This window comes from Garra rufa, chromosome 23, assembly GCF_049309525.1.
Source record: "Garra rufa chromosome 23, GarRuf1.0, whole genome shotgun sequence".
Taxonomy (NCBI): Eukaryota; Metazoa; Chordata; class Actinopteri; order Cypriniformes; family Cyprinidae; genus Garra; species Garra rufa.
Window position 1 is genome coordinate 35,359,901 of NC_133383.1, and position 129,564 is coordinate 35,489,464.

Consider the following 129,564-nt stretch of genomic DNA (forward strand, 5'->3'; position numbering starts at 1 on the left):
TATGATCAATAAATATTGTCACTTTTTGTCATAGCTACATGGTGAGTATCATTTTGAGGTAAATGTGTTCAAAAGTCTGACAAATTTAAAGAACATCACTACCGAACACCATTTGTCTATAATTAAACACACTTTTTTGGGAGTCATTTCATAACATTTAGTTTTTTTTTATGTGTACAAAGGCTCAGAATTGTGCTAGACAACTATGTACTGATTGGCATCTTTGAGCTAGGTTCAAAAATATCTAAAATTGTATCTACCGAAACACCCTGGTGAAAAAAAAAAACAGCTAAAACCAGCTACTTCCAGCTTAAACCAGCTAAGACCAGCCAACCAGCCTAGGCTGGTTTTAGCTGTTTTTCTTTTTCAGCAAGGACGTCACAGCCAAAACATGTCATCATTGTTTTAGTAGTGACAAAAGGGAATACAAAATCCTCATATTTGGGAAAAGTTATGCACATTTTTGTATGTTTAAGTATATCATGTTGTCTAAATCCTTGTACATTTTTAAAAATCTTATTATTTAGTTGTCTGGTGGTCTCTCTTCCTTGTATTACAAATGTTCAGTAACCATAAAACAATAAATATATAAAATTAATAATTTAATTTAATTGATTTAAGTTAATTATCGTTTTTTGTGGAAAAAAGCATGCTTAGATATTCAAACATTTTTTAAATGCTTATTTATTAAAATTTTTCGCTTGTGATAGGCCTAAAACAACTTTGCCATCTATGAAGTGTCAGTTTAAGTTTTTTTCCTCATACCATTTTAAGGCAAATGTGACACTAAAGTTTACTGCAAAGCATAAATTACGATGGCATTCAGCTGAGATATTTTCATTCATTCTAAAATAGAAATGAAAAAATGTTGCAAGCCAAAATCACAAACCACATCCACTTCGCTCGGATTTGACCCCTAGAGGCGCTGCTCGTTTCCAGTTCGCCATTGCTGGGCGGGACTTAGTCCGGAACCAGCCAATGAGCGTCCAGATATCGCCACAGTCCCCTACCTATTTGCGGAGAGCCGACCTTTCAGGGTGCTGTGTGTCTGTTTGACACGTACCTCACTCTCATGTGGTGAAGTCTACCTATGTATCGGTTGTGAAAGTATCTCGGTCGGTTTAAGACTGACAGACCTTTTGTAACGGTTAGCGCGGACTGGTTTCATAACCGGCAACATGGAGCCAGGGGCGAGTGACGCAACAGCAGGTAAATAATGTATTACTACAGTAAAAGTGATATAAAGAGATGGTATGGATATAATACTACCAAACGAGGTTGCACTCTTTAACATAAGCTTTATTATGCATCTTATTATATTAGGTTTACATAAGGGTTGAATCATTAAGTGCATTAATAGTGAAACTGTAGGTAGATGTTATTTGATTTGTTTAGGTTGAGTCGAAAACAATGCAGATATTGTTTTGTAGTATTATGAAGTGTACTAATAAGAGAATGTATTGCATATCTTTAGCTCAAGAAACATTCTTAGTAACAGTCAGTAGTAAGGAAATTGTGTTTTTTTTTGAGAAAAACATTTGAGGATTTCTCTCCATAACATTGACTTCTATGGTGCCTTCGAGTTTGAACTTCCAAAATGCAGCATAAATGGCTCTAAACAATCACAGCCAAGGAAAAAACCTCAAATGCTCATCTTGTCTAGCTCTGTGTGTACTCTGTGTAGAGGTTAAAAATGATATAAGTTGTAAATGTTTTTAGAAAATAACTGATCGTTTCGCTAAATAAGACCCTTCTACCTCAGCTGGGATCATTTAGAGCCCTTTGAAGCTGCATTTAAACTGCATATTGGAAGTTCAAACTCGGGGGCACCATAGAAGTCCATTATATGGAGAGAAATCCTGAACTGTTTTCCTCAAAAAACATAATTTCTTTATGACTGAAGAAAGAAAAACATGAACATCTTGGATGACAAGGGGTTAAGTACATTATCTGTAAAGTTCTGAAAGTGAACTAGTCCTTTAACATAAAAGTTTAAATCTGTAAAATTAATCATATGTCTCAAAGTATTTGATTTAAAAGCAATAGAATGAGAAGTGTTTTATGTTACTTGAGTTCATACTGAAATCTCTTGTTATTGAAACATTTGGTAAACTTGAGCACAATGTGAAACTCTAAGATAAGATATGTCTCTATAATTTTTTTCTCCCCTTGCTCTCAGTTAAATCACATTGCTGTCCCTGAGAAACAACTGAGATGTTAATGAGATTTAATTTCTCATTTTTACAGGTGCTCCATATGTTGAACCATCCAAAGCAAAGAAAAAGAGCAGCAAGGAGAACAAACAAGCAACCGTGGCCCCGTTGGAGCAGACCAGCACCATGAAGCGTCTCTTTGGCTTTGAGAAGGAAGACATCTCCTCATGGCATCGGCTGGTGTGTCTCCTCAATCGCCCCACTGACCCGGCTTCATTGGGCATTTTCCGTTTCTTATTCGGTAAGTCCTCTTTTATTATACCATATGAGATTATTATTATTATTTTTTTTTTGGTTTGGGTGTTAATGTGTGCTATATTTCAGGTATTTTTTTATTATTTTCAGGTATGCTGATGGCGCTGGACATCACCCAGGAGCGAGGCCTGAGCCATCTGGACTACAAATATTTAGACGGAGCACCGGTGTGCCGCTTCCCCCTTTTCAACTTCCTGAAGCCCCTTCCCATGGACTGGATGTTCTTTGTGTATTTTGTGATGTTCCTTGGTGAGTTCCTCAAAAAGGTCTCTATGAAATGCAACAGTGGCTGCCAATTCATTCCTATATGACCTTATGTCTGAAAAGGTTTTTTTGCACATTCATGTTCTTCATAGGCTTTTTAAAAAATGTATTCAACCTTATTTTGCAATAAAGAAGTAAGCCTATGGGTGAGACCTCCAGTTCATTAGCCGTTATAGGGAAATAATGAGAAGAATAACAACATGCAGTAAATCAAGCTGCAATATCAAGCAGTTTTGTACAGTTAAAAATAGACTGAAAGCCAGACCCAGAAATTTTACAATTGTCCGCAGCCACTCTTATAAGTAGAGTTTTTTTTTAAACAAAAAAACATCTAGCTCTGAGATAAATTACTTGCATTATTTTTTTGATAAAACCAATCATCACAATGCAAATATATATAATTATTATTTTTTTTTTTTATATTATAAATTTTTTTACAGATGTACAGATTCACAATATATCGGTTCTTGGCCAATAATACAGTTTGTTTGGTTTTTGTATTTTTTTTTTTTTTTTTTTTTTTTTTAATTGTAAATTTATATAGCCAGATTACTTTTTCCATCAATGAAACTTACTTATGACTGATTAAAAAAATAGAATTTAAAAATATATTTTATTTTGTACAATATGCATAAATTCACTTAATGCATTTAAAATAATTTAATTTATTTTTTGGTGTTTATTTTTATTTATTTATTTTATTTTGATTCAATTGTATACTATTTTGATTATTGGCTATTTATTAGTTATCAGCCATAACATGAAAATAATTATTGGTTTATTGGTATCAGCCAGAATGGGAAAAATGACTGGGGATTTTTAGTTTTTAGAAACCAGTTGTGTCAATCTATAGTAATCATACACTATAAGTCAAAAGTTTTTGAACAGTTAGCTTTTTATTGTTTTCTTTTAGGTCACCAAGCCTGCATTTATTTGATCCAAATTACAGCAAAAACAATAAAATGTAATCTATTTGAATGTATTTTAAAATTTAATTTATTCCTGTGATTTAAAATGTAATTTACCCCCCACACACCCCCACCCCCCCAAACAAAAAATGATACTCCAAGCTTTTGATGTATACTCCATGCTGATCTTTGGATCATTCTATTCATCAAAGAATCCTGAGAAAAAAATTACTCAACTGTTTTAAATGATGTTAATAACAATAATAATAATAAATCATTCTGATTTAATGATTTCTGACGGATTATGTGAACTTGAAGACTGGAGTAATGATGCTGAAAATTCAGCTTTGATCACAGGAATAAATTACATTTTAAAATATATTCAAATAGAAAAGTTATTTTAAATAGTAAAACTAGTTTTTGCTGTACTTTGGATCAAATAAATTGAGACTTTTCTAAAAAAAAAAAAACATGAACAATCTTACTGTTCAAAAACTTTTGACTGGTAGTGTATATTCTTTGTCTCCTTGTCTCATCAACTTGTGTGTGTTTTGCAGGCGCTGTTGGTATCATGCTTGGCTGTTTTTATCGCCTTGCCTGTCTGATGTTCATATCCACTTACTGGTACGTTTTCTTCTTGGACAAAACAACCTGGAACAATCACTCTTATTTGTACGGGCTCATCGGCTTCCAGCTCACGCTCATGGACGCCAACAGATACTGGTAAAATAAGACTTCCTGTAGAGTATTTGGGCACTCATACTTAAAACTATGCATTACACAACAAAACATTAATCCAATAGTCAATTATTTAACAACAACAACAACAACAACAACAACAAAAATTCTCAACGCAGGTCATTAGATGGACTCCGAAATCCCAGGAAGAGGAACGCCCATGTACCGTTGTGGAACTACACTATGCTGAGAACTCAGGTCAGCTGTTGAATCTTGATTTGGCCAAAAATATTTACTCCGTGTTGTATGATATTATCTACATTGATACATTTTGTTAAGATGTTGAATGTGCATTGCCTCTGACAGATTTTCATAGTGTACTTCATTGCTGGAGTCAAGAAACTGGATGCTGATTGGGTGGAAGGATACTCAATGAAGTATTTGGCGCACCATTGGTTATTTGACCCTTTCAAGTGAGTATATTATCCTCCAACGGCATCTGCCCTAATATAACACATTTTGTTATGAATTAGCATTCTTTTTGTCCTTCTTATTTCAGATTTATCTTGCCTGTTGAGTTGGTCAGTCTGATGGTGGTCCATGGTGGAGGTCTGATCTTGGACCTCACAGCTGGCTATCTGCTTTTCTTTGATGCCACACGTCCTTTCGCCGCCGCCTTCGTCAGCTATTTCCACTGCATGAATTCCCAGCTCTTCAGCATAGGTAAAATTGATGCTTAAAGTGGTCATCGGATGCCCGTTTTCCACAAGTTCATATGATTCTTTAGGGTCTTAATGAAAAGTCTATAATATACTTTGGTTAAAAATTCTCAATAGTAGTGTAAAAAACACCCTTTTACTTTGTCAAAATCAGCTCTTCAAAATATCAGCTCATTTTATCGCTTGGGGCCTTTAAATGCAAATGAGCTCTGCTCGCCCCGCCCCTCTCTGCTGAGGGATTACGAGCTGTAATGTTTACTTTAGCTGCATTTATCGGCGAAACTTGCCAACAAGCACATTATTAAGAAAGGCCATTTGCAAAGATGCATAAAAAACCCTTATACTCACTTCTGCTGTGTGTGAAGCTGCATCACGAATGATTCACATGAACATAGATGCATATGTAAATTGGGATCTGCGCTTTCTTTTTAAAATAGAAAGTAACATTGTCCTCTGCATCTTAAGTGGCTCAGATGTCGGGAGTAATTGAGGACTGCTTTGTTCATTATTACATCCAACAACAGAACACCTCAATCGCTCAATTAGAGTCTTCCTCTGCACCTGAGTCACACAATGGCGGTCGTATTCGGACTGTTTCAGCTCGGTGAGGGCAGGTTTAAGGTAACACGCTCATGTCAATCAACTGTGTTTCGTCACAACGACAAGAAGCTGAGAAGGACCTGATTTTAAAAAGGTGATATTACTTTTAAAGATTAAAAAAATACTACTGGTTGGATTTTTATCACTGTAGGGTGGTTGTGTACACAAACTGCCAACACACATTAATGTTCAAACAACATGTAAAAGTTAGTTTTGCATCCGATGACCCCTTTAAAAACTAGTTCACCCAAAACCTTTGCGATTATGAAGACTTTATTATATTTATTTTCATCCTCAGGAATGTTTCCATACACCATGTTGGCCACAAGCCCTCTCTTCTGCTACCCTGACTGGCCCAGACGCTTTTTCGGCCGTTTCCCAGAGTTCCTCCAGCCCATACTGCCTTTCATCTCTCCTGCCCCGATTCCCAGCTCTTCCTGCATCTACCCAAATACACCCAGTGCATCTGGAGAGCAACAAGAGGCTCACGCTGCTCCCAAACCCACCACACCGAGCTTCAAACACAAGCTTAGAGCAGTCTTCATCATACTTTACATCATGGAGCAGTTCTTCCTGCCGTACTCGCACTTCATCACAAAGGTGATTTAAAACTATGCTGTTTGATCTAGAATGTTCACTAGATCAGAGGATACACTGCTTTCACAATCAGTGCAAACACAGATTGAGAACCAAAGCAAACATCAGCACAAACCTTTGGAAGGGGAATCACAGGCCTTGCTGGGAAGAGATTTAGTCATGTTGTATATGTGTAGATAGGCATGCTAAGACAAACATGACTATGGGTAGAGATTTGAACATATTTATCAGCCTACGAAATAAACACAGACATGTAACTCATCCTGCAAGGTTTGTACTGCAGATATAATTGATAACTCAAATTGTAAATCTTGTTACACACAATTGCAATTATGTTTTTATTTAAACAAGCAGGTATTTAAACAAAACATATTATTATTTAACTTAATAATAACATAATTTAACTTTTATTTTATTATTATTATTTAATTATTAATCATTATTTAAGTTGACAATGTAACATTATTATTGTAAGTTAACTTTTATTATTTATGATTTTAATTGTAATAACAATTTATTATTATTATTTAATTATTAATCATTATTTAACTTAAAAAGTTAACATGTTTATTATCATTATTATTATGCACATTCTTAAGTTGATAACTTAATTTTTATTATTATTAATCGTTTAACAATTTAACATTATTATTTTCTATTAATTTAACTTAACAATATAACTTATTTTATTGCATAATTATTTAATTATTAATCATTATTTAACTTGACAATGTAACTATTATTATTATTATTGCAAGTTAACTTTTAGTTAAAGTTCAATTTTGTAGGCTTTTATTATCATTATTTAACTTAACAATATAACATTATTTTGCTATTAATTATTTAACCTTATAACAACATAATGCAACTTATTTAATCATTATTATTTAATTATTAATCATTTAACTAGATGTAACATTTTTATTAATATTATTAAGTCAACTTTTATTATTATTACTAGTTATTTAACTTAACAACATAATTTAACTTTTATTGTATTATCATTATTCTTTAATTATCATTATTTAGCTTAGCATTATTATTAGTTTAGGTTAACTTTTATTATTATTAATAATTATATTAACTTAATAACAATTTATTATTATTATATTATTTAACTTAAAAGCTGAATTATATTAAGCTGATAATAATGTATAGTAAACATTATTTTATCCTTTTTTAATTACTAATGATTATTTAACTTAACAATGTAACATTATTATTATTATTATTATTATTATTTTAAATTAAGTTAGCTTTTTATATTATTATTATTATTAATAATTTAACTTAATAACATACTTAACTTATCATTATTACTGAATTATTAATCATTATTTAACAATGCAAGATAATTATTAATTATTGTTATTTTTTAGTAATTTTTATTATTAATTATTGAACTTCATAGCAATTTAACATTTTTTTCATTAATTATTTAAATTGTATTTAATAATAATTACAATAACAGTTAAACATTTTATTTACTATCATTAATTATGAATTATTATTTAACTTAATGTGACATTATTATTATTATAATTAATATTATCATCATCATTTAATTATTCATTATTTTAACTTGGTAACAATGTGTCATTTTAAAAATTCAATGTTTCAAACATAAAATTTAATCTTTTTTCTATACAGGGCTATAATAACTGGACAAATGGACTGTATGGCTACTCGTGGGACATGATGGTTCACGCTCGCTCACATCAACATGTCAAGATCACCTACAGAGATGGCATAACGGGGGAGGTTGGATATTTGAACCCCGGAGTAAGTCACTTCATAAACATAAGTCAGTTTTACAGAAATGTTCTAGGTTTTTCCATATTTAAATGTTTTAAATGCAGTATATATATTTAAAAAAGTTTAGTAGATTCTAAATTAATGTGTTACAGATACCGTCAATAGAGCTTAACTTAGTGTCCTTATTTTAACACTACACCAACTGGAAGTAATTGAAATAGTACCACTACATTATAATGTTCTTTTATATATGCTTATCTTCTTTAAATATTTCAATATGGTGCAGGTTTTCACTCAGAGCCGGAGATGGAAAGACCATGGAGACATGTTGAAGCAGTATGCCACCTGCCTCAGTGAAAATCTGCCACGCTTCAATATCTCAGACCCAGAGATCTACTTTGACATTTGGGTGTCCATTAACGACCGCTTCCAGCAGAGGTTAATAATACGCACAGTGTGTTCTTTGATTCATAAAAAGTGAGAGTCCCAAGGTGTCTCAGATTTAAAGTTGGCTCTCCTTCTGCTCTGCAGGATATTTGACCCACGTATTGACATCGTAAAAGCCGACTGGTCACCATTCCGGCCCAATTCATGGCTCATGCCGCTGCTCGTTGACCTCTCACCGTGGAGGAGTAAATTTGAGGAGATTGAAGGATCTTTAGACAACCAGACTGAGGTGGTCTTCATCGCTGACTTCCCAGGTATATGCCTGTGTTTGCACTGGAATACCTTTGTCTAAAATTTCCACATAGATGCTCCGCTGTACCTGATGTTGTGGCATCCACAGGCCTTTACCTTGAAAACTTTGTGAGTGAGGATCTTGGGAACACCAGCGTTCAAGTCCTGGAGGGTCTAGTGAAAGTTGAAATAGTGGATGAGAATAAGAACTACAGTTTACAACCAGGAGAGAAAATGCAGGTACAATTCCCCATTCCTCTTTAAAGGATTAGTTCACTTCCAGAATGAACATTTCCTGATAATTTACTCACCCCCATGTCATTTAAGATGTTCATGTCTTTCTTTCTTCAGTCGGAAATAAATTAGGGTTTTGGAGGAAAACATTCTAGGATTTTTCTCCATATTCATGGGTACCAAAGACGTCACTTCCGCTATGCTCGCCGCCATATTTGTGTCCGATATGACAACAGACACAGCGCATCTAAATGAGATTTAATAATAAATTGAAATAAGAAATTACTTTTAACTACTACTTGCCACATTGTGTATTTTACTTGATTGTATGTTTAGGACAAAAAGTGTAAATTATTGTGAACGTAGTCACTCGATGAAGGCTTTAAGACCTTGAAGAATCCTCTGCCGGCTGGTCACTCTACTTCACAGCGAACGGGACTCGCGCTGACTGCACTAATAACCTTACAGTCCATGCTTTGATTTCGGCAAATTACGTCACATTGTCCTTATGGATTGTGGACTTCAATGGAGATTGACGGGTTGAAGGTCCAAATTGCAGTTTCAATGCAGCTTCAAAGGACTCTACACAATCCCAGCTGAGGAATAAGGGTCTTAGGGTCTAGTGAAACGATTGGTCATTTAAAAAAAAAAAAAGATTTTATATACTTCTTAGCCACAAATTGTCATCTCGACCTCACGCATTATATAATAATCTTAGAAAGGTCATGCATTGTTCTTATTTGGTTCTCATCTCCTCCAACTTCAAAATCATCTGACATCTTTGTTTGACCTTTTTTTTCTGGTAAAGGGTGACCTTTCCAACAAGACTACGTGATTTGTGAATTCTAGCTAGTGCAAGATGAGCATTTGTGGTTAAAAAGTATATACATTTTTTTTTTTTTTTTTTTTTTTTTTTTTTTTTTAGAAAATGACAGGTCGTTTCACTTGATAAGACCCTTATTCCTCGGATAGGATCATGCAGAGCCCTTTGAAGCTGCATTGAAACTGCAATTTGGCCCTTCAACCCATTGGCCACCACTGAAGTCCACTATATGGAGGAAAATCCTGCAATGTTTTCCTCAAAAACCTTAATTTCTTTTCGACTGAAGAAAAAAAAGACATGAAAATCAGGAATTTTTCATTCTGGAAGTGAACTAATCCTTTAATGATCCCCAGTTCGTTCTACTTTATGATTTTAAAATCTGCTTTACTATTAAAGGGATAGTTCACCCAAAAATGAAAATTTGATGTTAATCTGCTTACCCCCAATGCATCCAAGATGTAGGTTACTTTGTTTCCTCAGAAAAACACAAACGAAGATTTTTAACGAAAACCGGTGCAGTCTGCCAGCCTTATCATGGACGTGGATGGGCACCAGACCTTTAAAAGTAAACAAAAACATGCACAGACAAATCCAAATTACACCCTGCGGCTCGTGATGATACACTGATGTCCTAAGACACGAAACGATCGGTTTTTGTGAGAAACTGAACAGTATTTATATCATTTTTTACCTTTGATACACAGCCACGTCCATCTGTAATGTGCACGAGTTTGGCATCAGTCACGTCACATGAGCACGCGCTCTGGCGTAGAATACGCAAACGCCGGAAGGGGAAATCAGTGAAAAGTCCCGGATGAGTTTGCGCAAACTAATGTAATCTTTTAGCTTTAAATCGGTTTAAACAATCAGGATACGCGCAAGTATTTACCATTTTGAATAGCCGCTATACCCACAATCTCTGTGCTCTGTGTAAACAATGAGTGTCGTATACATGCGACAGATCGCTTCCGGCGTTTGCGTATTCTACGACAGAGCGCGTGCTCATGTGACGTGACTGATGCCAAACTCGTGCACATTACAGATGGACGTGGCTGTGTATCAAAGGTAAAAAATTATATAAATACTGTTCAGTTTCTCACAAAAACCGATCGTTTCGTGTCTTAAGACATCAATGTATCATCACGAGCCGCAGGGTGTAATTTGGATTTGTCTGTGCATGTTTTTGTTTACTTTTAAAGGTTTGATGCCCATCCACGTCCATGATAAGGCTGGCAGACTGCACCGTTTTTTCGTTAAAAATCTTCGTTTGTGTTTTTCTGAGGAAACAAAGTAACCTACATCTTGGATGCATTGGGGGTAAGCAGATTAATATCAAATTTTCATTTTTGGGTGAACTATCCCTTTAATAATGTTTGTCTGTTTTAAGTTGATGTGCTAAATGTCATTTTGTGTATAAAGCTTCCAGCTGGCGCGTACCATAAGGTGTACACAGTGTCTGACGGGCCGTCATGTTACATGTACATCTACGTAAATACTACTGAGGCCGAACTTCAGAAGAACTTCATAAAGCTTTCTGAACTTCAGGAGAAAGTGCGCAATGGAACAGGTACGTTTTTTTTTTTTTTTTCTAGCATAAGGGTTCTTAAAGTACTTCAATTAGACTTTTTGAAATTTAAATTAGACTTCGATTAGACTCTAATTGAAACAAATAGTTCAATTATTCTTTTAACATAACCTAATGTTCAAAGGTTTGGAGTATTTATTTCCAATGAATCTCTTTCAATGCTAATACTTATGGCTACATTTATTTAATTAAAAATACAGTAATATTGTGAAAATATTTTTACATTTTAAAAGAACTGTTTTCTATTGTTAAATATTGTAAATTGTATTTTATTCCTGTGATGCAAAGCTGAATTTTCAGCATCATTTCTCCAGTCTTCAGTGTCACACAATTCTTTAGAAATCATTCTGATATGCTGATTTGTTCAAGAAACAACAATTTCTTGTCTAGGTCAAGATCTCCCTGCCTTTTGTAAAAAACATCATTGAACATCAATGCGAGAAAATAAGCAATATTTTTTTTGTGTAGCTTCCCTGAAAAAGCCGATGTAAAAACTTGCTTTTTCTAGAAACCGAGCCATTGCCTCCTGAGCTACAGCCGCTCATCACTGGCCTCGACGACCAGGATTCAGACAACACTGTGATCGACCCTGTGGTACGACTCTTCCTGAAACGACAGAGGCGCATGCAGGAGGTGAAAAAGCGTCGAGAAGCTTCAATGATCGAAAGGTTCCAGAGATTTGCCTCAAAAAAATACTACTCGATTCGACGAGGGTATGTTAAGGCATTAATTCAGATATTAAATGTCTCTAGTCTTGGCAGTACAAGTGAGTAGTGTTTTTTGGTTTATCTTTTGAGGTTCCTGATGACAGCCATTGCTTTGCGTAACCTGGCCGTGGGTTTGCCACCGATAGAGCAACTGACAAGAGAAGTAGCCTATGCTAACATGAAGGAGCCTGAGACAGGGACAGAGACCAATCAAGATGAACGTCTTAAAGATGAGCTGGGCCATGGAGAGCTGTGAGGAAAAGACACTGTTACTGAAATGCTTTAATAGGTCAGTATTTTTGGAGCATTCCACAATTGTAAAATAAGTTTATTGTTTACAGTTTGGTCATTTTTATTATTTACTGAAACCCAAAAATCTGAAAATCTGCCATCTTTTATACACCCTAATGTTGTTCTTAACCTGTATGACTGTTAGATTTTGTGCTGTAGTATTTTATACTGTAGTTGTAAAGACTACTTGTCTTCATCGAACATCCATTGTATGGAAAAGAGCAGTGGGAACATTCTTCAAGATTTCTCCTTTTGTGTTTTACCAAGGTCATACAGGTTTAAATCAGCATGCAGTAAAATGAGTATTTATATTTAGAATTTTTGGGTGAACTGTCCCTTTTAATATGGACGCTTATTTCTCCTACAGAATAAATATATGGAAAAAGTAATTGTGACTCTCACAATTCTGACATTTCTTTTTAGAATTCTCTATGTGGATCAGGTCAGGTGTTTAAAAGTTCAGGAAATAAAAAGAATTGGTCTTAAATGTGGGGGGAAAAAACTAGATAAAGTCGCAATTACAAAATTTTGTATATTTTTATTCTGTGGCAGAAATAAGCTGCCATTTCTTTCTCTTGGTTACTGAAATTCAAATAATGACACTAAAAAGTCTTCTTATTAATCTTTTTTGTTATTTGAGAGTAGAGGCCAGTATTTGCTAGTTTAAAAGCTTTTTATTTTGTTGTTTTTTCACTATTAAGAAACTGAACAAAACTTGGTCTTTTGTGGGAATGTTGGAAGCATACCATTTAAAACAAAAAAAAAAACAAAAAAACAAATACAAGCGTTTTTCTTACAATTCAACATTTAGTGCTTAAAAGGACAGTTAACCCAAAAATGAAAATTCCCCCATGATTTACTCAATCTCAGATGAATACAATCTGAGTTATATTAAAAAGGCCCTGGCTCTTTCAATCTTTATAATGGCAATGAATGGGTATTGAGATTTTGATGTCCAATAAAATGCATCCATCCATAGACCTTCTAAAGTGAATCCATGCGTTTGTAAGAAAAATATCCATATTTAAAACTATATAGACCGTAATCTCTAGCTTCGTAGCTGTGGTACGCACTTTCACCAGATTTCTCCCACAGAATAAAAATATGAAAGTAATTGCAACTTTATCTTATTCTGAATGTGCATCGGGTAAGGTGTCCAAAAATGTAAGGAAAAAAAAAAGTTGTAATTATTCAATTTGGTCTATCTTTATTCTGTGGCAAAATTAAGTTGCCATGTCTTTCCCCTGGTTACTAAAATTCAAGCTATGACACTAAAAATTGACTTGGTTCTTTTTTTATTATTATTTGAGAGTAGAGTATTTTGCTAGTTCAAAAGCTATTAAGTTACTGTAATTTTTTCAGTGTTAAAAAACTAAAAATTTGGCCTTTTGTGGGAACGTTTGAAGCATACAGTTTTTTTGTTTTAAATAAAACCAAATATAAGCATTTGTCTTACAATTTACCTTTTAGTGCTTAAAAAACGGTTCACCCAAAAATGAAAACTACACCAAGATTAACTCACTCTCAAGCCGTCCTAGGTGTATATGACTTCCTTCTTTAAGACGAATACAAACAGAGTTATATTTAAAAAGTCCTGGCTCTTCCAAGCTTTATCGTGACAGTGAATGGGTGTTGAGATTTTGAAGTCCAATAAAGTGCATCCATCCATAATAAAAATTGCTTCACATGACTCCTGGGATTAATAAAGCCCTTCTGAAGTGAATCGATGTCCATATTTAAAACTTTATAAAACGTAATTTCTAGCTTCGTAGTTGTCTCCTCTTTGCTTATATCAAAAGTCCAACATTTTTCATTTTGGCTAGTTTTCTTACACAAACACGTCAATTCACTAAAGAACCTCTTTATTAACCACCCAGAGCTGTGTGGAGTTATTCTTATGATGGATGGATGCACTTTATTGGACTTTAAAAACACAAATTCACTGCCATTATACAGCTTGGTAGAGTCAGGACATTTTTAAACACAACTCCGACTGCATTCATCTAAAAGAAGAAAGTCATATACACCAAGGCTGGCTTAAGGGTGAGTAAATCATGGGCTAATTTTCATTTTTGGGTGAACTGTCCCTTTAAAGTATCCTGCCATGTATTGTCCTATCACAGAATTTATTCATACATTAAATCAAATGCAGTTAGAAACTATTTCAAATCATCTTTTGATAGAACAAATCTTGGTTTTAAAATGTGCCTAGCATGGACAGGTACCGAATTGCCGAAATGCATAAGTTTCATTATGCAAAATGCTGTTAATAAATGCCTTGGTTTTATGCAACATAAACCTTCTCACAGCTTTTATTAAAAATGGACGAAAGCTGTTCAGATGGAATTCATCTGTATGTGTCAATTTTTGAATAAACAAAGTGCAACACTACCACAGTGTCATTACAATGTGACAAGTATTGAATTAATGAATAATGTGATGTTTTATTGCTGTCAGGTTTAAAATGATATTCAGTTATAACTCATCTTTTCACCCTTGTTAAAGTGCATGAGACAATTGAAAGTGTCAACAATAACACACACACACACACACACACACACACACACACACACACACACACACACACACACACACACACACACACACACACACACACAATGAATGGCACATTGTCCATACGCTTAATTAAGACATCAAAACAAACCAAAAAAATATAGAACTGCTTGAAATAGTACATAAATCTTGTTTTATAACATTTTAACAGGTCGAACTTCTCAAACTGCATTATCTTCACCACTATTACTTCAAACAATAGTGAAATCTTACAACTAGTGTTCATGCACTCTTACTACACAGTGAAGTTCCTAAAAATATTAGACTAATATTAGTCCAGACCAAACTGCATTTTCAATAAAGATAATCCACTGAAAATGGTTTACTTAGCTGCAGGTTAGCAGTGGAGAATGGTAAGGTTTTTTTTTATATACTTCCTTTAAACAAAAGATCTTTTTCACAGTTTTGGGTTGTAACATGATATAAGACTGGCTTTACACTGGTTTGGTTCATTCAGTACTTCCCTTTTCGCTAATTATAAGCCGAGGCTGGTTATCAATAAATGCCACATCGAAAACAAACAAAGAAAATAACGTTCATACAATAATTCAATAACATAAAAAGGTTCAAGGCTCTTCCAACAACTTATAAGTCACCTCACTTAGAGAAACACACAGTCAGTGGATGAGACATCCTTCTGACTTTATATATGACACGAGGAGAGATGTGCAAATATATGCGGAGTACTTATATTAAACGAGACCTTGATTTGACAGTCGATATGAATGTTTACATTTGGAAAATTCCTGCAAACACAAAAACAAACTAGAATCTCATGGAGTGCTGATATCAAACTTCACTCTCTTAAGGCTGCAATGAGTGAGTCTGTTAAATTGGTGCTGTGTGATTTAGTGTTGGTTATACGAATCCCTTTTTATCCGTGAACTTGAAGCGACGTCGTCCGTAGTGTTGAGATCTACCTCGGTTGGAAGTCTGGGTAAAATATTCCACGTATCACACCTTCAATAACCATATTTGAAAACGTGTCTGCAAACAATTGACAAAGACTTATTAAATGTACTTGTTAAAACAATACATATACAATGTTTATTATAGGATTTAGTTTTTGCATCATGTCTTTTAGTACTATTTATTACAACATTTTTAAACTTGAAGTTCTCAGTTCAGTTCAGAGATAATAACCTGTGATACAGTGAGTGAATAAATACATTCTGAAAGGATGCATTAAATTGATAAATGACAGGAAAAACATTTATAATCAATTTCTATTTTAACTAAATGCTATACTTTTAGGGGTCGACTGAATATCTGCAATGATATTAAGCATTTTTATAGTTATCAGTCATTTTCAAAACCAATTTGCCGATAAAAGCAATTAAATAAAGTTTTTGTCAGAGCCCTTGTTTTTCATAATTTTGACATTGTCTTTTAGTGCAATTTATTACAACAAAATTCTGAAACATTAATTACTTGGAGACAAATAAGCAGTAATTAGAATCAGCTTGGTTCAATTCAGATAAAAAACAAGTGAATGAGTCAGTTTATTGAGGAAGGGAGTTGTCTAAATAATTCATAACAATAATTTCTATGTTTAAGTTACCATGATTCACAAATACTATTTTATTTTAAATATGGCTTAGAAATAAATACTTTAATTCTGCAAGGATGCATTAAATTGGTCAAAAATGACTGTAAAAATATTTATAAATTAATTTCTATTTTATTTAAACGTTTTTGTCAGAGCCCTTGTTATTCTGAAACTTTAATTACTAAAAGACAAATAAGCAGTACTCAATTCAGATCAAATACCCTTTGATTCAGTGAGTGAATGAGTAATATAAGTCAGTTCTGTCTGACTGATTCATAATAATTCCTGGGTTTAAGTTAGCCTGATTCACAAATAATATTTTATTTTAAACTTGGCTTAGAAATGAATACTTTAATTCTGCAAGGATGCATTAAATTTGAACAAAAATGACAGAAAAACATTTATAAGCAAAATTACTATTTTAAATAAATGCTTTACTTTTAGGGGTCAACCGATTATCGGCCTGGCTGATTATCGGTGCCGATTTTAAGCATTTTTATGGTTATCGTCATTTTCAAAATCAATTTGCTGATAAAATAATTTTAAAAGCATTTAAAGATTGACATTAATGTCTTTTAGTACTATTTATTAGAACAAAAGTCTGAAACTTGAATTACTAAGAGACAAATGAGCAGTAATTTGGTTCAATTCAGGTAAAAAAAATCTGTGATTCAGTGAGTGAATTAATCATATGAGTCAGTTTAGTGAAGATTGGAGTTGTCTAAATGATGCATAACAAATTCTGCAAGGATTAATTAAATTGATCAAAAATGACAGTAAAAATATTTATAATCAATTTTTATTAGAAATAAATGCTTTACTTTTAGGAGTCGATCGATTATCAGCCTGGCTGATTATCGGCGCCGATATTAAGCATTTTTATGGTTATCGGTCATTTTCAAAACCCAATTTTCCCGAAAAAAATATTGAAAAGCATTTAAAGATAGTTCTTGTCAGAGCCCTTATTATTCTTAATTTTGTCATTTAATGTCTTTTAGGACTATTTATTACAACAAAAGCCTGAAACTTTAATTACTAAGAGACAAATGAGCAGTATTTAAGATTATTTTACCTGAATTGAAGCAATCTATGATTCAGTGAGTGAATGAGTCATAATAATTCCTGTGTTTAAGTTAGCCTGATTTACAAATAATTTTAAATTTGGCTTAGAAATTAATACTTTAATTCTGCAAAGATTTTGACAGTAATTTTCATTTTCACACCAGACATATATATTGGTTCAAAATATCGGTTACTTGATCTGTAATAATCAGTATTGGCTTCAGCTTTGAAAAACACATCGGTCAACCCCTACTTTTGAACTTTGTGTTTATAAAAGAATCCTAAAAAAATCATGGTTTACAAAACAGCACAACTGTTTTGAACACTGATTTTAACAAAAATATCAGAATATTAAAATGATTTCTGAAGGATCATGTGACACTGAAGAATGGAGTAATGATGCTGAAAATTCAGCTTTGCATCACAGAAATAAAATACATTTTGAAATATATTTAAATAGAAAACAGTTATTTTAAATTGTAACAATTTCACAATATTAGAGTTTTTACTGTATTTTTGATAAAATTAATATAGACATTTCTTTCAAAAAATATTTAAAAAATCTTGACCCCATACTTCTGAACTGTAGGGTATGTGTTAATATATTATAATTAATATATAATATATATAGTTTTTACTGTATTTTTGATCAAATAAATACAGCCTTGTTTAACATAAGAGCCTTTTTTTAAAAACATAAAAAAAATCATATTGACCCCAAACTTCTGAAATGTAGAGTATATACACTACCAGTAAAGTTTTTGAGCAGTAAGATTTGTAATATTTTTTAAAGACTTGCATTTATTTGATCCAAAGTACAGCAAAAACAGTATAACTGATTTAATTTTTTTTGCTACTTAAACTTTTATTTGAATATATTTTAAAATGTAATTTATTCCTGTGATTTCAAAGCTGGATTTTTAGCATCATTACTCCAGTCACATTATCCCTTAGAAATCATTCTAATATTCTGATTTGCTGCTCAAAAAAATTAAAAGAATATTAATATGATAATATAATATAAACATAGCAAATTAATATTATGTTAAAAGCTGAGTAGAATTGTTTTTCCCAGGTTTCTTTGATAAAAAGAAAGTTCAGAAAAACAGTATTTATCTGAAACATTTGTAACATTATAAATGTGTTTATCACTTTTGAACAATGTAAAGCATCCTTGCTGAATAAAAGTATTCATTTCAATAATTTTCTATAAATGTGTGTGTTATATACAGTATATATATATTGAACTGCGTAACATACCCATTTAAAATCAGTTATCCATCAACAAGAGAGAAAAAACATGAATACATATGAATTAGGAAGAAAAAAAAAAAGGAAGGAAGGACAGACATGTACCATTGGTGGCAGGCAGCAGATAGGGATCCCTCTGGAAGAGAAGTGCTGGTTGATGTGTCAGTTTACTGCAGTGTTTGGAGAGGAAAGGTCAGAGAGAGAAACACAATGACTCACAAACTAGTTTGGTTTCTGATGACAGTGTTAAAAACACAAAGCTGAGTGTGAAATTTATCACGCGGATGGTGTCATTTCCCAGCTAGTGCAATAACTTCTCAAAAGCGCTTTTAAGAAAGCACGACATCAAAATGACAGGAAAAACTGAGGATATTCTATGCTTCTTTCAGATGCTAATACTGTAATCCAAGAATCCCACTAACCTTGATTCCTCTGATTCAGTTTCAAATGATCTAAACAGAAAAAAAACAATCACTTTAACACACTGTACAATGACCTTTTTTCAGATTACTATATTGAAATGTCTTTGTTTGTGCAAAAGTCTGCTTTCTAAGGCCTTTACTTCAGACAAAATGACACACTATAAAGCCTTACCCACAACTCTCCGTTTTTGGCAGTGACGGGAAATGGCGGATATTGAGGAAATCCAAGAATATCTTTGGAAGAACCTCATTTTCCATGATTATAGTCTACACACACACACACACACACACGAAAGAAAATCTAAAGGTTATTCCAGAAAACAGGAAAGGACTGTTTTACATCATGTGATTTCATTTGTTTAGCATAATTTCAATCAATACCTGGAGGTAGAACTCGAGTCCCTGTCTCCTCTGCTCGAGAACCTTAGGCACCCAGTTTCTCACATGCTTCGAAGGGATTTCTGGAGGTTTAATGATCTTTTTAAGCTATGAAGAATAGATGATGTGGAAGAAAATGTCACACACTGACCAGAAGGTGTCTAGAGTTTACACACACACAGGGCAGTAACGCTCTCCAAATGGAATTTCTGCATTTGCCAAAAACGGTAAATTACGTAAATATCCACCTCATCAGTCACTGACGTCAAATATCCTCTTTCCTTAATTTACACAATCATATACAATGCACTGTAGCAGCACATAATGAATAGTCAGCATTATTCTTTCTGACCACATACAGTAAATGCAAAGCCCTAACATGGCTTGCTGATTTGTTCCAAGGAGCTACATGAGAATTTTCAACCTTTTTGAAAGGTCATGCTGTTTCTCACATTCCAGAATTCCTCTGAAATATAAACAGTAATTAAAGCTGCGAGCAGCGATGAACGGGCCCTCGCACCTGGGCTCACCGCCGACCGGTGGCTTCAGGAAATCAGCAAACGGTGGGCAGTATGCTTTTAATACAGTAAATATAGAAAAAATATGTCATAAGTCATTTAAATGTGCCAAACTTGCCACTGCCAGATGGTGGCGCTATGCCTATAACTGATTATTGGCATGTAGATGTGTTCAGGCCAGCACTATTATCAAACATATGAAGTTTGGTGCAGATTGACCTTGGTATGTTTGAGTTAGTGAAATATATGAGATATCCTGCTGCCAACAGGTGGCGCTATGATAATATCTGAATATTGGTCTTTAGGTGTCTTCAGGCCAGGACTCTTACCAAACCTGTGAATTTTGTGGCAGATCAGACATTTTCAGGCTAAGTTATAACCACTTCTATGTCTATGCAGAAACATCAAACTTTGTCAGGCCACCCCGCACATGCCCTTTAATGAAAACTCAAGATCTTCACAATTTAACATCTCTAAGGCCTCAAGATCAGACTGACCAAATATAATGTTGATTTAATTAAATGCAATCAATGCAAGGACTTCAGATAGATGCCAACTGTGAACCAGTATGCTACAAATAAGAACATGTAATTCATGATGATAGCAAAATGTTATTATTGCTTCCTTTACATCCACCACTTCTGCTTAAATGTCATTGTTACCTATCTTTACAATTTTTGTATAATATATTTTTGTATAAAATCAATTGTTGTCATAACTAAGAATCAATAAGGAAGACGGTGCCCAGTTGGCACATGCATTCACAGTAACCATCTGCTAGTTTGGATTTTAAGTTTACAGAATTGAAAGGGTTACACTTTAAAATCAACACACAGACACATACACACAAAATATAAAATGTTGCCATCCAGTTTCATTTGTTAAAATTAACTATATCAGTTAACATGACCAATAAATAAATAGCATTTATTAATGTTAATTAATATTAAGCTAAAAAAAGTATTCATATAAAGTTTATGTACTGTGAATTAACATGAACATGAACACAGTTCATGTGGGTGTACAGCAATACACAATAAAGTGCTCTATAAACGCTTCATTCTTTCAAAATATCTTTAAAAATCAAGTTGAGTATTTTAACGGGGTGATATATATATTTATAACTGTTCTTAAAATTATGGTTTTCAGATGTTTTGAAGAGATAACAGTAACGTTTGTTTTGTTGTCAAAGTTTGTCTTAATTTTTTATTATTATTATTTTATATTCAATAAATAACACTATGTAAATATTGTCTATCAATGAAGATAAATTGATCATGCTAAAAAGTTGTATTTTTTTAAATCTTTTGCTATGTGACTGAATAGGACAAGTTCATGGTACAGTTAAGTAAAAAATAAATAAAAAACAACAACTGCAAAATACGAACAATGAAAGACTTAGTGACCCTTTATATTTTCTCAAAATATCAGACTCTCAAAGATCAGACATATTTATGTAATTACACTACATATGTGCATTTTTTGTTCAAAGATGGTCTGTAGGATGGCTCTCTACTCTGTCACCCTCTCTGCCTCTCACCCCTCCCCCCTGCAATAATGAGCTTCTCTGTGCCTGACTGAACGCACACACATACTGTAGAGACATTCACCAGAGTGACAGCAGGTTTCTGAGTTATTTTTTTAATTTTCTTTAATTCATTGAAGCTTGTATAAAATTTATATTTCCAGCACTTGCTCAGAATGATTAGATCTCTGTGTGAAAAAAAGTTTTAAAGAGTTTGGATGCTGCACTTTAAAGATATAAAAAATTAGGGTTATGTTTTTTACTACATCTTTAAAAAATCACCACGTCAACACCGTTCGAGATGTCCAAAATCCGCTCGCAATTTAACATCTTCAGAATCTTCTCTTCATGTTAAAAAAGTTTGGTGTGAACAGCTGGTTGTTCTTAGGAGTAGTGTGAATTTGTTTACTACCTGATTTTTCAAAAAATCCACCTTCAAATAAAAATAGCCGGCTTTCTGTTGGTCTTAGCTAATGAGTTTGATTTAGAAAGTTGTCCAGATTGATGAGAACAATATAAGTACAGAGTTTGGTGACTGTAGGAAAAACTAACCCCCCAACTTTTGTCAAAAGATGGCGCTATAGAGTGCCTGCTCCACGCCCATTTATGACCTTTTGCCAGTGTCTAACTATCATTAATATTGATGTGTGTGTTGAGTTTCATGAAATTCTAAGCATGTTATCTGCCTCGAAAAGACAGGAATGTAATTTTAAAGTTTGACACGTTGCCATGGCAACAGCATTTGATTTATCATCGACCCCTTTACATATTCTTTATCGGCCGTGTTTTGACATGATTTTGATGAAGTTTAAAGAAAATCGAGTAAAATTAAGAGGCTGATTTCAAAGCATTTTGAAAATGACACGTTTCCTGCTGCCAGTTGGTGGCGCTATAACTTTGACTCATAATAGTCACATTTATGGAATCGGCATCATACAAGGAACAAACTGGTGAAGTTCCATCAGAATCAGGCAATGTGTGCAACAGTTATTAGACACTTCCTGTTTCTCATTTCTCGCCATAACTTTGTCGCCTTGCCACGGCCAAACCGTTAGAGATATCAAAAATCTCCTCGCAATTTAGCGTCCCCAATGTCTTGAGATCATGCTGACCGAGTTTGGTGACAATCCCATGGAATTCCTGGGAGGAGTACGTTAAATTCCAGAGCATGCGCTTTTTAAACAGCCCTAAATATCTCACTTCCTGTTGCGTGGAGCCCATGACATAGAGTACAAAAGTTGTTCAGCTCGATGAGTTCTATATGTGTACCGAGTTTCATATCAATACGCGCAAGTATGTGTGCGCAGTACATCAAGTTTTCAAACTGTGTTCCAGGGGGCGCTGTAGAGGCCCTGAACCACGCCCGGGTCCCAGCCTCTGTGGCGTCCGGACGACGGCAGATTCCGACGTGTGTGCAAATTTTCAAGAGTTTTTGAGTATGTTAAGGCCCCCAAAAGTGCCCCAACGGTTGAAAAAAAAAAAAAAAAAAAAAAAAAAAAAAAAAAAAACAAATAAGAATCCTTAGAAGAACAATAGGGCCTTCGCCCTTTTGGGCTCGGGCCCTAATTATATATATTAGCACTCCCTGGGGCCACTGAGGAGAATGTTTCTAGACAGCTAACAGATGTTTACCTCACTGTAAGATTCAAAAACTATTAGTTAATGCATTTAATGCTTTAAGTTTATAAATTAACAATGAATGGCATATCATTGAAGATATAATTGAGAAATAATATATATAAACACACACACTAAAATAATATCAAAATGGAAACTTAAGTAGTAGATCTTTTTTCCATATTGTCATAAGTTTTATATATCTAATAAGGTCAAGGAAGTCCATTTTAGAATCTTTAATAACATTTTTCCTCGTTATTTCTTTTATTTATAAATATTGCATCGTTGATTCTGTTTCTAGGGTGTATTAGAAGAATAATCTATCCATTTATTCTTTAATTGTAACATATACGTGAATTAAATTCTTTAATTACATCCCTCAGAATTACATAGCTTTATGAGAGTTTATTTAAAAATGTGACTTAATTTTGATACTATGCTTTTCTTCTGTGTATTTTGTTTAAATGTGTTTTTTTTTTTCCTATGGAACTCTTTTGAGTTATGAATGTGATTTCCCTGTTTATTTCTGTGATTTTATGTTCTGCAAATAAACAAATGTTGTAAAGATTTAATACACTACCTAAGATTTTTTATGTTTTTTTTTTTTTTAAACGTCTCTTCTGCTCACCAAGCCTGCATTTATTTGATCCAAATTACAGCAAAAACATTACAATTAAAAAAATATTTTTACTATTCAAAATAACTGTTTTCTATTTAAATATATTTTAAAATGTAATTTATTCCTGTGATTTCAAAGCTGAATTTTTAGCATCATTACTCCAGTCACATAGCCTGGGTGTCCCCATACTGCCTTGCGCAGCGCGATTTTATTCACGCTTCTAGTCAGTCTGGAAACCATGGACCTAATTTTCACCTAAGATAGGGAACCAATCACAGAACGGGGAGGGAGCAGCAAGACGATGACGCCTTCTATGCGACTCACCGAAGGATCCAGCATGGCAGCAGACGCAAAGTTATCTTTCGTGTCTACACTGGACGCGAGCGGAGCGACCCGACGCGACAAATGACATTAGAACGCAAGTTTATTTTGAAAAAAGAGCAACTTTTGGCGTTCGCTCTACATACGTCATCCGGTATAATTGAAACGATTGGCTATGAGCTACGCACAGGCGCATTTGATAGACATTCGTATCGCCCAATAAACGGCTCTGGGCATTCGTAAACCACGCCTCAAATACGAGAAAATGAACATGTGGTTCCCAGACCACGAATCATGACGAAGTCATAACGTGGTCTGGTGATAGCCAGGCTACCAGTCACATCCTCCAGAAATCATTATAATTTTTGATTTGCTGCTCAAAAAACATTTTTTTTAAAATAATTATTATGTTGAAGACAGCTGATTTTTTTCAGGTTTCTATGATGAATAGAAAGTTCAGAAGAACAGCATTTATCTGAAATAGAAATCTTTTGTTACATTATAAATGCCTTTATCATAACTTTTCATCAATTTAATTTAGCATCCTTGCTAAATAAAAGTATTACTTTCTGTAATTACTTTCCCCTTTCAGATAAATGCTGATCTCTTGATAATAAAAATATTTTAAAAACGTTTCTTGAACAGCAAATCAGCATATTAGAATGATTTCTGACGGATCATGTGACACTGAAGACTGGAATAATGATGCTAAAAATGAATCTTTGATCACAGGAATAAATTATATTTTAAAATAAATTAAAATAGAAAGCAGTTATTTGAAATAGTAAAAAATATTTCAAAATTTTACTGTTTTTGCGGTAATTTGGATCAAATAAGTGCAGGCTTGGTGAGCAGAAAATACTTGTTTAAAAACAAAAACGCTTACTGTTCAAGAACTTTTGACTGGTAGTGTATACAAATGTGTGTGGTATTTTCTAGTAAAATGGATGAATCATTCAAAGTAAGATAAATAAAATGCATAAAGAAAATAGATGCAAACTATAAATATACAGTTCCTCATTGTTAATACAAATTGTTAACGATACATTAACTAATTTTAATTACTTGAAATGTAAAAAAAAGTATTCAAATATATATAAATGAACATTAATTGCATTTACGCGTTTTTATCCAAAGCAGCAGTACAATTGTCTCATATAATATAACACAAGATGACCTATGCTTTAAGTATTGTTTATCGGTAGTTCATGTTAGCTGTTTTGTTAACTAATGGTAATGTGTATAACCTTGTCATGAAGTGTCCCGCAAAGCTTTCTGACACACATTTACGTGTGGCTAAAAATAAAATGCCTGTAGTTGAGCCCTAGATACTCACCCTAAATTTACCACAATTTACCATGACCTTTTTATCCATGCTTACCATTTTATGTAGAGTGTGAAATTCACTGTATCGTTTCTCGACAGTGTGCTGTCTACCACACATAAGCACCTCGATCTTAAAAACCTGGAGAGACAAAGTGCGTTTCCATCATTTATATGACCTATAATAAAATGGCTCGTATGTATCAATGAATTCACCTTAACTACAGACTCTAGCAAAACCCAGACATTTTTGGGCATCATAGGTGGGGTTGAAGAGTTACAATTCAGTTCAAACATGCTCTAAATAGACAGTACACTACGTTTTGAGACACTGCCAAAACGTCTACGCCTTAAAATCGACATTAATCGTTATTCGCTGTGGCGAAGCGTAGTGTTTGTCGCCGTACATTTGAATGAAAGCGTGTTTACGGCCGCTGGCTCGATCTGATAAGAGATTTTTAACTCACCGTGTAACCCTTTTCCACGTTACTGCCCTCCGATCGAAAAGACGGGATTGACACTTCTATATGATGCATGATCCGGCGAGAGATATCCGTTATTATGTGGCACAACAGGTCAAATAACTGTACGAGATTGTTGGTGGGCCCTTCACTGTAAGTCTACTGGTTGTCAAGTTCACTAGGCGCCTGACATGGGAAGAATTGAAAATATTCCACGCGCTTCTTCTCCATCACAAGTGGGAGGTTTAGCGGTTAGTCTGTAGATGCAATGCTGCCACCTGTCGTCCTGACAGGGAAATACATCATCAGCCAGACACCCAGAATAATAAACATTTGCAGAAAGTTGACTCACCCTCCTCAGGCGTGTTTTTTCATCGGAACAGATTTGGAGAAATTGAACATTACATCACTTACTTACTAATAGATCTTTGCAGTAAATGGGTGCCGTCATGAGAGTCCAAACAGCTGATAAAAACAACAGAATAGTCAACAAGTAATTCACACACCAGTCCATTAATTAATGTGTTATCAAGCTAAGGTGCGTGTTTTCACAACGCGCCATCAACCGGCCATTGAATCTAAACAGTGCCATTGAACCGAACAAAACTTGCATATTTTGCTGATTATTCCTGCTGAAAATGACCAATTATTGTCATGTTTTGGGCTGTACTAATCGGTCCGACCGGGAAAAAACATTTTGGAGTAGGCCTACTATAGATTGGCAAACGTTATGACAAATCAAGGAGAAGAGTGCAAAACCTGTCTGAGGGCAACCTTCGTGTTTGGTCTTATCCTTTCAGGTCAGGTAGGTGAAATATTAGGCTACCAACCTAATTAATACTGCTCGTATGTATGTTTACCACCTATTAACTTCGGTTTGTCAAAATATTGTACCCTTTTCTGCTTACTAAGTCCTTCTCTATATGATTTAGCAGCTTCCACGTTTTTTTCCGCGGTTTAGACAGCATAAATTAACAGCACAACATATTCAGTCGTACATTAACTGTGCAGCCCATGCTGTTGTTTACATCTGAGTATCTCCAATATGGCTGGGCATCCGGGTAACTGACCAAATCGTGACTTAAGTGCAAACCCTCTGTAGAATGTTTTTACGACACGTCATCAATCAGCCATTTTGGCTGCACTGAATGTAAACAATGCCACTAAACCGAACTAAACTTGCACATTTTGCAGATTATTGCTGCTGAAAATGGTCAGGTATAGTCATGTTTTGGGCTGTACTAATCAGTCGGACCGGGAAAAATATTTTTAGTACTAGACTGCCAAAAGTTATTACAAATCCAGGAGCTCTGTTGAAAAAAAACTGCATATGCTGGTTAGGTAGGTTTTGATGCTGGTTTAAGCTGGTCCTTTGCTGGTTTAAGCTGGTCCTTTGCTGGTTTATGATGGTCCTTTACTGGTTTATGCTGGTCCTTTTGCTGGTTTATGATGGTCCTTGACCAGCACATGACCAGCAAAAGAACCAGCATAAACCAGCAAAGGACCAGCATAAACCAGTGAAGGACCAGCATAAACCAGCAAAGGACCAGTTTAAACCAGCATCAAAACATACCTAACCAGCATCAAAACCAGCTTACCAGCATATGCTAGTTTTTTTTTTTTTTTTTAAACCAGGGAGAAGAGTGCAAAAAACTGTCTGAGGAACAAAAGGCGTTTGTGGTTGAAAACTGAACCAGGATTTCCAGCAAGAATCTTGACAACTTTGTGTCTGTTCTTATCATTTCCGCTCAGGTAGGTGATATATTAGGCTAATATCTTAATTAATACTGCTCATATGTATCTTTACCACCTATTAACTTTAGTTTGAAAATATTGTGTCCTTTCCGCTTACTAAGTCCTTTTTTAAATGATTTAGCAGCTTCCACATGTTTTTTTCTGTGGTTTAGACAGCATAAATTAGCTGAACAACATATTCAGTCGTACATTAACTGTGCAGCTCATGCTGTTGTTTACATCTGAGTATCTCCAATATGGCTGTGCATCCGGGTAACTGACCAAATCCTTTATAGAGTGTTTTCACGACACTTTATTAATCGGCCATTTTGGCTGCACTGAATGTAAACAATGCCACTGTAACGAACAAAACTTGCATATTTGGCTCATTATTGCTGCTGAAAATGGTCAATTATTGTCATGTTTTGGGCTGTACTAATCGGTCGGACAGGGAAAAACATTTGGAGTATAGACTGCCTAAAGTTATGACAAATCAAGGAGAAGAGTGCAAAAAACTGTCTGAGGAACAAAAGGCATTTGTTGTTGGCCAAACTGAACCAGGATTTCCAGGGCAAGAATCTTAATTAATACAGCTTGTACTTATCTTTACCACCTATTAACTTAAATTAGTCAAAATATTGCACCCTTTCCCGCTTCTCTATATGATTTAGGAGCTTCCACACGTTTTTTGCCGTGGTTTAGACAGCATAAATTAGCAGAACAACATATTCAGTAGTACATTAACTGTGCAATCCATGTTGTTGTTTACATCCGATTATCTCCAATATGGCTGCCATCCGGCAACATGACCAAACTGTGACATAAGTTAAAACCCGTTATTACCATAATGTGAGAGTGGCAAGTCAGAACACAAGACAAAGTAATTTAATGAAGCTGAGTGTGAAGTTATTTATTCAAGTAATTTTCATTTCATATACATAAAACGTGTTGCAGTAATATGAGCATCTGTATATAAATATCTACTTAGAATACACAACTAAAGCATCGCTCTAGCACACTAAAGCATGTTTCAGGTAAAAACCCCAGTGTGGATCAATATCTGAAGGTTAAATGTTTATAATTTATCAGTCTGAGAGAATGATGCAGAATGATTTGGGGAACGTGTGGCACCTCTGCAAACTGTGGTGGTTTCTGGCAGTATAACCACCATTTCATCCGAATTTCTACAGGAGGAATCCAGCACAATATGACCCTGGACTCATTTTCATAGCAAAGAAACAACAAAAATGAATAATGCAATTCACTTTAAAACTGGACTCATGCCTCAGGTTTGTATATTCTGTGGCATAGTCAACACTAAAATGCCCTGCTGATTATTGGCTCTCACAAACAGGAAAGTGGCCCATGATCGACGTCCATTCGTCTGTTCGCTTTGTCGCAGGTTTTTTACCATTTATCATTGATTTCTGATGATCTTTCTTTATTCCATTAGTAGATTCTTAATACCTGAAATAAATGTAGCATATTAATGTTTAAATAGTCAACTGAAATATACAGTATAATACACACAGTAAATAAAGGGTACTCACTGTGAAACTTGACATCCTGAAACATAAACGTAGTTTCCGGTGTAACGTACATCACAGCGCACAATATTGTTACTGTAGTCCGACTCTGGCACCTGGTAACTGGGATTTATACTAACCTAAAGCAGAAAGGGAACAGAACAGGCTGGATATCAGAAACATGAATGGATATATCTTGAATGCAATATCTTTATTTGATTAAGGACATAAACCTTGAGGATGTAATTTCCAGGTTTCACATCAGTAATATCTATCCACTGGCAGTCGATATCCGCATTGTAAGTGTCGTAACACCCCGGACTCAGGCCCTGGAAATACAACAAGAGTATACATTCAGAACACGGACATGTAAAAGGGTTATAGTAGCTTGAAGTACAATGTGAAAACCAAGATATAAGCATCATACAGCATCATAGTATTTCTCAAAGTACCATGTTATTACCATATTCACTGGACCATGGTACCGCCAGGGTCAAACATGTTTTATTAAGATGACTTTTTCTTGTAGTATCTTCATAATATTGACAGTAAGTATTGCTTTTAACAGATGGCTGTGCCCTAAACCTACTCCCAAAACAATCACACATGGCCATTTGTTCTTGACTAACATGACGATCCCAGAATGCATTGTGAGTCCGTCCAGATGGCAGACATTGCAGGAGAAATATAAATTATCTCTACAGAATATCATTTAAAGGAACACTCCACTTTTTTTGGAAATAGGCTCATTCTCCAACTCCCCCCAAGTTAATAAGTTGAGTTTTACCGTTTTGAAATCCATTCAGCCGTTCTCCTGTTCTGGCGATATCACTTTTAGCATAGCTTAGCATTGATCATTGAATCCTATTAGACCAATAGCATCACGTTCAAAAATGACCAATGAGTTTCGGTATTGGTCCTATTTAAAACTTGACTCTTCTGTAGTTATATCGTGTACTAATACCGGCGGAAAATGTAAAGCTGCGATTTTCTAGGTCGATAATATTAGGCCTTGATTTTATCGGCCTAGAAAATCGCAACTTTACTTTTTCCGCTGGTTTCAGTACACTTTAGAACCACAGAAGAGAGAGGTTTTAAAAAGGACAAATATCTAAACTCGTCAGAGGTGTAAAAAGTACTCAAAAATGTTACTCAAGTGAAAGTACAAGTAATGAGTGAAAATTTTACTCAATTAAAAGTAAAAGTACTCAGCCAGAATTACACTCAAGTAAAAGTAAAAAAGTACTGCATTAAAATTGTACTTGAGTATTAAAAAAGTAAAAGTAAAAGCAAAAATGAAAACTAGAGATTCTTGTTTACGTTTTTAATCTCTAAAAACATGAAGTGAATGAACCACATACAAGGTTTTATCCTGCTTTAGAACTGTTTAGATTTAACCTTTGAAGGCCGATATTTCTTTGTTGAGCGGGAGACAAAGGATGCATTTCATCTTGTATGAATCCTTACTAATACCGCTAAAAGAAAAGAATTCGCTAAGGTAAGGCCACGGGTGCTCTTGCCCCTGTGGCTGATTTTGGGCTGCGTTCACTACTGAATCATGTTCTTCCTCCATTTTCTTCCACTGACTGCATGTTATAATTTCTCTAATTTCCAGGTCAAGGTGCTGTGCATTGTGGTGATTGATGCAACTTGATGTCACTTCCAAAGGACCAATGAACATGTCTGATTAATTTCATAGAATGTAAAAACGAATCTCATTGGCACAATGAATAACATTTTAATTAAACTGGAATTCAGCGCAATTCAATTGGTTTGTTAGCAAGAGAAAATAGTAAAAAAAAAATCACAAAAATTAGTATTTTGAAATTATTTACTTTTTGACTGTAAATAAAATTGTAAGGAGTAAAAAGTAGTTTTTTTTCTTTAAAAATGTACTTAAGTAAAAGTAAAAGTATTCATTTTTAATTGTACTCAAGTAAAGTAAAAATCCCCAAAAATAATACTTAAGTACAGTAATCAAGTAAAATTACTCAAGTACTTTACACCTCTGAAACTCGTTCATCATTTTTGAACGCGATGCTATTGGTCTAATAGGATTCAATGATCTATGCTAAGCTATGCTAAAAGTGATATCGCCAGAACAGGAAATCTTTAGCTTAGCTTAGCAACACGTTAATTTCAAAGGATGTAGAAATACATTGTGAATTAAGTCCTTTGTGAACTTTTCATAAAAATCAATCAGTTTTATCATGTACAAAGTTCCAAATCTGACCACGTACAGGACGAAGTTTCACTTCAGTTATGTAGTTTAATATATTTCTAATGTTTATTGAAGTAGTGTTGTTAGCTTAGCAACATGCTAACCTCACAGTCATTTGAAATCCATTGTAAATTGAGTCTTTTTTCATAAATATCACTGTTTTTATTGTTTACAAAGTTCCAAATCTGTCACATATGAGGTTTCATTTCAGTTGTAGTTATTTTTTATGCTTATTGAAGTAGTGTTGTTAGCTTAACAACATGCTCATCTCAAAGTCTTTCGAAATCCATTGTGAATTGAGTCTTCTGTGAGTTTTTCACGAGAAGCACTATTTTAATAATGTACACTCGGTCAAAAGTTTTTGAACAGTAATATTTTTAATGTTTTTTAAAAGATGTCTCTTCTGCTCACCGAGACTGCATTTATTTGATCATAAGCACAGCAAATACAGTAAAATTGTGAAATATTTTTACTATTTGAAATAGCTGTTTTCTATTTGAATATATTTTACATTTAATTTATTCCTGTGATCAGAGCTAAATTTTCAGCATCATTACTACAGTCTTCAGTGTTACATAGTCTTTCAGAAATCAGTCTAATAAGCTGATTTGCTGTTCAAGAAACATTAATTATGATTATTAATTATGAACACATTTTTTCAGGATTTTTTGACGAATAGAAATATCCAAAGATCAACATTAATCTGAAATAAAAAGCTTTTGTAACATACACTACACTATTCAAATTTAATTAATACTTTTATTTAACAAGAATTCTTTGAACTGATCAAAAGTGATGATAAAGACATTTATAATGTTACAAAAGATTCTGAAGTTCCTCTGATCTTTTTATTCATCAAAGAAACATGAAAAAATTCTACTCAGCTGTTTTCAACATAATAATAATAAATGTTTTTTTGAGCAGCAAATCAGAATATTAGAATGAGTTCTGGAGTAATGTGACTGGAGTAATGATGCTAAAATTCAGCTTTGAAAGCACAAGAGTAAATTAAATTTTAAAATATATTCAAATAGAAAACAGTTATTTTGAATAGTGAAAATATTTAAAAGTTTTCGCTGTACTTTGGATCAAATAAATGCAGAAGAGATTCTTTAAAAAAACATTTAAAATCTTACTGTTCAAAAACTTTTGACTTGTAGTGTACAATAGTTCCAAACCAGTCATAGGTTTCCTTTCAGTTGTGTATTTTTGGAACAGAGTTACAGAAATAAATACATAAATAATAAATGAGAGTGACCTGAGTGTGGGAGGTGCAGGCAAATCGCCGGTAGTAGCCATAGTCACAGGACGTGTCCTCCAAACAGAAACTGGCCTTGTGTCCCTCTGCTACTCTTCTCTGAGTACTGGCGTCCAGCAGGTCATAATGGCTGAACTCGTCCATGCTGTGGTAGTGCCTAGAAACAGCCAAGTAAATCAGGTTATCATAATGCATCACTTCCAACCGGTGCATTTAAATTTTTGCCTGCCTCTGGGAATCACATTGCTAGGTGGGATAGTTAATAGGTTTTTGAATGCCTGCCATTCGTTTTCAACGCTCTAATCCAATTAATGAATTTCCTAAACACTGGGACATATATCAGATCTTCAGGAAGAAAAGAATGTCATGCGGAGCCTTTCCAAAAGAACTCCACGGCCAATGTGTGAGCAGGAATTTACACCACGCAAACCTCTGCTATTTCACCTCAAATAGTCTCGATGGAGCCAGTTAAATTGTTAAAGGGACAGTTCAACCTAAAATTCTCTCTGTATTTTTATGTTTTAACCAAGAAAGGAGAACATTTGAAGATAGTTTTTTTCCATGCAATTACAGTGAATGGGAACTTTCAAGCTTCAAAAACGCAGCATAAAAGCATCAGAAAAGTATTTTTGATGATTTGTGCACTCTATTTCAAATCTTCTGAAGTAATACAATAGCTAAGAAACAGACTGAAATTGAATCTTCCCTTTCTAGCAAGCTGTTAATTTGAGAATCACCCCTTCTTGAGTTACTGAGTTGAATCAGAGCAATCTGATTTGTGAAGATATAATTCATATTTGTAACTCTGGACCACAAAAGTGATAAGCCATAGTCACAGTCATAAGTTGCACAGGTATATTTGTAGCAATTGCCAACATTGCATAGGTCAAAATTACAGATTTTTCTTGTATGCCATAAATCATTAGGATATTAAAGGAACACTCCACTTTTTTTTGGAAATAGGCTCATTCTCCAGCTCCCCCTGAGTTAATAAGTTGAGTTTTACCGTTTTGAAATCCATTCAGCCGTTCTCCTGTTCTGGCGATATCACTTTTAGCATAGCTTAGCATAGATCATTGAATCCTATTAGACCAATAGCATCGCGTCCAAAAATGACCAACGAGTTTCCATATTTGTTGTATTTAAAACTTGACTCTTCTGTAGTTATATCGTGTACTAATACCGGCGGAAAAAAAAAAGCTGCAATTTTCTAGGCCGATAAGATTAGGAACTACACTCCCATTCCGGCGTAATAGTCAAGGAAGTTTCCTATTGTAATATGGACACAGCAGGCGCAGTAATATCACACAGTGCCTGAAATTAGTTCCCAGCTAGGTTAGCATTTGCACATGTGCTGCGTGATATTACTGCGTGCGCCTGCTTCAGCCATGTTACGGCAGCAAACTTCCTTGACTATTACGCCAGAATGGGAGTGTAGTTCCTAATCTTATCGACTCAGAAAATCGCATCTTTACATTTTCCGCCGGTATTAGTACATGATATAACTACAGAAGAGTCAAGTTTTAAATAGGACAAATACCGAAACTCATTGGTCAGTTTTGAACGTGATGTTATTGGTCTAATAGGATTCAATGATCTATGCTAAGGTGAAGAATGAGCCTATTTCCAAAAAAGTGGAGTGTTCCTTTCAGTAAAGATCATTTTCCATAAAGATATTTATTTAAAGTAATATGCATTGCTAAGAACTTCATCTGGACAACTTTAAAAGGTGATTTTCTCAATATTTAGCTTTTTTTTGCACCCTCAGATTCCAGATTTTCAAATAGTTTTATCTTGAACCTAGGGGTGTGTGTGGTAGCCCATTTCTGCCACTGAATATATATATATATATATATATATATATATATATATATATATATATATATATAAAGTTATTGCGATTTATTTCACAATTCTGACTTTTTTTCTCAGAATTGTGAGATACAAACTGAATTCTGAGAAAAAGTCAGAATTGCATGATATAAACTCACAATTCTGAGAAATTAAGTCGCAATTGCGTGATATAACTTCCAATTGCGAGTTATAAAGTCAGAATTGTGAGATATTAACTTGCAATTCTGTGAACATATCAGTCTTTTTTTTCCTCCTCAGAACTGGACTTTATAACTCGCAATTGCGAGTTTATATCTCACAATTCTGAGGAAAAAAGGTCAGAATTGTGAGATTCAAAGTTGCAATTGTGAGAAAAAAAGTCAGAATTGCAAGATACAAACTCACAATTGTGAGAAAAAAAGTCAGAATTGCGAGACATAAACTTTTTATTTTTTATTCAGTGGAGGAAACAGGCTTCCATAGGTGTGCAATAAATTAGGATTTTTGATCGTGGATGATTAAAATGTCTCCATGATCTGCTTTTTAAAAAAAAATCATAGTATCGTGCTACAGCGTGCTTCCGTCTTAATATACTGTACAAGACGACATACATTCACTCACGGGACACTGCATTTATTCGCAATCACAAAAGTACATTATTTGCATGTGCTTTAAAAGCTTGCTGGTTAAATAATGTTAATTTGTCTGTGCACTGTTCTGCCATGCGCTTCATGAGTGTGTACAGTACATCTGAAAAAATCCTGACAAACAGCGCCTGATTACTGGACTAAGCTATCTTTTGCGTCTGATTCGCTAATTCTGTCAAAAACACACAAGGGTTACATATAAATACGGTTGGTTATGTCTAAAGTGAAAGTAAATGGATATGTGCCTGTATTAGATGTCTGCAGCTCTTAAAGCAACAAAACTAAACATTCTACTGATTGTCATTGTGCTGAACACAAAAGAAAATATTTTGAAGAATATAGATACAGTAGCTGGTCCCCACTGACTTTGGGGAAAAAATAAATTAAATTCTATAGAAGTAACTGAAGACCAGCAACTGTTTGGTTACCCACATTCTTCAAAATAAGTTTTATGTTCAACAAGTTTTATGTCAAAAAAATCGAGAATAAGTAAATGTTGAATTTTGGGTGATAGTAGGCCATTAAAACAAAACACAAAGAAAAATCATACACTTCTCTTGACTGAAGAACTTCAATGCAGTTGCTTTAATGAGAATCAATGTATAATTTATTTAAGTGTATATAGTGTTTTATTTTTTTTTATTTTCTTGAATAATTATGTGTATTTATAACATGTAGCCGATCTTTGTTTTTGTTTTTTTTAATAACAAAGATAAAATAATGACAAAGATTTTTTTTTTATCTTCGCCCACTTTGGCCTAAACGTCTGCCATTCTTTTTATTTTATATTTTGTTACCTTGTAAGGCTTTGATTTTAAAATAAAAAAATTAGTTTGGCTGTACTGCTCAGAAAACTTGCAAAATCGTAAAACCAACATGACAAGGAATTGTGATACTTCTAAAAAATCGTGATATATTTTTGCCATACCGCCCACCCCTACTTGAACCAAATATTGTCCTATCCTAACAAAGCTTATTTAATTAGCTTTCAGATGATGTATAAAATTCAATTTCCAAAAATGAACCCTTATTACTGTTTTTTTTTTTTTTTTTTTTTTTTTTGTGGTTCAGGGTCACGTTTATAAACAAACCTTTCAGATTGTTTCTGTGAACTGGATTATTCAGACTAGGGCTGGGCGATATGGCAAAAATGTAATCTCGATATTTTTTTCCCCATATTGAACGATAACGATATATATTTCGATATAAGCTGTTGACGTTGCCAGCTTTAAAATAGTATCCCAACAATGACTAAAGCCACAAAAATGAAAGGGTTCATTAAATTACATTTAAAGTATAGTTTATTAACAAAAACAGATTTGGCCTTAAAAATTAAAACAACTTACTAAAATAAATTAAAAAAATAAAAGTTGTGACAGAGTATGGTAAATGAGAGTAAATGTACAAAATGTAAACATAAAATTATTGTAAAAACATAATTTGTAACACAATTATTTATTTATTTATTTATTATTATTATTATTATTAACACAATTGTTTATTTTCTCTATTATAGGTTGAGCTATTTAAATTAGAGGCAACCACTGTATTTTGAAACAATCTACAGTATAAATAACAAAAAATTACGACACGGTTCTTTCTTAATCGTATTAAGTGCAGATAATTCAGCCATAATCAAAGTAGGCTACTCTCTAAATATTCAAAGTGCAAATAGAGACGAATATTTCAAGCATGATACAGAGCTATAGACATACACAACCTATCATAGCCTACATACAAATAACAGCCTAGATATGTCATGTAGCCTAACTTGCGTGCATTGGGGGGATTAAAATTGCTTTTGAATGCGCGTGCGTTTTTTGCTTTCGGTTTCAGTTTTAACAATCGCGCCAAACTCTCAGCTGAGCTAAGAGTCACTTTTCAGGTAGCCAAACCACTTATATAACGGAATTCGTGCTACCTTTTTTGTCGACAATTTCAACATCTTTGGATAATAACTCGAAGTTAGTTTCACTTTCGTCGCTGCTTCCTCTCTCTTTTTTTGTCGTCCTGGTGTTAAGTTTGCTTCGCAAAGTGCGGTAGGAAATGAACTTTGTACTTTGACGTACACACGCACGCTGTACGCTGATTGGCTGTTGTCGCATATTTCTACTGTGTGATTGGCTCTTAGATTAATCCATATCGAGCAAAAAATGTCTAGAGCCTATCATCGTTATTAACATAAATTTTATCGCGATTCGATATGATATCGTTTATCGGCCCAGCCCTAATTCAGACTATTTTCGGGAATTGAATCAATGATTCATTGAATCATCAAGAGCTCAAACTAACATACACTCAAGAGAATAGTACCACCCTGATTAATTTTATGATGTTCTGCATCATTTCTGAAGCTTAAAAGCTCTATTTACTCCAATTATATGGAAAAAAGCGACTAGTACATTCTTCAAAATTTCTCATTTTATGTCCTACATAGTAAAGAAAGGCATACAGGTTTGGAACGAGAAAATTGTTCAAAAAATCTTTTCTGTGTAAAATACAGTGCCTTGCAAAAGTATTCATACCCCTTCATTTTTTTCAAATTTTGTTTTGTTGCAGCATTATGTTAAACTGCTTTTAATTACTTTTTTTCCACATCAATCTAAATCTCATAAACCATAATGACAAAGCACAAAACAGGTTTGTTACAACTTTGCAAATTTATTAAAAAATAAAAAACCGAAAAGATCCCGTTGCATAAGTATTCATACCCTTTTCTGGGACACTCGAAATTTTGCTCAGGAGCATTCATATTGCTTCTAGATGTTACTACACTGCGAGTGGAGGTAACTGTGGCAAATTAATTTGAACTAGAAGCTAAAGTTCGATGACAAACTTTAAATGTTGGCTTGGAGAAGCAAACCGGGCAGCCTTTCGGGCAAAAGGGCCAGCCCAGAACACTTAGAGCTCTCTGATTGAATTGTTGCTAGTAAAAATGCTATTACGATAAGTAATGCTTAGTATATTTTAGGCTAAACAGCTTGCCATAGAGGATTTATGTGTATTTTAGGTTAAAACGGCTTGCCATACAACAAGTGTGCAGCGCGTGCTTGAAAGCGTTGCTGTGCGGTTGAGCCTAAAAGCAGAAATAAGCAAGCATTTAAGCTGTGTAATATATTACTCTACTATTATTGTGTTTAATCGCTGGAGTGTTTGTATACCTTTAAAAGACGTGCAAATGATGTCTTTGATGCAGATGAAGACTGAGCAGTGCATTCAATGTTAGTTAGTTAAGCCAGTGAAAAAAGTCATTTGCACTCAATGTAGGTCTTTAAAATATTCTTCTATATTTATTGTGTGCAATCGCTGGAGTGTTTGTATTTAAATGCCTTTAAAAGACGTGCAGTCATGTATAATTCTCAGTCGGACATCTCGCTCTCATAACACACTGCTGAACACAGCGCTCTCTGTATGAAAAAAAAAATACTCACGAACAACTGCATTTAGCTGTTGATATTTTCTAATGGGTGGACTGAATTAAATCGCTGCAATATTGTAATTTTAAAGGCGGTCAAATTCGTGCAAATTATGTCGTTCGTCTCCATGTATCATAGTTGAAGGCAATCTGTACGCGGTGAAGGAAATGCTTCGGGTTTTCAATAAATTCGTTCAAACAGCTGAATTCAGGTCTTGATGTGTTCTAATGGGTATTTATAATTAAATGGCTGGAATATTGTCATTTTAAAGGCGTTATTTATATGCATTTTCCACCGAGTTCAAAGTGAAAGTAAGTCACAGCTCGGTAACATGTTCGTTAGTGAAACTGAAAAGCTCATTTGCAGCTAATATAGTTCTTTAAAATATTCTTGTATATTTATTGTGTTGGATCGCTGGAGTGTTTTTATTTAAATGCTTTTAAAAGACGCGCAGTCATGTATAATTCTCAGTCTGGTAAGTTAGCTCCGAGCCGTAAAGCTCATCTGTATAACACATTTGCTGAAGACAGTGCTTTAACTTTGAAATAAAACAGATCACAAAAGGTTGATTTGTTGATGTGTTCTAATGGGTATTTACAAATAAATCGCTGAAATATATAAATTTTAAAGGCACTCTAATTCGTGCAATTTATGTTGTTTATGAGCACATACAGCTCGAGAGTTCGTGCTGACGGCTTGTATACTCGCTGAAGGGTGCAAGCTTTTCTTTTACAAGAACTGCTCACAAACCACTGAATTTAGCTGTTGATGTGTTCTAATGGGTATTTAGAGTTAAATCGCTGTAATATTTAAATTTTAAAAAGCGGTATTTATTTGTATTTCCACCGATTTCAGAGTGACTGTAAGCAAGAGGTTTGAGTCCCGCCTCTTCAGTGGAGAGGTATTGCGCCTCTAGATGGCGCATTTTTTCTCAGCCCATTGAAATCCTATAGAAATTTTTCATGTAAAAAAATTAATATTAAATCAACTGTAAGTCTGATCATTCCAAAAAGATATAGCAACACTTTGGTGACCAGGGCCCAGGGCTCCGCCGAGTTTGGGGCTTGTAGCCTTAAAGCTGTAGGAGGAGTAGCGTATAGAATTTTAGTCTCAGAAGAATTTTAATAATAACTAGAAGCTAAAGTTCGATGACAAACTTTAAATGTTGGCTTGGAGAGCCAAATTGGGCAGCCTTCGGGCAAAAGGGCCAGCCCAGAACACTTAGAGCTCTGTAATTGAATTGTTGCTAGTAAAAATGGCAGTACGACTAGAAATGCTTAGTATATTTTAGGCTAAAACAGCTTGCCATAGAGGATCGTGTGTGGATTTTAGGTTAAAACGGCTTGCCATACTAGAATATGTGATGAGCGCCTGCTTCAAAGCCGCGTCGCGTTGCCGTGCGGTTGAGCCGAAAAGCAGAAATAAGCAAGCATTTAACCTTTGTAATATATTACAATACTATTATTGTGTTAAATCGCTGCAGTTTTTGTATTTAAATACCTTTAAAAGACGTGCAAATGATGTCTTTGATGATGCAGACGAAGAACTGAGTAGTGCAAACAGCTCATTTGCACTCAATGCAGCTCTTTAAAATATTCTTCTATATTTATTGTGTGCAATCGCTGGAATGTTTTTATTTGATTACCTTTAAAAGACGTGCAAATGAATTCTTTGTTGACAGACTGATAATGCAGCCTTACATCTCATGTTCGTTAAAAACCTTTGAAACAGGTCATTTGCATTCAATGCGGCTCTTTAAAATATTCTTCTATATTTATTGTGTGCAATCGCTGGAGTGTTTTTATTTAAATGCCTTTAAAAGACGTGCAAATTATGTATTTGTTGACAGACTGATAATGCAGCCATACATCTCATGTTCGTTAGTAAAACGTTTGAAATAGCTCATTTACACCCAATGTAGCTCTTTAAAATATTCTTCTATATTTATAGTGTACAATCGCTGGAGTGTTTTTATTTAAATGCTTTTAAAAGACGTTCAGTCATGTATAATTCTCAGTCGGGTAAGTTAGCTCCGAGCCATGAAGCTCGTCTGTGTAACACATTTGCTGAAGACAGTACTTCAACTTTGAAATAAAACAGATCACAAACTGATTTAGCTGTTGATGTGTTGTAATGGGTATTTAGAGTTAAATCGCTGTAATGTTTTAATTTTAAAGGCGTTCTAATTCGTGCAAATTAGGTCGTTTGTGAGCAGATATACAGAGAGAGTACGTGCTGAAGCTGTACACGGTGAAGGAATGCTTAGAGTTTTGAATAAATTAGCTCAAATAGCTGAATTCAGGTCTTGATGTGTTCTAATGGGTATTTACAATTAAATCGCTGGAATATTTTAATTTTAAAGGCGTTATTTATTTGCATTTTCCATCGAAGTCAAAGTGGAAGTTGGTCAGAGCTCAGCGATCTCCTGTTGAGTAGAGAGGAATTACTCCTTTAGAGGGCGCTTTTTTTCTCAGCCCATTCAAATCTATGGAACATATTTCCATTCAGTGGAGAGTTCCATTCAGTGGAGAGGTATTGCTCCATTAGAGGGCGAAATTTTAGGAATTTTTAATGTAAAAAAATTAATAATAAATCAACTGTAAATCTGATCAGTCCAAATAGATATAGCAACACTTTCGGGACAAGGGCCCAGGTCTCTGCCAAGTTTGGGGCTTGTAGCCTTAAAGCTCTAGGAGGAGTAGCGTATAGAATTTTAGTCTCAGAAGAATTTTAATAATAATAATAATAATAATAATAATAATAAGTTTAAATAGCATAACAATATGTTGGCTTCTCCAAGCCAACATAACTAGAAGCTAAAGTTCGATGACAAACTTTAAATGTTGGCTTGGAGAGCCAAATTGGGCAGCCTTCGGGCAAAATGGTCAGCCCAGAACACTTAGAGCTCTGTAATTGAATTGTTGCTAGTAAAAATGCTATTACGATAAGTAATGCTTAGTATATTTTAGGGTAAAACAGCTTGCCATAGTGGATTAATGTGTATTTTAGGTTAAAACGGCTTGCCATATCTTAAGATTCGTGCAGCGCCTGCTTCAAAGCCACGACGCGTTGCTGTGCGGTTGAGGCGAAAAGCAGAAATAAGCAAGCATTTAACCTTTTTATTATATGATTGTACTATTATTGTGTTGAATCGCTGGAGTGTTTGTATTAAAATACCTTTAAAAGTCGTGCAAATGATGTCTTTGTTAACAGACACATAAATGCAGCCGTGCATCTCATGTTCGTTAGTGAAACGTTTGAAATAGCTCCTTTACACTCAATGCAGCTCTTTAAAATAGTCTTCCATATTTATTGTGTGCAATCGCTGGAATGTTTTTATTTGATTACCTTTAAAAGACGTGCAAATGAATTCTTTGTTGACACAGACGGATGCAGCCGTACATCTCATGTTCGTTATTAAAAACCTTTGAAACAGGTCATTTGCATTCAATGCGGCTCTTTAAAATATTCTTCTATATTTATTGTGTGCAATCGCTGGAGTGTTTTTATTTAAATGCCTTTAAAAGACGTGCAAATGAATTATTTGTTGACACAGACGGATGCAGCCGTACATCTCATGTTCGTTATTAAAAACCTTTGAAACAGGTCATTTGCATTCAATGCGGCTCTTTAAAATATTCTTCTATATTTATTGTGTGCAATCGCTGGAGTGTTTTTATTTAAATGCTTTTAAAAGACGTGCAGTCATGTATAATTCTCAGTCGGGTAACGTAAGTTAGCTCCGAGCCGTGAAGCTCGTCTGTGTAATACATTTGCTGAAGACACTGCTTCAACTTTGAAATAAAACAGATCACAAACTGATTTAGCTGTTGATGTGTTGTAATGGGTATTTAGAGTTAAATCGCTGTAATATTTTAATTTTAAAGGCGTTCTAATTCGAGCAAATTAGGTCGTTTGTGAGCAGATATACAGAGAGAGTACGTGCTGAAGCTGTACACGGTGAAGGAAATGCTTAGAGTTTTGAATAAATTAGCTCAAATAGCTGAATTCAGGTCTTGGTGTGTTCTAATGGGTATTTACAATTAAATCGCTGGAATATTTTAATTTTAAAGGCGTTATTTATTTGCATTTTCCACCGAAGTCAAAGTGAAAGTAGGTCAGAGCTCAACGATCTCCTGTTGAGTAGAGAGGAATTACTCCTTTAGAGGGCGCCTTTTTCTCAGCCCATTCATTTCTATGGGACATATTTCCATTCAGTGGAGAGGTATTGCTCCATTAGAGGGCGAAATTTTAGGAATTTTTAATATAAAAAAATTAATATTAAATCAACTGTAAGTCTGATCATTCCAAAAAGATATAGCAACACTTTCGTGACCAGGGCCCAGGGCTCCGCCGAGTTTGGGGCTTGTAGCCTTAAAGCTCTAGGAGGAGTAGCGTATAGAATTTTAGTCTCAGAAGAAGTTTAATAATAACTAGAAGCTAAAGTTCGATGACAAACTTTAAATGTTGGCTTGGAGAGCCAAATTGGGCATCCTTGGGGCAAAAGGGCCAGCCCAGAACACTTAGAGCTCTGTAATTGAATTGTTGCTAGTAAAAATGCTATTACGATAAGTAATGCTTAGTATATTTTAGGCTAAAACAGCTTGCCATAGTGGATTAATATGTGTATTTTAGGTTAAAACGGCTTGCCATACGAGATTCGTGCAGCGCTTGCTTCAAAGCCACGACGCGTTGCTGTGCGGTTGAGGCGAAAAGCAGAAATAAGCAAGCATTTAACCTTTTTATTATATGACTGTACTATTATTGTGTTGAATCGCTGGAGTGTTTGTATTAAAATACCTTTAAAAGTCGTGCAAATGATGTCTTTGTTAACAGACACATAAATGCAGCCGTGCATCTCATGTTCGTTAGTGAAACGTTTGAAATAGCTCATTTACACTCAATGCAGCTCTTTAAAATATTCTTCTATATTTATTGTGTGCAATCGCTGGAATGTTTTTATTTAATTACCTTTAAAAGACGTGCAAATGAATTCTTTGTTGACAGAGGGATGCAGCCGTACATCTCATGTTCGTTATTAAAAACCTTTGAAACAGGTCATTTGCATTCAATGCGGCTCTTTAAAATATTCTTCTATATTTATTGTGTGCAATCGCTGGAGTGTTTTTATTTAAATGCCTTTAAAAGACGTGCAAATTATGTATTTGTTGACAGACTGATAATGCAGACGTACATCTCATGTTCGTTAGTAAAACGTTTGAAATAGCTAATTTACACCCAATGTAGCTCTTTAAAATATTCTTCTATATTTATTGTGTACAATCGCTGGAGTGTTTTTATTTAAATGCTTTTAAAAGACGTGCAGTCATGTATAATTCTCAGTCGGGTAACGTAAGTTAGCTCCGAGCCGTGAAGCTCGTCTGTGTAATACATTTGCTGAAGACACTGCTTCAACTTTGAAATAAAACAGATCACAAACTGATTTAGCTGTTGATGTGTTGTAATGGGTATTTAGAGTTAAATCGCTGTAATATTTTAATTTTAAAGGCGTTCTAATTCGAGCAAATCATGTCGTTTGTGAGCAGATATACAGAGAGAGTACGTGCTGAAGCTGTACACGGTGAAGGAAATGCTTAGAGTTTTGAATAAATTAGCTCAAATAGGTCTTGGTGTGTTCTAATGGGTATTTACAATTAAATCGCTGGAATATTTTAATTTTAAAGGCGTTATTTATTTGCATTTTCCACCTAAGTCAAAGTGAAAGTAGGTCAGAGCTCAGCGATCTCCTGTTGAGTAGAGAGGATTTACTCCTTTAGAGGGCGCCTTTTTCTCAGCCCATTCAATTCTATGGGACATATATCCATTCAGTGGAGAGGTATTGCTCCATTAGAGGGCGAAATTTTAGGAATTTTTAATATAAAAAAATTAATATTAAATCAACTGTAAGTCTGATCATTCCAAAAAGATATAGCAACACTTTCGTGACCAGGGCCCAGGGCTCCGCCGAGTTTGGGGCTTGTAGGCTTAAAGCTCTAGGAGGAGTAGCGTATAGAATTTTAGTCTCAGAAGAATTTTAATAATAATAATAATAATAATAATAAGTTTAAATAGCATAACAATATGTTGGCTCTCCAAGCCAACATAACTAGAAGCTAAAGTTCGATGACAAACTTTAAATGTTGGCTTGGAGAGCCAAATTGGGCAGCCTTGGGGCAAAAGGGCCAGCCCAGAACACTTAGAGCTCTGTAATTGAATTGTTGCTAGTAAAAATGCTATTACGATAAGTAATGCTTAGTATATTTTAGGCTAAAACAGCTTGCCATAGTGGATTAATATGTGTATTTTAGGTTAAAACGGCTTGCCATACGAGATTCGTGCAGCGCTTGCTTCAAAGCCACGACGCGTTGCTGTGCGGTTGAGGCGAAAAGCAGAAATAAGCAAGCATTTAACCTTTTTATTATATGACTGTACTATTATTGTGTTGAATCGCTGGAGTGTTTGTATTAAAATACCTTTAAAAGTCGTGCAAATGATGTCTTTGTTAACAGACACATAAATGCAGCCGTGCATCTCATGTTAGTTAGTGAAACGTTTGAAATAGCTCATTTACACTCAATGCAGCTCTTTAAAATATTCTTTTATATTTATTGTGTGCAATCGCTGGAATGTTTTTATTTGATTACCTTTAAAAGACGTGCAAATGAATTCTTTGTTGACACAGACGGATGCAGCCGTGCATCTCATGTTCGTTAGTAAAAACCTTTGAAACAGGTCATTTGCATTCAATGCGGCTCTTTAAAATATTGTTCTATATTTATTGTGTGCAATCGCTGGAGTGTTTTTATTTAAATGCCTTTAAAAGACGTGCAAATTATGTATTTGTTGACAGACTGATAATGCAGCCGTACATCTCATGTTCGTTAGTAAAACGTTTGAAATAGCTCATTTACACCCAATGTAGCTCTTTAAAATATTCTTCTATATTTATTGTGTACAATCGCTGGAGTGTTTTTATTTAAATGCTTTTAAAAGACGTGCAGTCATGTATAATTCTCAGTCAGGTAACGTAAGTTAGCTCCGAGCCGTGAAGCTCGTCTGTGTAATACATTTGCTGAAGACACTGCTTCAACTTTGAAATAAAACAGATCACAAACTGATTTAGCTGTTGATGTGTTGTAATGGGTATTTAGAGTTAAATCGCTGTAATATTTTAATTTTAAAGGCGTTCTAATTCGAGCAAATTAGGTCGTTTGTGAGCAGATATTCAGAGAGAGTACGCGCTGAAGCTGTACACGGTGAAGGAAATGCTTAGAGTTTTGAATAAATTAGCTCAAATAGCTGAATTCAGGTCTTGGTGTGTTCTAATGGGTATTTACAATTAAATCGCTGGAATATTTTAATTTTAAAGGCGTTATTTATTTGCATTTTCCACCTAAGTCAAAGTGAAAGTAGGTCAGAGCTCAGCGATCTCCTGTTGAGTAGAGAGGATTTACTCCTTTAGAGGGCGCCTTTTTCTCAGCCCATTCAATTCTATGGGACATATTTCCATTCAGTGGAGAGGTATTGCTCCATTAGAGGGCGAAATTTTAGGAATTTTTAATATAAAAAAATTAATATTAAATCAACTGTAAGTCTGATCATTCCAAAAAGATATAGCAACACTTTCGTGACCAGGGCCCAGGGCTCCGCCGAGTTTGGGGCTTGTAGGCTTAAAGCTCTAGGAGGAGTAGCGTATAGAATTTTAGTCTCAGAAGAATTTTAATAATAATAATAAGTTTAAATAGCATAACAATATGTTGGCTCTCCAAGCCAACATAACTAGAAGCTAAAGTTCGATGACAAACTTTAAATGTTGGCTTGGAGAGCCAAATTGGGCAGCCTTGGGGCAAAAGGGACAGCCCAGAACACTTAGAGCTCTCTGATTGAATTGTTGCTAGTAAAAATGGCAGTACGACAAGAAATGCTTAGTATATTTTAGGCTAAAACAGCTTGCCATAGAGGATCGTGTGTGGATTTTACGATAAAACGGCTTGCCATACAACAAGTTTGCAGCGCGTGCTTGAAACCCACGACGCGTTGCTGTGCGGTTGAGCCTAAAAGCAGAAATAAGCAAGCATTTAAGCTGTGTAATATATTACTCTACTATTATTGTGTTTAATCGCTGGAGTGTTTGTATTTAAATACCTTTAAAAGACGTGCAAATGATGTGTTTGATGATGCAGACGAAGACTGAGCAGTGCATCCAATGTTAGTTAGTTAAGCCTATGAAAAAAGTCATTTGCACCCAATGTAGGTCTTTAAAATATTCTTCTATATTTATTGTGTGCAATCGCTGGAGTGTTTGTATTTAAATGCCTTTAAAAGACGTGCAGTCATGTATAATTCTCAGACGGACATCTCGGAGCTCATGTCTAACACACTGCTGAACGCAGCGCTCTCAAACAACTGCATTTAGCTGTTGATATTTTCTAATGGGTGGACTGAATTAAATCGCTGCAATATTGTAATTTTAAAGGCGTTCTAATTCGTGCAAATTATGTCGTTCGTCTCCATGTATACTCGTTGAAAGCAATCTGTACGCGGTGAAGGAAATGCTTAGGGGTTTCAATAAATTCACTCAAACAGCTGAATTCAGGTCTTGATGTGTTCTAATGGGTATTTACAATTAAATGGCTGGAATATTGTAATTTTAAAGGCGTTATTTATATGCATTTTCCACCGAAGTCAAAGTGAAAGTATAGGTCACAGCTCGGTAACATGTTCGTTAGTGAAACCTATTGAATAGCTCATTTGCAGCTAATATAGTTCTTTAAAATATTCTTGTATATTTATTGTGTTGGATCGCTGGAGTGTTTTTATTTAACTGCTTTTAAAAGACGTTCAGTCATGTATTATTCTCAGTCGGGTAAGTTAGCTCCGAGCCGTGAAAGCTCGTCTGTATAACACATTTGCTGAAGACAGTGCTTTAACTTTGAAATAAAACAGATCACAAAAGGCTGATTTGTTGATGTGTTCTAATGGGTATTTACAAACAAATCGCTGAAATATATTAATTTTAAAGGCGTTCTAATTCGTGCAATTTATGTTGTTTGTGAGCACATACAGAGAGAGTTCGTGCTGACGGCTTGTATAAGCGCTGAAGGGTGCGAGCTTTTCTTTTACAAGAACTACTCACAAACCACTGAATTTAACTGTTGATATGTTCTAATGCGTATTTAGAGTTAAATCGCTGTAATAATTAAATTTTTAAGGCGATATTTATTTGTATTTCCACCGATTTCAGAGTAAAGATCTGTAAGTGAGAGGTTTGAGTCCCGCCTCTTCAGTCGAGAGGTATTACTGTTAGAGGGCGCATTTTTTCTCAGCCCATGTAATTCATTGGGAAATGTGTCATATTCAAAAATTAATAATAAATCAACTGTAAGTCTGATCAGTCTAAAAAGATATAGCAACTAACTTCAGAGCAGGACCCAGGTATCTGCCAAGTTTGGGGCTTGTGGCATTCAAGCCCTAGGAGGAGTAGCGTTTGTAAATTCGTGTACCATAAGAATAATAACATATAATAATAATAATAATAAGTTTAAATAGCATAACAGTATGTTGGCTCTCCAAGCCAACATAATAATAAGTTTAAATAGCATAACAATATGTTGGCTTCTCCAAGCCAACATAACTAGAAGCTAAAGTTCGATGACAAACTTTAAATGTTGGCTTGGAGAAGCAAACCGGGCAGCCTTCGGGCAAAAGGGCCAGCCCAGAACACTTAGAGCTCTCTGATTGAATTGTTGCTAGTAAAAATGCTATTACGATAAGTAATGCTTAGTATATTTTAGGTTAAAACGGCTTGCCATACAACAAGTGTGCAGCGCGTGCTTGAAAGCCACGACGCCTTGCTGTGCGGTTGAGCCTAAAAGCAGAAATAAGCAAGCATTTAAGCTGTGTAATATATTACTCTACTATTATTGTGTTTAATCGCTGGAGTGTTTGTATTTAAATACCTTTAAAAGACGTGCAAATGATGTCTTTGATGATGCAGATGAAGACTGAGCAGTGCATTCAATGTTAGTTAGTTAAGCCTGTGAAAAAAGTCATTTGCACTCAATGTAGGTCTTTAAAATATTCTTCTATATTTATTGTGTGGAATCGCTGGAGTGTTTGTATTAAAATACCTTTAAAAGACGTGCAAATGATGTCTTTGTTAACAGACACGTAAATGCAGCCGTGCATCTCCTGTTAGTTAGTTAAGCCTATGAAAAAAGTCCTTTGCACCCAATGCAGGTCTTTAAAATATTCTTCTATATTTATTGTGTGCAATCGCTGGAGTGTTTGTATTTACATGCCTTTAAAAGACGTTCAGTCATGTATAATTCTCAGACGGACATCTCGGAGCTCATGTCTACACTGCTGAACACAGCGCTCTCTGTATGAAAAAAAATACTCACAAACAACTGCATTTAGCTGTTGATATTTTCTAATGGGTGGAACGAATTAAACCGCTGCAATATTGTAATTTTAAAGGCGTTCTAATTCGTGCAAATTATATCGTTCGTCTCCATGTATACTCGTTGAAAGCAATCTGTACGCGGTGAAGTAAATGCTTAGGGTTTTGAATAAATTCGCTCAAACAGCTGAATTCAGGTCTTGATGTGTTCTAATGGGTATTTAAAATTAAATGGCTGGAATATTGTAATTTTAAAGGCGTTATTTATATGCATTTTCCACCGAAGTCAAAGTGAAAGTATGGGTCACAGCTCGGTAACATGTTCGTTAGTGAAACCTATTGAACAGCTCATGTGCAGCTAATGTAGTTCTTTAAAATATTCTTGTATATTTATTGTGTTGGATCGCTGGAGTGTTTTTATTTAAATGCTTTTAAAAGACGTGCAGTCATGTATAATTCTCAGACGGAGATGTGAAGCTCATCTGTAACACACTCTGTAAAGACAGCGGTTTAACTTTTACACAAAACAGCTCACAGCTGAATGTAGCTGTTGATGTGTTCTAATGGGTATTTAGAGTTAAATCGCTGTAATATTTAAATTTTTAAAGCGGTATTTATTTGTATTTCCACCGATTTCAGAGTGACTGTAAGTAAGAGGTTTGAGTCCCGCCTCTTCAGTGGAGAGGTATTGCGCCTCTAGATGGCGCATTTTTTCTCAGCCCATTGAAATCCTATATAAATTTTTCATGCAAAAAAATTAATATTAAATCAACTGTAAGTCTGATCATTCCAAAAAGATATAGCAACACTTTCGTGACCAGGGCCCAGGGCTCCGCCGAGTTTGGGGCTTGTAGGCTTAAAGCTCTAGGAGGAGTAGCGTATAGAATTTTAGTCTCAGAAGAAGTTTAATAATAATAAGTTTAAATAGCATAACAATATGTTGGCTTCTCCAAGCCAACATAATAATAATAAGTTTAAATAGCATAACAATATGTTGGCTTCTCCAAGCCAACATAACTAGAAGCTAAAGTTCGATGACAAACTTTAAATGTTGGCTTGGAGAAGCAAACCGGGCAGCCTTCGGGCAAAAGGTCCAGTCCAGAACACTTAGAGCTCTCTGATTGAATTGTTGCTAGTAAAAATGCTATTACGATAAGTAATGCTTAGTATATTTTAGGTTAAAACAGCTTGCCATAGTGGATTTATGTGTATTTTAGGTTAAAACGGCTTGCCATACAACAAGTGTGCAGCGCGTGCTTGAAAGCGTTGCTGTGCGGTTGAGCCTAAAAGCATTAATAAGCAAGCATTTAAGCTGTGTAATATATTACTCTACAATTATTGTGTTTAATCGCTGGAGTGTTTGTATTAAAATACCTTTAAAAGACGTGCAAATGATGTCTTTGTTAACAGACACATAAATGCAGCCGTGCACCTCATGTTAGTTAAGCCTATGAAAAACGTCATTTGCACCCAATGCAGGTCTTTAAAAAATTCTTCTGTATTTATTGTGTTGAATCGCTGGAGTGTTTTTATTTAAATGCCTTTAAAAGACGTGCAGTCATGTATAATTCTCAGTCGGACATCTCGGAGCTCATGTCTAACACACTGCTGAATGCAGCGCTTTCTGTATGAAAAAAAAATAGTCACAAACAACTGCATTTAGCTGTTGATATTTTCTAATGGGTGGACTGAATTAAATCGCTGCAATAATGTAATTTTAAAGGCGGTCAAATTTGTGCAAATTATGTCGTTCGTATCCATGTAAACTCGTTGAAAGCAATCTGTACGCGGTGAAGGAAATGCTTAGGGGTTTCAATAAATTCGCTCAAACAGCTGAATTCAGGTCTTGATGTGTTCTAATGGGTATTTACAATTAAATGGCTGGAATATTGTAATTTTAAAGGCGTTCTTTATATGCATTTTCCACCGAAATCAAAGTGAAAGTAAGTCTCAGCTCGGTTCGTTTGTGAAACTGAAAAGCTCATTTGCAGCTAAGGTAGTTCTTTAAAATATTCTTGTATATTTATTGTGTTGGATCGCTGGAGTGTTTTTATTTAAATGCTTTTAAAAGACGTGCAGTCATAATTCTCAGTCGGGTAAGTTAGCTCCGAGCCGTGAAAGCTCGTCTGTATAACACATTTGCTGAAGACAGTGCTTTAACTTTGAAATAAAACAGATCACAAAAGGCTGATTTGTTGATGTGTTCTAATGGGTATTTACAAACAAATCGCTGAAATATATTTATTTTAAAGGCGTTCTAATTCGTGCAATTTATGTTGTTTGTGAGCACATGTCGAGAGAGAGAGAAGACTAGTGCTGACGGCTTGTACAAGCGCTGAAGGGTGCGAGCTTTTCTTTTACAAGAACTACTCACAAACCACTGAATTTAGCTGTTGATATGTTCTAATGGGTATTTAGAGTTAAATCGCTGTAATATTTGAATTTTTAAGGCGGTATTTATTTGTATTTCCACCGATTTCAGAGTGACTGTAAGCAAGAGGTTTGAGTCCCGCCTCTTCAGTGGAGAGGTATTGCGCCTTTAGATGGCGCATTTTTTCTCAGCCCATTGAAATCCCATAGAAATTTTTCATGTAAAAAAATTAATATTAAATCAACTGTAAGTCTGATCATTCCAAAAAGATATAGCAACACTTTGGTGACCAGGGCCCAGGGCTCCGCCGAGTTTGGGGCTTGTAGCCTTAAAGCTCTAGGAGGAGTAGCGTATAGAATTTTAGTCTCAGAAGAAGTTTAATAATAACTAGAAGCTAAAGTTCGATGACAAACTTTAAATGTTGGCTTGGAGAAGCAAACCTGGCAGCCTTCGGGTAAAAGGGCCAGCCCAGAACACCATAGTGGATTAATATGTGTATTTTAGGTTAAAACGGCTTGCCATACTGGAATAAGTGATGAGCGCCTGCTTCAAAGCCGCGTCGCGTTGCCGTGCGGTTGAGCCGAAAAGCAGAAATAAGCAAGCATTTAAACTTTTTATTATATGACTGAACTATTATTGTGTTGAATCGCCGGAGTGTTTGTATTAAAATACCTTTAAAAGACGTGCAAATGATGTCTTTGTTAACAGACACATAAATGCAGCCGTGCATCTCATGTTAGTTAAGCCTATGAAAAACGTCATTTTCACCCAATGCAGGTCTTTAAAATATTCTTCTATATTTATTGTGTTGAATCGCTGGAGTGTTTTTATTTAAATGCCTTTAAAAGACGTGCAGTCATTTATAATTCTCAGTCGGACATCTCGGAGCTCATCATGTCTAACACACTGCTGAATGCAGCGCTTTCTGTATGAAAAAAAAAAAATAGTCACAAACAACTGCATTTAGCTGTTGATATTTTGTAATGGGTGGACTGAATTAAATCGCTGCAATATTATAATTTTAAAGGCGGTCAAATTTGTGCAAATTATGTCGTTCCTCTCCATGTAAACTCGTTGAAAGCAATCTGTACGCGGTGAAGGAAATGCTTAGGGGTTTCAATAAATTCGCTCAAACAGCTGAATTCAGGTCTTGATGTGTTTCTAATGGGTATTTACAATTAAATGGCTGGAGTATTGTAATTTTAAAGGCGTTATTTATATGCATTTTCCACCGAAATCAAAGTGAAAGTAAGTCTCAGCTCGGTAACATGTTCGTTAGTGAAACCTATTGAACAGCTCATTTGCAGCTAATGTAGTTCTTTAAAATATTCTTGTATATTTATTGTGTTGGATCGCTGGAGTGTTTTTATTTAAATGCTTTTAAAAGACGTGCAGTCATGTATAATTCTCAGTCAGGTTAGCTCCGATCCGTGAAAGCTTGTCTGTATAACACATTTGCTGAAGACAGTGCTTTAACTTTGAAATAAAACATATCACAAAAGGCTGATTTGTTGATGTGTTCTAATGGGTATTTACAAACAAATCGCTGAAATATATTTATATTAAAGGCGTTCTAATTCGTGCAATTTATGTTGTTTGTGAGCACATGTCGAGAGAGAGAGAGTGCTTACGGCTTGTATAAGTGCTGAAGGGTGCGATCTTTTCTTTTACAAGAACTACTCACAAACCACTGAATTTAGCTGTTGATATGTTCTAATGGGTATTTAGAGTTAAATCGCTGTAATATTTACATTTTTAAGGCGGTATTTATTTGTATTTCCACCGTTTTCAGAGTGACTGTAAGTAAGAGCTTTGAGTCCCGCCTCTTCAGTCAAGAGGTATTACTGTTAGAGGGCGCATTTTTTCTCAGCCCATGTAATTCATTGGGAAATTTGTCATATTCAAAAATTAATAATAAATCAACTGTACATCTGATCAGTCCAAATAGATATAGCAACTCTTTCGGGACAAGGGCCCAGGTCTCTGCCAAGTTTGGGCCTTGTGGCTTCAAAGGCCTCGGAGGAGTAGCTGTCAGAAATTCCTTTAGGTCATAAGAATAATAAAATATAATAATAAGTTTAAATAGCATAACAATATGTTGGCTTCTCCAAGCCAACATAATAACTAGAAGCTAAAGTTCGATGACAAACTTTAAATGTTGGCTTGGAGAGCCGAATTGGGCAGCCTTCAGGCAAAAGGGCCAGCCCAGAACACTTAGAGCTCTGTAATTGAACTGTTGCTAGTAAAAATGCTATAAGTAATGCTTAGTATATTTTAGGCTAAAACAGCTTGCCATAGTGGATTAATGTGTATTTTAGGTTAAAACGGCTTGCCATACTGGAATATGTGATGAGCGCCTGCTTCAAAGCCGCGTCGCGTTGCCGTGCGGTTGAGCCGAAAAGCAGAAATAAGCAAGCATTTAAACTTTTTATTATATGACTGTACTATTATTGTGTTGAATCGCTGGAGTGATTGTATTAAAATACCTTTAAAAGACGTGCAAATGATGTCTTTGTTAACAGACACATAAATGCAGCATCTCATGTTAGTTTGTTAAGCCTATGAAAAAAGTCATTTGCACCCAATGTAGGTCTTTAAAATATTCTTCTATATTTATTGTGTTGAATCGCTGGAGTGTTTTTATTTAAATGCCTTTAAAAAACGTGCAGTCATGTATAATTGTCAGTCGGACATCTCGGAGCTCATGTCTAACACACTGCTGTATGCAGCGATCTCTGTATGAAAACAAAATGCTCACAAACAACTGCATTTAGCTGTTGATATTTTCTAATGGGTGGAATGAATTAAATCGCTGCAATATTGTAATTTTAAAGGCGTTCTAATTCGTGCAAATTATGTCGTTCGTCTCCATGTAAACTCTTTGAAAGCAATCTGTACGCGGTGAAGGAAATGCTTAGGGGTTTCAATAAATTCGCTCAAACAGCTGAATTCAGGTCTTGATGTGTTTTAATGGGTATTTACAATTAAATGGCTGGAGTATTGTAATTTTAAAGGCGTTATTTATATGCATTTTCCACCGAAATCAAAGTGAAAGTAAGTCACAGCTCGGTAACATGTTCGTTAGTGAAACCTATTGAACAGCTCATTTGCAGCTAATGTAGTTCTTTAAAATATTCTTGTATATTTATTGTGTTGGATTGCTGGAGTGTTTTTATTTAAATGCTTTTAAAAGACGTGCAGTCATGTTTAATTCTCAGTCGGGTAAGTTAGCTCCGATCCGTGAAAGCTCGTCTGTATAACACATTTGCTGAAGACAGTGCTTTAACTTTGAAATAAAACAGATCACAAAAGGCTGATTTGTTGATGTGTTCTAATGGGTATTTACAAACAAATCGCTGAAATATATTTATTTTAAAGGCGTTCTAATTCGTGCAATTTATGTTGTTTGTGAGCACATGTAGAGAGAGAGTAGCCTAGTGCTGACGGCTTGTATAAGCGCTGAAGGGTGCGAGCTTTTCTTTTACAAGAACTACTCACAAACCACTGAATTTAGCTGTTGATATGTTCTAATGGGTGTTTAGAGTTAAATCGCTGTAATAATGACATTTTTAAGGCGATATTTATTTGTATTTCCACGGATTTCAGAGTGACTGTAAGTAAGAGGTTTGAGTCCCGCCTCTTCAGTCGAGAGGTATTACTGTTAGAGGGCGCATTTTTTCTCAGCCCATGTAATTCATTGGGAAATTTGTCATATTCAAAAATTAATAATAAATCAACTGTACATCTGATCAGTCCAAATAGATATAGCAACTCTTTCGGGACAAGGGCCCAGGTCTCTGCCAAGTTTGGGCCTTGTGGCTTCAAAGGCCTCGGAGGAGTAGCTGTCAGAAATTTCTGTAGGTCATAAGAATAATAATAACTAGAAGCTAAAGTTCGATGACAAACTTTAAATGTTGGCTTGGAGAAGCAAACCGGGCAGCCTTCGGGCAAAAGGGGCAGCCCAGAACACTTAGAGCTCTCTGATTGAATTGTTGCTAGTAAAAATGCTATTACGATAAGTAATGCTTAGTATATTTTAGGCTAAACAGCTTGCCATAGAGGATTTATGTGTATTTTAGGTTAAAACGGCTTGCCATACAACAAGTGTGCAGCGCGTGCTTGAAAGCGTTGCTGTGCGGTTGAGCCTAAAAGCAGAAATAAGCAAGCATTTAAGCTGTGTAATATATTACTTTACTATTATTGTGTTTAATCGCTGGAGTGTTTGTATTTAAATACCTTTAAAAGCCGTGCAAATTATGTCTTTGATGCAGATGAAGACTGAGCAGTGCATTCAATGTTAGTTAGTTAAGCCAGTGAAAAAAGTCATTTGCACTCAATGTAGGTCTTTAAAATATTCTTCTATATTTATTGTGTGCAATCGCTGGAGTGTTTGTATTTAAATGCCTTTAAAAGACGTGCAGTCATGTATAATTGTCAGTCGGACATCTCGGAGCTCATGTCTTAACACACTGCTGAACACATCACTCTCTGTATGAAAAAAAAAAAGCTCACAAACAACTGCATTTAGCTGTTGATATTTTCTAATGGGTGGACTGAATTAAATCGCTGCAATATTGTAATTTTAAAGGCGGTCAAATTCGTGCAAATTATGTCGTTCATCTCCATGTATACTCGTTTAAGGCAACCTGTATGCGGTGAAGGAAATGCTTAGGGGTTTCAATAAATTCGCTCAAACAGCTGAATTCAGGTCTTGATGTGTTCTAATGGGTATTTACAATTAAATGGCTGGAAAATTGTAATTTTAAAGGCGTTATTTATATGCATTTTCCACCGAAGTCAAAGTGAAAGTATAGGTCACAGCTCGGTAACATGTTCGTTAGTGAAACCTACTGAATAGCTCATTTGCAGCTAATGTTGTTCTTTAAAATATTCTTCTATATTTATTGTGTTGGATCGCTAGAGTGTTTTTATTTAAATGCTTTTAAAAGACGTGCAGTCATAATTCTCAGTCGAGTAAGTTAGCTCCGACCCGTTGTATAACACATTTGCTGAAGACAGTGCTTTAACTTTGAAATAAAACAGATCACAAAAGGCTGATTTGTTGATGTGTTCTAATGGGTATTTACAAATAAATCGCTGAAATATATTAATTTTAAAGGTGTTCTAATTCGTGCAAATTATGTTGTTTATAAGCACATAGAGAGAGTACATGCCGACGGCTTGTATAAGCGCTGACGGGTGCGAGCTTTTCTTTTACAAGAAATACTCACAAACCACTGAATTTAGCTGTTGATATGTTCTAATGGGTATTTAGAGTTAAATCGCTGTAATATTTACATTTTTAAGGCGGTATTTATTTCTATTTCCACCGTTTTCAGAGTGACTGTAAGTAAGAGGTTTGAATCCCGCCTCTTCAGTCGAGAGGTATTACTGTTAGAGGGCGCATTTTTTCTCAGCCCATGTAATTCATTGGGAAATTTGTCATATTTAAAAATTAATAATAAATCAACTGTACATCTGATCAGTCCAAATAGATATAGCAACTCTTTCGGGACCAGGGCCCAGGTCTCTGCCAAGTTTGGGCCTTGTGGCTTCAAAGGCCTCGGAGGAGTAGGTGTCAGAAATTTCTTTAGCTCATAAGAATAATAAAATATAACTAGAAGCTAAAGTTCGATGACAAACTTTAAATGTTGGCTTGGAGAAGCAAACCGGGCAGCCTTCGGGCAAAAGGGCCAGCCCAGAACACTTAGAGCTCTCTGATTGAATTGTTGCTAGTAAAAATGCTATTACGATAAGTAATGCTTAGTATATTTTAGGCTAAAACAGCTTGCCATGGAGGATTTATGTGTATTTTAGGTTAAAACGGCTTGCCATACAACAAGTGTGCAGCGCGTGCTTGAAAGCGTTGCTGTGCGGTTGAGCCTAAAAGCATTAATAAGCAAGCATTTAAGATGTGTAATATATTACTCCACTATTATTGTGTTTAATCGCTGGAGTGTTTGTAATTAAATACCTTTAAAAGACGTGCAAATTATGTCTTTGATGATGCAGATGAAGACTGAGCAGTGCATTCAATGTTAGTTAGTTAAGCCTGTGAAAAAAAAAGTCATTTGCACTCAATGTAGGTCTTTAAAATATTCTTCTATATTTATTGTGTGCAATCGCTGGAGTGTTTGTATTTAAATGCCTTTAAAAGACGTGCAGTCATGTATAATTGTCAGTCGGACATCTCGGAGCTCATGTCTAACACACTGAACACATCGCTCTCTGTATGAAAAAAAAAGCTCACAAACAACTGCATTTAGCTGTTGATATTTTCTAATGGGTGGACTGAATTAAATCGCTGCAATATTGTAATTTTAAAGGCGGTCAAATTCGTGCAAATTATGTCGTTCGTCTCCATGTATACTCGTTGAAAGCAATCTGTACACGGTGAAGGAATTGCTTAGGGTTTTCAATAAATTCGCTCAAACAGCTGAATTCAGGTCTTGATGTGTTCTAATGGGTATTTACAATTAAATGGCTGGAATATTGTAATTTTAAAGGCGTTATTTATATGCATTTTCCACCGAAGTCAAAGTGAAAGTATAGGTCACAGCTCGGTAACATGTTCGTTAGTGAAACCTATTGAATAGCTCATTTGCAGCTAATGTTGTTCTTTAAAACATTCTTCTATATTTATTGTGTTGGATCGCTAGAGTGTTTTTATTTAAATGCTTTTAAAAGACGTGCAATCATGTATAATATATTCTCAGTTGGGTAAGTTCCGAGCCGTGAAAGCTCGTCTGTGTAACACATTTGCTGAAGACAGTGCTTTAACTTTGAAATAAAACAGATCACAAAAGGCTGATTTGTTGATGTGTTCTAATGGGTATTTACAAATAAATCGCTGAAATATATTAATTTTAAAGGCGTTCTAATTCGTGCAAATTATGTTGTTTATGAGCACATACAGAGAGAGTACATGCTGACGGCTTGTAGTATAAGCGCTGAAGGGTGCGAGCTTTTCTTTTACAAGAACTACTCACAAACCACTGAATATAGCTGTTGATATGTTCTAATGGGTATTTAGAGTTAAATCGCTGTAATATTTAAATTTTTAAGGCGGTATTTATTTGTATTTCCACCGTTTTCAGAGTGACTGTAAGTAAGAGGTTTGAGTCCCGCCTCTTCAGTCGAGAGGTATTACTGTTAGAGGGCGCATTTTTTCTCAGCCCATGTAATTCATTGGGAAATTTGTCATATTCAAAAATTAATAATAAATCAACTGTACATCTGATCAGTCCAAATAGATATAGCAACTCTTTCGGGACAAGGGCCCAGGTCTCTGCCAAGTTTGGGCCTTGTGGCTTCAAAGGCCTCGGAGGAGTAGCTGTCAGAAATTTCTTTAGGTCATAAGAATAATAAAATATAATAATAATAATAACTAGAAGCTAAAGTTCGATGACAAACTTTAAATGTTGGCTTGGAGAAGCAAACCGGGCAGCATTGGGGCAAAAGGGCCAGCCCAGAACACTTAGAGCTCTCTAATTTAATTGTTGATAGTAAAAATGGCAGTATGACAAGAAATGCTTTGTTTATTTCAGGCTAAAACATCTTGCCATAGAGGATCGTGTGTGGATTTTAGGTTAAAAGAGCTTGCCATACTGGAATATGCGAAGAGCGCCTGCTTCAAAGCCGCGTTGCGTTGCCTTGCGGTTGAGCCGAAAAGCAGAAATATTCAAGCATTTAACCTTTTTATTATATCACTGTACTATTATTGTGTTGAATCGCTGGAGTGTTTGTATTAAAATACCTTTAAAAGAAGTGAAAATGATGTCTTTGTTAACAGACACATAAATGCAGCCGTGCATCTCATGTTAGTTAGTTAAGCCTATGAAAAAAGTCATTTGCACCCAATGTAGGTCTTTAAAATATTCTTCTATATATATTGTGTGCAATCGCTGGAGTGTTTGTATTTAAATGCCTTTAAAAGACGTGCAGTCATGTATAATTGTCAGTCGGACATCTCGGAGCTGTCTAACACACTGCTAAACACATCGCTCTCTGTATGAATACAAAATGCTCACAAACAACTGCATTTAGCTGTTGATATTTTCTAATGGGTGGACTGAATTAAATCGCTGCAATATTGTAATTTTAAAGGCGGTCAAATTCGTGCAAATTATGTCGTTCGTCTCCATGTATACTCGTTGAAGGCAACCTGTATGCGGTGAAGGAAATGCTTAGGGGTTTCAATAAATTCGCTCAAACAGCTGAATTCAGGTCTTGATGTGTTCTAATGGGTATTTACAATTAAATGGCTGGAATATTGTAATTTTAAAGGCGTTGTTTATATGCATTTTCCACCGAAGTCAAAGTGAAAGTATAGGTCACAGCTCGGTAACATGTTCGTTAGTGAAACCTACTGAATAGCTCATTTGCAGCTAATGTTGTTCTTTAAAATGAAGAGTTTGGTTGCAAAACGCGATAAACGCCATTTTTTGACATTTGGATTTTATTATTGGAAATCACTGTTCAGATGTACCTTAATCTATGTGTGAATTGCTGCCATTAATAAAATTTAAGAATGTACATTTTAGGCCTACTACAAAATTTATTTTTTTCACAAAACGCGATATCCGCCAGACCAGTTTCTTTACAAAGTGCGATATGACCGTACGTGCGCGAGCTCAGCATCCCCTGGGAAGAAAGTCACCGCCGGTGAAGTGCTCCGAGTTTGCTTATAGATTTAACGATAATATCAACACAAAAAACATGTATTTTTAAAAAGAGGATTCAATAGGCTAACTAAAAAACGTTTACCATTTAATTGTTAATACTGTGGGCGAGCTGTCAGTCACGTAGGTTAAACAGCTGTCTGTCAGTCAGAGAATCAAAGCTTCAGAGTCAAGCTAATGTCATGGATTTCGATGACGGATTGGAGCCGGTCATTCCAGCTGCTGTTGGGAGAAAGAGGAAGGCATCTAAAGAAAATCATCAAAGGGAGAAGACCGAACGGGCAAGGCATTCAGGGGAGGGAAAACATCCGAAAATGTATTGTGGTCATCGCGCGAGTAATGCTGGTCTGTGTCATTCCGACAAACTGTCATGTGAAGATGTAGCCTTCAACTTCACAAAAATGTATAAAAACGCTACAAAAGTGGACCGGGATAAAATACTCCTCCATCTCTCAACAATAAACGAATGCAGCAGGGAACGAGTCTCCGCTGATTTCAAGAAGGCCAGGGAGGTCCTGCGCTCCTCCCCATCACATGATGTCTGCAAGGCTACATTTCTAAGTTTATTTTTTAAATAATTAATTTTAATTATTATTATTATTATTATTATTATTATTACAGTGAAATAATACATTAAATATGATGGGGCGAGGCGAGCTTGTGTTGCGGACTCGGTGCAACAGAGACGAGAACTGTGACACCGCGTCTCCGCCCGCTCTGATCTTACAGGTTTCGTTTTCGAAAATACACACACACACACACACACACACACACACACACACACACAAATGGTTCACTAGCTTTTCTTAATGGTATTACAGTAGTAGAATATAGCCTAAGGTGGATATATAGCGTTTTGCAAAAATAAATAAATAAATAAATAAAGTCATGTTATGTTGTTCTGGCCAAAACTAACTCAGAATCTTATTATTATTAATCAATTTTTGTATATACTATTCCATATATTATATATTTATGATGTTTTTTTTTGTTTTTTGTTTTTTTCTACCAATTTAAGATGTTTGACAATGATAAGATAAGTATGTTGCATTTTGGCATGGTTTTTTGACTTATTTATGAACTATTTATCTACATACAATTAAATAAAAAATATCCTGGATTTGAAGAATATTGTGTCTCTGGCCTTCACTGAGCTCAAGTAATAGTTTTATGTACAAAAATTGTAAATTAACTTGACTGTTGATGTCTTAAATAATAATGTCAAATAACCAACATTTCTCAAAATGGATATATCTCGTTTTGCAACGAAACTCTTCAAATATTCTTCTATATTTATTGTGTTGGATCGCTAGAGTGTTTTTGTTTAAATGCTTTTAAAAGACGTGCACTCATGTATAATCATGTATAATATATTCTCAGTCGGGTAAGTTCCGAGCCTTGAAAGCTCGTCTGTATAACACATTTGCTGAAGACAGCGCTTTAAGTTTGAAATAAAACAGATCACAAAAGGCAGATTTGTTGATTTGTTCTAATGGGTATTTACAAATAAATCGCTGAAATATATTAATTTTAAAGGCGTTCTAATTCGTGCAAATTATGTTGTTTATGAGCACATACAGAGAGAGTACATGCTGACGGCTTGTATAAGCGCTGAAGGGTGCGAGCTTTTCTTTTACAAGAACTACTCACAAACCACTGAATTTAGCTGTTGATATGTTCTAATGGGTATTTAGAGTTAAATCGCTGTAATATTTAAATTTTTAAGGCGGTATTTATTTGTATTTCCACCGTTTTCAGAGTGACTGTAAGTAAGAGGTTTGAATCCCGCCTCTTCAGTCGAGAGGTATTACTGTTAGAGGGCGCATTTTTTCTCAGCCCATGTAATTCATTGGGAAATTTGTCATATTCAAAAATTAATAATAAATCAACTGTACATCTGATCAGTCCAAATAGATATAGCAACTCTTTCGGGACCAGGGCCCAGGTCTCTGCCAAGTTTGGGCCTTGTGGCTTCAAAGGCCTCGGAGGAGTAGGTGTCAGAAATTTCTTTAGCTCATAAGAATAATAAAATATAATAATAATAATAATAATAATAATAATAAGTTTAAATAGCATAACAATATGTTGGCTTCTCCAAGCCAACATAATAATAATAATAAGTTTAAATAGCATAACAATATGTTGGCTTCTCCAAGCCAACATAACTAGAAGCTAAAGTTCGATGACAAACTTTAAATGTTGGCTTGGAGAAGCAAACCGGGCAGCCTTCGGGCAAAAGGGCCAGCCCAGAACACTTAGAGCTCTCTGATTGAATTGTTGCTAGTAAAAATGCTATTACGATAAGTAATGCTTAGTATATTTTAGGCTAAACAGCTTGCCATAGAGGATTTATGTGTATTTTAGGTTAAAACGGCTTGCCATACAACAAGTGTGCAGCGCGTGCTTGAAAGCGTTGCTGTGCGGTTGAGCCTAAAAGCAGAAATAAGCAAGCATTTAAGCTGTGTAATATATTACTCTACTATTATTGTGTTTAATCGCTGGAGTGTTTGTATACCTTTAAAAGACGTGCAAATGATGTCTTTGATGCAGATGAAGACTGAGCAGTGCATTCAATGTTAGTTAGTTAAGCCAGTGAAAAAAGTCATTTGCACTCAATGTAGGTCTTTAAAATATTCTTCTATATTTATTGTGTGCAATCGCTGGAGTGTTTGTATTTAAATGCCTTTAAAAGACGTGCAGTCATGTATAATTGTCAGTTGGACATCTCGGAGCTCATAACACACTGCTGAACACAGCGCTCTCTGTATGAAAAAAAAATACTCACGAACAACTGCATTTAGCTGTTGATATTCTCTAATGGGTGGACTTAATTAAATCGCTGCAATATTGTAATTTTAAAGGCGGTCAAATTCGTGCAAATTATGTCGTTCGTCTCCATGTATCATAGTTGAAGGCAATCTGTACGCGGTGAAGGAAATGCTTCGGGTTTTCAATAAATTCGTTCAAACAGCTGAATTCAGGTCTTGATGTGTTCTAATGGGTATTTATAATTAAATGGCTGGAATATTGTAATTTTAAAGGCGTTATTTATATGCATTTTACACCGAAGTCAAAGTGAAAGTATAGGTTACAGCTCGGTAACATGTTCGTTAGTGAAACCTATTGAACAGCTCATTTGCAGCTAATATAGTTCTTTAAAATATTCTTGTATATTTTTTGTGTTGGATCGCTGGAGTGTTTTTATTTAAATGCTTTTAAAAGACGCGCAGTCATGTATAATTCTCAGTCGGGTAAATTAGCTCCGAGCCGTAAAGCTCATCTGTATAACACATTTGCTGAAGACAGTGCTTTAACTTTGAAATAAAACAGATCACAAAAGGTTGATTTGTTGATGTGTTCTAATGGGTATTTACAAATAAATCGCTGAAATATATAAATTTTAAAGGCACTCTAATTCGTGCAATTTATGTTGTTTATGAGCACATACAGAGAGAGTTCGTGCTGACGGCTTGTATACTCGCTGAAGGGTGCAAGCATTTCTTTTACAAGAACTGCTCACAAACCACTGAATTTAGCTGTTGATGTGTTCTAATGGGTATTTACAATTAAATCGCTGGAATATTTAATTTTAAAAGGCGGTATTTATTTGTATTTCCACCGATTTCAGAGTGACTGTAAGCAAGAGGTTTGAGTCCCGCCTCTTCAGTCGAGAGGTATTGCGCCTCTAGATGGCGCATTTTTTCTCAGCCCATTGAAAACCTATAGAAATTTTTCATGTAAAAAAATTAATATTAAATCAACTGTAAGTCTGATCATTCCAAAAAGATATAGCAACACTTTGGTGACCAGGGCCCAGGGCTCCGCCGAGTTTGGGGCTTGTAGCCTTAAAGCTCTAGGAGGAGTAGCGTATAGAATTTTAGTCTCAGAAGAATTTTAATAATAACTAGAAGCTAAAGTTCGATGACAAACTTTAAATGTTGGCTTGGAGAAGCAAACCGGGCAGCCTTCGGGCAAAAGGGCCAGCCCAGAACACTTAGAGCTCTCTGATTGAATTGTTGCTAGTAAAAATGCTATTACGATAAGTAATGCTTAGTATATTTTAGGCTAAAACTGCTTGCCATACAGGATTTATGTGTATTTTAGGTTAAAACGGCTTGCCATACAACAAGTGAGCAGCGGGTGCTTGAAAGCCACGACGCCTTGCTGTGCGGTTGAGCCTAAAAGCAGAAATAAGCAAGCATTTAAGCTGTGTAATATATTACTCTACTATTATTGTGTTTAATCGCTGGAGTGTTTGAATTTAAATACCTTTAAAAGACGTGCAAATGATGTCTTTGTTAACAGACACATAAATGCAGCCGTGCATCTCCTGTTAGTTAGTTAAGCCTATGAAAAAAGTCATTTGCACCCAATGCAGGTCTTTAAAATATTCTTCTATATTTATTGTGTGCAATCGCTGGAGTGTTTGTATTTACATGCCTTTAAAAGACGTTCAGTCATGTATAATTCTCAGACAGACATCTCGGAGCTCATGTCTACACTGCTGAACACAGCGCTCTCTGTATGGAAAAAAAAATACTCACAAACAACTGCATTTAGCTGTTGATATTTTCTAATGGGTGGAATGAATTAAATCGCTGCAATATTGTAATTTTAAAGGCGTTCTAATTCGTGCAAATTATATCGTTCTTCTCCATTTATACTCGTTGAAAGCAATCTGTACGCGGTGAAGGAAATGCTTAGGGTTTTGAATAAATTCGCTCAAACAGCTGAATTCAGGTCTTGATGTGTTCTAATGGGTATTTAAAATTAAATGGCTGGAATATTGTAAATTTAAAGGCGTTATTTATATGCATTTTCCACCAAAGTCAAAGTGAAAGTGTGGGTCACAGCTTGGTAACATGTTCGTTAGTGAAACCTATTGAATAGCTCATTTGCAGCTAATGTTGTTCTTTAAAATATTCTTGTATATTTATTGTGTTGGATCGCTGGAGTGTTTTTATTTAAATGCTTTTAAAAGACGTGCAGTCATGTATAATTCTCAGTCGGGTAACGTTAAAGCACTGTCTTCAGCAAATGTGTGTTATACAGATGAGCTTCACGGCTCGGAGCTAACTTAACTTTGAAATAAAACAGATCACAAAAGGCTGATTTGTTGATGTGTTCTAATGGGTATTTACAAATAAATCGCTGAAATATATTAATTTTAAAGGCGTTCTAATTCGTGCAAATTATTTTGTTTATGAGCACATACAGAGAGAGTTCGTGCTGACGGCTTGTATACTCGCTGAAGGGTGCAAGCTTTTCTTTTACAAGAACTGCTCACAAACCACTGAATTTAGCTGTTGCTGTGTTCTAATGGGTATTTAGAGTTAAATCGCTGTAATATTTACATTTTAAAAAGCCGTATTTATTTGTATTTCCACCGATTTCAGAGTGACTGTAAGCAAGAGGTTTGAGTCCCGCCTCTTCAGTGGAGAGGTATTGCGCCTCTAGATGGCGCATTTTTTCTCAGCCCATTGAAATCCTATATAAATTTTTCATGTAAAAAAATTAATATTAAATCAACTGTAAGTCTGATCATTCCAAAAAGATATAGCAACACTTTGGTGACCAGGGCCCAGGGCTCAGCCGAGTTTGGGGCTTGTAGCCTTAAAGCTCTAGGAGGAGTAGCGTATAGAATTTTAGTCTCAGAAGAAGTTTAATAATAATAATAATAATAATAATAAGTTTAAATAGCATAACAATATGTTGGCTTCTCCAAGCCAACATAATAATAATAAGTTTAAATAGCATAACAATATGTTGGCTTCTCCAAGCCAACATAACTAGAAGCTAAAGTTTGATGACAAACTTTAAATGTTGGCTTGGAGAGCCAAATTGGGCAGCCTTCGGGCAAAAGGGCCAGCCCAGAACACCATAGTGGATTAATATGTGTATTTTAGGTTAAAATGGCTTGCCATACTGGAATAAGTGATGAGCGCCTGCTTCAAAGCCGCGTCGCGTTGCCATGCGGTTGAGCCGAAAAGCAGAAATAAGCAAGCATTTAAACTTTTTATTATATGACTGAACTATTATTGTGTTGAATCGCTGGAGTGTTTGTATTAAAATACCTTTAAAAGACGTGCAAATGATGTCTTTGTTAACAGACACATAAATGCAGCAGTGCATCTCATGTTAGTTAAGCCTATGAAAAACGTCATTTGCACCCAATGTAGGTCTTTAAAATATTCTTCTATATTTATTGTGTGCAATCGCTGGAGTGTTTGTATTTAAATGCCTTTAAAAGACGTGCAGTCATGTATAATTCTCAGACGGACATCTCGGAGCTCATGTCTAACACACTGCTGAATGCAGCGCTCTCTGTATGAAAACAAAATGCTCACAAACAACTGCATTTAGCTGTTGATATTTTCTAATGGGTGGACTGAATTAAATCGCTGCAATATTGTAATTTTAAAGGCGTTCTAATTCGTGCAAATTATGTCGTTCGTCTCCATGTATACTCGTTGAAAGCAATCTGTACGCGGTGAAGGAAATGCTTAGGGGTTTCAATAAATTCGCTCAAACAGCTGAATTCAGGTCTTGATGTGTTCTAATGGGTATTTACAATTAAATGGCTGGAATATTGTAATTTTAAAGGCATTATTTATATGCATTTTCCACCAAATTCAAAGTGAAAGTAAGTCACAGCTCGGTAACATGTTCGTTAGTGAAACTGAACAGCTTATTTGCAGCTAATGTAGTTCTTTAAAATATTCTTGTATATTGATTGTGTTGGATCGCTGGAGTGTTTTTCTTTAAATGCTTTTAAAAGACGTGCAGTCATGTATAATTCTCAGTCGGGTAAGTTAGCTCCGATCCGTGAAAGCTCGCCTGTATAACACATTTGCTGAAGACAGTGCTTTAACTTTGAAATAAAACAGATCACAAAAGGCTGATTTGTTGATGTGTTCTAATGGGTATTTACAAATAAATCGCTGAAATATATTAATTTTAAAGGCGTTCTAATTCGTGCAAATTATGTTGTTTATGAGCACATACAGAGAGAGTACATGCCGACGGCTTGTATAAGCGCTGACGGGTGCGAGCTTTTCTTTTACAAGAAATACTCACAAACCACTGAATTTAGCTGTTGATATGTTCTAATGGGTATTTAGAGTTAAATCGCTGTAATATTTAAATTTTTAAAGCGGTATTTATTTGTATTTCCACCGATTTCAGAGTGACTGTAAGTAAGAGGTTTGAGTCCCGCCTCTTCAGTGGAGAGGTATTGCGCCTCTAGATGGCGCATTTTTTCTCAGCCCATTGAAATCCTATATAAATTTTTCATGCAAAAAAATTAATATTAAATCAACTGTAAGTCTGATCATTCCAAAAAGATATAGCAACACTTTCGTGACCAGGGCCCAGGGCTCCGCCGAGTTTGGGGCTTGTAGGCTTAAAGCTCTAGGAGGAGTAGCGTATAGAATTTTAGTCTCAGAAGAAGTTTAATAATAATAAGTTTAAATAGCATAACAATATGTTGGCTTCTCCAAGCCAACATAACTAGAAGCTAAAGTTCGATGACAAACTTTAAATGTTGGCTTGGAGAGCCAAACTGGGCAGCCTTGGGGCAAAAGGGCCAGCCCAGAACACTTAGAGCTCTCTAAATTGAATTGTTGCTAGTAAAAATGGCAGTACGACAAGAAATGCTTAGTATATTTTAGGCTAAAACAGCTTGCCATAGAGGATCATGTGTGGATTTTAGGTTAAAACGGCTTGCCATACTGGAATATTGCTCCATTAGAGGGCGAAATTTTAGGAATTTTTAATGTAAAAAAATTAATAATAAATCAACTGTAAGTCTGATCAGTCTAAAAAGATATAGCAACAATCTCGGGGTCAGGGCCCAGGGCTCTGCCGAGTTTGGGGCTTGTAGCCTTAAAGCTCTAGGAGGAGTAGCGTATAGAATTTTAGTCTCAGAAGAAGTTTAATAATAATAATAAGTTTAAATAGCATAACAATATGTTGGCTTCTCCAAGCCAACATAATAATAAGTTTAAATAGCATAACAATATGTTGGCTTCTCCAAGCCAACATAACTAGAAGCTAAAGTTCGATGACAAACTTTAAATGTTGGCTTGGAGAAGCAAACCGGGCAGCCTTTCGGGCAAAAGGGCCAGCCCAGAACACTTAGAGCTCTCTGATTGAATTGTTGCTAGTAAAAATGCTATTACGATAAGTAATGCTTAGTATATTTTAGGCTAAACAGCTTGCCATAGAGGATTTATGTGTATTTTAGGTTAAAACGGCTTGCCATACAACAAGTGTGCAGCGCGTGCTTGAAAGCGTTGCTGTGCGGTTGAGCCTAAAAGCAGAAATAAGCAAGCATTTAAGCTGTGTAATATATTACTCTACTATTATTGTGTTTAATCGCTGGAGTGTTTGTATACCTTTAAAAGACGTGCAAATGATGTCTTTGATGCAGATGAAGACTGAGCAGTGCATTCAATGTTAGTTAGTTAAGCCAGTGAAAAAAGTCATTTGCACTCAATGTAGGTCTTTAAAATATTCTTCTATATTTATTGTGTGCAATCGCTGGAGTGTTTGTATTTAAATGCCTTTAAAAGACGTGCAGTCATGTATAATTCTCAGTCGGACATCTCGCTCTCATAACACACTGCTGAACACAGCGCTCTCTGTATGAAAAAAAAAATACTCACGAACAACTGCATTTAGCTGTTGATATTTTCTAATGGGTGGACTGAATTAAATCGCTGCAATATTGTAATTTTAAAGGCGGTCAAATTCGTGCAAATTATGTCGTTCGTCTCCATGTATCATAGTTGAAGGCAATCTGTACGCGGTGAAGGAAATGCTTCGGGTTTTCAATAAATTCGTTCAAACAGCTGAATTCAGGTCTTGATGTGTTCTAATGGGTATTTATAATTAAATGGCTGGAATATTGTCATTTTAAAGGCGTTATTTATATGCATTTTCCACCGAGTTCAAAGTGAAAGTAAGTCACAGCTCGGTAACATGTTCGTTAGTGAAACTGAAAAGCTCATTTGCAGCTAATATAGTTCTTTAAAATATTCTTGTATATTTATTGTGTTGGATCGCTGGAGTGTTTTTATTTAAATGCTTTTAAAAGACGCGCAGTCATGTATAATTCTCAGTCTGGTAAGTTAGCTCCGAGCCGTAAAGCTCATCTGTATAACACATTTGCTGAAGACAGTGCTTTAACTTTGAAATAAAACAGATCACAAAAGGTTGATTTGTTGATGTGTTCTAATGGGTATTTACAAATAAATCGCTGAAATATATAAATTTTAAAGGCACTCTAATTCGTGCAATTTATGTTGTTTATGAGCACATACAGCTCGAGAGTTCGTGCTGACGGCTTGTATACTCGCTGAAGGGTGCAAGCTTTTCTTTTACAAGAACTGCTCACAAACCACTGAATTTAGCTGTTGATGTGTTCTAATGGGTATTTAGAGTTAAATCGCTGTAATATTTAAATTTTAAAAAGCGGTATTTATTTGTATTTCCACCGATTTCAGAGTGACTGTAAGCAAGAGGTTTGAGTCCCGCCTCTTCAGTGGAGAGGTATTGCGCCTCTAGATGGCGCATTTTTTCTCAGCCCATTGAAATCCTATAGAAATTTTTCATGTAAAAAAATTAATATTAAATCAACTGTAAGTCTGATCATTCCAAAAAGATATAGCAACACTTTGGTGACCAGGGCCCAGGGCTCCGCCGAGTTTGGGGCTTGTAGCCTTAAAGCTGTAGGAGGAGTAGCGTATAGAATTTTAGTCTCAGAAGAATTTTAATAATAACTAGAAGCTAAAGTTCGATGACAAACTTTAAATGTTGGCTTGGAGAGCCAAATTGGGCAGCCTTCGGGCAAAAGGGCCAGCCCAGAACACTTAGAGCTCTCTGATTGAATTGTTGCTAGTAAAAATGCTATTACGATAAGAAATGCTTAGTATATTTTAGGCTAAACAGCTTGCCATAGAGGATTTATGTGTATTTTAGGTTAAAACAGCTTGCCATACAACAAGTGTGCAGCGCGTGCTTGAAAGCGTTGCTGTGCGGTTGAGCCTAAAAGCATTAATAAGCAAGCATTTAAGCTGTGTAATATATTACTCTACTATAATTGTGTTTAATCGCTGGAGTGTTTGTATTTAAATACCTTTAAAAGACGTGCAAATTATGTCTTTGATGATGCAGATGAAGACTGAGCAGTGCATTCAATGTTAGTTAGTTAAGCCTGTGAAAAAAGTAATTTGCACTCAATGTAGGTCTTTAAAATATTCTTCTATATTTATTGTGTTGAATCGCTGGAGTGTTTGTATTTAAATGCCTTTAAAAGACGTGCAGTCATGTATAATTCTCAGTCGGACATCTCGGAGCTCATGTCTAACACACTGCTGAACACATCGCTCTCTTTATGAAAACAAAATGCTCACAAACAACTGCATTTAGCTGTTGATATTTTCTAATGGGTGGACTGAATTAAATCGCTTCAATATTGTAATTTTAAATGCGTTCTAACTCGTGCAAATTATGTCGTTCGTCTCCATGTATACTCGTTGAAAGCAATCTGTACGCGGTGAAGGAAATGCTTAGGGTTTTCAAAAAATTCGCTCAAACAGCTGAATTCAGGTCTTGATGTGTTATAATGGGTATTTACAATTAAATGGCTGGAATATTGTAATTTTAAAGGCATTATTTTATATGCATTTTCCACCGAGTTCAAAGTGAAAGTAAGTCACAGCTCTGTAACATGTTCGTTAGTGAAACGTATTGAAAAGCTCATTTGCAGCTAATGTAGTTCTTTAAAATATTCTTGTATATTTATTGTGTTGGATCGCTGGAGTGTTTTTATTTAAATGCTTTTAAAAGACGTGCAGTCATGTATAATTCTCAGTCGGGTAAGTTAGCTCCGATCCGTGAAAGCTCGTCTGTATAACACATTTGCTGAAGACAGTGCTTTAACTTTGAAATAAAACAGATCACAAAAGGCTGATTTGTTGATGTGTTCTAATGGGTATTTACAAACAAATCGCTGAAATATATTTATTTTAAAGGCGTTCTAATTCGTGCAATTCATGTTGTTTGTGAGCACATGTAGAGAGAGAGTAGCCTAGTGCTGACGGCTTGTATAAGCGCTGAAGGGTGCGAGCTTTTCTTTTACAAGAACTACTCACAAACCACTGAATTTAGCTGTTGATATGTTCTAATGGTTATTTAGAGTTAAATCGCTGTAATAATTAAATTTTTAAGGCGATATTTATTTGTATTTCCACCGATTTCAGAGTGACTGTAAGTGAGAGGTTTGAGACCCGCCTCTTCAGTCGAGAGGTATTACTGTTAGAGGGCGCATTTTTTGTCAGCCCATGTAATTCATTGGGAAATTTGTCATATTCAAAAATTAATAATAAATCAACTGTACATCTGATCAGTCCAAATAGATATAGCAACTCTTTCGGGACAAGGGCCCAGGTCTCTGCCAAGTTTGGGCCTTGTGGCTTCAAAGGCCTCGGAGGAGTAGCTGTCAGAAATTTCTTTAGGTCATAAGAATAATAAAATATAACTAGAAGCTAAAGTTCGATGACAAACTTTAAATGTTGGCTTGGAGAGCCAAACCGGGCAGCCTTGGGGCAAAAGGGCCAGACCAGAACACTTAGAGCTCTCTAATTGAATTGTTGCTAGTAAAAATGGCAGTACGACAAGAAATGCTTAGTATATTTTAGGCTAAAACAGCTTGCCATAGAGGATCGTGTGTGGATTTTAGGTTAAAACAGCTTGCCATACTGGAATATTGCTCCATTAGAGGGCGAAATTTTAGGAATTTTTAATGCAAAAAAATTAATATTAAATCAACTGTAAGTCTGATCATTCCAAAAAGATATAGCAACACTTTCGTGACCAGGGCCCAGGGCTCCGCCGAGTTTGGGGCTTGTAGCCTTAAAGCTCTAGGAGGAGTAGCGTATAGAATTTTAGTCTCAGAAGAAGTTTAATAATAATAATAACTAGAAGCTAAAGTTCGATGACAAACTTTAAATGTTGGCTTGGAGAAGCAAACCGGGCAGCCTTCGGGTAAAAGGGCCAGCCCAGAACACCATAGTGGATTAATATGTGTATTTTAGGTTAAAACGGCTTGCCATACTGGAATAAGTGATGAGCGCCTGCTTCAAAGCCGCGTCGCGTTGCCGTGCGGTTGAGCCGAAAAGCAGAAATAAGCAAGCATTTAAACTTTTTATTATATGACTGAACTATTATTGTGTTGAATCGCTGGAGTGTTTGTATTAAAATACCTTTAAAAGACGTGCAAATGATGTCTTTGTTAACAGACACATAAATGCAGCCGTGCATCTCATGTTAGTTAAGCCTATGAATAACGTCATTTTCACCCAATGCAGGTCTTTAAAATATTCTTCTATATTTATTGTGTTGAATCGCTGGAGTGTTTTTATTTAAATGCCTTTAAAAGACGTGCAGTCATTTATAATTCTCAGTCGGACATCTCGGAGCTCATCATGTCTAACACACTGCTGAATGCAGCGCTTTCTGTATGAAAAAAAAAATAGTCACAAACAACTGCATTTAGCTGTTGATATTTTGTAATGGGTGGACTGAATTAAATCGCTGCAATATTATAATTTTAAAGGCGGTCAAATTTGTGCAAATTATGTCGTTCGTCTCCATGTAAACTCGTTGAAAGCAATCTGTACGCGGTGAAGGAAATGCTTAGGGGTTTCAATAAATTCGCTCAAACAGCTGAATTCAGGTCTTGATGTGTTTCTAATGGGTATTTACAATTAAATGGCTGGAGTATTGTAATTTTAAAGGCGTTATTTATATGCATTTTCCACCGAAATCAAAGTGAAAGTAAGTCTCAGCTCGGTAACATGTTCGTTAGTGAAACCTATTAAACAGCTCATTTGCAGCTAATGTAGTTCTTTAAAATATTCTTGTATATTTATTGTGTTGGATCGCTGGAGTGTTTTTATTTAAATGCTTTTAAAAGACGTGCAGTCATGTATAATTCTCAGTCAGGTTAGCTCCGATCCGTGAAAGCTTGTCTGTATAACACATTTGCTGAAGACAGTGCTTTAACTTTGAAATAAAACAGATCACAAAAGGCTGATTTGTTGATGTGTTCTAATGGGTATTTACAAACAAATCGCTGAAATATATTTATTTTAAAGGCGTTATAATTCGTGCAATTTATGTTGTTTGTGAGCACATGTCGAGAGAGAGAGAAGCCTAGTGCTTACGGCTTGTATAAGTGCTGAAGGGTGCGATCTTTTCTTTTACAAGAACTACTCACAAACCACTGAATTTAGCTGTTGATATGTTCTAATGGGTATTTAGAGTTAAATCGCTGTAATATTTACATTTTTAAGGCGGTATTTATTTGTATTTCCACCGTTTTCAGAGTGACTGTAAGTAAGAGGTTTGAGTCCCGCCTCTTCATTCGAGAGGTATTACTGTTAGAGGGCGCATTTTTTCTCAGCCCATGTAATTCATTGGGAAATTTGTCATATTCAAAAATTAATAATAAATCAACTGTACATCTGATCAGTCCAAATAGATATAGCAACTCTTTCGGGACAAGGGCCCAGGTCTCTGCCAAGTTTGGGCCTTGTGGCTTCAAAGGCCTCGGAGGAGTAGCTGTCAGAAATTCCTTTAGGTCATAAGAATAATAAAATATAATAATAAGTTTAAATAGCATAACAATATGTTGGCTTCTCCAAGCCAACATAATAATAATAATAAGTTTAAATAGCATAACAATATGTTGGCTTCTCCAAGCCAACATAATAATAATAATAAGTTTAAATAGCATAACAGTATGTTGGCTCTCCAAGCCAACATAATAATAATAAGTTTAAATAGCATAACAATATGTTGGCTTCTCCAAGCCAACATAATAATAATAAGTTTAAATAGCATAACAATATGTTGGCTTCTCCAAGCCAACATAATAAGTATGATTTAGAAATGCACACACCTCTCAGAAAAGGTCTAACAGCTGAAAATGCATATCAGAGCAAAAACCAAGTCCTGAGGTCAAGATAACTGCCTGTAGAGCTCAGTGACAGACTTGCGTTAAGGCAATGATCTAGGGAAGAGTTCAGAAAAAAAATCTGCTGCATTGAAGGTTCACAGAAGCATTATCCATAATGGAAGACGATTGGAACAACTAGGACTCTAGAAAATGTCTGCCAGCCCCCATCCAAGCTGACAGAGCTTGAGAGGTGAAAAGGTGAGGCAAAGAATGGCAGATAATTGCCAAATGCAGATGTGCAAAGCCTGTCACATCATACCCCAAAACACTTGAGGCTGTAAAGGTGCTTCAACTATGAACTGAGTTAAGGGTATGAATACTTATGCAATGTACTTGTACAGTGTACTCAGTGTTTTATTTTTACTACATTTGTAAAATTTGCAAATCAGTTTTTTCCTTTGTCATTATTATGGTGTATGGAGTGTAAATTGATGTGGGGAAAAACTAATTTAAAGATGTGTAACATAATGCTGCAACAAAACAAGTCACTGTATGCCTTTAAATCAAGTGGAAAAACTGCAGCTAAACCCAAAATCACTTCATATTATCTTACTTGATGATTCAGCGGTCAGCCTTAAAAAAATAGTGCAGTATAAAAAATAAATAACAGGCAAAAAACACCCATGACACGTCAAATAAATGCAGGTCAGCGCACAGACCGTACGCCTCATTTATGCACGAGACCTAAGGTCATTGTATACACTGGAGCTCATCCAAATGTACGCCATAGCTGGTGGTGAGACACGGCTTACTTCAGGACGAAACTATGCGGTGAGCCATTACTGAGTCAACTGAAGTATAAGCAGCAATAGTGGGCCTCCGCTAAGTGTTTTCATTTAGACAAGAACACAGGCTCTTTCTCTTGCAAAAACAGCACCACCAGCACTAGATTCAGATATCAGTCAGATACAACACTGAAACCACGATAAAGCTTCATAATCTTGAGGAATTCAGTTCATTGCATCATATCTGCTCCCTTTAGAGTAGTGGTCTGTGATGCATTACTAACATGCAGAAACTGCAGATTCGGACTTACTGATGGCAGCTGTGCCATTCCCAGGTGTAGCGTGGCCTGCTGGGAAGAAAGTCGGAGGTGCCTTGGTTCTTGACTCGCTGGGGGAACCTCAGCAGCATACGTGTGTCGTAGTCTCTCACGCTGGACCTGTATGCAGTGCTGCTCGACAAAAACAGCCCAACGGTTACAAAATATCAGACATTCCTTAAGTGTCTCATATTGTCCCAATAGCTTTCAGCATGTGTGTCTTGGCCCCGTGGCCACATTTCAAGTGCACATGGAACAACTACAGATGCACGTTTCCAAAGAAATCAGACTGGGCTTTTTTGTGCGCGTGTGCCCCAGTAATGTGTTTCGCAGTCATGCATGTGATTCATTTTTCCATATAAACAGCTTTATGTGAAATGTGTTTGTAGGGTTTCTCGCTTCCCATTGTGGCAGGACTTTCGTTTAATTCTTTCCCCTCTCACAGGGCTGGTTTGAGTTATAGGATGTTCCTACCACATGGGTTTTAAATAAGTTCTCATGACTCATCTGTTACACTTGGAGGAATGTGAGCTCGCTTGCTCGCTTTCTCTGGTTTCTCAAAAAACCTGATTACATTCTTCTGGTTTTTATCAGTAAAAATACCTCGACAAGCAGTTTTCCTCAGCGGCGCATCTGAGATTGTACATCGGAACTCTCTGCACGTAGGCGGACGCTTGGATGTAGTATGGGTCTCCAACAAGATCAGGCAGACCTATAAAACAGGTTCAAGAAAATGCACAGAATTTAAAAAAATAAATATAGGAAATTATTTCAAAACAGCTTATACTAGCCTGCCAACCTGCTAAATGCACAAAATCTCTCAAAAAACCAGACCACCCTAACCAGAAAACTACCATAGCCTGTTTTTTTTTTTTTGTTTGTTTGTTTTTGCAAGGATGCCATTATTCCAAAATAACAGTTTCAGTTAAATTAAACACTTGTAATTATGCAATTAAAATAGAAGAGGAGGATCCGGTGGCGTCATGCTCTTCAGTCAACGGCGAGAATTTCAAACACTTTTTTTTTAAGTTTTTCTTATTTGAGTGGGATAGTTTTTATTTGACCAATACATGGTGGACAGATTATGCATTTTGCGACAAAATGTGATTGACCAAAATTGACATCAACACAACCAATGCTATCTTAAGACCATATTTTACGAGGTGGCTAATTCGTACAAATTCGTACAACCTCACCAAAAAAATCTGTAAAATTTACAATAACATTTTACCATTAAAATACAGTAGCAACATTTTAGGTTTTACAGATTTAACTTAAATTTACATTTAAATACTGTCATTTCATTAACTGATATAATGTTAATATACCAATTTATGGAAGTACTGAAATCTATTTTTACTAGGGATGCACCGATCCTTATCGGTCGATAACTTCCGCGTTTTGTCAGTAAAGCCGGTTCTGTAATCAGCGGTAAATGCCATCAGGTGCGTGATTTCACGTTGAGCCGTATATACTACACACAGCCGTTGTTTACCGACGAGCTGCGCACATTCACACTGATAATGAACATTGCTATGCGCAGCTCGTCGGTAAACAACGGCTGTGTGTAGTATATACGGCTCAACGTGAAATCACGCACCTGATGGCATTTACCGCTGATTACAGAACCGGCTTTACTGACAAAACGCGCAAGCTTTATCGACCGATTGGTATCGGTGCATCCCTAATTTTTACCTTTGTAATACACTGATAACCACCAAAAGTAGGTGGTGATGAGAAAGTTCTCAGGATGAACCAAAGCCCATCACAAGCAGCTTTTAAAAACTAACATATATCAAAGATGCACATTGTCTTTCACAAAAACACTAAACACTATCACGCGCATGCAACTGAAATAATAAATATTAATTTACCAACATTAGATGTAACATACAACCCTAATGTACACAACTGATAAGAAAAAAATAGGGAGTAACATAGTTATTTCAACAAAAAATCATCAAATGTGAAATGTAACGCAGAAAATTCTAGGAATGTCAATTTGCGGTTAATTACTGTGAATTATACGTTCTTTTTCTACTTCTAAAAATGGTACTGTAAAATTACATGTATTGTCCAATACAGTTTTTCAGCGTATATAGTGGGGGAACTTACCGTTAACCAATTAATAGGTTTTTACTGGAGCATTTTTACAGTCTTTTACCGTTAAAATCACAATTTTTACAGTATATGATTTGTCTAGACCCCAGTGACCAGGGTTGCCAGGTTTTTGCAACAAAACCCACCTAATTGCTACTCAAAACTTGACCAAAACTAGCCCAATCGGGTTTTGGTGGGGGGTCCCCCAGTAAAAATCGCGTTCCGAGGGGTTTTCCCAGGTTAATAATGCATTTCCATTACAGATTTGTGCAAAACTTTTGTGATGTTTTATAAAAAACTGTTGCGTAATGACAGCGTTTCCATTAACCAATGTTATGCGACTAAAACTTAATTTTTTCCTCTCACGATAAGTCATGGCGATGGATGTTGACAGGTTTACTATGTCAAAGCCACCACATTAAGCGTTAATTGTAATCATAGGAGACGTAGAGACACTTCTGAAACAGAAACAAGTAGGAATGCACAATATATCGGCATAAATATCGATATCGGCCGATGTTCGTCATTTTTTAACCTATCGGCATCGGTTCGATATTGTACCATGTCTTTTGAATTACGGTGATGTCACAGTAATGTGAACATTTGAACATTTTTATAGATGGGTCTTAAAATTGACTTGGTTTTTTTTATGTTTGCTTGGTAGAAACCTTGTTTCAGGGTTTGGACATTTACATTTACATAAAAATGTGCACGAACAGTCAGGATATGTGTTGGATATTTTGTTTAAGCCGTTTTCTCAAATTTGAGTTAAGCTGAAGTGCACAGAGCTGAAAACATGTTGCCATGAATACTGGCATGCTTTATAATGGTAAAAGTTGGTTACTTATGGTTTATGGTAGCCCTGTAACCTTGTTATTTGGAAATAAAATACATTCTGAAAATAAAGGAAGAAATTAAGTATGTACAAACTTTTATCATCCCAGAAACATTTTTTAAAAACACATATCGATATCGGTAAATATCGGTCATTGGCCATAACAGAAAAGTTAATATAACACAAGCATTGACTAGAGTGGCCGTGATCAACTTATCAACTCAAATTTATGCAGTGTAAATAAGCGGTTATCCAAGATTTAATAGCAAAGAAAGCTCTTTATGCAAGCATTCTGTAGTCAATGCTTGTGTAAGTGGCCACTTATGAGGTGTTTATTTGAGGTTAAAGTACATTAAAGAATGATCATGAGACTTTTATGTACACAAGGTGATCTGTAAATGTTTTGTGAAATATTCCTTTTTAGAATTGCCTGAAAAAATCACCTCATGTGAGCATAAAAACTTTTATGCGATATATGGGAGTATCTGCGAAATTAGCTGCGTTTCCATTACAGATTTCCATACGTTTCCATTAGGCGTATTTTCAATTTGTGCAATTTAAAGGGTAATGGAAACGCAGCTTTATACGTGTTTCCCTTAGGCGTATTTTCAATTCGCGATTTCAATTTGAGCAATTTAAAGGAATGGAAATGCAGCTAGTAGGCGTGTTTCTTTGGTGATACTTTGGTGATATTTTATAAATGTAGATTAAAAAGTATTGCGAAATGATGGCATTTCCATTAACCAATTTTATACGACTAAAACTAAATTTTTTCCTCTCGCGATAGGTCATGGCAATGGATTTTTATGGGATTTTGGCTATATTTAATCGAATGTGACCTGTTAATGCAAAAAAAAAAAACGTTTTCATTGCTGTTTTGCTAAATATTCCTTTTTCAAAATGCCTGAAAAACCACCTTATGTGAGAGTAAAAACTTTTTTGCAATATATGGGAGTTTTTGCGCAAATTACGCATTTCCATTAGGCGTATTTCCAATTAGCAATTTTCATTTTTAAGGGGTAATGGAAAGGCAGCTTTTGACGTGTTTCCATTAGGCATGTTTTCAATTCGCGATTCCAATTTAAACAATTTTAAGGGTAATGGAAACGCAGCTAGTAGGCGTGTTTCCATTAACCAATGTTATGCGACTAAAATGTAATTTTTTCCTCTCATGATAAGTCATGGCTACGGATTTTTGTGGGATTTAATCGAATGTGATATGTAAATGTTCCATCGCTGTTTTGCGAAATATTCGAATTGCCTGAAAAACCACCTCATGGGAGCGTAAAAACTTTTTTGCGATATATAAGAATTTTTCCATTAGGCGTATTTTCAATTCGCAATTTCTTTTTGCGCAATTTAAGGGGTAATGGAAACGCAGCTAGTGTTAAAGTAGCCTAATTCCACGGAAAACCGCGGAATTGGCAATACTGCCAGTGAAGGGTAGGTTCAGGGGTGGTTCTAGAGGCGGGGCCATAGGGGCCCTGGCCCCTTCTGAAATCTGATTGGCCCCCCTTCCATCAATCGTCGACGAGAAGAGCAACCGGAGAATTCTTCACAACGATTACAGATGCAATTCTACCCCCAAACAATTGGTGGCAGTAATGTGTCGATTCAACTTGGGAGAAGAAGCAGAGGTCTTGGCTTTATATTATCTTTGCGGCTTTGGCTTGAGCGATACGTGTTCCCGTTTTACATGTTACAGTACATATCGATTAATGACACGCACGCATTACATCCACACGCGACGCTATCAGTTCGTCTTCGTTATGGTATAGAGAATTTTTGGTTTCATTTTTAATACGAAAGCTTGAAGTGCAGTTAATTATTTGTCATGCTATATTTGCATTATCGTTTGGACCTAATCAGGGCTCTGGACATGCAACAATTTTTTGAGAATGTGTGAGTAGAAAAATTTGCCGTGGTCGCATTTGTGTGAGTGCGTGGTCTGCGCTGCTCCAAAGCGCGCATTTCAAAGCCAGTCAGTTTTTAGGGGGGGAAAAAAAATACACTCAAGCACTGTCACCGAAAGCCAGTTTAGTTTTACTTTTTTGTTTGTTTTAATTTTGAAAACCCTGTTATCTTTGCAGATTACCTCATATTATGCTATGGAGGCTTTCTTTTATTTTATTTTTATTAGTTTGATTGCTCAGTGTTTTCTCGTCCTGTAATTTATTAGTCGGCATATAATACAGCATGTGATGTAATCCATGCCTCGACTTATTAGTTTTTGTTAATAAATGCTATATAAGTTAGTTTGTCATTGTTTTATTGTTGTTTTGCTGTTAAATCAAAAATAACAAATCCATCTTTTAGGAATTTGTTTTAATCTTAAAATAGATCAAGATCGTGAATTTGAAATAAAAGGGAAAAGCATCCTAAGCCATTACAAAAGAGAAATATCCGTTCACAAAATTAAAATCACAAATAATAGGCTACTTATGAAAAATGTTAACTGTTACCATAAAACTACAAATGATAAAAGACAAACTATCAGCAATGAGCATTGATTAAATAAAATAAATAAATAAAAATGAAAACAGAGCATATGCTTGTGCAACCAACTGAGAGCGTTAGTGTGTATTCTGTCACAAAATGTGGCAAAAAGTCCTACACAATGGGAATAGTGTGATTAAGGTGTGAACATGTCTATGATAATGTGACTAAAATAGGAATACTTCACCTGTCTTAATTCGATTTGTGTTTACTTCGATTATGACTTTAGTCAGCTTAAATTAATCAAAAACTTATTAGTTTGCTTTTAGAGAAAACATTAATGAAAAATGACTGAAAAATAATCATAACAAATGTAAGCGTGCCCCCTAAAAACATAAGTGGCCCCTGCCTGGCCCCCCAAGTTACAGTAGTAGAACCGCCACTGGGTAGGTTTAGGGGCGGGATTAGGAGTATTGTATTTGTACGAATTGGGGAAGTCATAAAACATGTACGATTTAGCAAAAATACGAATGAATTGGCCATCTCATAAAATATGTACAAATTGCAATTGAACAAAACATTACAAATATTTTTTTTTTCACCGTAATTATCAAAGGTAAAATGAATAGTATTAATTTACGATTTGTCTAGACCCAAGTGACCAGGGTTGCCAGGTTTTCACAACAAAACCTGCCTAATTGCTACTTAAAATTAAACCAAAACAAGCCCAATCGCGTTTCGGTGGGTGGTCCCCCGGTAAAATTCGCATTCCAGGTGCTAAATATCACAGTTTTGGTGGCTTCAACCCGCGGACATGAAAAACAACCTGGGCAACAGTGTTAAAGTAGCCCAACTTCGCGGGAAAACCGCGGACTTGGCAATATTGCCAGTGACAGGTAGCCTAGTTTTAGAGGCATTTCACTCATAAGAATTGGAAAACTCGTAAAATACGAATTAGTTACTTCATAAAATATGTACAAGTTGCCGTAGAACACAACATTGTGAATCATTTTTTTGGCTCCCTGTAATTATGCAACGTAATTATCGATAATGAAAAATAATATTTATTTATTTATTAAGGAAGTTGCCAAATCCACAGAAAATATAACGTTTGAAAAAGCATGGTGCAAAAATTGCAACACGTAGATAAAGTCAGTCGGATAGATAAATCTATTGATAGATAGATAGAAAGATTACCATTCTGGAAGTAACTTGTGCCATATCCCGGGCGCGATGCAGGACGGGGTCTCTCGTACGTGTCATAATAGTTATAATACGGATTGTCCGGGTCAGTAGACTTGTATGGGTTGTAAGGATCATCTCCAGCCATCATTTCATCGTCCAGCCTGGGTTTGTCGGTGCCATTGACTGGTGTTTGCAGCTGGTCCGTTTGATTTCTGCGCCCGTGTGATCCTCTGGGGCGCGCTCCATTTCCACCTGATAACCAGCGCGGGATACCACCGCGCGTACCGCTAACTGACGGCAAACGCGCGGACCCGCGGCTCTGGGAGAGTCGTAAAGAAGAAGAAGAAGAAACAGCTGAGCCGTCGGTTCTCGTAGCCGCATCATCATTGCGGACGATGGCTATCGGCCTGGCTTGCGTCTGCTCTTTGTTCCCGTCTCGTTTTAACGGTGGCTGATATTCCGAGCCTTGACTTAATATACTAAAGAGTTTGCCGTTGTGCTGCCATTGTATGGTTTGTCTAAGAGCTGCCGCTGCACTTTTGCCCTGACTCTGAGAAAGACCAGTTTGTACAATGCAACTTAATAAACACAAATGCGCAAATGCGTAAATTAAGGTGTCAATTAAACTCGAACTCATTTTCATGTTAAATTGACGTGTCCAGTTCTTCCTGCCGACGTTCCAGTAACTAAATTGGGGAAACACAAAAACTGGGCTAAGTTGTGCTCTTTCATAAAGCTTAATAAATAATAAATTAAATTAAATCAAGTGAGACTTACATAACGGAAAGGTGAGATCTCAACGCGACCTCCTATTGCTCTGCACTTGGACTAACTGATGCGCAAGTGTAAGAGGGAGGAGGAGCTGATTTTTTAAAGTTTCTTGTTATACAAGCTCCGGTAACGGAAAAGCCCCTTTCTTATGAAAGTGTAAAACGTGAGTTTTAAAATGTTCAAAAGAAGACACAGACATGCAAAGGATTTGCAAAAAATAACCCAAGACTGCTGTCACAGTGACCTACTTTACATCAGTGCAAAAATATGTGACACCCTTATTTGTAACCATCAAATAAGACCTACTAAACTTCTTTGTTGCTCATACCATCCTAATTATTATTTTCCAACAAATTTATAAATAAATACATAAATAAAGGGGAACCAAACTTACAGCTTAAAAGTGTTCATATTTTCTTTACATTTTCTTTTTATGATAACTTAATAAATACAGATATGAAAAAGTTTTACGTACGTACATTTTCTTCAAGACATTTGGGGAACGATAGAAATGTTTTTTGGATCAGCGTTTCTCAGCATGTTGTGCTATGACAAATCCCTCTTTGTCTGACTTCTGGATGAACTTGAAAAAACTCTTGGCAAAATGTCTCCATATATCAATGTTCTCATAGAATGAGGACTGCAAAGTAAGCAAAACAGATTTACACTACAATGTTCAGGAAGTTGTTGCTCATAAAACGAAATCCGTTTTTAATCCCCCCCATAACTTTCACAAAATCCCTTATTACTTTGTAGTTTTTTTTAAAAGAGCTAAGTCATGTGTGGGGCCTTCACAGCTTTATGAGGTGCTACATTAAACATCACATGTGCTTAGTTACAATAAGAGTTGGAAACTGTTCTACGTTCGTCACATGATGCACTGTTTATAACATTCAATCATACACTCACCTGGGCCACCCAGACCTTAACGTAGATGCCTCCTTCCACTCTTTCCTCTAACTGTTAGGGTACATACTCTCATTTGACCCAACTACTGCCTTATACTTTCCCATGAGCAATGCATCCTATGGCTTTCAAAAGAAAAGGATAATTGCTAGCTAGAAAAACATAATCAATGGTCTCCAAATTTTGCGTCTAGCCTCTTAAACCACTCATGCCCAGTGACAAACCACAAGGACCAACATTGCACGACTAGATGGAGAGGTTTCCAAAGTCTTTTTTCCCTCACTTTTCAGCGGACCAACAGAAATATCCTTTAAATTCAAGGCTTTACTGAACGCGTGTCATAAATTACATAGATGATATTTCATTGTGGCCTTCGCTCTGAACCCATATACTATATATTATCTTAGTCGATGTAAAATGAGTCTCTTTTAGATGAGCTGTTCTAAATGCATCATGCAAACTCTGTTGCCGACACTAGAGGGCGCATTTTAATTTACAGTCATGTTTAAGATTAAATATATTTTTATTCTCAGTTTTGTGAATTTATTTAGAACAACTTGCCCGACTTTCAAAGTTAAAATAATGCAAATGGAGGGGGGCTTCTTTTATTGGATGTAGTTCACCCAAAATAAAAGTATGCTGAAAACTTACTCAGGCCATCCAAGATATATATGAATTTGTTTCTTCATCAGATTTGGAGAAATGTAGCATTGCATCACTTGCTCACCAATAGATCCTCTGCAGTGAATGGGTGCCATCAGAATGAGAGTCTAAACTGTTGATAAAAACAAAAGACACAAACTCATCTGAGTGTAAGTACATTTTTAAGAATGTTAATTTTTGGGTGGACTATTCCTTTAAGAAATAAGGTAAGACACGTCTTGAGAGCCTTATTGCTTTAATAAACTAAAAATATAAAAATTAACTAATGAAAATATTTGTCAAAAACGCCAAAATGTTACATTTTATTCTAAAATGTATCAATAATTTTAATATTAATGTAAAGAATATAGCTTTATTTTTAGTGCTGAGCAATGATTAATCGTGGTTAATCACATTCAAATGAAAATTTAATTCACATTCAATACATTATGTGCATGTACTTATGTATATATACACATGCATGTATATATTTACGAAAAATGTGTGTTGTTTATATATTAAATATATTTATATATAATATAAAAAATATTTATATAAATATGTACATGTAAATATTTTCAAAATATATACTGTATGTGTGTGAGTCTTTATCTATACATAATAAATATACACAGTACACACACATATATTATATAAACAAAAACTTTTATTTTGGATGCGATTAATCAGGATTAATCATTGCCCAGCACTACTTTATTTTAAACAAACTTTTAAAATAAATTTTCACTATAAAATATTGCACCTGGCAAGCTAAGGTGCGCAGTTATGTAGCTGAACAGGTGATTCATGTCACAGCTGGAATGCTGCATAGATCTCCTGAGGAACAATTCCATGCATTTTCAACTATAGGAGAGGAAGAGTTGTATAAACTTATTAAATCATCTAAACCGACAACATGTATGTTAGACCCTTTTCCATCTAAGCTACTAAAAGAGGTGCTTCCAGAAGTCATAGATCCTCTTCTGAATATTATTAATTCGTCACTATCGTTAGGATATGTCCCCAAAACTTTCAAACTGGCTGTTATTAAGCCTCTAATTAAAAAACCTCAACTTGATCCCAATGAATTAAACAATTACAGACCAATTTCAAATCTCCCTTTTCCGTCAAAGATACTAGAAAAGGTAGTGTCCTCACAATTGTGTTCTTTCTTAGAGAAAAATGGTATCTGTGAGGATTTCCAGTCAGGTTTTAGACCATATCATAGTACTGAGACTGCTCTTATTAGAGTTACAAATGACCTGCTCTTGTCAACCGATCGTGGATGCATCTCTCTATTAGTGCTACTGGATCTTAGTTCTGCGTTTGACACTATTGATCACAACATTCTTTTAAAGAGACTTGAAAATTATGTAGGCATTAATGGTAGTGCACTGGCTTGGTTCGAATCGTACTTATCTGACCGTCATCAATTCGTAGCAGTGAATGATGAGGTATCATTTAAATCACAAGTGCAGTATGGAGTACCTCAAGGCTCAGTACTAAGGCCATTACTTTTTACACTTTATATGTTACCCTTGGGAGACATCATCAGGAAACATGGTGTTAGCTTTCACTGTTATGCTGATGATACGCAGCAATATATTTCTTCACAGCCCGGCGAAACATACCAATTTAAAAAAATAACAGAATGCATAGTTGAAATAAAAAATTGGATGACAAGAATTTTTTTACTGCTAAATTCTGAAAAAACAGAGGTGTTAATTATTGGACCTAAAACCTCCACAAGTAATGACCTAAAACACAGTCTAATACTGAATGACTGCTCTGTCAATTCATCGTCATCAGTCAGGAACCTAGGTGTGCTATTCGATAGCAATCTTTCCTTCGAAAGCCACATTTCTAGCATTTGCAAAACCGCATTTTTTCATCTAAAAAATATATCGAAATTACAACCTATGCTCACGATGTCAAATGCAGAAACATTAATTCATGCGTTCATGACCTCAAGGATAGATTATTGTAATGCTTTATTGGGTGGTTGTTCTGCACGCTTAATAAATAAACTCCAGCTGGTCCAAAATGCAGCAGCTAGAGTTCTTACTAGAACCAGAAAGTATGACCATATTAGCCCGGTTCTGTCAGCACTGCACTGACTCCCTATTAAACATTGGATAGATTTTAAAATCTTACTAATTACTTATAAAGCCCTGAATGGTTTAGCTCCTCAGTTCTTGAGCGAGCTCTTATCATATTATAGTCCCTCACGTCCGCTGCATTCTCAAAATTCCGGCAATTTGATAGTACCTAGAATATCAAAATCAACTGCGGGCGGCAGATCTTTTTCACATTTAGCGCCCAAACTCTGGAACAATCTACCTAACACTGTTCGGGAGGCAAACACACTCTGTCAGTTTAAATCTAGATTAAAGACACATCTCTTTAACTTGGCCTACACTTAAAACATTTCCTAATCCAAATCCATTAAAGGATTGTTAGGCTGCATTATTTAGGTCAACCGGATCCAGGGACACTTCCTATAACACCTGACGTACTCGTTGCATCAGAAGAAGAATGGCATCTACGCTAATATTAGTATCTTTCCTTCTTACTCCGAGGTCACCGTAGCCACCTGTATTCAGATCAGACGGTCACTGCAGTCTCCCGGATCTAGTCCGTGCCCATCAGCACCCAGAGATATCCTCTACAGCCCTGAATGTCAGCAGAGACCACATCAAAGACAGATCATCAGTGAAGACCTCATCACCTAGACGGCCATCGACGCAAGACAGCGAAAACCAGATGAGTCCTCTCCAATCTGATTTTGTGGCAACTTGGAACTCTTGCATCTACATTAATATTAGTCTGTTTGTTTCTTATTCCCAGGTCACCATAGCCACCAGATCCAGTCCGTATCCAGATCAGATGGTCACTGCAGTCCCCCGGATCCAGTCCAATCCAAGAGCAGATGGTGGATCAACACCTACAGCCGAATGTCAGCGGATACCGTGTCAACTAGATGAGCCCCAGAGACAGATCATCAAGAAAGAACTCCTACCCTAAATGGCCACCGGCACAAGGCCATGGGAACCAGATGAGTCCTCCCCAATTTGACTTTGTTGCAATATGGAACTCTTGCATTATTATTGACATTTTACTTTATTATTTTAATACTGTAAGGTTGCTTTGACACAACTTGTATTGTAAAAAGCGCTGTATAAATAATCTTGACTTGACTTGACATCGACCAATCAGCATCCAGGAATCTGTGTTATAGTCTGTAGTGTGTTATCCGTTAAAACCATACCATATTCTCCAGTTGTGTCATCAAAGAAACTGTAAATCAGTGTTAAGTGTTAAAAACTGTATCAGTTAAATGTGATTTATTAATGATCCTGAGAAAATATGTGGCACCCACACAGACTTCAGACGCAAAATGGGACATTCGAACATTACATGACCTCACTGAACCGCCTGAGTAATGCTGAAACGTGCCATTGGGGCTAATTTTGCACAAAAATGGACATCTGCCCAAACTTTCTTGGAGGTATGTGAGTCTCAGATTAACTTTTTTAACGATGTGAAAACAGTTGGCTCAAAAGTACTACGCTATGACACGAATTTGAATGTAAAGTACATTGCAACAACACTCTAAACTGGCAACGCGTTATAAAATAAAACCATAAATTCCTATCCTCCTCCACGATGTGCTGGCGCACTCAGAGAGATAAATAAAAGTGTTTTCTTCACAAGGACTGAGATAGGGTATTCAGAGAATGAAGCGCAGGCTCCGAAAATCTGCTCATACTCTACAAGGCCAGACTCAAGCGTTTTAATAAAGTCTTGCATTCCAGTATAGCTGTCTGATATGTCAGCTGCAAGAAGGAAAAATAGAAAACACTTTGTCCCCGTCGTCTGAGAGCCACATGAACAGAACCAGCTGTACTGGGCTGCTGTTGTTTTTCGTACATCACCCGGTACGTTCAGCGCCCGGGCTTCCCTCTTCTCTGGCAGCGCTCCTCAGGCCACATATGAAAGTAATTAACCTAGTTCCTCTGTCCACGTTGCTTACTTTCTCTTCAGTTCATAGGTAATGCAGTAAAAGTCGTCTGGTGAAAACACAGACGGACTAAAAGTGCTGGTCAGAATGAAATTAAGCTGGGATGAATCATCAGTCAGACAGAGAACTGGAACGTGCCGGTGCGGTCACATTAGCGACATTTCCCTGGCAAAAATATCCAATTGTCTGTTATCAATATTATAACCATACTAAACACCGCTCACACAGAAGTCAGATTCAAGCAATAGTGCAGATTCCTATCCACTTTTTGTTTTTGTAAGAACGGGCGCAGCCATTTGTAAATGTTATGGGCCAGGCTTCCGGTGTTATCTGCGTCCAGCTATTTTTAGCTGTACAAAACAGCTTGTTTTGCTGCATTATATTGCAAATTGGTGTCTTACCATTTTATTTTAATATATTATCTTAAAGGATAACTATTGCCAAAATGCAACCTGGGCTGTTTTTTTTTACTGTAAACGAGACAAACTTATGTCTAAAAGCATAATTACGACAAACGAGCCGTTTTTGAGATTGACCGTGATTTTGTTTTGTGGTCAGTGGCCGGTGAATGGGAGTTCTAGGGGCATAACTTTGAGCGCATCAAAATCGATATTTTTACAACACTAAGAAGACTCGACACACCATGAAACTTTGCTCGAAGTATCGCCTCAAAGATCGACACTTCTTGACTGGCAAGACGGCTGCGAGCGGAAACCCAAACAGTGAAAGTGAGTTGTTCAAAACCTTTCTTTTTAGTTAACTCTGTGTACACAAACAGTGTTCTCAATGCTCGAGTTCATGTGTAGAGACCCAGGCGATACTTCAAGCAAAGTGTCATGGTGTGTCGAGCCTTCTTAGTGTTGTAAACATATCGATTTTGATGCGCTCAAATTTATGCCCCTAGTATTCCCATTCACCGGCCATTGACCACAAAACGAAATCACGGTCAATCTCAAAAACGGCCCGTTTGTCGTAATTATGCTTTTAGATATTTGTTTGTCTCGTTTACGGTAAAAAAAACAGCCCAGGTTGCATTTTGGCAATAGTTATCCTTTAAATTTTGAACACACTGGTTTGTGATGCAAACAGTTTTACCATTTCCTGCACGTTATTATTCTTCTCCTTATTTTTCTGTAGTGGCTAATGAACAGGAAGTCTCATCCGTAAGCTTACTTCTGCATTGAAAAAATAAGGTGGATTCCCAGAGCAAAGGTAAACGTGACCGCAATTGTAAAACCTACACACGCAACATTATAACATGAAATGCTTTCCTGAAATTTCTTTGGTACACTGTAAAAAGTTTATACCAGTTTCAACTTAAAAACTTAAGTTTAGCAGCTGCATTAACATTTTAAGTTAATTCAACTTTAAACTTTTAACTAATTTTATTGTCATGAGTTCAAATGAATAGTAGTTTTAAGTTGATTTAACTTAAAATTCTAAGGCAGCTGCTGAACTTACGTTTTTAAGTTGAAGCTGGTGAAAACTTTTTAAAGTGTATTTGCCAAACTATTTTATAGTTCCCGAATGTTATTATTTTGTTTCTGGGAACCAAAAACTAACATTAGGGGGATGTTCTGTGTTTGGAAACTCACTTAGGGGAAAATCCCAATAGCTTTTACCTGGATATTTTTATTTATGTAATCATTATTTTTTATATCTAAACTGCTCATCAGTGCATATAATAAATCAACTGACATAACAAATCTATAACTTTGAGAAGCATATCAAAATAAACTAGTAACTCGGCAAAGCTTCAGATTTTCAGTTTCAGATGATTTCCTCTGAAAAAACAGCAGGTTTCCATTACACAGAGGCAAGGAGCGAAGCCGTAACTGGTATTGTGCACATCAACACTGGCCTACGTGGCACTTGGCACGTGTGGGCTGGATTGGGAGAGAATTCATCGAGAGTGAACAAGGGGAGGAGTCCTCTCTCCTTTCGCACAAAACCAAGTAGTAACGTCTTCCCATACTGTCTTAAACATTTGTGTCATTCCCTTTGGGTCATTTTTGAATTGCCTCATTATAAATCCCACGGAATAGGGGCTGTTAATGGGTAGGAGTAAACCACAGTGTTATTATTGGTGGTGACAAAAGAAGAATTCAAAGTTAGCTCAGACTTTTGGCTAAACATTGGATTTCCACAGAAATTCTTCTGAACGTCAGTGGTTTTGTAGTCTGGCCTTGCTTGCGTCTTTTTTTCTTATAATAGGGTGAGATTGTAAGTAGCAGAAGAAAGAGAGTTTAGTCTGAATGGCTAATAACACAAATACAGACAATGGGGACAAAAATAATATTGTGAAAGTAGAATTAACTAGACAATATATACATAAAGCAATGTTTAAAAGTATTGTCTAAAGATAAAAGTCTAAAAAAGAACACATACAGGCCTAATGTAAATTCAGATTCAGCCGAAATGGTCTCATGTCTTTTAATGGGTACAGAAATATGAATTATTTAAGCTATGTTGTCAGATGACATTATCATGATGCATGTGTAGTTGGAAATATTTACTGCAGTTTTATGTAAAAATGTAATTTATAGCAGTATGAAGACGTTAAAAACGTTTTTTGCAATACATTTGCCCACAGTTTGTAGTATACATGCTATACTGCAGCATTAGTAAGTAATATAGTAGTATGCTATTGACTTTTCACTGTAGAGTGTAGCTACTAGCGCCACCTGTTGGCAAAGTGCTGTAACTAGCATCTAGCGTTTTACTTTTAATGTTTTTATATTTCAAAATATCTTATATGCTTTACTTTGTTCTTAACTTTTATGGAATTAAATTAATTTTAATCAATTTAGTCTACCTACATTATTTTTAGGAATCCTGAATTCGGACAACAGTGTTTAAAAACATGCGTTTCAAAACCGAAAGTAAAATAAGTGATACAATCATGCCACAAAACCAGTCATAAAGGTCAGTTTTTTGAAACAGAGATTTATACGTAATCTGTAAGGAAAATAAATAAGCTTTCCATTGAAAATTTGGAATCGGAGGGTGCAGAAAAATCAAAACATTGAGAAAATCGCCTTTAAAGTTGTCCAAATGAAGCATATTACTAATCAAAAGTTAAGTTTTGATATATTTACAGTAAGAAATTTGCTAAATATTTTCATGAAACATGACCTTTACTTAATGGCCTATCCTAATGATTTTTGGCAAAAAAGAAAAATAGACTTGGACCTATGTATTGTTGGCTATTGCTACAAATATACCCGTGCTACTTAAGGTTTTGTGGTTCAGGGTCACATATTTTTGATACAATAGTATATTTTTTTAATGCGACTGGGCCACTCAAGTCATTGTTATGGGGTGGGAATAAATTATATCCTTAAACATGCAGTTAAATCTAAAAGAATATAATTCTAATTCACTTTTAGGATAGATTGTTAGTTATACTGACCTATTCACTATAATAATTCAAAATAAAAGAATAGGCCAGACCATTGGCCACAGAAGATGTTAAAACCAACTTAACATTGTAAATTTAATGAAATAAAAGTAGCCTAATGTTAAATGTTGTACGTATGAACTCGGTTTGCTAGAAACGCCTGGAGAACAGACTTGTGGTCTAAGTGTGCTTTAATATTGAATATTAATTCTTTGTCTTGTGTAGTAGATCTTTTGTTAACATAACATTAAAACACCAATAGGCCTATGCAAATAAGTGCTTTCACAACGTTTATTTACAACAAATATAAAGTATAAAACGCTTCCTCAAGAAGGAGTGCTCCGTTCCAAAGGACAAAATATCCATCAAAAATTGCAGTAAAGCAGAGCTTTGAGACGAACCATGTCAAGCAAAACACAGGAGAAATAACTAAACAGTCTGCTTGTGTGAAAAACGCTGAAGATATAAACGCTCGTGCATGATTCAGTCTGAAGTGCAAGTGCAGTGAACTATGTCGCTACACCGACCGCTTCCTTCTCTTTCTGCTCTTCTTGAGAGAGCGCCAACAACTTCACGTATCTCTTTTTGTCCTGCAGTCCAGGTAGATGATGTAACGTGATCTTATTTGACTGATTAAGTCCAGCATCTTGTCCAGCCAAACACAGGATCTCGGCCACAAGGAACTCCAGGACACCTGTCAGAAACACCGCGGCTTCCTCGTCGACTGTCTGTCCGTCGCTGAATGTTTGCTGGAAGTGCTCGACGGGAAACACGAGACCAGCACGGGAAGACAGATTCTTGACGGACTTCGTCTTCTTTTGAAAGGTTTTCTTCATAGTCAGCGAAAAACAGTCTTTAACCAAAACAGTAAGTAGCGTAAGTCATCTGGGCGTGTTTTGCAGACTTTCACTTCCAGTCTTCCACAATGTTCGTCTTTGGATCGGTCTCGAGTGCTGCCCTCCCCAGGAGAGGAATATAAAGTGCTTTCAATTGCCACAATTAGCCTACTGTTAATTAATAGGCTACTTGTTGTTTAAATAACTACAACAACAACAACAATGCAATGATTTTGAATTGTACCAGAGCCTATGTTCCAGAGAACTACTGTAATTTTAAGATCTTTTTCAGCAGCGATCCATTTGTGTACAGTCGTGGCCAAAAGTTTTGAGAATGACACAAATATTAGTTTTCACAAAGTTTGCTGCTCAACTGCTTTTAGATCTTTGTTTCAGTTGTTTCTGTGATGTACTGAAATATAATTACAAGCACTTTCAAAGGCTTTTATTGACAATTACATGACATTTATACAAAGAGTCAGTATTTGCAGTGTTGGCCCTTCTTTTTCAGGACCTCTGCAATTCGACTGGGCATGCTCTCAATCAACTTCTGGGCCAAATCCTGACTGATAGCAACCCATTCTTTCATAATCACTTCTTGGGAGTTTGTCAGAATTAGTGGGTTTTTGTTTGTCCACCCGCCTCTTGAGGATTGACCACAAGTTCTCAATGGGATTAAGATCTGGGCAGTTTCCAGGCCATGGACCCAAAATTTCAACGTTTTGGTCCCCGAGCCACTTAGTTATCACTTTTGCCTTATGGCACGGTGCTTCATCGTGCTGGAAAATGCATTGTTCTTCGCCAAACTGTAGACTTGTAGTCAAGACCGCCTAAAGCGAGACCAAGACACTACCAAGACCAGAAGGTATCGAGACCAAGACAAGACCAAGACCAAGACCAAGACAGACCATGTCAAGACCAATACCAAGTCGAGACCGTAGAAAAAAAACAGACTAGTGTTGAAGCCAAGGTTAATTTACTTTAGCTTTTTTAAATTCGTTTTACTTTAGTATAGTTTTCAAATTTTCAATAAAATTTAGTTTAGTTTTTATTAGTTTCATTAACAATTTTGTTAGTTTTAGTTTAGTTCCTATTTTGTGAACACATTTCTATTTAGTTTTTATATGGTTTAGTTTCAGTTTTAGTTTTTTTTTAGATTAAATAGAGATCACGATTTCCTCGCAATTCTAAACTAAGCAAAATAATGTGAGACAAAATATTAATTGCTTCAGTCTATTTAAAAGTGTTTAATACATTTTGATGAAAACATAATATTTATATTTAAAATACAATATATTTAACACACCAATTTTTTTATATTAAATTTATGAAAAAGTGGTTTGAATGAATAAATGACTTGCTCACAAAAACATCACTGGACAAAAACATCACATCTCTATAGACCCTTTTACTGTTTGTACACAATGATGACGTAGCAACGTATGCGCGCGCATATTGGCAACGGAAGTATGGCGAGAATCAGCAGTGTGTCAAGCTACGCGAGCGGATTAAGCAACACAGACAGAGAAAGTTATTTGGAAAAGTTGACTTTATCAAATGGTATCCGGCTACCAGTGTACTATAGTGGAGTGGATAGAAGACGTTAGCAGATGGCCAAATATACAGTGGCCAGATATATATACGTATTTAGTTGAGAAACCGAGCGTGTACACCCGAGAGAATCACTGGATGCTTATGAATACGTTGTCTGTGGTCATGTACAGAACGTCAAATACCATGACATAGACTCAGAGTTTTGTGTGTTGAAATCAACACGTTTAAAGGGATAGTTCACCCAAAAATGAAAATTTGATGTTTATCTGCTTACCCCCAATGCATCCAAGATGTAGGTTACTTTGTTTCACTCATTGTTTACACAGAGCACAGAGATTGTGGGTATAGCGGCTATTCAAAATGGTAATTACTTGCGCGTATCCTGGTTGTTTAAACCGATTTAAAGCTAAAAGATTACATTAGTTTGCGCAAACTCATCCGGGACTTTTCACTGATTTGCCCTTACGGCGTTTGCGTATTCTACGCCAGAGCGCGTGCTCATGTGACGTGACTGATGCCAAACTCGTGCACATTACAGATGGACGTGGCTGTGTATCAAAGGTAAAAAATGATATAAATACTGTTCAGTTTCTCACAAAAATCGATCGTTTCGTGTCTTAAGACATCAATGTATCATCACGAGCCGCAGGGTGTAATTTGGATTTGTCTGTGCATGTTTTTGTTTACTTTTAAAGGGTTGGTGCCCATCCATGTCCATGATAAGGCTGGCAGACTGCACCGGTTTTTGTTAAAAATCTTCGTTTGTGTTTTTCTGAGGAAACAAAGTAACCTACATCTTGGATGCATTGGGGGTAAGCAGATAAACATCAAATTTTCATTTTTGGGTGAACTATCCCTATAGTCGCCTGCAGCCACAGGCGCCACCGGTTCTTCTGAAAGGGCCGTGATCCTGTCGGAATCCTATAAAACTTAAGCCCCTTGGTGGAATATCTATTAGTGCAACCGTAAACACAACAACCAGACATTTTGATGCTGGGAAACCGTTTTGATAAACTTTAGTTGCTAACATGTTAGAGCCAGTGGGGAACAACACCACTTCCGTTGCCAAAATGCGCGCGCAACTATTTGATCACGTGGGCTGTAAAAGGGTCTATTCATTGACAAATACATTTTTTAACAGTTGTTTCCATCTAGTGGCAAAACAATGCAATCGACACAAACTTTATTTGAAGCACCAATTACTTTCAAAAGATAATGTGCTCTGTTTTAATTTCTACCATAGACATCACATCAGTGTTTATAACCAAACTGACCTTTAATCATAATATTGCTGTGATAATATGAATGACTGGGCATTTGAAAAGACTGTTTGTGAAGCTGTTTTTTTACATAAACATGATGACTGCTCTCTCTGTTAGCGGCAGTGCAAATACAGATTTGAATGTAAGACTTTTTCAAAGGTTTAATAGATATGGGAAATCGTTGTCATTTACAAATGAGATCGCGTGCGTGTTTGAATGTCTATCCTTTAACGATTAAGCAGCTCCAGTATATTGGCTTGATCGCTTGTGTTATATAAAATACATCAATAAAAATTGATGCAGTTGCCTAGATTTAATTCAGGTGCTGTTCAGGTCGCAGTCTTTATTTATCCGCCATGGCGTGAGAACGCAATGATTACGAAAACGATTATTTATTTTAGATAATTATTATTTTATTTCAGTTAGTTTTTCAATAATAGTTTCGAAAACTGTTAATATAGAGGGCATAACGTTATATGGATGGATGAGCGCCAACGGCTGCTGCTGCTGCTGCAAAAAAAAAAAAAAAAAAACATGCATGTGAATGTGATTGGTTGCATTTGATTTGAAGGGCGCAAAATATTAATGTTGCATTATCAAACGTTGTGTTGTCGTGGATACCAATTAAAGATTCTAGAGCTTGTAGTTTTTTTTTTTGTTTTTTTTTTGAGCGTGTAGTAGCCTACTGCTAAATCGGTCTTTACGGTCTGAGACAGCGAGACCTTGACAAGACCGAGAGGTCCGAGACCAAGACAAGACCAAGACCAAAGACCGTCAAGGCCGAGACAACACCGAGACCACGTAAAAGAGCGCAAATTACAAAACCTTTTGTCTTAACGTTAGAAGTCACAACAGCTTGTGGGTAGTGTGGTTATGTCCACAACCTGCTATCCTCATGATGTTGCTACAACCCTTTTCAGTTGATGTTGTAAGTGAAAATGTTTTCAGTGGTGCTGTATGGTTCTGTGATGAAATGCTTCCCTGTGCCATTTCTGCCACATGAAATCAAGCCAATGTCATTACCAATAGAGTTCAGTGGAACTAATGAACATATTAGCTAACAATGCTGGAAACTCACACTAGGAGGGTGTTCCGTAAAACAAGTTTACAAAATAAGCCAGGGGCCGTATGTATAAAACTTCTAAGAAATGCTCTTAAGAGTAGTCTTAAACTTTGACTTAAGTGTCAAAAAATTCTTAGTAGGAAGTAGGACTTTTTTAAGAGTAGGAGACTTTTATAAAGAATCTAAAAGCAACTTTCAGTAAAGTTTGAGATTGATTCTTAAGTTCTGACTTAAGTGTTGTAAATTAAGGACTACAATGATTGAAACACAAAATGGCCGCCCTTGACCTCTGAATCAGCCAATAGTGAGCCTGCTCATGTGAGTCACAGCAGCACAACACCGATTATTTGGTGGAACTACAATACAAACATTTAATTAAGACACTATTTAATATTTCAGTGTATTTAAACAAATGCTTTGCATTGTGGAAAATTATCACAAATTATTATTAATGCTTTGAAATCCATGTCTCCTCATTTACAGTTGGAGCAATGATGTGAACAGCTCCAAGAACTCAAAGAAAGCCCACAAACTTAAAAGTTTCTTATTTTGCAGCATGGTTTGACGGTCAGTTGGAAAGTCAATAAACTGCCTTTAAGTTGTGGCCAAGAGAGAGAAAAAAGTGTTACTGATTTTGTAAGCATATTGCATATTTGCTTGGAGTCAATTGTTTTACTTTTATTTTTTTGATAATAATGCAGTAAAATGTGTCATATTTTTTGGCATTGCTGTCCTACAAAGAAATTATAAACACATGCAAAAACAAGAGAGGTCCAACACAAAATTAATAACTGATTATGTTGTATTCAATGTCAATGTTGACAGTTTAGTGATTTTGTCACTAGATTTGTTGACGTCCTTGCCCCTTTTGAGACTTTGAGACTAAACCTTATTTAGATTACAACACTCACTGATATATTTATATTATATAGATCAGTGAACTCGCCATTATGTCCTCATCCTCATCAGCTACATTGTGTGACTGTTTTAACTACTTTCAATTGAAAGCAGTTAGCAACATTGATCAGTGTTTTTTTCATATTTTGATGGTTTAAGTGAAATGTGAGGTCATTAAAACCCTCCACACATCACTTTTGGTCACTGATGTGTTTGGTGAGGTTAGTGTCACAATATTTAAGACCCTGCTTTCTGTGTCATCACCAGTGCTTTGCTGTATTTTTACAATCTTTCAAATTTTCCAGTGAAAATAAATAAACAAACAAACATATTGCAGCTAGAGCATTGATTTGTAGAGTGGATTAAGTTATTATGCTTATTACTTGGTCAATTACAAAAATAAATACATTAAAGAATGCTTGATGGTCACGATTGTATCATTTTATCAACTCCATATCATCATATAACTCCAATATGTCATATGTGTATTGTAAAGTGTGTGTTTCCTCCTTTTTGCTGCCATTGTGTTACTCCTAACTAGGTTAGGAGACCTCTCCAACTCTCTTAAATAATTTAGGAGCTGAGACCTAGTCTTAACACTTAAGAACTTTTATGAATCACTCTTTATCTTAAGTCCAGAAATAAGAGTAAAATTACATCACTCTTAGAATTTTGAAACACTTAAGACTAAAATTTGACTCTGAGAAGCTTTATACATACGGCCCCAGTTTTTTTTTTGTTTTTTGTTTTTTACAGAAATCCCACTGAGAGAGATTTTTCTTTATTGATATGTTTGTGTTGACAAGTCACAACTTTAATTTGGACTTTTTTTCAATATAAACATTTTCAATTTTGGTTATTTATTCACACTCACCATTTAGGAAGTAGAAAAAGGCTATATGAATTGAAGAGAGAAAGTTCATTCATTTATTTGTTTATTTCACTTTGCTAAAAGCATACAAAAAATAACTGTCACACCATGGACTACAGAATATGTTTGTTGTGATCTAACAACAAAACCAAAAACAACAAATATCAATATACAGTACATAAGAGAAAGAACAATTCAGTGCATGTGCAGTTACATCAATGTTCATAAATGATGAAGAATTTAGCTTTACTCAATGCAAAATTCAAAGGTAAAAGTATGACTGAACTCTACATTTTGCATAGCTAACAGGCATAGTCAACCTATTAATTAAAAAACATCAGCAACAACAAAAAAGGATAACTACTTAAGATACAGTATAAGAATCTGTATCTTATGGAAAAATAGCAGATTCATTATTTGCATTTTATAAGCTACTCATATCACCAGGATATGTGCATTTGTACGCAACTAATAAAAATAAAGTAAAATAATGCATTATAAGCAATAGGCTCAAACAGCGAAAAGAATGTGGCCTGAGAAGAAGCTAGATCTGCCTAAACTATTAGCACCCCGTGAAGCCTCTATCCACACACAGTCTCCTCTCTCCAGGCTCAGAACCGCGCTCCCTTGAGCTAATGATCTGGTATTAAGGTTGACTGTTTCAGCAGTTAGCTCTACAATATTATTTTTCCTTAAGGTGACAGTACCCAAAGTCCGACTTCCCAGGCATGAAAACCGGAATTCATAAACTCCGGGTATCTGGCAGACGAACATCCCTGATGTTTGGTTATAATGGTTCTGTCCATTGTAAAGGACCTGACTGAGCACAACAACTTTAGCAGTGATAGGAAGGGTGGTGCCAACTGAAGCAAAAAAGGCAGACTGTTGTCCTGTGGTATTACTGGGAGGTCCTGGAGGTCCTGCTGGGCCTGCTACACCTCGTGGACCTGGAAAAATTAGAAATGAGAAAAAATAATAAATAATAAACAATCAATTAAAAATTATTTAAAGGGTTTGTTTGATGTCTGTCTGACTTACCAGATTCCCCTGGAGGTCCTCTGGGTCCGGGAGGTCCTTGGAACGACTCTGTATCTGAGAGGAAATAAACAGATGTTATATGTTTGAACTATAAGCCTAATGTTTGTAATCACAGCCTTAAATATAAAAGATGCCCCAAACCCAAGCAAAATCACTTGAAGCAAGCAAAGGCAGAAGGAAGGACTAAACAGCTTACAAAGTATGAGTGATGCTTGATATTTGTGACATTTAAATTCATGTTATGTCACTGCGTCAATCCACTGTACAGCAAAGAAGATACTCAAGCTGTGTCCAGTTTAGAGATTTTGCAGTGAATTGATTGTTAAAACAAAATCACTTGCTATTTTTGCATGCATTTGGGAGAAAACAAACACTTGTCTAACCTCATTTCCAATGTCTGAAATGTTGATACCACCATTACCTGAAAGGTCAAACACCAAATTTACAGGTAAACCAAATTATTTTTCTTCAATACCCGCACTCTTAAAAATAAATGTGATTCACGATGCCATAGAAGAACCTTTTTTTGTCTAAATGGTTCCATAAAGAACTTTTAACATCAGTTTTATGAAAACTTATGGCGAAAGAAGGTTCTTCAGTTTATAAAAAGGTAATAAAGAGGTGGTTCTTTAAAAAACCTTTGACTAATGGCATTTTAAAGCACCTTTATTTTTAAGAGTGTGATATGTACAAATACCACCGAAATTAGGTACTGTACAGTCGTGGCCAAAAGTTTTGAGAATGACACAAATATTGGTTTTCACAAAGTTTGCTGCTAAACTGCTTTTAGATCTTTGTTTCAGTTGTTTCTGTGATGTACTGAAATATAATTACAAGCACTTTCAAAGGCTTTTATCGACAATTACATGACATTTATGCAAAGAGTCAGTATTTGCAGTGTTGGCCCGTCTTTTTCAGGACCTCTGCAATTCGACTGGGCATGCTCTCAATCAACTTCTGGGCCAAATCCTGACTGATAGCAACCCATTCTTTCATAATCACTTCTTGGAGTTTGTCAGAATTTGTGGGTTTTTGTTTGTCCACCCGCCTCTTGAGGATTGACCACAAGTTCTCAATGGGATTAAGATCTGGGGAGTTTCCAGGCCATGGACCCAAAATTTTAATGTTTTGGTCCCAGAGCCACTTAGTTATCACTTTTGCCTTATGGCACGGTGCTCCATCGTGCTGGAAAATGCATTGTTCTTCACCAAACTGTTGTTGGATTGTTGGAAGAAGTTGCTGTTGGAGGGTGTTTTGGTACCATTCTTTATTCATGGCTGTGTTTTTGGGCAAAATCGTGAGTGAGCCCACTCCCTTGGATGAGAAGCAACCCCACACATGAATGGTCTCAGGATACTTTACTGTTGGCATGACACAGGACTGATGGTAGCGCTCACCTTTTCTTCTCCGGACAAGCCTTTTTCCAGATGCCCCAAACAATCAGAAAGAGGCTTCATCGGAGAATATGGCTTTGCCTCAGTCCTCAGCAGTCCATTCGCCATACTTTTTGCAGAAGATCAATCTGTCCCTGATGTTTTTTTGGAGAGAAGTGGCTTCTTTGCTGCCCTTCTTGACACCAGGCCATCTTCCAAAAGTCTTCACCTCACTGTGCGTCCAGATGCGCTCACACCTGCCTGCTGCCATTCCTGAGCAAGCTCTGCACTGGTGGCACTCCGATCCCGCAGCTGAATCCTCTTTAGGAGACGATCCTGGCGCTTGCTGGATTTTCTTGTACGCCCTGAAGCCTTCTTAACAAGAATTGAACCTCTTTCCTTGAAGTTCTTGATGATCCTATAAATTGTTGATTTAGGTGCAATCTTAGTAGCCACAATATCCTTGCCTGTGAAGCCATTTTTATGCAACGCAATGATGGCTGCACGCGTTTCTTTGCAGGTCACCATGGTTAACAATGGAAGAACAATGATTTCAAGCATCACCCTCCTTTTAACATGTCAAGTCTGCCATTCTAACCCAATCAACCTGACATAATGATCTCCAGCCTTGTGCTCGTCAACATTCTCACCTGAGTTAAGATGATTACTGAAATGATCTCAGTAGGTCCTTTAATGACAGCAATGAAATGCAGTGGAAAGTTTTTTTCGGGATTAAGTTAATTTTCATGGCAAAGAAGGACTATGCAATTAATCTGATCACTCTTCATAACATTCTGGAGTAGATGCAAATTGCTATTATAAAAACTTAAGCAGCAACTTTTCCAATTTCCAATATTTATGTAATTCTCAAAACTTTTGGCCACGACTGTACAAGCACAAAAAGGTAGTAAGAAGCTTAGGCAGAAATTTACAGTCAGAAGAAGATGATTTATGACTGTATGTCACACAAACACATTTAAGGGATCTTTTGCTCTGGTGCCTTACCAGTTTCAATCCACGGGTTGAGGTCAAAGGCTGGGATATCCGCACAGTTAACATAACTGGCAGGACTGCTGAAGCGGAAAGGATCGTAGGGAACTCTGAGGATTCCAGTGTTGTCACATATGATGCGGGCTAGCGACACAGGGGCCAGTGCTGTTTTTTGTTTGGTGGTGAACACTCCATGGTTCTCAAACCATAACCTGAACACACCATGACACTTGGCATTAGCACCTCTCAAAAACATACTAGTCCCAGACTAAATTAGGAGTGTCCTCTCCTGCTCTTGGACCAGTGTCCTGCAGAGCTTAGTTCCAACACACCTGCCTGGGGGTTTCTTGAAGACCTTGATTAGCTGGTTCAGGTGTGTTTAATTAAGCTCTGCAGGACAGTGACCCTCCAGGAGAAAGATCTGGGCTAAATACACAGAGAACTTTACCTGTCACCCTCACGGATGTTTTTGAACTGTGTTGCAATGAGACAGGCAAAAAGAGGACCGACACGAGCACCAGGAGCAAAAGGCTCAGCAACGCCTCCCAACCAAATGTCAATATTCTCAGGGGTGTCATAAAGCTCAATCAGCCTGCGGGCCAATTCAGTGTTGTTCATCACCAGAGCCAATTCTTGCTCATTCTGGGGGGCGGACAGTCCACAGAACCGACGCCATGAATTGTAGCCTTATAACAAAGAACAACAGAAGGATACTCAGTAAGTCTTCTCTCCAAAACAGTGGTAATGCAGAATTCAAGTCAAATTCAGTGTAAACCAGGGCTGTCCAAACCTGGTCCTGGAGGGCCACTTTCCTGTGGAGTTTAGCTTGGCCTCAACACACCTGCGTGGAAGTTTCTAGTATAGCAAGACCTTGACTAACTGGTTCAGGTGTGTTTACTTGGGGTTGAAGCTAAACTCTACAGGACAGCGGCCCTCCAGGAGTACCCCTGGTTTAATGGAAGACTTGGTGTAAATGTGTTGAGAATTAGTCCAGAATATTTACCTGGTATGCCATGGTCACGGCTTCGTTGCATGTTGAGGGCAGCCAGGTCCAAAGCAATGTGGGATGTAAAGGCAAACAGCCTTTCTCTAAGAGCATCCACCAACATGTGGTCCTGTGTGTTCAGTTTTGCCGGCCGACCAATCAGTCCACGAAGCAAAGGGTCAATGCCACCTAAGCAAGAGGAAATGCAGAAGTAAAATAAGATGGAAAGAGAACACTTGTGACAGATACAAGACTTTGCTGCAAAAAGCCTCACAAACTCACCCTCAAAGACCACTCTCCATGGAGAGAAGAAGGCCTCATAAAGAGGCACGCTTGGAAATTGAGCACTGTTCTGGTAATTTTCATCAGGACGAAATATGATGGGTTGGATGGCCAAGTGGGCAAAACGGAAAGCTGCAGTGGCAAACACGTTCGCAATGGTAGGGTCCACATTCTCATCATAACCAGGATAGAGTCCGAGGTGTCTATTGTAAGCATCGGGGCCCACAATATGTGGCAAGTATTCCTTTATCACCAAGATCTAAAAGAGAAAGGAAAGGTTGATCGTGCAATGATATGTTGTACTCCACATCAAGCTTATTCTTGATGTGCTTTTCATTAGGTGTCTTTACCTGGTTTACAGCTCCCACAATTTTTCTTGCCTCTTGATAGAGAGTTTCACTACTCCAGGTAGGGTTGAGCACACGGAGGGCACGAGCCAATCTATTGTGTTCCCTCACGAAAAGTGTGTGCAATGAGGTGAGTGCAATGTTCTCATCAACACGGACATCACCTACACACATTGAGAGTTCATTAGCATTTGCCACATGGAGTTGTGCAAATGGGTAGCGAAAATCAGTCCTGGAGAGCTGCAGCCCTGTAGAGTTTTGCTCTGTTTTTACACACCTGAACAAGCTAATCAAGGTCTGAATGGTTACTAGGAAGCTACAGGCAGGTGAGTTTTTATTAGGGCTGGAGGCTTTCCAAGACCGAAGTTCGCCACCCCTGGCATATGCCATTTATTTCATGGATCTCCAACCCTGTTCCCGGAGAGCTACCATCCAGTTCCATCCCTGCTCGAACACACTTGACTTTAATTATCAAGTAGCCCTGAACATCTTGATTAGTTGTGTGTTTTTGTGTTTGATTGGGGTTGGAGCTGAAATCTGCAGAACAGCAGTGGCTCACCAGGAGCAGGGTTGGAGAACTCTGTTTTAATGCTTGAATTATCAGTGATGACTAGGAATATGCATTATGAAGGCACAAGTTACTGACCTGCAATGAAGCAAGGGACCTCTGTTAGGGTGCTGTCGTTGAGGGTTCTCCCACGTGTGGCACACATTTTGCTTTCTACACTGGTAAAGGGCAGAAGCTCTCGTCCATTGTCAAGAAACTGATCATTGACACGGAGAAGACCACCATCATTGGTCAGGTCTCGGAGTTCCTTTGCTAGCCCCTCCTCGGATCCATAGACCTGTCCAGCATCTAGGAAAGCTGTTAGGGCATTGATCTGCTCCCGAACTTTTGGGGTCCCACCAAACATATAAGCAGTGTTCCCAGAACCACAAGCTGGTGACGAACGGAAAACAGGGATACAGGAGTCAGGACTCAGTCGTTGATCTCCTGGAGGGACCTGTTTTTAGACATAAATTATAGCATGAAAGACTATTACTATATAAGAACAAGAGCAAGACGATCCTTGACAGAGAGACTTGACTGACCGGAATTGGGAAGCAGGGTTCAGAGCGCTCACAGCTTTCATCACAGTTGAGGCCATTGCTGAAAGACCTAATGCTTGGTGAGAAAGGGGTGAAAGTCAGATCGTGGTCAACCCATTGCCCGAAGATGGTGAGCATGAAGGTAAATTCACGGTCACTCTCTATGTCAGCATCTGCAGTGCTTAGAATACGATTCGAAACCAATCGGACCTGGAATCAGTGAGGAAGACAGAATTCAGACTTTGTTGGTGGCGTCATTAATCATCATTAATTTAACTATTCATAATCATCTCTATCATACCAGGGGCAGCGTTGCACCATTGTGCAATCTATTGGGATCCCACCCTTTAGGTTGTGAGATGCCATCTTCATAAAGAGCAGGCAACCAGCGGGTGAACCCAGTGTTGGATGCACCAAGTAGTGGGTTCCTCCTGCGAAAGATAAAGTTAGTTATTTAGCCAGGCAAACACTGAGTCTTTGAAAAAGATTACTCTGAATAAGAAGGGAAAGACTGACCGGTTGTTGCAGACACTGGTGATAGTTCGGTATTTGTTTATGAGGGGTGTGGTCCTACAAGATGGGGGTCGGACTTGAGCTGTACAGCCTGTCAGACGCTGAATGGTGTTGAGCTCATCTACAGTCAGCAGGTCTAGGAGAAAACACATATTGACAGTCTTGAACATGGAACATTAGACATTGATAGATCTGAGCTTTGCAACAGTCTTCATACCTGTGGCATTGATGGACCTCTTGTGTACATGATGGGCTTTCTCACTGATCAGCCTGAGAGTCTGCACCATGTAGTCAGCGGCTCTCACAGCCTCTCGTGTCTTTCTGGCTGGCTGTTTCAGAAGACGTAACTTGTCGGAGGGCTTGATGACATTTCTGCGCACCCTTGCTAAACTCCTGGAAGTGGGAAGATTTGTTACAATCAGTAGATCAATAACTGGGAAGACAACAGGAATATTAAACAACATTCTTAAAAATGTTACTCACTCGTCACGAGAATACTTGTAAGCAGCATCCACAATTTTCTTTGCTTCCTCAATCGAATCTAAAATGAATTGTCTTCCAGGACTCTCTTCTTCTGCTCAAAAAAGAAAACCATTTTACATAACGAACCCTAGAAAGGCTAATAATGACTACCGGTAATTCTAGAGAACCCTCTATAATTCCCTCAAAGACATGTATGGCTTGTAGTAATTTCTGTTTTGTTTAGTGCTTTATTTGCTTGATGCACTTTGGATGCAATAAGTGATATATGTGACCCTGGAACACAAAACCAGTCATAAGTAGCACAGGTTATATTTGAAGATATTTCTTTTATGCCAAAAATCATTAGGATATTAAGTAAAGATCATGTTCCATGAAGATATTTTGTAAGTTTCTACCGTAAATATCAAAACTTAATTTTTGATTAGTAAAATGCATTACTAAGAACTTCATTTGAACAACTTAAAAGGTGATTTTCTCTATACTTAGATTTTTTTTTGCACCTTCAGATTTTCAGATTCAGATTTTCAATCCATAAATCAATGGAAAGCGAATTTATTCAACTTGCACAAATTTTAAATTCAAAACATTGACCCTTATGACTGGTTTTGTGGTCCAGGGTCACATATGTAGTCATGAAGATAGATGTCACAACAGATGAACAGCTTTAATGACTAAAAACACAAGACTGATTGATTGAATGATTAGCAATTTAGTTTTTGATTGCATGATGAAATGGTAAACTTACCACCCAATGAAAGGGCGCAACAGCATCCCACCACAAAAAGGAAAGTGTGAAGATTCATCTCTGAAAAACATATTGAGACATTTAGAGAATGAGCAGATTAAACACAATGTTCATGAAAAATCGCACTGTTTTATGCATTTAAAATTTTTTTGAAGGTAAAGTACTTTACACTAAAAATGATATGATGAAATAATTAACTTAAAATATCTTTTTTAATTAAATGACTGCAGTATAAAATAAAAAAATTTAATTTGCTGTTTTACATTTTAAGGGACAGAAAAAATAATACAGAAAGAATTTATTCTAAACAGTTTGAGTGAGATGTGTCTGTTAAATTAGCAATTATTACTCTAAATAGATTATTTGCATTTGCAATCAAAATCACAGAGGTTAAGCGCAAGAGCAAAAAATAAGTAATTTTACAAATAAGTTTTAGACACTGCATTTCTTACCTGTAAAAGGTCTCTGTCTCTCTGGTATCTCTGGTTCTGGACTCTAGGCTCTGAGTTGTGTGTTGTACTGAATGGATGAAGCGGAGGGCTTTTATACCATCCCTCATCCTCACTCTGTGAAGCATCACTGGTGAAGTCTCAGGTGGAGCAATAGATTTACTTCCTTCTTCCTTTTCACAAGTGCACTTACCATATGTGGTGTTTATTTTATTGATTTAATTGAGGTGACAGTCTGACACTGATTTACTCTTCATCCGTCTACCTTAAAGGAAGGCAAGGACAATATGTTTGTCGTAATTTATTCACCCTGATGTCATTCCAAAACTGTTTTTCATTCTTTGGTGCATCATAAAAGATCATAAAAGATATTTCAAGAAATGTCTCAGTGTTTACAATTGAGGACAATGGGCACCCACGTTGTTTGGTTTTCAGTGTTCTTAAAAATATCTTCTTTTGTCTCCAGCAGAAGCAATAAATACAGCTTATACAGGTTTGGAACAACCTGAGGTTATAAATAAATGATCACAGAATTATTTCATTATTGGGTGAAATGGTTAATACTTACTGCAGTATGTCATATAAGTGGTATAATTGATAAATAAATTAAATGCTTTAAAATAAATACAATTAAACTAATTAATTAAATAGATGCAAGTTGGTATGATGGCTGACAAAGCATGCTTTAAAAAATGGTTTATATAAATATGTGATATTCAAGTTCACCGTGAGATCTTTATTACAACTATTTTCCACATTTTAAAATAATGGTCATTCCAAAAAATAATAAAATAAAATAAATATATACTGTATATGTAAAGTGCAGAATCTGTAAAATGTTAATTATTTGACCAAAATAATAGGGATCATACAAAATGCATGTTTTTTAAAAAATTATTTATTTATCTGACCTGAATAAGATATTTCATATAAAAACATTTACATATAGTCCACAATGAGTCCCTTGTTTGTCCTGGCTAGTTAAACTGTTCACTGTTCTTCAGAAAAATCCTTAAGGTCCCACAAATTCTTTGTTTTTGTTTTTTGTTTTTTAGCATTTTTTGTGCATTTGAACCCTCAACAATGACTGTATGATTTTGAGATCCATCTTTTCACACTGAGGACAACTGAGGGACTCATACTGCCCCAGTACTGCCCTTCAGAAGCTACAGAAAATACTTACATGTTTCCCAGAAGACAAAATAAGTTAAATTTACCCTTGTCTCATATGCAACTGTTAACAGAAGTTTCAAATGCTCTCTATGCATAATACAAAAACTATGCATTAAGAGCTGAAGGGGGTAGATTTAACTTATTTTGTCTTCTGGGAACATGTAAGTATCTTCTGTAGCTTCTGAATGGCCAAACTAAATAAAAAAAAATATTAAAAAAATATATTTAGGAAAAATAAGAAAAATGTTCACATTTTCATTCTTTTCAAAAGTTTACACCCCTCTTAATGCATTGTGCATGTGTTGAAACTTTTGGCTGTTATTGTGAATGACTATTATGATCTTTTGTTTTTCTTGACATTTCGGAAATCAATAAATGTCTGTGTGAGACAGCCAAACAATAGATGAAATAGTTTAACAGCCAAGTGTCCTATAATCTCTTACTAAGATTACAGTAAACTCTCATGGAACCATTTCCTTCTTTAACTGTATTTATCAGTATAGGGTTTATCAGTATAGGGTTTATCAGTATAGGGATGGTATGTTTTTTTATTATTATTTCCAGCACTGCGCCCGTCATAGAGTTAGTTTATGACATCAAATCACAACAAATTCAGTCTGATTATGAAGTTGTTTCAGAGAATTTCTAAATGCTTCCTTGATTGCAGATCATTTCATAGAAAACATGCTTTCACAAACAAGGGCTCTACTAGTAACAAGATATTTATTGTGCACCTTAAATATATAGTCTTCATTTATCAAATTATGATTATTATCAATTGTGATATCTGGGTTTTTGTTTTTAGTTCAGTGCCTTACTTTTTATTGGGCACAAAGTCTGTGTGTTTGTCTTTCGAAGATCCTATTTCCATACTCGTCCATATGATGAAAATATTGTCACGTTTGGAATGAGGTCTGGGTCCAGATGCAGGTGAGTAATGATTTATTAACAAAATAAACAGAACAAAAAAGCCAACACGGCACAACACGACTTAAACACAAAATGAACAAAACAAGAAACACGGTCAAGAGCCAAGGATGAACACAGAGACAGCACTTACAAAACAATGCAGCCAGGATGATTAGTGGGGAATGAGAGTTCTTATAGTCCGTATAATAGTGAACAGGTGTGGGTTTGATGAGTGCTAATGACAAGAAGACAGGTGATACAATCAGGGGAGTGCAGTGCAAGGAAGGGGAACAACAACCTCAGTTGGCTGAGGGAAAACCCGCAGCCCAGATCATGACATTACCCCCCCTCTAGGGAACGGCTTCCAGACGTTTCCAAAAAAACAAAAAATCTTTAGGGAGGAGGAACGGGGGAAGGTGAATCAAGGGAAGGGACGGTGGGCCAGGTCCGTGCAGTGAGTGAGCGGTGACCACCGCATCAGGAACAAGGTGGGTGGTCACCGCCGTCTCGGGAGCATCACGAGAGGTCACCGCCGCGTCAGGCACAGAGCGCGCGGACACCGCCGCCTCGGGAACATCGAAAACGGCCGCCGCCACCTCGTGAGTATCGTGAGCAGTCACCGCCGCGTTAGGCACAGAGTAAGTGGACGCCTCCGCCTCAGGAACATCGCAAGCGGTCGCCGCCGCCTCGGGAACATCGCCAACGATTACCGCCTCCGCGGGAAGATCGCAAGCGGACACCGCCTCCTTGGGGACAGAGCGCGCGGACACCGCCGTCTCGGGAACATCGCCAGCGGTCACCGCCGCCTTGGGAACATCGCCAGCGGACGCCTCCGTCCCGGGAACATCGCAAGCGGACACCACCTCCTCGGGAACATCGCAAGCGGACAATGCCTCCTCGGGAACATCGCTAGCGGACACCGCCTCCTCGGGAACATCGCTAACGGACACCGCCACCTCGGGAACATCGCTAGCGGACACTGCCACCTCGGGAACATTGCTAGCGGTCACCACCGCCTCGGGCAGAGAATAAGCGGACACCTCCGCCTCGGGAACATCGCAAGCAGTCGCCGCCGCCTCGGGAACATCGCAAGCGGACACCGTCTCCTCGGGGACAGAGCGCGCGGACACCACCGCCTCGGGAACATCGCTAGCTGACACCGCCGCCTCGGGAACATCGCTAGCGGTCACCGCCGCCTCGGGCACAGAATAAGCTGACGCCTCCGCCTCGAGAACATCGCAAGCGGTCGCCGCCGCTCCAGGAACATCGCTAGCGGACGCCTCCGCCTCGGGAACATCGCAAGCGGACACCGCCTCCTCGGGAACATCGCTAGCGGACACCGCCGCCTCGGGAACATCGCTAGCGGACACCGCCGCCTCAGGAACATCGCTAGCGGTCACCGCCGCCTCGGGCAGAGAATAAGCGGACGCCTCCGCCTCGGGAACATCGCAAGCGGACACCGCCTCCTCGGGAACATTGCTAACGGACACCGCCGCCTCGGGAACATCGCTAGCGGACACCGCCGCCTCGGGAACATCGCTAGCGGTCACCGCCGCCTCGGGCAGAGAATAAGCGGACGCCTCCGCCTCGGGAACATTGCAAGGGGTTGCCGCCGCCTCGGTAACATCGGAAGCGGACACCGTCTCGGGAACATCGCCAGCAGACACCGCCGCCTCGGGAACATCGCTAGCTGACACCGCCGCCTCAGGCACAGAATAAGCGGACGCCTCCGCCTCGGGAACATCGCCAGCGGACGCTGCCGCTCCGGGAACATCACCAGCGGACGCCTCCGCCTCGGGAACATCGCAAGCGGACACCGCCTCCTCGGGAACATCGCTAGCGGACACCGCCGCTAGGGAACATCGCTAACGGACACCGCCGCCTCGGGAACATCGCTAGCGGACACCGCCGCCTCGGGAACATCGCTAGCGGTCACCGCCGCCTCGGGCAGAGAATAAGCGGACGCCTCCGCTTCGGGAACATCGCAAGGGGTCGCCGCCGCCTCGGTAACATCGCAAGCGGACACCGTCTCCTCGGGGACAGAGCGCGCGGACACCACCGTCTCGGGAACATCGCTAGCTGACACCGCCGCCTCAGGAACATCGCTAGCGGTCACCGCCGCCTCGGGCACAGAAAAAGCGGACGCCTCCGCCTCGGGAACATCGCAAGCGGTCGCCGCCGCCTCGGGAAAGTCGCAAGCGGACACCGTCTCCTCGGGGACAGAGCGCGCGGACACCGCCGTCTCGGGAACATCACTAGTGGTCACCGCCGCCTCAGGAGTCCCGCAAGCGCACTTCCGCGCGGCCGCCATCCCGCGGAAGAGCGCCTCCGCCCTCGCCGCAAAGTAAGGGTGCTCCCGCTCAGCCTCGGCACTATAGGCGTCCATCGCCGCCAGACAAGCGTAGATGGACTCAAAGCGAGCGGCCGACGCCGCCTCGAAGGACATCTCCCCTGCTGGACCCACTGTGTCTGGTTGCATTCTGTCACGTTTGGAATGAGGTCTAGGTCCAGATGCAGGTGAGTAATGATTTATTAACAAAATAAACTGAACAAAAAGGCCAACACGGCACAACACGACTTAAACACAAAATGAACAAAACAAGAAACACGGTCAAGAGCCAAGGATGAACACAGAGACAGCACTTACAAAACAATGCAGCCAGGATGATTAGTGGGGAATGAGAGTTCTTATAGTCCGTATAATAGTGAACAGGTGTGGGTTTGATGAGTGCTAATGACAAGAAGACAGGTGATACAATCAGGGGAGTGCAGTGCAAGGGAAGGGAACAATGACCTCAGGTGGCTGAAGGAAACCCCACAGCCCAGATCATGACAAATATTTAGAGGAAGTGTCTTTATTTTGTTAGCTAAGTGAAGGCAAAAATCAAGAAAAAAACAACAACAAACTGTCGTGTATTCACTCTAGTATGAGGCTTTCAAGTGTTGTGATTACTTTTTTATTTTTATTGTTCAAGGTATATAAAGGTATATGAACTAGAAACTTGAGCATTGAATAGTAAAGTAATTGCTGCTTTGCATTTATATTGAAAAAATATTTGGGAATATACTTACTGGATGGAATTTTATATTTATTAATTCTCTTCATAATATGTACTTGTGATATATATCAGTACATTTGTATTTATTTAAAGTATATATATAGTACATAAATCCATTAGGTCAAACTTTATTTTCCACCCACCATGCTGTCTTGTGAACATGTTAAACTTTATGTAAACTGATGCGTAAAGCACATGCTTATTAGCATGCATACTACTAGCTGTTTATTAGTATGTATAAACCACATATAATGCCTTATTCTGCCTTGGCCATATATTAGATTCCTTAGTCCTTCCCCATTACTCCCCCAACTTAACAACTAACTATGTTGTATAAGGTTGTAGTTAATAGTGAGAATTGGTCCCTAAACCAAAGTGTGACCAATGACTGTTTCCATAAAACTAATAAAAATGTAGTGCAGCCCTATGAATTCTTTATATGTATCAATATATAGCTGTCACACCTGCTTTCAAGCAGTATTTAATGGAAACCAAAAAACAAACAACAATAATACAGCAAACTAACAAAAGATAACATCCAGGTAGCAATGCTAACACAAGTCACCAAACACGTAAATACACAGGAAAAACCAAGCATATAATGCAGGGATGTCCAAACTTGTTGTGTCAAAATTAGTCCAACCAGGGCAAGGAGGGAGTGTGGGTGCCCAGGAATCATGGTCGGTAACCGGCAGGTGACCAGGGTGGTGCCAGCAGGCTGGGAAGCCTCCAGGGTGGTGCTATATGTATTGGGCACCAGGGAGGAGTTGGAGGCTCAGGAAGCCGGGGAGATGCCAGAAGCTCAAGTAGCCAGGGAGGTGCTTTCAGTTCAGGGAATCTGGGAGGTGCAGGAACTAGCGTCTCAAGGATGGCCTCCGTGGACGTGTCTGAGAGAACAGGCGTTATGGGACAGCATCCGTGGCCATCATGAGGAGGCTAGTGATGGCCATAGTGACTGCAATGATGAAGCATTGTGAACCTAAGAACTAACTGGCATCAGTGTTCAAGACTAGGGACTTATTAGCACAGGAGTTGCTGATGGTCTCCTTGCCAGAGATGCTGAAGACAGGAGGGCAGGGAAGCAGGACAGCCTCCTTGGTAAAGATATTGAAACTGGGGACATTTGATTCAGGAACAGCCCAATAATAGTTGCAGTCAGAGTCAATGTAATTTCTGGCTCAGCGATCACAGGCTCAGTAAGAGCAACGAGGAACTGGGCAGCAGACTCTGAGCTGAGCTCTGGGAGAAGAGCAGGCACTGGGCTAAGCTCTAGAGATGGAGCATTCACTACACTGTGGTTATGTCCACAACCTGCTATCCTCATGATGTTGCTAACCCTTTTCAGTTGATGTTGTAAGTGAAAATGTTTTCTGTGGTGCTGTATGGTTTTGTGAAGAAATGCTTCTCTGTGCCAATTCTGCCACATGAAATCAAGTCAGGGGCGTGTTTCCCAAAAACAACTATGGTCTCAACTTCCGTCGTTACTAATAGAGTTCAGTGGAACTAATGACCATATTTAGCTAACAATGCTTTAAGGAAATGCACACCAGGTTAGCAGAGGTCTGCTGACAGTTTCGGAAACAAGCATACTGAATTACCTACCTGATCTCATGATGAAAACGTACATGTGGAAACTGTTTCGCAAGATGCAAAATATGTACGTTCATCTGAAAAAACGGAACACTCTTTTAATACCACTCAGTAGACATTTCACATTCACGAAATGTACATAGCGGTATGTATTTAGCATCTTGCGAAAACATTCTCACAAGTATGAAGTTTTTGTAATGAGATCAGTTTCTTTCTTTTTTTACAGAATACCCACTGAGAGTGATTTTTTTTATTATTGATTTGTTTGTGTTGACAAGTCACAACTTTAATTTAGACTTTTGTTTCAATGTAAACATTTTTCATTTTGGTTATTTATTCACACTCACCATTTAGGAAGTAGAAAAAAGCTAATAATGAACTGAAGAGAGAAAGTTCATTCATTTATTTGTTTATTTCACTTTGCTAAAAGCATACACAAAAATAACTGTCACACCATGGACTACAGAATATGTTTGTTGCGATCTAACAACAAAACCAAAAACAACAAATATCAATATACAGCAGATTCATTATTTGCATTTTATAAGCTATTCATATCACCAGGATATGTGCATTTGTAAAAAAAAAAAAAAAAAAAAAAGTAAAATAATGCTTTATAAGCAATAGTCTCAAACAGTGAAAAGAATGTGGCCAGAGTAGTAGCTGGATCTGCCTAAACTATTAGCACCCCGTGAAGCCTCTATACACACACAGTCTCCTCTCTCCAGGCTCAGAACCGCGCTCCCTTGAGCTAATGATCTGGTATTAAGGTTGACTGTTTCAGCAGTTAGCTCTACATTATTATTTTTCCTTAAGGTGACAGTACCCAAAGTCCGACTTCCCAGGCATGAAAACCGGAATTCATAAACTCCGGGTATCTGGCAGACAAACAAACCCGATGTTTGGTTATAATGGTTTTGTCCATTGTAAAGGACCTGACTGAACACTACAACCTTAGCAGAGACAGGAAGGGTGGTGCCAACTGAAGCAAAAAAGGCAGACTGTTGTCCTGTGGTATTACTAGGAGGTCCTGGAGGTCCAGCTGGGCCTGCTACACCTCGTGGACCTGGAAAAATTTGAAATTAGAATAAATAATAAACAACCAATTAAAAATTATTTAAAGGGTATGTTTGATGTCTGTCTGACTTACCAGATTCCCCTGGAGGTCCTCTGGGTCCGGGAGGTCCTTGGAATGACTCTGTATCTGAGAGGACAGATGTTATATATTTGTACTATGAGCCTAATGTTTGTAATCACAGCTTTAAATATAAAAGATGCCCCAAACCCAAGCAAAATCACTTGAAGCAAGCAAAAGGCAGAAAGAATGACTAAACAGCTTACAAAGGATTGGTGCAGTATGAGTGATGCTTGATATTTGTGACATTTGCCCCCGGTTTCACAGACAGGGCTTAAGCCTATAGTCTTAGACTAAAATGTAAGTCTGAGCTGTTTCAACTGAAATAAACTTGCACTGACTGATCTTAAAAATAAATCAGTGCCTTTTTTTGTTTTAAGATGCACACCAGTAATGTTTTTCTCTAAGCATGTTTATAAAAATTACTTAAATGTCCTAATTGATCTATGGCCTAATCCTGGCTTAGTCTAAGCCCTGTCTGTGAAACCAGGCCTTAAATTCATATTATGTCACTGCGTCAATCCAGTGTACTGCAAAGAAGATACTCAAGTGTCCAGTTTAGAGATTTTGCAGTGAATTGATTGTTAAAACAAAATCACTTGCTATTTTTGCATGCATTCGGGAGAAAACAATCACTTGTCTAACCTCATTTCCAATGTCTGAAATGTTGAAACCACCATTACCTGAAAGGTCAAACACCAAATTTACAGTAAACCAAATTATTTTTCTTCAATACCTGCACTCTTAAAAATAAAGGTGGTTCATGATGCCATAGAAGAACCTTTTTTTCTAAATGGTTCCATAAAGAACTTCTAAAATCAGTTTTACAAAATGTTCTTTGCAGCGAAAGAAGGTTCTTCAGATTATAAAAAGGTAATAAAGAGATGGTTCTTTAAAAACATTTGACTAATGGCCTTTTAAAGCACCTTTATTTATTTTTAAAAGTGTGATATGTGCAAATACCACTAAAATCAGGTACTGTACAAGCAAATAAAGGTAGTAAGAAGCTTAGGCAGAAATTTGCAGTCAGAAGAAAATGATTTATGACTGTATGTCACACAAATTGCTCTGCTGCCTTACCAGTTTCAATCCACGGGTTGAGGTCAAAGGCTGGGATATCCGCACAGTTAACATAACTGGCAGGACTGCTGAAGCGGAAAGCATCGTAGGGAACTCTGAGGATTCCAGTGTTGTCACATATGATGCGGGCTAGCGACACAGAGGCCAGTGCTGTTTTTTGTTTGGTGGTGAACACTCCATGGTTCTCAAACCATAACCTGAACACACGATGACACTTGGCATTAGCACCTCTCAAAAACATACTAGTCCCAGACTAAATTAGGAGTGTCCTCTCCTGCTCTTGGACCAGTGTCCTGCAGAGCTTAGTTCCAACACACCTGCCTGGAAATTTCTTGGAGACCTTTAGATTAGCTGTAGATTAGCTGGTTCAGGTTTGTTTAATTAAGCTCTGCAGGACAGTGACCCTCCAGGAGAAAGATTGAAAACCCCTGGTCTAAATACACAGAGATCTTTACCTGTCACCCTCACGGATGTTTTTGAACTGTGTAGCAATGAGACAGGCAAAAAGAGGACCGACACGAGCACCAGGAGCAAAAGGCTCAGCAACGCCTCCCAACCAAATGTCAATATTCTCAGGGGTGCCATAAAGCTCAATCAGCCTGCGGGCCAATTCAGTGTTGTTCATCACCAGAGCCAATTCTTGCTCATTCTGGGGGGCGGACAGTCCACAGAACCGACGCCATGAATTGTAGCCTTATAACGAAGAACAACAGAAGGATACTCAGTAAGTGTTCTCTCAAAAACAGTGGTAATGCAGGATTAAGTCAAGTTGGGTGTAAACCAGGGCTGTCCTGTGGAGTTTAGCTCGGCCTCAACACACCTGCGTGGAAGTTCCTAGTATGCCTATCAAGACCTTGACTAACTAGTTCAGGTGTGTTTATGTGGGGTTGAAGCTAAACTCTACAGGACAGTGGCCCTCAAGGAGTACCCCTGGTTTAAAGGTTTCCAAGACTTCTCCAGAATATTTACCTGGTATGCCATGGTCACGGCTTCGTTGCATGTTGAGGGAAGCCAAGTCCAAAGCAATGTGGGATGTAAAGGCAAACAGCCTTTCTCTAAGAGCATTCACCAACATGTGGTCCTGTGTGTTCAGTTTTGCTGGCCGACCAATCAGTCCACGAAGCAAAGGGTCAATGCCACCTAAGGAAGATGATATGCAGAAGTAAAATAAGATGGAAAGAGAACACTTGTGACAGATACGAGACTTTGCTGCAAAAAGCCTCACAAACTCACCCTCAAAGACCACTCTCCATGGAGAGAAGAAGGCCTCATAAAGAGGCACGCTTGGAAATTGAGCACTGTTCTGGTAATTTTCATCAGGACGAAATATGATGGGTTGGATGGCCAAGTGGGCAAAACGGAAAGCTGCAGTGGCAAACACGTTCGCAATGGTAGGGTCCACATTCTCATCATAACCAGGATAGGGTCCGAGGTGTCTATTGTAAGAATCGGGGCCCACAATATGTGGCAAGTATTCCTTTATCACCAAGATCTAAAAGAGAAAGGAAAGTTTGATCATGCAATGATATGTTGTACTCCACATCAAGCTTATGCTTATTCTTGATATGCTTTTCATTAGGTGTCTTTACCTGGTTGACAGCTCCCACAATTTTTCTAGCCTCTTGATAGAGAGTTTCACTACTCCAGGTAGGGTTGAGCACACGGAGGGCACGAGCCAATCTATTGTGTTCCCTCACGAAAAGTGTGTGCAATGAGGTGAGTGCAATGTTCTCATCAACACGGACATCACCTACACACATTGAGAGTTCATTAGCATTTGCCACATGGAGTTGTGCAAATGGGTAGCGAAAATCAGTCCTGGAGAGCTGCAGCCCTGTAGAGTTTTGCTCTGTTTTTACACACCTGAACAAGCTAATCAAGGTCTGAATGGTTACTAGGAAGCTACAGGCAGGTGAGTTTTTATTAAGGCTGTAGGCTTTCCAAGTTCGCCACCCCTGGCATATACCATTTATTTTAGATCACGGATCTCCAACCCTGTTCCTGGAGAGCTACCATCCAGTTCCAACCCTGCTCGAACACACATGACTGAAATTATCAAGTAGCCCTTGATTAGCTGAAATCTGCAGAACAGCAGTGGCTCACCAGGAGCAGGGTTGGAGAACTCTTTTTTAGATACTTGAATTATCAGTGATGACTAGGAATGTGCATTATGAAGGCACAAGTTACTGACCTGCAATGAAGCAAGGGACCTCTGTTAGGGTGCTGTCGTTGAGGGTTCTCCCACGTGTGGCACACATTTTGCTTTCTACACTGGTAAAGGGCAGAAGCTCTCGTCCATTGTCAAGAAACTGATCATTGACACGAAGAAGACCACCATCATTGGTCAGGTCTCGGAGTGCCTTTGCTAGTCCCTCCTCGGATCCATAGACCTGTCCAGCATCTAGGAAAGCTGTTAGGGCATTGATCTGCTCCCGAACTTTTGGGGTCCCACCAAACATATAAGCAGTGTTCCCAGAACCACAAGCTGGTGACGAACGGAAAACAGGGATACAGGAGTCAGGACTCAGCCGTGGATCTCCTGGAGGGACCTGTGTTTAGACATAAATTATAGCATGAAAGACTATTACTATACAAGAACAAGAGCAAGATGATCCTTGACAGAGAGACTTGACTGACCGGAATTGGGAAGCAGGGTTCAGAGCGCTCACAGCTTTCATCACAGTTGAGGCCATTGCTGAAGGACCTAATGCTTGGTGAGAAGGGCGTGAAAGTCAGATCGTGGTCAACCCATTGCCCAAAGATGGTGAGCATGAAGGTAAATTCACGGTCACTCTCAACGTCAGCATCTGCAGTGCTTAGAATACGATTCGAAACCAATCTGACCTGGAATCAGTGAGGAAGACAGAATTCAGACTTTGTTGGTGGCGTCATTAATCATCATTAATTTTACTATTCATAATCATCTCTATCATACCAGGGGCAGCGTTGCACCATTGTACAATCTGTTGGGATCCCACCCTTTAGGTTGTGAGATGCCATCTTCATAAAGAGCAGGCAACCAGCGGGTGAACCCAGTGTTGGATGCACCAAGTAGTGGGTTCCTCCTGGAAAGATAAGTTAGTTATTTAGCCAGGCAAACACTCAGTCTTTGAAAAAGACTACTCTGAATAAGGAGGGAAAGACTGACCGGTTGTTGCAGACACTGGTGATAGTTCGGTATTTGTTTATGAGGGGTGTGGTTCTACAAGATGGGGGTCGGACTTGAGCTGTACAGCCTGTCAGACGCTGAATGGTGTTGAGCTCGTCTACAGTCAGCAGGTCTAGGAGAAAACACATATTGACAGTCTTGAACATGGAACATTAGACATTGATAGATCTGAGCTTTGCAACAGTCTTCATACCTGTGGCATTGATGGACCTCTTGTGTACATGATGGGCTTTCTCACTGATCAGCCTGAGAGTCTGCACCATGTAGTCAGCGGCTCTCACAGCCTCTCGTGTCTTTCTGGCCGGCTGTTTCAGGAGACGTAACTTGTCGGAGGGCTTGATGACATTTCTGCGCACCCTTGCTAAACTCCTGGAAGTGGGAAGATTTGTTACAATCAGTAGATCAATAACTGGGATGACAACAGGAATATTAAGCAACATTCTTAAAAAACGTTACTCACTCGTCACGAGAATACTTGTAAGCAGCATCCACAATTTTCTTTGCTTCCTCAATCGAATCTAAAATGAATTGTCTTCCAGGACTCTCTTCTTCTGCTCAAAAAAGAAAACCGTTTTACATGAAGAACCCTAGAAAGGCTAATAATTACTAATTCTATATAACCCTGTATAAGTACCCTCAAAGACATGTATGGCTTGTTTTAATTTCTGTTTTGTTTATTATTTATTTTCTTGATGCACTTTGGATGTAATAAGTTATATATGTGACCCTGGTACACAAAACCAGTCATAAGTAGCTTTATTAAGTATATTAAATAAAGATCATGTTCCATGAAGATATTTTTTAAGTTTTCTACCCGTAAATATATCAAAATAAGTTTTTGGATTAGTAATATCCAACTTTAAAGGCGATTTTGCACTCTCAGATTTCACATATTCAAATAGTTGTATTTTAGCCAAATATTCTTCTATCCTAACAAACCATAAATCAATGGAAAGCAAATTTATTCAACTTGGATAAATTTTAATTTCAAAACATTGACCCTTATTTTTGTGTTCCAGGGTCACATATGTAGTCATGAAGATAGATATCACAACAGATGAACAACTTTAATGACTAAAAGCACAAGACTGAACTTCTTGCACAAGAATAAACAGTGTCTTTTAATGTTATCAATCCTATATTGCTAATAATTTGCAGTTTAGTTTTTGATTGAATGATTAAATGGTAAACTTACCACCCAATGAAAGAGCGCAACAGCATCCCACCACAAAAAGAAAAGTGTGAAGATTCATCTCTGAAACATTTAGAGAATGAGCACATAAAAACACGATGTTCATGAAAAACTTGACTGTTTTATGCATTTATACAATATTTGAAGGTAAAGTACTGTACACTAAAAATGATGAAATAATTAACTTAAAAAAAAAAGCTTTTTTAATTAAATGACTGCGACATAAAATAACAATTTAATTTGCTGTTTTACATTTTAAGGGACAGAAAAAATAATACAGAAAGAATTTATTCTAAACAGTTTGAGTGAGATGTGTCTGTTAAATTAGCAATTATTACTCTAAATAGATTATTTGCATTTGCAATCAAAATCACAGAGGTTAAGTGCAAGAAAAAAAATTAAGTAATTTTAAAAATAAGTTTTAGACACTGCATTTCTTACCTGTCAAAGGTCTCTGTCTCGCTGGTATCTCTGGTTCTGGACTCTAGGCTCTGAGTTGTGTGTTGTACTGAGTGGATGAAGTGGAGGGCTTTTATACCATCCCTCATCCTCACTCTGTGAAGCATCACTGGTGAAGTCTCAGGCAGAGCAATAGATTTACTTCCTTCTTCCTTTTCACAAGTCCACTTACCATATGTGTTTTTTTTAATTGATTTAATTGAGGTGACAGTCTGACACTGATTTACTCTTCATCCGTCTACATTACAGGAAGGCAAGGACAATAGATTTGTCGTCATTTATTCACCCTGATGTCATTCCAAAACGGGTTTTCATTCTTCTGTGCATCATAAAAGAAGATATTTCGAGAAATGCCTCAGTGTTTACAATTGAGGACAATGGGCACCCACGTTGTTTGGTTTTAAGTGTTCTTAAAATATCTCTATGAAGAATATATATTTAGTTAAAATAAGAAAAATGTACACATCTTCAAAGTTTACACCCCTGGCTCTTAATGCATTGTGCATGTGTTGAAACTTTTGACTGTTATTGTGAATGACTATTATGATCTTTTGTTTTTCCTGACATTTCGCAAATCAATACATAGCCAGATAAATAGTTCAAATAGTTTAACAACATAGTTGCCTATAATCTCTGACTAAGATTACAGTAAACTCTCATGGAAACATTTCCTTTAATTGTATTTGTTAGTATAGGAATGGTATGTTTTTTATTATTATTTCCAGCACTGCACCCGTCAGAGTTAGTTTATGACATCAAATCACAACACATTCAGTCTGATTATGAATTTGTTTCAGAGCATTTCTAAATGCTTCCCTGATCGCAGATCATTTCATAAAAAACATGCTTTCACACATAAGGGCTCTACTAGTAACAAGATATTTATTGTGCACCTTAAACGTATAGTCTTCATTTATCAGATTATGATTATTATAAATTGTGATATCGGGGTTTTTGTTTTTAGTTCAGTGCCTTACTTTTTATTGGGCACAAAGTATGTGTGTTAGTCTTTCGAAGATCCTATTTCCATAATACTCTTTCAAATGATGAAATTATGTAGAGGAAGTTTCTTCATTTTGTTAGCTAAGTGAAGGCAAACCTCAAGAATTTTTTTTTTAAACGAACAAGAAACTGTCATGTAATCACTCTAATATCAGGCTTTCAAGTGTTGTGATTATTGTTCAAGGTATATAAAAGTATGTGAACAGGAAACTTGAGTATTGAATAGTAAAGTAAGTAATTGCTGCTTTGCATATATATTGAAAAATATTTGAGAATATACTTACTGGCTGGAATTTCATATTTATGAATTCCCTTCATAATATATACTATGTGATATATATCAATACATTAGTATTTATTTACAGTATATAGGCTATAGTGCATAAATCCATTAAGTCACCATGCTGTCTTGTGAACGTGTTGAACTTTATGTAAACCAATGCGTAAAGAGCATGCTTTTTAGCATGCATATTACTAGCTGTTTATTAGTATGTATAAACCACATATTAATGCCTTATTCTGCATTGGCTATATATTAGATTCCTTGGTTCTTCCCCATTACTAAACTTAACAACTAACTATGTTGTATAAAGTTGTAGTTAATAGTGAGAATTGGTCCCTAAACAAATGTGTGACCAGTGACTGTGTTGTGTATTAATACGTATTTGTTCTGTAAAGAAAGAAAAGGAAAATTATATTAATGCATTCTGTAATTGTTGTGACTTGTGACCCCTCTTCCCATTGGTTAGTGGGTGGGGCAATTCGTCAGAAGTTAAGATGGCGAATAACCTGTGATCGTTCGTGAACAGCACTGTTGACTTTTGTTAGATTTTCTTTTAGCTAATCAGTAAAAATAAAAGTGCATCAGTTCCGAAGAACAACGTTCTTTGTATGGTCTTTTATTTTGGCAAATACATAACACTTTTTTTAATGAAACTAATAAAAATGTAGTGCAGCCCTATGAATTCTTTATATGTATCACTATATAACAGGCACCTGCCCTTTTGGCCACTAGTGATCAAAGTGCCCTTTTGTTAAGATTTTTATTTGTAATAATATGAAAATAAAAAATGTATAAAAATAACGAATTCGCAACAGTTCAGGGCGATCCGATCACGTTTATTGCGCCAAGTATAGACACCGTTCGTGGCTGCTGGTAAGTGGTGTTTTCACCAGATTTAACATGACTTATTATTATAAGAATGACGTGAAGAAAAGAGATTATGCATGAGTATTTATATTTTTTATAGCTTGTGCATGTGTAGTCTGCTCTGAAATAGCTGCCGATGTTAATTTCGTCATGTAAACAAAAGTGCATTTTCACTTAGTGAATTGTTCTTGCAATTTGGGGGAGAAAAGGACGTCATGGGCATCTTGGGTCTGGTCTTTTTTTTTTTATTTTTTTTTTTTTTTATGTAATGCAGGGCTTGCAAAATCGCTAGCCCGACGTCCCGGGGCTACTGTGTTTTTCAGTCGGGCTACCAAAATAGTTAACAGGACTGCTCGACGGGCTATCTTAAAGTAGAGGGCTCCTGCAGGTCCTTACAAACTCCTCAATTAGGTTGTATCAAATTTAAAGCCATAAAAAGTTTTATATATGTTAAATAGTATAAGAAAAGACTTGAAGGGAACCGTCTGTCCTCAGAAACATGTCGTTGGCATTTTCATATCATGCCTGATAAAACTGCGTTATTGCTGCTTTGTGTACAGCCGTTACAAGGGAAATCATAATATTTATAATCATAATATTATAAAGCGCCCCCTCGTGACAGAGAATGAATTTTAATTTCCACATTTTTTCAGCTGTTTATGGTCAAATTATTGCAATTATCGACCTATGTTTTTATGCACCAAACACATAGAGTTGTAAATGTGAAAGAAGTTAATGTGCCTTCTAAAAATCTAAACAATTAAGACAGTAATATATATGTTTTATATAAATATAATAAATGATGAATTCGATTAATCCCTTTTAATGGTATAAAGGCTGAAATTCCATTGTATAAGATATTTTGTTTTTCTGAGAACCTGTATCTGAATTATAAATACAATATTGTATCGTTTTACCCCAGGGGTAAACTGGAGTACCCCACTCTACCCTATAAATACAATATTGTCATTTATACACAACAATTTCTAATCAAAATTAATGGGTCCAAAATAAATATCTTTAATCTTTTAAACATTAAAATGGTCTTTTATGTTCTGTTTCTTTCTCAAAACTGCTTCACAGCATTGGCTGCTAGAAGCCTCTGTAATAATATATCAGCAAGGAATGTGTCACAATATACAGTACAGTATTGGTGAACTGATGTTTTGAGCACAGCCCTATTTAGGGAGCCCCTTTTATAGTGATAGAAATATTACTAATTCTATTGTTTGAGTCCTGAACTAAACATAAATGCAATTAAAACTTCGAATAATGCATTATTTGTCTTATTATTGGCATTGTTACTTGTTACGTAAGTAACTGGATGCCTACAATGAGGTGATGGACACGAGGGGCTCTTTAATGCCTTGTTCAAGTTGCATTTTATACTTTGAGCACCTGCCCCTTTAAAGGTCTCTGCACGGCCCTGCTATATAGCTGTCACACCTGCTTGCTGGCTGATACAGAATTATCAGGCTTCAAGATCCATTAAGCAGTATTTAATGGAAACCAAAAAATAAAAAATAAATAAATAATACAGCAAACTAAAAAAAGAAAACATCCAGGTAGCAACGTTAACACAAGTCACCAAACACTTAAAGCATATAATGCAGGGGTGCCCAAACTTGTTGTGTCAAAATTAGTCCAACCAGGGCAAGGAGGGAGTGTGGGTGCCCAGGAATCATAGTCGGTAACAGGCAGGTGACCAGGGTGGTGCCAGCAGGCTGGGAAGCCTCCAGGGTGGTCCTATATGTATTGGGCACCAGGGAGGAGTTGGAGGCTCAGAAAGCCGGGGAGATGCCAGAAGCTCAAGTAGCCAGGGAGGTGCTTTCAGTGCAGGGAATCTGGGAGGTGCAGGAACTAGCGTCTCAAGGATGGCCTCCGTGGATGTGTCTGAGAGAACAGGCGTTACCAGAGATGCAGAAGACAGGAGGACAGGAAAGCAGGACAGCCTCCTTGGTAAAGATATTGAAACTGGGGACATTTGATTCAGGAACAGCCCCATAATAGTTAGCGCTGTTGCAGTCAGAGTCAATGTAATTTCTGGGTCAGCGATCACAGGCTCAGTAAGAGCAACGAGGAACTGGGCAGCAGACTCTGGGCTGAGCTCTGGGAGAAGAGCAGGCACTGGGGAGAGAGCAGGCCCTGAGCTAAGCTCTAGGAATGGAGCATTCACTACACTGCACTAAGGGGCTGGAGCTGTCAATGTATTTTTGTTAGGGATTGGAGCCGACACTAGACTCTGGTCAGGAGCTAACGCCAACCATAGACTATGGTCAGGGGCTGAAGCCATTGTGAACCGGCAGAACTCTGGGATCAGAGTGGGCAGTGGATTGAGCTTTGGGCCTGGAGCATTCACTACACTGTGTTTAGGGGCTGGAGCAGTCACTGGACTCTAATAGGGGGCTGGAGTTGTCAATGGACCCTTGTCAGGGGCTGGAGCCAACAACAGACTCTGGTCAGGGGCTGGAGCAATTGTGTGTGAACCGGCAGAACTCTGGGATCAGGATGGGCAGTGGGCTGAGCTTTGGGGCTAGAACATTCACTACACTGCACTTATGGGGTGGAGTAGTCATTGGACTCTGACCAGGGGCTGGAGTCATCAATAGACTCATGTGAGGGGTTGGAGCCAACACTGGACACTGGTCAGGGGCTGGAGCTGACACTAGACTCTGGTCAGGGGCTGGAGCAGATAATGATTTTTGTCAGGGGCTAAAATCATCAATAGACCCTTATCAGGGGCTGAAGCCAACAATGGACTCTGGCCAGGGGCTGGAGCAACACTGGACTCTGGTCAGGGGCAGGAGCCAACACTGGACTAGCTGGAGCCATTGTGAACCAGCAGAACTATGGGACCAGAGTGGGCAGTGGGCTTAGCCCTAAGGCTTGAGCATTCACTACACTGAGCTTAGGGGCTGGAGCAGTCATTGGATTCTGATCAGGGGCTGGAGTCATCAATAGACTCTTGTCAGGGGCTTGGGCCGACAATAGACTCTGGTCAGGGGCTAAAGCCAACAATACTGTAGACTTTGGTCAGGGGCTGGAGCCATTGTGAACCATTTCCTTTTCCTCAGCCTCCTCCTTTGGGCTGAGGTTTTAGTGGTCTGAGGACTGGGAGCTATGGAGCTGACTCTGGAACAAGTTTGTGGGCTAAAGTGGACTCTGGAGCTGGAGCAGACACTGGATTGTGCTTAGGGAAGAAGGCTCCAAACACAGTCCTGGAGGGCTAGTGTCCTGCAGAATTTAGCTCTAACCTAATTAAACACACCTGAACCAGCTTATCAAGGTCTTACTAGGCATGCCAGAAACTTCCAGGCTGGTGTGTTGAAGCAAACTCTGCAGGACACCGGCCCTCCAAGACTGAGTTTGGAGACTTCTGGCTTAGGAGCTGGTGGGTTTGAGTGTGTGGTCCTTGGGATGCTTGCTGCTTGGTGGATCCACTATGCTGGATGTTAGTCTTTCCCACCCCGAAATGGATCTGGTGGCAGCCATGATGGCTGAAGACACTGGTGTGTGGGCCATGATGTAACAAGGCATGATGGACACTGTGGAATTGCAGGGTTCTTCATCTGCAATTGCTATTAGCCGCGTTTCCACTGTTGGGCCAAAAGCGGGTGTGCTAGTGTGTGCCAGGGCCAGTCACGTTTCCACTGTCACTTCCGGGGCCTGATCGTGCCTCGTCAGTGCTTCTTCAGGGCCAATGGCCCGGGTTTTTCGGCCCTACGAAAACCTTGGGCCAAAGCGGGCCAGCTGGGGCTTGAGGTGTGGTCAAAGTGAAAGACGGAGTTTATGCAAAGTTCCAGTAAGCGTGCAGTCAGGTAAAAGTGTGTCTGCGGTAAGATGTGCATTTCACTGTATTACTTCGTGCTAAGAACTCAAAAACTTAAAATGGAGAATCGTCAGTACTGGTCTGTGGAAGATAATAGGGCTCTTCTAAGTATTTGGGCCGAGGACAATGTACAACGCCAGTTTGACGGCATCTGCAGAAACGAAGACGTGATAAAATACATCGTTCCTGAACTCGCAAAGCTAAATATTCAGTTAAGTTCGAGAAAAGTTGCAGAAATTGCGGGCACAGTACAAAGCCATAAAAACGAATAATGGACAAAGCGGTGCCCAGAGAAGACACTTACATTAGGCAGATATTGATATGGAAATCTATGCAGTTTTGATGGGCACATTACTTAAATGGTTATCTGATGGGGCACCTTTTGTGTCCTGTGTAAATCAGGTCCTATTCAGTAATAGTTGCACTATTAACTGTTGTTGCAGACAACTATGTGATGAAAACATTATTTAAACACATGTCTGATGAATATACTCTTATTTAAATTTGGACAAATGCAAATAAGATCCTATAAAAATGAGATCTGATGTATAAGTTGATTTACATCGTCCAAAAACCCCCCACAAAAACTCAGCAACACACCTTGATAACATGTTAACATACACTGTACCTGTATCTGTACCTAAATAAAGGCATAAAAGATTATACTAGAAGTACAACTGTGTCGTTATTTTTTGCAGTAGTGTGTAGATAGTATGCAACATTTTGTTTTATGTAATGCAAAGTTAGACGAAAGATTTGTGTGTAGGTCATAAAAACAAAGCTTCTTTTCACGTGATTTATTAATGTAATATATTACAAATATTGCTGCTGCATTAACAACTGTTGCAGAGCACTTCTTTCATCAGAACAGACATCGCCAACTTTACAAAGCTATTCTGCATTCGCTGTGTCCGGCTTCCACGTCGCTGTATTGTTCTTTTTTTTGCCTTGCAGCTAACATAAGCTTTCGCTGTAAACGCCGCTGAGCCTCCATCTTTGCGTCTGGGTTTCGCTGCCTCATCTTCCACTGAGAAAACACGGAAAGTAGCAAACAAACAGCCGCTTCGACTCACTCCATTTTGTTCGTTCGATGATCACACTATGGTGGCCTACCTGACTTACTTTCAATCTCCCTGCTGAAAGGGGAGGGGTTTCATGACGTTTGATCCAAGGAGGTGTGTAAAGGGCAGGCTTTAGGCTTTAGGCAGCGAGGCTACTGGCTCGATAGTGGAAACACAGCTTACTTTTGGCCTTGGTGCTTGCGACTCGAGCCCATCGGCCCCGCCCGGCACGCTCTTAGCACTGGCTCGCACTGGCCCGACAGTGGAAAAGTGGCTATTGTAAATGGGGAGCTGCTCAACAATATAGGAAAGTCCAAGTACCGAGCTAGGGTCAAGTTAGAATTATGCCCTGGCATCAGCCAGTTGAAATTAGAGTCCAAGCCACATACCTGTCCATACAGTACCTGAGGAACCCTTCTACAAAACCTGTCACACCATCTTACTGGCTGATACTGAATGATCAGGTTTAAATATCAGTTAATTATTATTTAATGGGAACCAAAAAAAAAACACACAGCAAAATTCAAGTAAACTGTCAAAGATAACATCTGGGTAGCCATGTTAACACAAGACACAGAAGACAGGGGGTAAATACACAGAGCAAGCAAATAACCCTAATGGTTAATTAACTAGACACAAGTAAATGGGGGCAAGCAATCAAATTAGGTCAAACAGACAAAGAGCAACCAAACATAATAAAAACTATGACCAAACAGAACATAAACCTAACAACACCCATATATGGTCCATGCTTGTATTGCAATCAACTAAAAAACATAAGTACTAGATTTCCAACTTCACTGCAAAAATGTTTTTCTTACTTAGATTTTTTTTGTCATTTCCATCTAAAATATTTAAAAATCCTTAAATCATGAATGATTTTCTAAACAAGTAAAAATTATTTTAAGTTAAAATTAAGCGAGTTTTTGCTTGAAACAAGCAAAATAATCTGCCAGTGGGGTAAGCAAAATATTTTTGACTTTTTTTCTGAAAACATGACAATAATTTTTACTTGTCAAGAAAATCCTTCTTGATTTAAGCCTTTTTAGATCTTTTGGCTGGAAACAAGAAAAAAAAAGTAAGAAAGCATTTTTTTGCAGTGATATGGAAATGTATTATTTAATACCTTGTATAATCAGTATCCAGTATTCTTATATGTGTTTTGTTTCATTTCAGCTTTGTATGATGTGATAAAGTCACTAGGGAAATCTTGTTCTCACAAGTATTGAACTAATCCATTAGACATCAGGTGACAACCCAAAACAGACAGTACAAAAATTTAAGATTATTACAATTCTGTGGAGTTTGATTGGATGGACAGCCCTTGATGGAAACAACAAAAGTGTTTCCTGAAATATGGAACGGGTTTCTTTCCTTTCAGAAAGTGATAAGCTTGTTTATTATTCATGGTAGGAAATATAATGCAAGTTGTGTTTTATTATTTTAAGCAGTGTTTTTGCTAATGTCTGTGATCCTGTCAGCACAGATCTCTCACATTTGAGCTTTAGAGTTGACTATGTTCACCAAACAAACTGGGTAAGTTCTTGATGTTTTTTTCTTTTGCACTCCAGTGCTGACCATTGGATTGCAACAGTCCAGCCAGTTGTGTATGTGGTTTTATGGTTTGCTGTCTCAAGCACTTCTCTTTCTGTGATCTTTCTATATTTGGTAGCAAGGGAAAGTGGAGTAAGATGAGCTGGTGGATGTCAAAACAAATTTTCCCAGACACTTATTAAAAAACTGGATAGTTGGAAATGACATGAAAATAAAAAATTAACTCTTAGGTGACCTAATGCAGGAAATACCATCAAAAAAGGATTGAGAATCTTTACAGCAACTACTACAAGGAAGTAACTTCTGTACACCTTAAAAACAAACAACTGGGGATTTTCACTTTGAACATCTGGGTTTTAGACCACAATCTTATCGCTGGGGAAGCAGAAGGAAGGAGGAACACTTAATTATTACCCAACAATGTTAAATTTTGACAAGTCTTACCAAGACATTCAGTGTCTTAGTTTAATATAAGACCAGGAATAGATCCAGTTAGGTTTTAAAAAGAATTTACATGTGATAGGATTAGTGGTCACTAATATATTATTTACAACAATATATGTATTGTTTTTGTTAATCATTATCTTTATTTAACTGAAGCAATACATTTTCTTTTAAATCTTTTAAATATATGGTTTATGAATGTCTTTTATATACAGTCTTTTAGATATACACTGAATAAAGTCATTTTGTTTATCTGTTGATCGCTCTTGCCTCATTTGCTTTATAGTTTTTGCATAAAGTTGAGGTCAAAAGTTTACATTTAAAACTTACATTAAAGATTTTGAGATCCATCTTTTCACACTGAGGACAACTGAGGGACTAATATGAAACTATTACAGAAGGTTTAAACGCTCACTGATGCTCCAGAAGGAAAAACTATGCTTTAAGAGCCGGGGAGGGTGAAAACGTTTGAACAGAATGAAATTGTGTACATTTTTCTTATTTTGCCTAAATATCATCAATCAAATGTCCTTTTTTTCTTTTAGTACTGCCCTTCAGAAGCTCCAAAAGATATACATGTTTCCCAGAAGACAAAATAAGTTAC

At 37.1% G+C, this 129,564-nt stretch overlaps 5 protein-coding genes across 7 annotated transcripts; 1 reads left to right on the forward strand and 4 right to left on the reverse strand.

Moving 5' to 3' along the window:
• Positions 1-1,033: 1,033 nt before the first annotated feature.
• Positions 1,034-14,698, forward strand: ggcx (gamma-glutamyl carboxylase). The gene is made up of 15 exons (XM_073829398.1): positions 1,034-1,209; positions 2,248-2,454; positions 2,559-2,717; positions 4,198-4,363; positions 4,498-4,576; positions 4,685-4,791; positions 4,878-5,041; positions 5,936-6,237; positions 7,885-8,016; positions 8,276-8,427; positions 8,521-8,690; positions 8,777-8,907; positions 11,144-11,291; positions 11,818-12,022; positions 12,107-14,698. The coding sequence occupies exons 1-15, from the start codon at positions 1,179-1,181 to the stop codon at positions 12,270-12,272; spliced, it is 2,319 nt and encodes a 772-aa protein (XP_073685499.1). The 5' UTR covers positions 1,034-1,178; the 3' UTR covers positions 12,273-14,698.
• A 28-nt stretch (positions 14,699-14,726) lies between these two features.
• snx24 (sorting nexin 24) lies at positions 14,727-26,146 on the reverse strand. 2 transcript variants are annotated; one of them, XM_073829399.1, is made up of 7 exons: positions 25,934-26,146; positions 25,525-25,608; positions 19,547-19,651; positions 19,338-19,432; positions 19,166-19,195; positions 18,849-18,913; positions 14,727-15,868 (listed from the first exon to the last, which is right to left on the reverse strand). In XM_073829399.1, exons 1-7 carry the CDS (start codon positions 26,000-26,002, stop codon positions 15,798-15,800), a joined length of 519 nt encoding a protein of 172 aa, XP_073685500.1. In that variant the 5' UTR covers positions 26,003-26,146; the 3' UTR covers positions 14,727-15,797. The 2 variants fall into 2 exon arrangements, with proteins under 2 accessions (XP_073685500.1, XP_073685501.1); XM_073829400.1 differs by lacking the exon at positions 25,525-25,608.
• Positions 26,147-28,556: 2,410 nt separating this feature from the next.
• loxa (lysyl oxidase a) lies at positions 28,557-82,470 on the reverse strand. The gene is made up of 8 exons (XM_073829689.1): positions 82,415-82,470; positions 81,650-82,323; positions 75,685-75,793; positions 75,076-75,213; positions 32,667-32,823; positions 29,421-29,516; positions 29,212-29,327; positions 28,557-29,128 (listed from the first exon to the last, which is right to left on the reverse strand). Exons 2-8 carry the CDS (start codon positions 82,278-82,280, stop codon positions 29,122-29,124), a joined length of 1,254 nt encoding a protein of 417 aa, XP_073685790.1. The 5' UTR covers positions 82,281-82,323; positions 82,415-82,470; the 3' UTR covers positions 28,557-29,121.
• A 15,441-nt stretch (positions 82,471-97,911) lies between these two features.
• On the reverse strand, positions 97,912-106,210 carry LOC141299083 (eosinophil peroxidase-like). 2 transcript variants are annotated; one of them, XM_073829366.1, is made up of 16 exons: positions 106,158-106,210; positions 105,706-105,765; positions 104,961-105,051; positions 104,695-104,870; positions 104,481-104,613; positions 104,266-104,395; positions 103,968-104,174; positions 103,522-103,879; positions 102,879-103,039; positions 102,529-102,787; positions 102,265-102,435; positions 101,710-101,947; positions 101,277-101,473; positions 99,282-99,319; positions 98,899-98,952; positions 98,664-98,807 (listed from the first exon to the last, which is right to left on the reverse strand). In XM_073829366.1, the coding sequence occupies exons 2-16, from the start codon at positions 105,761-105,763 to the stop codon at positions 98,793-98,795; spliced, it is 2,286 nt and encodes a 761-aa protein (XP_073685467.1). In that variant the 5' UTR covers positions 105,764-105,765; positions 106,158-106,210; the 3' UTR covers positions 98,664-98,792. The 2 variants fall into 2 exon arrangements, with proteins under 2 accessions (XP_073685466.1, XP_073685467.1); XM_073829365.1 differs by lacking the exon at positions 99,282-99,319 and having other exon boundaries at positions 97,912-98,807.
• Positions 106,211-113,793: 7,583 nt separating this feature from the next.
• LOC141299134 (eosinophil peroxidase-like) lies at positions 113,794-119,524 on the reverse strand. Its single transcript, XM_073829422.1, has 15 exons — positions 119,465-119,524; positions 118,730-118,820; positions 118,463-118,638; positions 118,249-118,381; positions 118,036-118,165; positions 117,738-117,944; positions 117,292-117,649; positions 116,690-116,850; positions 116,334-116,592; positions 116,070-116,240; positions 115,556-115,793; positions 115,101-115,297; positions 114,666-114,703; positions 114,036-114,089; positions 113,794-113,951 (listed from the first exon to the last, which is right to left on the reverse strand). The coding sequence occupies exons 1-15, from the start codon at positions 119,520-119,522 to the stop codon at positions 113,937-113,939; spliced, it is 2,286 nt and encodes a 761-aa protein (XP_073685523.1). The 5' UTR covers positions 119,523-119,524; the 3' UTR covers positions 113,794-113,936.
• Between the last annotated feature and the right edge of the window lie 10,040 nt (positions 119,525-129,564).

Excerpts from the sequence above, each read along its gene's own strand:
- ggcx (XM_073829398.1), top strand. The coding sequence starts at position 1,179 with ATGGAGCCAGGGGCGAGTGACGCAACAGCAG. Across the intron at positions 1,210-2,247 it reads GGCGAGTGACGCAACAGCAG|GTGCTCCATATGTTGAACCA; the intron begins GTAAATAATGTA and ends TCATTTTTACAG. Across the intron at positions 11,292-11,817 it reads GAAAGTGCGCAATGGAACAG|AAACCGAGCCATTGCCTCCT; the intron begins GTACGTTTTTTT and ends TGCTTTTTCTAG.
- snx24 (XM_073829399.1), bottom strand. The coding sequence starts at position 26,002 with ATGCATCATATAGAAGTGTCAATCCCGTCTTTTCGATCGGAGGGCAGT. Across the intron at positions 19,652-25,524 it reads TTCACACTCTACATAAAATG|CTTAAAAAGATCATTAAACC; the intron begins GTAAGCATGGAT and ends TATTCTTCATAG. Across the intron at positions 19,433-19,546 it reads GACTCGAGTTCTACCTCCAG|ACTATAATCATGGAAAATGA; the intron begins GTATTGATTGAA and ends GTGTGTGTGTAG.
- loxa (XM_073829689.1), bottom strand. The coding sequence starts at position 82,280 with ATGAAAATGAGTTCGAGTTTAATTGACACCTTAATTTACGCATTTGCG. Across the intron at positions 32,824-75,075 it reads GAATGGCACAGCTGCCATCA|GCACTACCACAGCATGGACG; the intron begins GTAAGTCCGAAT and ends GGCTGTTTCTAG. Across the intron at positions 29,517-32,666 it reads CCTGCACCTCCCACACTCAG|GGCCTGAGTCCGGGGTGTTA; the intron begins GTCACTCTCATT and ends TTGTATTTCCAG.
- LOC141299083 (XM_073829365.1), bottom strand. The coding sequence starts at position 105,763 with ATGAATCTTCACACTTTCCTTTTTGTGGTGGGATGCTGTTGCGCCCTT. Across the intron at positions 104,175-104,265 it reads ATGGTGCAACGCTGCCCCTG|GTCCGATTGGTTTCGAATCG; the intron begins GTATGATAGAGA and ends CACTGATTCCAG. Across the intron at positions 101,474-101,709 it reads AACATCCGTGAGGGTGACAG|GTTATGGTTTGAGAACCATG; the intron begins GTAAAGTTCTCT and ends TGGTGTGTTCAG.
- LOC141299134 (XM_073829422.1), bottom strand. The coding sequence starts at position 119,522 with ATGAATCTTCACACTTTTCTTTTTGTGGTGGGATGCTGTTGCGCTCTT. Across the intron at positions 117,650-117,737 it reads AACCCTGCTTCCCAATTCCG|GTCCCTCCAGGAGATCCACG; the intron begins GTCAGTCAAGTC and ends GTCTAAACACAG. Across the intron at positions 115,298-115,555 it reads AACATCCGTGAGGGTGACAG|GTTATGGTTTGAGAACCATG; the intron begins GTAAAGATCTCT and ends TCGTGTGTTCAG.